The sequence below is a fragment of the Serinus canaria genome, chromosome 4 (genome assembly GCF_022539315.1).
Source record: "Serinus canaria isolate serCan28SL12 chromosome 4, serCan2020, whole genome shotgun sequence".
Classification (NCBI taxonomy): domain Eukaryota; kingdom Metazoa; phylum Chordata; class Aves; order Passeriformes; family Fringillidae; genus Serinus; species Serinus canaria.
Genome location: NC_066317.1, coordinates 1,757,775 through 1,868,943, shown reverse-complemented (window position 1 = coordinate 1,868,943; position 111,169 = coordinate 1,757,775). Strand labels below are relative to the sequence as shown.

Here is a 111,169-nt window from a genome sequence, read left to right as displayed (position 1 = left end):
AGTTTTGCTGCCCTGTCCATGGAGGTGCAGCCAATGGGAGCAGGAAGGATGCTGGGTCAGGGCACTGGGATGATCCAGGGATGGAAACAGCAGCTCGAGCTCCCTCACTCCCTGGCACCTGGAATCCTGCCTTGCTCACCCCTCCAGGCCAGAATCAGGAGCAGAAGGGATTAGTGCTGCTTTGTGGGAAAAAAAAGTGGAGTTCAGCAGGCTCAGGGGCCGCACACGAGGTCAGGGAGCTATTAATAAAGGCAGAGACTGCCGAGCTCTGCAGAACATGGAGAGGGACTCAGGGAGGCAGCAAGTGGAACAGTGCAGGGCTGGGGGGCTCAGCTGATTGGCATCCCCAGTTTTGGGCTGGTTTGGTGCCTCTGGTGTGGTTTTGGCTTGCTCCAATAGCATCATTTGGGGTGGAAGTGGGGGTGTTCCGTGTTAAACCTCTGGTTCAGCCACCCCCTCCTGGGGCTGTCTCCCCCCTGCCCAGCTGAAGGGAATCTGTTTTTAAATTTCCAGCTGGAAGTGAGGGAGAGGCTCCTGTGCTGTGCTATTTATACCTCAGAAGGGCAGCATCTGTCTCTGCAGGGCTCAGCCCAGGGCTGTGCTGGGACCTCCATGCTGGAAACGGGGCGGTGCCCTTGGATTTGCTCCTTCGTGGTCCCGGCTGGAGTTGGCTTCTGACACCTGCAACCTGGAGCTACTCACTCTGGTAACTCAGGCTTGGAAAGGTGGCTGATGCATGGGAATATTCACCAAACAAGAGCATCATTAGGGAGGCCAGAGGGAGTCTGGGATGAAGCTCCCAGCGGTGAGGGCAGGGTGGGAGAGCCAGGGCGGGATTGCATCCACCCCGGCGGGCTCGGGCTCGGGGGATGGGATGTTCCACACCACGGAGCTATGCCAGCTATTCCTCTCTCTGTATAAATAAAATAGCTCTGAGATGAAACGGAGCCAGAGGGGGGCGGGGGAGGGAGGTGAGGGAGATGGGAGGAGCTGGAATTGAGCCAGGGTTGTGGGAGCCTTTGGGAAAAATGGGAATTGGCTGGTTCTGCAAATGAAACAAGTTGGTGGCAGGGTTAACCCTGTTGGTTTTTAAAAGAGAAGGAAAAGGGCCTTTTTTAGGGCATGTCCTGGTTGCTTTTCCCCCTTTTCCCCTGCTATACTGGTGTGGGACAGAAACCCCTCAATAAGCCAGAGGGTCTGAGATGGGAATGTGAGAGGGGTGTTGGAAGGCATTGCCTGGAACACAGGCATCCTCCCTCTGAGGGCATTTCCCCCCGGAATGAAGTGCTTTTTCCACTTGGCAAACGCATCTCTTATTCCCTAGGCTGCTCTGTGCCTTGACTCCTGCTGCCAAACAGTCCTGCAGATGGAAACACACCATCCATGTCCATATCATCCATGTCCCCGAGGCTAGTGCCTGGTCCCAGAAAGGTGAGGAATCTGTTTTCATCCCAGGATATTCCCAAAAATACCTACAGCTTCTTCCTTGCATTGTAGGGCAAGAGAGAGCAGTTCATTTTGAGGACCCAGGCACAGGGTTGAGCAGGAAAGCTGACAGCCCATTTCTGTCCTCCTTCATGGAAAAGGAATTTATTCCCTTGGGGTTATATACTTTTAATAGAAGGGGATGGCTTTTCCTCCACCTTTATTCCCTCTGTTTGGCAGCAGCAGCACAGCACCCAGTTTATTTCCAGAGAAGAAGGGTGATTGGTTTTTAATTCAGTTTGTGGCTTTTCTTAGCCAAGGTAGCCTAATGTACTGATTCTTGGGTGCCAAAAAGGTGAAAAAGAACTTTGCTCATCCTAAGCATCTTCAGAGCCTGTGCTTCCCTGTGTATGCTCCCAGCCCCAACAGTTTTCCAGGCTGGCTGTGGCTGGGAAGTGCAACAACCAGTCACAGGTTTATTTTCTTGTTCTCACCAAGGACTGAGGGCTTTGCTTTCCACTGCCAGGGAATTTAGCCAGAGGGAGAAGCTGCTGAGCATCCCCTTCCCAAACCAGCTCTGCCATCAGCCACCCCCAGCCTTCCCACACTAGAAGCTGAACACAAGTTGGGGATGAAAAGAACACTCTGCTGTATTTTAGCAGCCAAGTTTTTTTTGAGGAATGGAAACAAAGCTGTGGAGCGAGCAGCCACGTGTATGAAATGGATGGTCAGTGCATCTTCCCGTGGGCTCCCGGGCTGCTTTTGGGACCAAACCCCCCACAATTCAATGGAAAAACTTAAATTAGGAACTTCTGCGTGGAAGCACCTCCAGGAAATTAAAGGGAGCAGTGACTGAGCAGCCCCATAGCTGTTCATGGTTCCTGGGGAGACAAGGCAAAGGATTTCGTAGCAGGGCAACACAGGGAAGTGATTTTAGGGAAAGGGACACGTGAAAGCACAGGAGACCCCGGCATACTGCTGGCTCTGGCTCAGCAGCCCCCCACTCCCCCCCCAGATCACAGGGCAGCAGCATTTCCAAGGATGCCACAGCACTGGCTGAACCTCCATCCTCTCCCTCCACCTCCCCAGCCCTTCCCCCTGAGGAATTTGGCTTCCCTGATCTCCAACAAGTGGCTGGCCTGCCCCACCACCTGGTTTCCTGCTCCAAGGCCAAAATTGAGGTTTATTGTCAGCACTGCCCTCCAGTTGCTGCCCTCCAGCAGCCCCGTGGTCATCCTGCCCGAGGCAGGGGCTCCGTGCCCGGCATCTCCTCGACAGCGGATGCTCTGCTGCAGAAGCGCTAATTTATAAATTAAGGGTTTTTGGGGTTTTTGGCCTCCTCCCTGCTAGGAATCGTCGTACAAGGGGTTGTTGTAGTTGCCCCAGGAGCCGTAGTCGTGGTCGTCCAGAAGCCTCCCGTAGGAGGAGTGCCTGCCAGGGAGAGCAAACCTGAGGTTACTTGGAGGATTTGTTGCTTATTTTGCTGTGGCATGAAGAGATATTCATGCAAAGGCTCCCGAGGTCAAGCTTTGGGGTATTTTAAGAGGAAGGACCAGGAGAAGTGAAGAGAAGCCCAGATTTCATTTTGCCCCCATTGAATGAGCCTGGCCAGGGAATTAAAACCAGACCTTTGCTCATCTCAGCTGTCAGCAAAGGCTCATTAGGGATGCTCAGCGCTGGGCTGTGCTGCTGTTTATTGTCCCAGCTTTCCCAAGGGATAATTACTGGATATGACTATGCTGAGCAGCATCCCTGGCATTTGAGCAGGGCTGTTGCAAAATGAGGGATGCAAACTCTGCTTTCCAGTACAGGGGTGGTGAGAAACGGAGCCCTGCTGGCACCAGAGGCTGCAGATTGCCCTGCCACCCCTAGGGACAGCATCTTCCTGGCACTTCCTGGCAGGTGGAAGTCACCTGGCATCATCCTGGCGATGATAAGAGGGAGCCTCAGGGAGGGAGGCCCCCCAAAACCAGCCTTACCTGATCTTGAGGTAGGCAGCTGCCCCGAACACCAGCACCACCACCACGATGACCGTCACGGTTATGGCCACGATGCTGCCTGTGCATCAAACACCAGAAAGGGCAGGGCTCAGGGTTCAGCCCCCTGAGTCTCCATGGCACACATCCCACTCCCCAGCTGCTCCCAGCTCACCCACACCGTCTCTGATGGGGGGAATATTCCCTCACTGCTTCCCAAAGGGGATGCCGGGCCCCCCTTTATCTTGGCAATGATCCCCTTGCCATAAGTGCAGAGCAGGTATATGTAGGATGAAACACAGCTTGGGCACTGTGGAGTCACTCTTTGATGCTGTTCCCAGCACTAGGCAGCACCCAGTGCTGAGCCAGGGCTAGGAAATGCTCCAGGTCTCCCCTTTTCCAGCCACGTGGAGCACTTGTAAGCTCCCCATGCTTGCACAAGGGGATGGGGACAAGCTCGTGTCAGCTTCCCGAGGGCTCCAGGAGGGTAAACTAAAACCTACACCATCCTAACTCGGGCTGCACCCACCATCCAGCCGTTTGTTTCCTCTCATCCTCAAGTGTTTCAAGCCAAATTTAGAGCTGAGGATTTGATTCACATCTCCAGGCAACCGAGATTTGTTACCCACTGCTCCCGGGCTCTGCCAGTGCATCAGATGACATGGGCTCCTCCAGGAATTTCGCAGAGGGATGCTCTGAGGAGGCTGAGCACCTCTTCCCTTCCTCTTTGGGGCTCTGCCCCTCCTACCTGAGGGCCCTGCCACTCTGTGTGCACACGCGGAGCTCACCTGCACTCAGGGCACGCGGGACCTCCTCCACGGTGACCCCGGTGGTTTTCTCCGAGGCCGTGGCCTGGGCTTCCGTGGGGCTCATCACAGTCACTGGGGGGGATGTTGGCTCCATGGCCAGGCTCGGTGCCATGGCCAGCGTCCCCAGGGAGGGGACATCCTTGGCCAGCAGCGGTGGCTGGGTGGCGGCCGGGCTGAGGAGGACGGGTGTGGGGGACGGGCCCGTCCTGGGAGGTGAGCTGGGCTGGCTGCTGGGAAGGGAGGGGGCAGGTGATGGCACAGCCAGGTCTGTGGGGCTGGCAGCTGCCCCCAAATCCAGGGTGCTTCTTGCCAGGCTGGCAGGGTTTGCTGTCCGGGGAGCCTCCGGGGTGGCTGGCACCGAGCTGGGGCTGGAGACCACAGAGGCACCTTCTGCTGTGGCCGTGGAGCCCACGGGGACAGGAGCAGGGGACAGCGCTGCCACCGGGGTGCTGGCATTGTGGCCATCCCCCTCCAGGGGCCTGGAGGACGTCCCAGCTCCGGAGGGTCCTGTGGACAAGGGTGGCTGGGGCTGGGCTGGAGCCGGTGTGGGGCCATCCCCGGAGTCTGGCTTCACTGGGACACCCTCCCAGAGCAAGGGGGGGTGGATGGGGATAAGGGGTGGCTCTGGGGAGTCATGGCCCAGTCCTAGGAGTGAGACAAAGAAGTGTTAGTGACAGAGCAATCCTTGGGGCAAGCTGGTGCTTGGGAGAGCACTGAAGGGCTTGGGAATTCAGCTGGAAATAAGTTTTAGGATGGGGAGAGCCGTCTAAAATGAAGAGAGGGGAAATAAAGCTGTGTATCTAGAGGTGGGGTTCAAAGCAGACCAGCTGTCCTGGCATAAATCAGCCCCATTTTCCCCCCAGTTTGGGATACCCCCATCACCCCAGTCCCCCCCAGCATCTCCTGCCAGCAGCAGGGGGAAGCAGCTCCTCCTCAGAGCAGCCCCTGTGCAGCTGGGAGTGATAACACAAGACATCTCTTTCTCCTCTCCCCCCGTTTCCTTGTGCATTCATTCATTTGTCTCCATTTCTTAGCACCAAGATGAGTCATTCCTCCCTCTGTCCCCACCAGCTGACTGCTGGGGCTTTTTCCCCCCTTTCCAGAGGGGGAAAACTCAGCACTGGTCCAGCACTGGCCCCCTCAGTGTGGCTGGGAGGAGGGAAGAGTGTGCCAGCACTGCGTGACGTGGAGAGGCATTTTAATTCCATGTATTCATTTAGTTCCACCCCCCAGAGAGAGCATCCCGAGCCCAGCCCTGGGCAGAGCAGGAGCTCACTCCAGCTGCAATGAACTAATCAGGAGTGGGGAGCACAGAAACATGCAGTGCCTGCCTGCAGGAACAATGGGGTCTGGCACTGGTGAGCAGGGACTCGTTCCTGCAGCCAGAATGGCTTTTTTTGGATGTCCATGTGGAAGGACCCCATTTTCCCAAGGAAAGAGGTCTTGGAGGTGGGACTGAGGCCGTGGCTGCTCTGCTCTCCTGAGGACAAGCCCTGGGAGATGGCCCTGAGCTGTCACCCTCCTCAGGCCAAGGACACAAGCCGTGGCACAGGGAGGAGGAGGGGAATGACAAGCTGGAATCCGGTCACTGCAGGGAGGCCTGGGCCAAGGACCCTTCACAGCACATGGTTCAGAATCCATCTGTATTCCAGTATTTTCCCACCTGGACCTTTCAGGTTTCTCCAGCAGGTCCCAGCCAGCCTCTGCAGCCCAGCAGGCAGGATCCTCCCAGCACCCCAGGGGTTTGTTACCTCTGGATGTGCAGATGCTCCCGGTCCCTCAGGGACACAGGCAGCTTTCCACCTCCCTGCAAAGCCACCCTGATGTCCCCAAGTGCTCGGGGTCAGCAGAGCTCCCATGATCTGCCTGAACTTTGGAGGCAGAGCAGAGCTGGCAGTGCTGCTGGCCGGGATGAGTCAGGAACTTTCCGATAACATCTGAGGGGCATAAATTCGGAGGCTGAGCCAGAACTGGAGGCAGGAACAATCTTTGGCTGCTGGCTGAGAGCTCCCAGCCAGGGAGGTCACAAGTCACAGGGACTCTTCCCAGGAGAGCAAGGAAGCTCAGCTCAGCCCTGGTCTCCCCTGCCTCTCCCTACGAGCAGCAGTGCCAGTGCTGGGCTGTCCCCTGGCTCCTCCATGGGGGATCTGGGACCCAGCCACTGCCCCTGGGGTCTCACCCAGGGGAGATAACCCTGGGAAAGCCCTGCCATGATCCTAGAGGCAACACAGGCTGCTTCTGAATGGGGTTAGGATTGAGGAACAAAAGGGCTGAAAGTCCCCTTGGCTGGTGCTCGGCGTGTCCCCATCCATGTCCCTGCACCCAGCTGGTGGGCAGCCTTGTGTGCACATCCTGTCCTCTCACCAAAGCATCTGAAAGGGAAATCCAAAGGGAAAACAAAGGCCAAGCAGAGCTCTCCTTGGTTTCCCCAACACCTGGTCTGCAGGAGCTGCTGCTGGGGGACAAGGGACAAACCAGACACCACAGCACTTCACGCAGGACCACGTGGCTTGGGAGGCTGAAACACCTCCAGCTCGGGCTGGCAGAGGGACTGAGGGATGTCAGCTCCCAAAGGATGCCCAGCACAGCTCAGCCCTGAGGAATTTGCTCCTCTAATTCACTTGGGGCTGTCGACCACCCTGCTGGAATGCAGCAGGGAGCGAGGCAGGGGCCGGCCGGGATGAGGTGACCGCCCAGGAAAGCAGCAGTGTCACACTGTGCCCCACAGTGCCACAAAGTGCCCCACAGCAGCTTTGCAAAGTCCTTTTCCTAGGATTTTCTCACTACAGAATACAGAAAACAGCCAGGGAAGGAAAACCCCAAAGCTGTGTCATTCAAATATCCTGCTCTTAGGGGAAGGGGATATTCTAAGAGGAAGGGAATATTCTTAGGGGATATTCTTAGGGTAATATCAGTCCTAATCATGTGCCAAACTGAGGGATGAGCCTGGTGAATTATCTCTCTCTCCTGCTGCCACGATGCTCTCCTGGCTCCTGGAAGGCACACAGAGGAGCAGGTCTTGCCCTCGCAGGGGCTGAGTGGTGCTCATGCTCCTCTTGGGAAAGAGCTCCTTGACCTGGGCTGGCAGCCTCTCCAGGATGCACTTCCCAGGCACTCCAAAAGCCATTGCAGCGGATCCTGAATTGCTCTGCCAGCTGAAAGGCAGCCTAAAAGCCACCAGAGAAGGTCTCCAGCCCGAGTGAATGACATCAGGCCGGAGCAGCAAACAAACAGCCACTGATAAGGCAGAGATGGAGCTTTTAGCCAGGCTCCCTGCAGAGCTCGTGGCCTCTGACACGGCCACAGGAGACCCCCAGGAGCAGCCCCAATTAACCACAGCCCCCAAGCCCCAGCTGCAGCCAGGGATGCTCCCCCAGCAGCCAAGGCCAAAGGGATAATGGAAGTTTCCATAACATGGGGATTGTTTGTTCTGCCTGCCCTTCCACAAGGAATCTCAGCAGCTGCTCTGAACAAGAAATACAGCAGCAGCAGCAGGGCAGCAGGGAGAGCTGCTGGACACACACTGCTGCAGCCAGCCTGGGTGCCACTTGCTGGGCCAGTTTAGCAGCTGGCAAACACCCAAAGAACACAAGTAGCCAAGACCATGGGTGAGCATCGCTGCTCTTTGCAGCAAAGCTCTGTAGAAACCTGGCTTTAATCACAACAGTGAGCAAAAAAAACCACCTTTTGCTGGTCCTGTGTCCTGCTGCTCCTCACCAAATGCTGATGACAGAACAGCCCTGAGTCCCCTGAGTGTGGCTTGGGTTGTAACCAGGTCAAGTGATGCAGAGCAGTAAAACAATCTAGATGTAAATACAAGTAAGGATTTCCTGCCCGTGACCTCCTTGGCTCGGCTTGGGGTTCTGTGGCTGGGGATTCCCATAACTTGTGCTGGTTTTTGGCAGTTCCCCTCCCCCTTGTTAATGCTCAGGTATAATTTTCATTGTACTTCTTTGCTGTAAAGCCAGCAGCATCTGGCTGTGGATGGCAAAAGCTCTCCTTACAGCAGCTAAGGCTGAGCCAAACTGGTTTTTGCTTTGGGTTCAACGAGTTTTTCCAGCTGTTCAGCCCTGCACTGCCTCACCTTCCCTGTCCCCATGCAGTTTGGGATCTGGGGATGTTCTCTTCTCCCTGGCTGGGGGCTCCAAGTGGAGTGCCCAGGGCTGTGACTGAGCTCTGTGCCGGTGTGGGGGCAGGAGCTCAGAGGATGTGGGGGTTGCTCTGGGCCTTTGACTCGTGTCTTTCTTCTTCTGGGGCACTGCTGTGGGCTCTTGCCTCGTTATCCCCAAGAAACACGGGTGATGGGGAGGTCTGGGAGCCGTTCTGGGGGCTCTGAGGTTTTCCTGCCATCACAGAGGGAGCACCCAGCTGGATCAGTGGTGGGAAATGGTGACTCCTGGGGGCATCTCCAGCTGGAGGTGTGCAGCAAAGCTCCAGCAGTGCCTGTGAGTGCTGGTGACCCCAGTGCCAGCAGCAGCAGCACCCCTGCCTGATGTGCTGCTCCACTCCTTGCTGCTCTGTCCCCTCTGTTTTCAGCACCAGGGGCTGCTGGCCATGGTGTGAAACCATTTCTGAGAGGAGGAGGACGCCAAGGGAGAAAGCCAGAAGGCAGAAACACCACCAGGTGAGAGGCAGAGCTCTTCCCTGCCCGTGAGAAGCAGCCAGGGCCATCAGATCCAATAAATGTGCAGTTGCTCTGATTTACTGGCAGGCCGGGCTGGCTTCCTGCATGATTAGTTTTATTCTGCTGCATGCTCGTTAAGTGCCTGAGCTCTAATTGCTCTGAGGCTTTCTGTAGCTCAGAGAAACAGCTGCACAGCAGAAATCCCTCTGTCCATCTGTCCATCTGTCCCAGCCACAAGGCCTGCACACCCTCCAGAGCCTGAGGAATGCTGCTGTGGGCAGGCTCCCCTTGAGGAGGCAGGAGGGAAGCTCCAGCACCCTGCAGTCTCTGCTCTTCCCAGCTGAAAATAGCTTTTTTTAAAAAAAATTCACACGGCTCCCTGCATGCTGCATGCTCCCTCCTTCCTTTTCTGGGGTGGGTGTCCAAGTTCTTCCCTGCCCCATGATCCCAGCCCAGAGGTGAGGACTGCTGGGGGCACCACAAACCCAGGCTCCAGCCAAGGAAAAGGTGGTGATTCCCCTCCAAACAACTAAGTGTTGCTCAGTTATTCAGCTCTTAAGCCCTTGATGCTGATGCTGCAATGAAATTATAGCAGAAAAGGGAGGTGAAGAGGAACTTTTAGGTGCTTGTTTTCCTCCTGAGAGTGGCAAAACACCAGTCAGCCTGTACAGCCAGAGGTACCTGATGCGGGCCTGGGGTGGAAAGCAGCAGCTGACAGCACCAGCTCCTTCTAAAATGATGCCTTGCTTGTTAAAATCACAAATACGTTAAGTATTTCAAGTTATATTCTTGAAACATGCCAACAGGTGTTATGCTGTGCTGCTTTCCCTGGGGAAGGGGAATAAGGCATCCCATGGGATGCTCTTTGCTGTCTCCTGGGGCTGGGAGCTGGCAGATGGACCTGCCTGCTGGGGACACCTCACAATACTTTTTTCCCATGTCTCCGATATGGCTCTGGTGCCAGCCAGGAGTTTTGCAAGAAGCAGCTCTGCCCAGGTGACAACTCCCCAGTTCCATAATTTTCCTGGCTGGCTGCTAATTAGTGCTTCCAGGTGCAGCTTCCAACATTCATCAGCCCCATTCCAGCCCCTCCCAGGGGCACAAGCAACAGGGCTTGGCTGAGGAATTTTGGAGCATCCTCTGGTATTAGAGGCTGATTGCTCATTTGGGCTGGGAGAGGGGATAATTACCCACCCCCCCCCCCGTCGTTCAGCTCCTGGGGGAGCAGAGTGCTTGGAGATTTGCTTCCTCAGTGGCAGAATCCAAGAGCCCATGAGGCTCTGAGAGCCCAACAAGCAGCTCTTCCAGCCCAGAGCCTGCACCAAGGAGCACTCAGAACCAAGACCTGCTTCTAAAAGGTACTGAGAGATGTCCCAGCTGGGGCACAGGGGGAACTGCAGGAAGGGAGAGCGGGCCTGGGGCTGGGCACCAGGTCAGGAAAGCAAAACAGGTTCCAATTTCCATCCAGAGGAAGGAGTAATAACAGGATAAAACTTCCTTGTGCGAGACGCCGCTCTTTCATTACGTGGCCAGGCAAAGCCCAGACTTATTTCACTCCTGGCCAGTGACGTCCTGGCTGTCATTTAGTCCTGAAGAATGAGCTTGGAGCAAATTTAAATCGTGCTGGGTGTTTCCTCCCAAGTTAGATATATATAGAGAGATATCTATACATATATATACACACACTTTTTTTTTTTTCTTTTTTGAAAAAAAATTATTTCAGTGGGGACAAAAATGCTGTAGAAAGCATCTGAAAGATGCTCAGGGGCCGTCTGGGAGCAGCCTGAGGGACGTGGGACCAGAGTCCAGGGAAATCTTTTCTGTTTCTTGTGCCAAGCCTGGCTGGCGTCGGAGCTTTGGAGAGGGATGGTCGTGGGAACAGCCTTGGGTTTGGCCGGGGCGCTGGGAAAAGCCCGCCCCCCGACCCCAAAGGCTTCCTTCCACCATTTGGGCCCGTGAAGGAGAAGAAAGAGCGTCCCCAGCATCCCAATGCTCATCCCCATCCCTCCCGAACGCATTTTCTCGGGAAGCACAGCTCAGGAGCTCGCCGGCAAATCCCCGTTTTTCAGGGACAATTATCCATCCAGCTCTCCCCGATCCAGGGAAGATCTCCCGCCTCGGGACGAGGTGCGGGGCGATGGCTGGGGGTCCCGCGGCTGCCGCCTTCCTGCGGGCTGTGCCGGGGAGCTCAGCCCGGCCCGGGCCCGTCCCCTCGGGCTGCTGTGCCGGCAGCGATGTGACAGCGACAGCCCAGCCGATGGATTTCTCCTCCCGCGCAGCGTCCCCGGTTATGCAAGTGTGTTTTCCATGTTCCCGGGCAGGCGGCTCCTCGTGTTTATTAAAAGCCCAGCCTAGGCGGGCGGAGGGGTGACCTGCGCTCGCTGTCGCATCAGCCGGGGACAGAAGTGTCCCCGCCGAGCGTCTCAGAGGGGGAAGGTGTCAAATCGGGCGTTTCTGTGGGATTTGGATGCTGGTGCCGCCGGGGGAGATGCCAGGGGCTGGGGGAGTGCGAGCCTCGGCTCAAGGCCAGGGAGAGCCACCACAGAAGCTCCCGGGAAGCAGCGCCCGCGGAGGGAAGGGACATGCGGGGCCGGGGTGACTCCAGCCCGGCCAGGGGGTGGCCGTGAGGACACTCCGGTGGTCCCATCCAGTCTCCCTCCTTGGCGCAGTCGGGGACTCCGCTGGGGACGCCTCCGAGGGGCGAGGGGCGAGGAAAAGCGGGGTGGAACACCCCTGGCACCGCTGTCATTGGGGGTGACCCCCCTCACACGGGGGTGTGAGCGGCACCCGCGGTGGGCTCCGGGAAGCAGCCGGGCTGTCCCCGGCAGACTCGGGGCTCCTCCGTCCCCGCGGCCCCCATCGCTCCCCGCCCGACCCCGCGGGGTCCCCGGCGTGTCCCCCCTCGCATCCCGCCGCGCTTACCTGCCGGGAGGAGGAGGAGGGCGAGGAAGAGCAGGCGGCAGCAGCAGCCCATGGTGCCGGCGGCGCTGGCAGCCGCGGCGGGAGGGACGTACCGCCCGGCCCCGCCGCCGCCCGGCCCGGCCCGGCCCCCGCCGCCGCCCCCCGCCCGCCGCCCGGCCCACAGCGGCACCTGCCGGCCCCGGCACCGCCGCGGGATGCGGGATCGACTCCGCCGGGGATGCGGGACCGGGCGCCGGGTGCCAGGGACCGACCACGTTGGGTGCGGGCATCGGGACCGGCCCGCCTGTCCCGGGATGCGGCACAGGCACCAGATGCCGAGTGCCACACGCTGCCGGCGGGTGTCGCACACTGGGGACCAGGCGTGGGGGGCTCTGGTGCCAGCCGGTGGCACCCACCTGGGGTGCTCTGTGTCGCCGGCACTTGTGCCTCTTGGTTCCCAAAGCCGTGCCGGCTCCTGGCTGAGTGTGATGGTGACGGCCTGGCGCAGGTCGGTCAGAGGAGCTGTGGGTGCCCCGTCCCTGGAAGGGTTCAAGGACGGGTTGGGCAAATTCCAGAGCAGCCTGGGCTAGTGGAAGGTGTCCCTGCCCGTGGCAGCTGGGTAGAACACAGAGAGCTTTAATGTCCCTTCCAATCCAAACCGTTGTGTGACCCCGTGATTCTGGACCTCCCTGGGCGCCCCCAAGCCAGGTACACGAATCAAGGGGAGGCAGGCACTCAGGGTCCTGCCTTTCCATGGCACAAACAGCTCCCAAAGTTCAGCTCCCAGTGCCCAAAGGACCCAGCCAGGAGGCAGGCACCTGTGGCACAGCAGGAGGTCCAAGGACCATTTTTTTCACCTCTTTCCTTCTGGGAAGAGCTGTGCTGCTGCGGGTGAATATTTTCAGGCTGAACTCATCCTCCCCGGGCTTTTGCATGGTCACAATGGAAAAGGATTTTCGGAGCCCGGGCTGTGGCTGAGCTATCTTTACCCGGGGTTGCTCAGCCAGCCCTCTGCTCTGCTGTATTGTGTGGCCTTTTCTCAGGATGGATCCTGGCTCTGGGCCTGAACCAGCAGGGCACAAAATCCAAGTCAGCTGGCATTCCTCAGGCAGTCGGGCGCTATCAGCATCTCCGCTCTCCTTGAGCTGGGGAGGAGGCAAAATGATGCTGGTGCTGCTGCCGTGGGAACAGCGTGATCCTCTCCCTGCTTCCCCTCTCACATCCCTGCGTGCTTCCACGGGCAGGAGTTTTTTGGGGGTAGTTTTTTGATCTGGGCACCGCCGCTGCCTCTCTCCGTGCCCTGGGTGCCAGCGCCGCGCCCGAGCCGCTTTTGGGGTGCCACGGGCCGGACTGTGGCAAGCCCGGATCTTTCCAAGAGCCACCAGCCCTGGGCTCCAGCTGCCACCTGCCGGTCACCTCGGCCTGCTCCTCCCGGCGTGGCCTCGGTGGAGCGGGGAGAGATCCTTTTTTGGGGTTAACTTTTGCCATCTCTTTCCCATTGCTGCTGGGGCCATCTTCCCTGAGGCTCCAGCTCTTTAAAAATCTCTTTATAATTACTTCCCCCACCAGTTTTATCCAGATATGAAGGATGCTGGAGGGAAAGTTTTCTTTTAGTGGGCACGAAGATTTTTAAATTTTGGGGTTTTTTGCCTGCTCTCTGCCTTTGCCTACCGCACCGGGATGAAGCCAGCTCCCCTTGGGTGGCCCTGTGCCACATCCTGCTGCCAGCTGCCAGTTTTGCTGGTCTTGCCCAAGCCCCCAGCAGAGCTTTTGCACCATCCTTGTGGTTTATCACGCTTTGCCTGTTTTTGGGGGGGCGCTGGCAGGGAGCCGGCGTGGCCGTGAGCCGAGGGGCCGGCGGTACCGGTGTGCCGGAGCCTGCAGCAGGAATTTTTGGCTGGCCAGGGCTAGGGGAGCTTGCTCACCCGCTGGCCAGCGGCCAAATGGCATGGCTGGGTGGCTGCCAGCACTCGCATTAATAGCTGCCAGCTTGCGGTTTGAGGTCACCCGTTCTTTCCAGTCTTTCATTTCCACCTCCATCGCCGCCCGGGTGCTCCGCGGCCGCTCCCTGCCCGCGCCCCTCTCTGCAGGGAGAGCCCCTGAGCTCTGCTGGGAGCCGGGACAGCGCCGGAGCATCCCTGCCGAGCAGCCCCGGAGGGCAGCAGGGGACACCCCGGCGCCCGGGAGACACCTTCAGCCCTGTGGGTCTCTTTTGTTCCCCAAGTTGTCACTCGGGGGGGGCGGGAATACCCTCCCAGCACCCCCCGAAGGAAAAATGACACCCCGAGTGTATTTTGCCAAGACACAGCCGCTTGCAGAATAAACCGGGGCTGCCGTCCTTGCCTGCCAGGGCCCTTGGGAAGGTGTTTTACAGCCGCTGGCTGTGAATTAATTCACCTTGGCACAGCAAGCTGACCGGGGAGAAATGCTCTGGGGAGGAGAGGCTGGACTGGGGCGCACGCCCTCTGTCCCTCTGGAGAGGGGATGTCCGGAGCCCTGGCTGGAAGCCGTGGCGGCAGGATGAGGGAACCCTCTGGCTGCCCAAATCCCCAGGGATCCGCTGCGAGGCATCTGCTTGACGCCTCCTGGCAGGACGAGGTGGGACACTCGTGGGTGCGACACCCGGGAGGGGACACCGGCACCGCCGGGGGATGGCTCCGGCGGGCTGGGAGCTGCGCAGCTGGAGGAGGAGGAGGAGGCGCAGGAGAGGAGGAGGAGGAGGAGGAGAAGGAGGAGGAGGAGGAGGGCGGCGGTGCCCGAGCGGCCGCCCCCGTCCCGCCCCGCCGCAGCTGCCGGGCACCGGGCACCGGGTGGCGGCGGCGGCGCGCATGGAGGCGGCGGCGGCCCCGGCCCCGGGCGGCGGCCCCGGTACCCTGCTGCTCTGCCTGGCCCTCGCCTCCGGTAAGCACGGGAGTCCCCCTGCCCCGCCACCTGTCCGGCCCCGCGATACCCAGCGGCCGGCGGGCTGTTCCTCCTCGTCCCGGCCCGGTGCTTCCCGCCCCTGCACGGCGCTCCACGTCCCTGCACGGCGTCACCTCCACTGTCCCAGCCCGGTGTCACCTCCCGTCCCGGCACCGTCCTCTCTCTGCTGCCGCTGCTTCCCGCTCCCAGGCTGACGATCCTGCACCTGCCTCCCGGTGCCATCCCGGCGCTACCCCCGCCTGTCCTGGCACTCCCCCATCCCATCCTGTGCTCCCGGGTCCCTTTCTGCTGCACCCTTGTGTTCCCCACTCTTACACCCCATCCTGTGCTGGCCCTGTCCCGTGCCTTGTGTCCCCCTGGACAATCCCATCCATGCCAGCCCTTCCTCTATGCCCAGCCCGGGGCTCCACCGTGTACCCCCAGGTCCCATCCTGGAACTCCCCACCGTTCCAATCCAGTGCTCCCCTGCTGCCTCTGAATCCCTAAATCCCTTGGGGCCAGCGTGGGGCCAGGATGTCCTGGCTGGGTCCTGGAGCAGGACCGGGATGCTTTTGCCACCTGTTGAAGGGACACTGCTGATGGGTGCCTGAGAGCCCATCCTTGGCAGCGCTGGGAATGTGGGATGCCGGGGCAGGGGGTGCAGTACCTATCCAGCGAGTGTGTGAGCATTCCCGTGTCAGTTCCTAAGTTTTTGGGAAGCAGGCAGCTGCAGACAGGTGTCTGCTGATGGCTGCCAGGAAGCAACCACAGCCGGGCTGGGCAGCTGAGACCCTCCCTGGCAGGGAATCCTCCCCTGCCCTGGGATTTCGGGGGAGCTTTTCTCTCCGCAGGGAGCAGCTTGGGTTTGGCCCTTTGGCAGGGCTGGTGACAGCACTTGGCCAAACCTGCCAAACCTGTGCTGGCAGGAGGAAACCAGTGGCCGACCTGGTTTGGGGCCGGTGTGTCCCCTCAGAGCACGGCCACGTCCTGGGTGGCTGCTCCCCGACGGTCTGGGCTTTCCCGGGAGAGCGTGGGGGCGGTAACGGCAAAATAATCCAGTGTTTGGGATGCTTCCCTGGCTTATCTCCGGCTGCTCAGGAGAGGGGGCAGCCCAAGACAGTGCAGCCAGTGCATCAGGGAGCTGAGGGTGCTCGCACCTGCAGCCTCCGGGTGCCGCGCTGCGGCCGTGGGTGGGCACAGCCCCCTCCCTGCGGGGCTGGCACTGCCGCCAGGGCGGTCCTGCCGGGGGCTGCCAGCCCGGAGGGTGCCAGAACTCCGCAGCTGGTTGCAATAAGGGTGGGGAGCTCGGCTTGGTGGGGATCTTTCCATGCCGAGCTGTGAACTCGGTCACCGCGAGTGAAGTCAGCCTCCCTCCCTCCCTGCCTGCCTGTCCCGCCTGTACCCACGCCGCCCACAGCTGCATCCCGGGCTGCAGCCGCCCCATGGCTCATCCCTGGCTCTGGCCAGGCAGCTCCCACCCTCTGGGTGCGGCGGAGGGCTCCTTTTCCCCCCGCCGGGCTCTCTCGGGGCGCTGGCACCCGCGGCGCGGTGCTGGCTATATATAGCCAGGAGGGACGTGCGCGCTGGGAACGTCCCCGCTGCGGGACGGGGGGACCCGGAGGCTCGGGGCAGCTCCCACCGCTGTTTCCAAGGCGCCGGGTGAGGAAACAGGGAGCGGTAGACCAGGCTGCCCGGCAGGACTTGGCTGCGCAAACTCCCAGCTCCCTGCGAAGCCTCCGAGTGTCCCCACGCGGGATGGCAGCAGCCCCGCCTCGGGAGCCACCTCCTCGGGAGCCACCCGGGCCCTGCCCGTCAGGCAGGACCTGTCCCCGCTCCCTGGGTGCCGCCTGGGCGGGTGAATCCCCGGGGAGGGCCGGGCGGGAGCGGGGCCGTGCTGAGTCAGGGCTGGTATGCCAGCGATCCGGTTACCGCCGCTCTGACGCGCCCGGCTCGGTTTCACCCCCGAGGCCACGGGGAGAGCATGGTGGCCCCTTTCCCCCCTTTCCCCTTGCCAGGCTGTGCGGGGCTCCGGGGACACCTCGGAGCACCTCGCGGTGCCTCAAGGGGCTCCAAGGGAACTGCAGAGGGACTCGTCACCAGGGAGCGACAGGACAAAGGGGAAGGGCTCCGCGCTGACAAAGGGCAGGTTTAGATTAGATACTGGGAAGGAGTTCTTCCCTGGGAGGGTGGGGAGCCCTGGCACAGGTTGCCCAGAGAAGCTGTGGCTGCCCCATCCCTGGAAGTGTCCAAGGCCTGGTTAGACAGGGCTTGGAGCAACCTGGGATAGTGGAAGGTGTCCCTGCACACGGCAGGGGTTGGATGAACTTTACAGTCCCTTCCAGCCCAAACTCATCAGTGATTCCATGAGTCCGGGTCTCCCTGGGGATCCCTCCCTGCATCCTCCCCGGGCAGAGCAGCAGCTGGCCGGGCTGTGTGGTCCAAAACCCACCAGGCTGGCTCCCAGAGCTTGGTGCCGGGCGTTGCTGGGTGGAGGCAGCGGGCGGGGAGCGGCTCTCCCTTCTCCCGGCCCAGAGGAAAAGCTGATGCCGCCAGCGCAGGGGGGCCGCGGGCGCAGCTGCAGAGCCCTCTGCCAGCCCCCCCCCCACCCCCCGTGGCTCTGGGGCTGCTCGGGGTCCCCCTCTGAGCTGCCTCCGGTGCTTCCAGGCTTGGCGCTCTTCAGCTGCGTGGGCGCCGACACCAACGTCACGGCCGGGCACGGCGCGGAGGGGCTCAGCTGCGGCACAGCCAAGGGATGCACAGGTGAGGGCGCTGGGGGCAGCCCGAGGCCGTGCAAGGGAGCGGGGGAGCGGGCCGGGATGGCGGATGAGCCGGTGTTTTGTCTAGCGTAGCCGTGTGGCATCGATGTGCCAAGGACACCCGTGCGGAGCTCGGAGCTGCTGCGGGGATGCAGCGGCTCGGGGGCGCTGCTGCCTCTGGGCAGAGCTGACACCCCGCTGGGGGTACTCTCTGTCCTTGTCACCGCAGGGAACGGCACGCAGCCGCGGCGGCAGAGCCACTTCTCGCGGTGCCCGGAGGAGTACCAGCACTACTGTGTCAAGGGCCGGTGCCGCTTCCTCGTGGCCGAGCAGGCGCCCGCTTGTGTGTAAGTCACCCGCGGAGGGGACGCGGCCACGCGGGGTGGGATGCTGCGCCCGTCCTCCCCGGGAGAGCGGCGTGAGGGGGGCACGGGCAGCACGGCAGCTTTTGGGACCTCCCCGTGCCTCCCCTGTGCCGCGGGGCAGGTGCGAGCGGGGCTACACCGGGGCTCGCTGCGAGAGGGTGGATCTGTTCTACCTGCGAGGGGACCACGGCCAGATCGTCATCATCTCCCTGATCGTCCTCATCGTCGCCCTCATCATCCTCGTCGTCGGCATCTGCCTCTGCAGCCAGTACGTGGGGGACGGGGCGGGAAGGGGAGGGATGGGAAGAGGGAGCAGCTCCTGCCCGGCTCGCCTGGCTCCGGGCAGGTGGAGCTGGGGCTGTCCCAGGCTGGTGGGACATGGTCCTGCAGGTGTTGGGAGGTGCCTGGGACATTCCTTTGGGGCTGGAAAGCAGGTGTGATCCTCTGGGGATCTTCTGCAGGGTAAAAGCCCAGGGAGAGGGAGGAGCATCACTGCCATGTCCCCTTCTGCCTTTTTTGTTTGTTTGTTTGTTTGTTTGTTTGTTGTTTATGATTTTTTTTTCCTCCCTGTCAAGCCACTGTCGGAGGCAGCGTAGGAAGAGGAAGGCAGAAGAGATGGAAACGTTGAACAAGGACGGACCTTCCAGAAGTGAAGATGTGCGGGAAACGGGCATCGCGTGAAGGTGCCGGGGAGCGGGGGCGTGACCGAGCCGGTGTGACCGGAGCCCCGCACTGGGGTCTGTGCCGAGGCCGACGGGCTCCGCTCTCTCCGCAGGAGCTCCCGGTACCTGCGGGCGGGTCCCGGACGGCACCAGCGGCTGGCTGCATGGGCGAGGGCTAAAGCGTGCGGCGGCTTGAATAAAGGGGTGACGGAAAGGTGTCCCCAGTGGTGTCGCCGATGTCCTTGGGGCGCGGGGGCCGCCGGGGCTGCGCTGCCGTAACGCGGCCGCCAGACGGCGACACTGAGCTGGGGCGGGGGCGGCCCGCCTGCCGTACCCGCGCTGGCCACGCGAGGGCGCCACAGCCCCGGAGCCTCCGTCCCGCTCCCGGCTCCGCTCCCGGTCCCGGTCCAAGGGGCTCTGCCGGGCTCGGGTCCCGTCCCGGGCGGCCTGGGGGCTGTGCTGGAGCTGCTCCTATTGCCGCCGCGCCTCCCCGCAGGGACCCGCCGAGCTCAGCGTCCCCGGGCGCCCTCCCGGTTCCAGACAACCGGAGGGAGAGGAACCGGGTGAGGGAAACCGGGCAAAACCGGTGGCAAACAGGTGAGAACCGGGGCAGAACTGGGTGAGCCGGGGCCGTTGGTTCCCGTTCCCCCGCGCTGCGGGCTCCGGTGCCCGGAGCTGCGGTCCGGACCCTGCCCGGGCCGGCACAGGGATGGTTTGTTTCCCGCCCCCCGGTGCGGGACCCGCCGGGGCTCCCGGGACGCTGGCACTGGGTTTAGACGCTGTCCCTGTGCGGGGGGACAGCATCGGCATCCCGGGATGGGACCGGGTGTCCCTGGTGTCACCCACGCCGGAGGTGGGGACACGGTGGAGTCGCGGGGCTCCGGCAGCTCCCAATTCCCGGCACGGGAGCGGCTCCCGCTCCAACCTGCAGCCCGTGACCCCCGAGACTGGGAGCGGGTGGGGCTGGAGTCTCCCGGGAGAGCCGGTGACCCCTCCCGGTGCCGGGCTCGGCTGTCCCGGCACGGCACGGGCTGTGTTCCTCTGCCCGAGCGGGACAGGGGACATTGTTTTGGGCATTGTTTCCCCCCCCAGCAGGGTGCAGGGTGGGGAAGTGGATTCTCCATCACTCGCAGCTGCTGGAAGCGCTGGTGTGAGCTGGGAGGCGGCAGCAGCAGCACCTGTGAGCTCGTCCCCCCTCCAGAGATGGCTCCTTATCCCCAGGCTTTGCTGGGCCTGCCTGGGGGCAGCCGAGCCAAGAGGGAAAAATGCTGGCTGCCGCTTTGGGAATGTGCTGTACAGGGTCTGGGAGAGCAATAAAATGGAAAGGAGGTATGAGGTTTTCTCCTGTCTGCTTTTTGGGTGGCTGGAGCTGATGGCTGGGAGAAGCAGGCACTGGGAAGTCAGCAGCCCTGTGCTGTCAGAGGTGGATAAAACGCTTTTGGGTTTTTTGTGATGCTTCATGGAGCACTGGCCAGGTGAATGTTGGAGCTGTTTTATTCAGGGTTTTAAGTAATCCTCACTGGGCTTTTCCCACAGCAGCCCTACATTCCCTGGATGCTGCTCTGGAGTTCCTGCAGAGCCACAGAATTCCTCCTCTAACCTGATGAGCTCCTGGGGAGTGGGCAGAGCAGACAGGAGGTGTTGTGCTGAGCACCAGGGCTGGGGATTAAAAACAAAAAAAAAGCCACACAGCCAAGTCAGGAACTTTGCTGCTTCCTTTAGTTTTTTGGGAATGGGTCAGAGAGGCGGTGGGATGAAAAGGCAGGAGGTGAATCCACCTTGTATCATGGCTCTGAGGGCAGGAGGAATGAGAGCTGGAAAAGAAAATTGCTATTAAAAAACCCAATAAAATCCCTGGTACAGCAGAGAGTGGGAAAGCCGAGTGGTTTGTGTCCAGGCTGGCAAGGACTGGATGGAATTCCTGGGCAGGTGATGCTGGCTGGGATCAGGCAGGAGCAGCCTGAACTTTCCAAGGAAATGTGGTGGTTTTGGTAGGAGGATTATGGTTTGTGTGGTTTTGAACAGCAGGTGAGTATTTTTGGGGGGCTTTCCCCTCCATAAGCACTGATGGTGTTGCCTGGCAGAGATGTCCTTGGCTGGCTGAATGGCAATCCTCCAGTTTTCCCTGGAATCCCAGAGGGTCACTGGAATTGTCAGCCCTTTTTTCCATGAGGAAAAAAATAAAAACCAAAACCAAACTAAAGCCAGTTTCTCCTTTCTGTCCAGTTCTGTACCCCACAATAAGAGGGGCTCTGGCAGGAGATGGACTGGGATGGTGCCAGCCAAATCCCTCTTGTTCCTCACAGTCCAGGGCAACTCAGCAGTGATCCAGGGACTGCCAGTGCTCCCCAGAAAAGGGAGAAGCTGCCTTGAACAGGGAGTTCTGCTCGGGTTTGGCTCTGTTTTATCGCTCTGGCTCATCTCTGCACACCCAGGTGTCCCCGTGTCCTTCCCTTGCTGTGCTCGCTGTACACAAAGCTGCCACATCCGGGCTTGGGGGATTTTTCTGCTCTTTCCTGGGCTGGCTGTGCCATCTTCCTGCATCCCAACCCAGGGTTTCTCTGCCTGCAGCACCCCCAAATCCCTTCCCGTGGTGGGGAGGGCTCACCTGGGCAGGTGTGGGGCTGGGGGTGCCCCTCTCAGGGTGCTGCTGCTTCCAGGGAGCTGGATACCCCAATTCCCACAGACTGCTGTCTTTGGGGGCATTTGATGAGACTTTCCCCTGGTTTTCCTTTGTTTTTTAGACCTTTATCTCCCAGGATCAGGGCTGGGACCTGTTCCTGCCTGCGGAGGAGAAGCTGGGCCCCTCTCCCGCCCTCCCCACGGCCCCGAGGGCGCACAGAGACTTTCCAGCCGCACTGCAGGGCATTTTTGTCTTTATTTCGGCTGCAGGAATACAGGGGCGGCTGTGGGCTCGGTGACACCCCCCATGTGCCGGACGTGCTCCAGCCCAGCTCCTCGATGCTCCCTTCCGATGTCCCTTCCCGCGCTCCGCCTCGTGGTCCCGCTCCATCCGTGCGCCATCCCCCGAGAAGCGATCCCTGCCGCCGGCAGCCTATCCCAGCAGGCAGGAATCCCCCTGGCACAGCTCGCCCAGCTCCGAGCTCACCTGGGGAAGGAAGGAAGAGCCGAGGGGCAGCCCCGGAGCGGGTGCGGCCCCGCGGGGGGCAGGAGGGGCCCGGCCGTACCTTGGAGGCGCAGAGGAGCGGCGGGGAGTCCGGGAGGCAGCAGGAGGAGGCGAAGGACGCTCGCTGCTCCAGGAGCTGCTCCAGCTGCGCCGGGCTGGGCTCGGCCTGGGCCAGGCTGTCCCGCAGCCTGCGGGTGGGGAGCGCGGTTACTGCGGGAACCGGAGCCACGCGGCTCCCGGCGCATCCCGGTTTGGCATCCTCAGCACGATGGATGGATTCTGATTGCATCCAGCCACCCAGGTGGGTTTTTGGTGGAGGGGGAGGGGGAAGGGAAAGGTTCACCTCTTCTTGAACTCAAGGAACGGCAGCTTGTGGTACTGCCCGCAGAGCTGGTCGGCCTTTGCCAGGAAGGGGAACAGCTCTGCTTGGATCCGCTGGCGCTGGGGGCAGAGGGGGGGGGGGGGGCAGTTACCAGGCTGGGAAAAGCCTCTGTGGGGATTTGGGGGGAACAGGATGAGCCCCCAGCGCCCCCACAGCACTCACCTTGCTGCCCCAGCAGGCGGAGGGGTCCTTGGAGGAGCAGCATTCCCGCCGGAGTTTCCCGGAGGAGTCGTAGAGCTTGGCGAGGACGGCCTCGGGGAGGCTGGGGTGCCTCCGGGCCAGCTCGAACAGGAACCTGGAGCGGGAAGGCAGAGCTCAGGTGAGTTCTCATTATGGGCGCTGCTCAGAGTGGGATGGGGCCTCCGCTTTTGGCATCTTTGTGCAGCCCCTGGGGGCACAAATTCCCCCGAGGGAATTGAGGATGTTGCCCTGGTTATCCCCATAAAAACTTAAGCATGAAACAGGGTCAGGAACTGGCTGGGCTCGATGATTTTGGGGATCTTTTCCAGCTTAAATGGTTCTATTCCATGACTGCCCGCTCACCTGGTGGCATGGAGAGCCCCCTCCTTGGCACACAGCTCCTTGCCGGTTGGCTCTGGTGGCTCTGGCAGCCTGGGAGCCGGGGCTGGGGGCATGGCCAGGATGCAGAAATGGTTTTCCATCAGGTTTTTCCCCTGGCAGCAGCTGGCGAAGCGCCCGTCCCGCGCCGACAGTGCCGAACAGACTCTGGCCGTGTGCTCCAGGAGCTGCAGGGAGGGAGCAGGGCCTGTGCAGGTGCCCTCAGCCCCCCGAGCTCCTGCTGGCACCCAGGAGCTGCTCAGGCTGGGCTCCAGCCCTCCCTACCTTCCTCTGCATGCAGTCCTCGGCCATGGAGTCACAGCAGTGGGAAGCCACCTCGGCAGCGTCCTCGGCCAGGGGCAGCAGGTCCTCGAAGGAGGCACTGGGAACCTTCTGGGCCAGCGAGGCCAGGGAGCTGGGGAGCACAGGGAGAGTGGGGCTGGGGGCTTGGATCCCCTCCCAGGAATCAGCTCTGAGCAGGGTGAGGGAGGGAGAGGATGGGGAGGGCAGGGATTGCTCTGTGCCTGTGCTGTGCACAAGGCAGCTGCAGGGATCCACAGCAGCAGGGCTAAAGTTTGTTTTCCTAAATGCTGCCTGCCAACAGGATCTGCAGCAGGAGAGAGGAGCCCTCGCACAGCCCAGCCCTGTCCCAGGATGGAGAGGCCATTCCCCCCGGACCTGAAGCTGGCTTTGTCCTTGCCGTAGGCCGAGAAGCGGGAGCAGATCCGGTTTGACGTCAGGGTGAGTAGGGAGATGCTTTTCCTCTCCAGTTTCTGCCACAAAAAGAGAATGGAAGTGGGAATGAGCACAGCGCTTGCCTGGCTCCCTGTGGGGGAGTGAGCATGGGGGCGAGCCCAGCACTCCCAAGGGTCTCACCTCCTTCAGGAAGCAGGCAGTGGGTGCAGGGGAGGTGCAGCAGGTGGAGACCATGGAGAGGAAGGTGCTGGTGGAGGCCAGGAGCACAGGCAGGGGCGCCTGGCTGTAGCTGCTGGCATACTCGTAGAGAAACCTGCGGCAGAGACGGGATGAGGAGCCCCGGGACCTCAGGGGGATCAGAGCACAAGGGGGGTTTGGGGCTGTGGAGGTGCTCCGGGGGCAGGAGCCCTCTGCGGGCACCCCTCGGGCTGTCAGCCCACGGCACTGACCCCTCCGGGCTGAGCCTGGCTCACCTGTCGGCGAATTCCCGGGGCTGCAGGCGGAAGGCGTGGCAGAGCTCCCGGTCGGAGGGCTGCAGGAATCGGGGCAGGGCCGGGGGCGGGTGCCGCAGGGCGGCCAGGCACAGCTTGCGCTCCAGCCCCTGCTGGCCGCAGCACTGCGCCGTGCCGGGATGCGCCGGGAAGGGCGAGTCCGCCCGGCAGGACTTCTCCGACAGCGCCGTGGACTGCGGGGGGGACACGAGGTTACGGCCACGCCGTCCCTTCCCCTGGCCCGGTTTTGGGCTCTGTGAGGTGTTTTTGGTCAGGCTCACCCCGGCATCGTAGCAGGAGGGGTCAGCCCCGTCGGCGCAGCAGGTCTCGACCAGGGAGACGATGTCCCGGACCAGGTGGCTGATCTCCTGGAAGGTGCCGTTGGAATATTTCCGGCTGGTGTCAATGATGGTCCTGGGGGCAAGGACAGGGAGAGCCAGGTGAGCCTTTATCTTCAATCAGAAATCACCTGGCAGGACTGTTCTGCCCAAGTGGGTTTGACAGTGCTGGCTGGGGTGCAGAGAGAAATCACAACGTATTCCTTGGGAAACAGCCAGGAAAGAACTGGAATGGCTTCCAGGCTGGGGGCTGCCACTTACAGGGGACTGTGTGTCAGCTCTGTGAGAATTCCCAATCATTTAGGTACTTAATTGGTTTTTTTGAGGAATTGAACAAGGAATCAAACTTTTGTCCTGCTAAAAGCAATCAGAGCCAGCCCAGGGGTTGAATTGCATCTCCCCTTCTGGGTGAATGGAATCCGTCTGCCCTTTCCCAAGATTTTTATTTACTGTTGTCTGTTCCTGGCTCAGGTGTCAAGCCTCCTGGGAGGGCACCAGCAGCAGGAGGTACCTACAGGGTTCTGAAGTTCTCCTTGCCCAGGATCTTGTACTCCTGGCAGACCTTCTCCCGGACATAAGCTTTCCCTGGAAGTGCAGGAGAAGGAGGAATTGTGAGTAAGGAACAAGGAATGCTCTGCTACCACAGAACACGCTGCTTTATTCACTTGGGGTTTGTTCATTTTTTTTTTCACTCCATTTCTTCTTTTTCCAGGTAGGATTTGGAGGTCCCTGGGGAGATGTTGGCACAGCCAGTCTGGGAGAAGCATCCCTGGTGTCCAGGCTGCTGCTCCAGCTCTGCAGCCAGGAAAAAAGGGGCAGGGAGAAAATCCCCTCTGGAGCTGGGAGAGCTACAGGTAAATCATATGACAGGTTTGGAGTATGGAATATGTGGGGTCGGATTTTCTGGCAGGGCCTGGAAACCATAAGGGCTGGGAAACCATCTGGGACCAGGTGCAGGGAGCAGCCAGGAGTGAAAACATTCCCAGCAGTGCTGCCGTCCCTGGAAAAACAGGATCGATTTGTGTGACAGGCTGTGTGGGGCCAGACTTTGGCAGCAGCAGGGTAAACACTGATCCCGGTGTTCCCAGGGATTGCAGCCTGGGGCAGGGTCACCTTCCCAAAGCCAGGGCTTTGTGCCATCACTCTGAGGGTCACATCCCTCTGGTGCCAAGGGAAGAACAGGGTGAAGGCCAGGGCTTGCCAGAAAAGGGCAAGCCGTGGAAAAGTTGTGTCTCTTTCCCAGCAGGAATGTCGGCTCTCGGTCCCAACCTGTGGCATTTGTGTTCTCTTGTACAAAGCCGTGTGGGAGAGGTGAGTTTTGGCAGCTGGGGGATTCCCTGTGGAGCTGAGGAGGCAGCAAAGGGCGGCAGAGCATCGTCTCCACCCAGGGGTGAGTTGTGCATGGGAATGGTGCTTGCCAGGGGGGTCAGGAAATCCCAGTTTCCTTTGGAAAGAGAAGGAGCCGATCCCTGTGGCTCTGTCCTCTCCCTTCCCACCTCCCCCAGCAGCACCCCAAATGGCATCCTGGATCCCAACCCATCCTCCCAGCCCTTCCCTTCCCTTCCCTCTCTGGTCCTGCCCAGTGGTTTGGCTGCAGGCTGGGAGAGGGGAGGCCACGGAAAACCTCTGGAATTGAGGCCCCATCCCCGTGCCCCTCATCCCAGGGCCAGCACAACCCTGGGATCACCTCCCTTACCTCGGTGTAACGCCTGTGCAGCGGCCAAGAGCGGCAGCAGGACCAGGGCTGCCCTCATGCTGGAGCTGGTGGAGCTGGCTCTCCTCCTCCTGATGGGAAGTGGTGCTGGGAATCCCATCCCGGGGTTTTTATGGAGGCAGGGTCAGCAGCTGGGAGAATGATTAAGCCCAGAGGGCGAGAATCCTTGGCCTGCCCCCTGGGGCCTGGCTGCCAGGGCCTCAGAGATCCGGCCACTTTGAATCATTAACTTGGACAGACGGGGATGGGTGGCCCTGAAACCTTGGGATCTGGGAGGGATGCTGGGAGCAACACAAGAGGAGGAAAAGCACTCAGTGTACCCCATGAGTGGAAAGCCCTGTGTGCTCAGGACAGTGTGTGATCCTGAGGGAGGAGACACACTTTTTTTGGGATGTCAGCTCACCAAACCCCCTGATGCTGCTGGGAAGTGCTGGCTGCTGTCCTTGGAAGCTCAGCTCCAGGCTGCAGCTCGGGTTTCATTCCTGCCACTGCTGGCTTGGGGTCTCTGCTTTGCAGCCCCATCCCAGATTTCTGCTGGGAGTGTTGTAGAGCTCTGTGGGGTCTCCCTACAGAGCAGCTTTCCCTTTGTCCTTAGAAAAATGACAATTCAGCATCTCCTCATCTTCTGGGGTCCTCAGACAAGCCGAGGAAGAGGAGGAGATCCAGCTGAAGTGATCCTCACTGGTTCTGCCTGGGCAATCGGAGAGAGAGAAGCCAAGAGGGAGGGATGGAGATCCAGCTGCTGCAGTGAGAGCCCTGGCCCCAAATCCACCCAGCCTCCCCATGCACCCTGCGCTCCCCCGAGGCCAGATGTTCCCTCTCAGACCACACCCCTGGGACAAAGACAGAGCTGGTTCTTATGGATGATCCCGGGTTTTTCTCCCAGGAATCTGCACTGACAGTGAGCTGCAGCTTGGGACCAAATCCTGCCGAGGCAGGAGATAACCATGTCCTGTTCTTGATGGTTTATGTGTGAAAACTGGAAATAAATAATTAGGGACTCATGGAATGGCCTCCTCTTCCTGCCAAACTTTCATGTCACGGCCAGAGGCTGTGGGGGACAGGGCCAGTCCCTGAGCTCACAGTGCCGGTCGAGCCCCTGCACCAGTCCGGTTCTGGCCGCGGTCCCGCGTCTGCACCGGGAACTGCTCCGGGGAACTCCTCCGGGGCCGGAGCGGCAGCGTCAGACTCGGCTCCCACGCCCGGCCCGGAGCGGCTCCTCTCCCTGCGGCCATCCCGGGCCCGATACGGCCCCCGAGCCCGATGGCTCCTCGATCCTCCCGACGAGGGAGAGGCGGCACCGCCCGGGATCCCCCCGCAGACCCAGGCGGCGCTCGGCCCCTGCACCTCCGGCCACGGTCACGGCCCCGCCGCAGCGCTCCGGGCTCCGAGCGCTCCCCAGCGGGAGCAGCCGTCGGGCGGGGCTCGCACAGCGCGGAGCGAGGCTCCCGAGCGATGGCACCGGGTCAGCGGGACGGGGGGGACGGGGCCGAGAGCGGCGGGGACCGGGGGCGGGGCCGGCACAGGTGCGAGGGGCGGGGCCACGGAGCGCGGGCACGGGGCGCTGCGGCGGTGCCACCGGGGCCGGGGTGGGGGGCAGAGCGCCGCTGAGGTATTCCGGGCGGTGCCGCCTCTCCCCCGTCGGGAGGATCGAAGCGGTACCGGGCCCGGGACCGGTATCGGGCCCGGGACGGCCGCGGGCGGGCGCTGCCGGGTGCGGGCCCGGAGCCGCCGTGCGGGGCCGGGATCGGGCAGGGCGCCCTCTGGCGGACACGGAGCGCGGAGCGAGCGCGGCGCCCCCGCGTGGCTGCGAGACAGCGCTGCGGGGGCGGGGCCACAGGTGGGCGGGGCCACGAGGGGCGGGCCCGGCACAGGTGTGAGGGGGCGGGGCCACAGAGCGCGTGCGCAGACCGAGACAGCAGAGCGCGTGCGTCGTCGCCACAGGTGTGAGCAGGGCGGGGCCGCGGCGCGCGGGGCGAGGTCGGCACAGGTGCGCGGGACCCCAGGGCGGCTGCGCGGGGCGGGACCGAGGTGATTTAAACCCCGGAAACGGCGGCCGGCGCCATTTTCTCCCCAGCTTCGGGAGGAGTTGGACGTGGCCGGTGCGGGCTCCCCAGGCGGGGCCCAGGTGAGGTTCTCTCTGTCCCTCTTTCCTCCTCCTCTTCCTACCCCTAACCCCTCTCCTCCCCTCCTCTCCCTGCCCCTCTGTGCCCCTTGACCCTCCACTCCTCCTTTCCTTTCCTTGCCTTGCCTTGCCTTGCCTTGCCTTGCCGTGCCGTGCCGTGCCGTGCCGTGCCGTTCCTTTTTCCTATTTTCTTTTTTTTTTCTTTTTTCTTTTTTTTTTCTTTAACTTTCTCCTCTCCTCCCCTCTCCCCTCTCCTCTCCCCTTTCCTTTCTCCCTTTCTCCTTCCTCTTTTGTCCTTTCCTGTCCCCTTTCCCTTCCCCTGCCCTGTCCCCTTTCCTTATCGCCCTGTGTCTCTTACTTATCTTTTCTCTTTCTCCCTTCTCGCCCTCTCTCTGTCCCGTGTCCCCCCTGTGTGTCCCCTTTACTTTCTTTTTCTTCATTTTCCCTTCTCCTGCCGTGTCACCTTTCCTTATCCCACCCTCTCCCTTATCCCCCTGTCTCTCTCTCTCTCTCTCCCCTGTCTGTCTCTCTGTCCCCGCAGCCGCGGGGTTGGGGTGCCGGATAATAAAGCCCCGAGGGCCGGAGCCGGCGCCCCTGTTTTGGTTTTGGTTCAAAAGGGTCGGGCCCGCTCTGCGGGTCCCCCCTTGCAGATTCCAACACCGCCCCACAGCGCCCGCCTTGGGCCGTCCCTGCATCACACCGGGGTCAGGGCGGGCCCTCCTCAGGAGGGGTCCCGGGCCGGGGGGGTTAGCGAGGGTGGGGGGTCCCGCACGGGCCCCCTCGTTAGGAGGGGGTCCTGGGGTTGGGGCGTTCAGGATGGGCCCCCTCGTTAGGAGGGGGCCCTGGGGGTTGGAGGGAGGGCGGGGAGGGGGGTGGGCGGGGAGGGTGGGGTGGGAGGGCCCCCTCCGGAGGAGGGGGTCCTGGGGAGGGGGTTGGGGCGGGCCCCCTCCGGAGGAGGGGGTCCGGGGTGGGAGGGGTTGGGGGTGTCTGCCCCCTTAACCCCTCCCACCCTGGACCCTCTCCTCCGGAGGGGGTCGGCCCCGGTCCCCTCCCCGGGACTCCCTCCTCCGGACAGGGGCCCTGGGGGGGTGGGTGGGGTGGGGGGGAGGGGTAGCAGGGCGGGTCACGTCACTCTGAACCATAATTGCACATTTGTGTTAGACAACAGCAGCCTCCCTTCTTCCTCCCCCCCCACCCCCCCCCCCCCCCCCCCCCCCGGGCCCCTGTCCGGAGGAGGGGGTCCAGGGGAGGGGCCCGGGGCGAGTCCCCTCCGGAGGAGAGGGTCCAGGGTGGGAGGGGTTAAGGGGGCAGACACCCCCAACCCCTCCCACCCCGGACCCCCTCCTCCGGAGGGGGCCCGCCCCAACCCCCTCCCCAGGACCCCCTCCTCCGGAGGGGCCCTCCCACCCCACCCCTCCCCTCCCCGCCCACCCCCCTCCCCGCCCTCCCTCCAACCCCCCAGGGCCCCCTCCTAACGAGGGGGCCCATCCTGAACGCCCCAACCCCAGGACCCCCTCCTAACGAGGGGGCCCGTGCGGGACCCCCCACCCCTCGCTAACCCCCCCGGCCCGGGACCCCTCCTGAGGAGGGCCCGCCCTGACCCCGGTGTGATGCAGGGACGGCCCAAGGCGGGCGCTGTGGGGCGGTGTTGGAATCTGCAAGGGGGGACCCGCAGAGCGGGCCCGACCCTTTTGAACCAAAACAGGGGCGCCGGCTCCGGCCCTCGGGGCTTTATTATCCGGCACCCCAACCCCGCGGCTGCGGGGATGAAGAAAAACAGAGAGAGGGGACACACAGTGGGGACAAGGGACAGAGAGAGGGGAAAAAGGAGAAAGAGGCAAGATAAGGAAGAGAGACAGGGGGATAAGGAAAGGGGACAGGACAGGGAAGGGAAGAGAAGGGAAAGGGGAGAGGACAGGAGAGGACAGGACAAAGGAGGAAGGAGAACGGAACGGAAAGGAAAGAGAAGAGGAAAGAGTACAAGGTAAAGAGGCAAGAGCAATCGTAACTAGGACAGAGTGAAAGAGGAAAGGAAGGACAGTGAAAGGACAAGGAAGGATGAGTGGGTCAAGGGCACAGAGGGCAGGAGAGGAGGGGATAAGAGGGTTAGGGGTAGGAAGAGGAGGAGGAAAGAGGGACAGAGAGAACCTCACCTGGGCCCCGCCTGGGGAGCCCGCACCGGCCACGTCCAACTCCTCCCGAAGCTGGGGAGAAAATGGCGCCGGCCGCCGTTTCCGGGGTTTAAATCACCTCGGTCCCGCCCCGCGCAGCCGCCCTGGGGTCCCGCGCACCTGTGCCGACCTCGCCCCGCGCGCCGCGGCCCCGCCCTGCTCACACCTGTGGCGACGACGCACGCGCTCTGCTGTCTCGGTCTGCGCACGCGCTCTGTGGCCCCGCCCCTCACACCTGTGCCGGGCCCGCCCCTTCTGGCCCCGCCCACCTGTGGCCCCGCCCTGGTGCTACCTCGCTTCGTCCCCGGGGCAGCCTCCCCCTCCCCAGTCTGGGGTGTGCCCTGAGCCCCCAAAGGCAGGATTTGGGTTCTCTGATCAAAGCCTTGGAGTCCCTGGAAGAGCTTCCCCTCGCACTCCCAGACAGGGCTGGAGTCTATTTCACTGCCCCGAGACTGCCCGGGTGGGGCTAGCGCCAAGCGCCGGGAGAAAAAAAAAAAAAAAAAGCCGTACTTATTTATTTCAGTATCCTAAAGCGGGCCAAAAGAGCCTGGTGCCACTAAACATGGGACTCGGTGTCTGTTTCTCAAGCACGAACTCGCAGGACTCTCTCTGAACCCCCAAACACGGGATTCGGTCTCTCTGTCCAGGTGCCCAGCTCAGCCGAGCCCCTTTCCTCACCTGGGGCGGGCGGGGCCTGCCCTGCCCCTCCCGGGGATCCCGGGGTTCCCGGGGTACCGGGGAAGCGGCCGCTGCCGCGCGGTGGCGCCGCCGGGGCCGGGCCCGCCCGCCCTGCCCCGGAGCCCCGCCCGCGCAGCCCCGGAGCCCCGCCCCGCGCAGCCCCGGAGCCCCGCCCCGCGCAGGCGCCGCTGGCCGCGGCCATGGCGGAGAAGGCGCAGAAGAGGTGAGTGCCGCTCCCGCCGCGATCCCTCCCCCTTCCCCCCCGATCCCTGCCACGGCCAGCCCGGGACCCCCCGTGACCGGCCCATCGCTCCCCGCAGCGTGAAGATCGCGCCGGGCGCCGTGGTGTGCGTGGAGAGCGAGATCCGCGGGGACGTGACCATCGGTAAGGGCCCTGTCCCCCGGGCCGGCCCCGGCCGTCCCGCCGGTGCTGCGCGGGGTGACGCCGGGCTGTCCCCGCAGGGCCCCGGACCGTGATCCACCCCAAGGCCCGCATCATCGCCGAGGCGGGGCCTATCGTCATCGGAGAGGGGAACCTGATCGAGGAGCAGGCGCTCATCATCAACGGGTCCGTGCGACACCCGGGGGGGGCTTAAAAACCCTGGGGAGGTAGAGTTTATTAAAAAAAAAATCACCGGACTTCGTGCTTTTGTGTACACGTGTGGCACTACGGCTTGGGGGGAAGCCACAGCATCACAAGGCCTATCCAGCCTGGCCTTGGACACTTCGAGGATTGGGGCAACCAGTCTTGCATTGGGCAACCTATTCCAGTATCTCAGCCCCATCACAGTAAAGATTTTCTTACCTTTACCTAACCCAATTTTCCCTCTTTTAGTCTGTGCGCATTACTCCTTGTTCTGTCACTTTAGTTCCTGGCAGAGTCCCTCTCCAGGTTCCTTGTAGGCCCCCTTCAGATACTGGAGGGTTGCTAAGTCCCCCTTCTGAATCCTTCTCAAGCTGACAGAACATAAGAATCCTAATCCAAAGCAGTCTCAAAATTCGGACAGTCCAGCTCAGTTATGTGGTTCCAGTCTGTCCCAAAGATGAGCTGCTGCACAGAGCACTACCATTGTGATCTCAGGTGTGGAAATTTGTTCTTCCTTCCTACAGGTACCCAGAAAATATAACCCCAGAGAGCCAAGATGTGGAGCCCAAGCCCATGGTCATTGGCACCAACAATGTTTTTGAGGTCGGGTGCTGTATCCTGGCTGTGCAGTGACAAACCATCCAGCACATCGTGCTTCTGGATCTCTCCACGGGGGGGAGGCATCTCTGGGCCTCTGCAAGGGTTCAGACAGCCCAGGACTGGGTGGTGGTTTCAAAATGGCATCAGGGTTTTTCACCTGCTGAGTAAAAGCAGAGCCTTTTACAGTTTTACTTAACACAGACCTGTAGATTCCCAAGCGATGAAGGTGGGAGACAACAACGTCATCGAATCCAAAGGTAACTCTGGGCTCAGTGCCTTTGGCCCTGCTGGAAATGCTGTGGGGACAGCAGAGCTCTCACAGGGGTTCCTCTGTCTCCTCTCCCTGGCAGCGTTTGTTGGCAGGAACGTGATCCTGACGAGCGGCTGCATCATCGGGGCCTGCTGCAACGTGAACACCTACGAGGTGATCCCGGAGAACACCGTCATCTATGGGGCCGACTGCCTGCGCCGCGTGCAGACCGAGCGGCCACAGGTGGGTGGGTGGGTGTGTGGGGCACGGGGACTCGCTGGCTGCCACCTCCTGATCCCCTCGGGCAGCTCCCTCACCTCCCCTGCCCTCTCTTTCCAGCCCCAGACGCTGCAGCTGGATTTCCTGATGAAGATCCTGCCCAACTACCACCACCTGAAGAAGACCATGAAGGCCGCGTCCACTCCTGTCAAGAGCTGAGCACTCACCTCATCTTTCCAGTGCCTGGTCCTGGGAATCACTCCACACTCCAGGAAGAGTCCGGTCTCCACGTCCCTCATTCCATCAAACCATTTATTCCTTCTTTGTGTCATTTATTTATCTTCCACCGGGAGTCTCCGACCTGCTTCGAGTCTGTTGTTTCTCACGCATTAACTCTATTGTTCGTGCTCTGTTTCGGGAATAAAATACCTCCAGTTCCGCTGCCCGAGGGAACCGCAGCCCTTGGACTGAGCGGGGTGCGGTGCCTGGGTCACACAGGCACTCTCGGGCGGGGACAGCCCCGGTGCCACCTGTCCCGTCGTGCCGGCAGAGGGCGGTGTGACCCCGCGCTCCTCGGGGGTCCCGGCCCGCATCCCGAATCCACGCAGGCCCTGGGGTGGGAAAGGCTCCACGGACCCGGTGTCCCCCTCCGCCCAATCCCCCGGAGGCTGCTTCTGCTCGGGTTCCCTCCCGGAGGGCCCAGGGCAGAGCTGAACCTTGTCCACTCGTTCCACTGGAGCCTCGGGACTCCCCACACTTCCCAGCCATCCTACCAGAGTCCCTAGCTGTTCACAACTTCCCCTTCTATCCCTGTGTGACACAGTCCAGCGTCGTGTCCCAGCTCAGATGGACATGGATGCAGCAGAAATTCCTGTTGGAAAGAGGAAGAGATGGGAAACCATCAGCAACTACCACAGGGCAACCCCAATTTTTGTGGGATAGAGGTTTGGGATCGGGAGTTTCAAGGCAAGGAAGTGTGCAATATCTCCTGGAGCAAATTGGGTTTTCTCCCCAAGTCCACTTTCATGGGTACAAAAAATCCAAACCTCCCCTTTTTCTGGTTTGTGATTGCAACCTGGGTTCCAGCCCTGCTGGGGAGCTGCAGCTCTTCCCCAAAGCTGAGTCCAAATAAGGGTTGCAGAATTGTCCCGCCCGCTGTCCAGCCAGAGCTTTTTGTGCAGATGCCTGTGGAGGGGGAAAACAAAGGGAGTTAAACACATCTTCAAATTCTATTTCTCCCCTTGCTGAAAATCTACTCCAAAAGCCAGAGGCTCCAGCAGATTCGGGTGACTACATCAGTCCCTATGCTCTGGATTCCCTCCGGGGTCAGCTGCCCTTGTAGCCAGACACTTCCCGCTCCCCCCAATCCATCTGGCATAGCACATTTCCACCTTCCTCCCGACCCGAGAGCTTCTGCCCTGTGAATCGCTGCTGCGGGCAGGCTGCAAACCTGTGGGTGGCCGGCCTGTGTCCCCTGAGCAGCCGGCAGGACAGACAGACAGCTGCCCCCCGGTCTGTATCGGCCGCTGAGGCGCGGAGAGGCACGCGGTGACCTTAAGCGCCCGTTGGGAAGGAGCCCTGTGTCCCGGGCAGGATGTCCTCGGCGTCACCTCCGGCCTCGGGACTGTGAGCAGGCGGTACCGGGGCTGGACACAGCTGCTGGTCCCCACTCCAGGGGCTCTGTCACGCTGCCGCGGGGCCGAGCGCAGCCCTGCGGGAGCACAGCCTCCTCCCTGGGGCTGTGCAGGGCTGCAACGAGCCGACACCGAGCTCTAGAACGAATGCCAGGCTCAGCAAAAGCCCAGCCTAGGCATGAAGCCTAAATGCAGCTCCCAGGCCGGGCAGGGAGGAGTTGAGCTCCCAGGTGGAGCTAGTTGGGGTGATGAGCCCCCGCTGATCCCTCCACTGCCCCCAGCCCTACACTGGGTGTCCCCAGCACTGTCCCCTCCTCTGCCCCACAGCCCTAACGCATTCATGTCTCCGGGACTGTGCCCCATGTCCCCAGCCTGGTGTTCTGTATCCTTAACCTTATGTCCCATGTCCCCAGGACTGTGTCCCCTCTTGTCCAGCCCTGTCCTATACCCCAGCCCACGTCCCATGTCGCTGAGACTTTGTCCCCAGCCTTGTACCCAGTATCCCCCAACCCCGTGTCCTAGACTGCCTCCAGTATCGTCCTGTATTTCCAGCTCCGTGTCCTGTGTCCCCAGCCCTGTGTCCCGCGTTGCCAAGGCCCACCTCCCGTATCCCTGCGCTTCTCCATCCCCCCGCGGCCCGGTCCGTCCCCACCGCTCCGCCGCGCCCCCGCCCCGTCCCTCCCCGGCCGCGCCGCCCCGCCCCGGCCCCCCCGCCGCCGCCGGGACCAGCCCCCAGCGCCGCCCGCCCGGACGCGGCTGCCGCCGGCGGGACGAGGAGCCTGGCCGGTCGCACCATGAGCAGCGTCCCCGCCGACAGGGAGGGCGGCCCCGCCGACACCAGCCTGCCCGAGGAGGAGGTACCGGGGGGACACACACACCGGGGATTTGGGGTGGAGGGTGTCCGGCTTCCCCCTCCCCAGCCGCGGTTCCCGAGAGCTGCGCTCCGCGGGTGCCCACGCACCTCCGCGGGATGGGGGGTCCGCGCCGCGGGGCTCCCGCCGGCTCCCGGTACCCGGGGCTGCTGCGGGGGGAGCAGGGACGACCGGTGGGAGCGCATCCCCGCTCCCCGGGACTCTCCCATTCTCCGCCCGCATCCTCCTGGGGCTCGCCGCAAGCGCCCCTCCGCCTCGCCGGAGGGAACCTGCGGGCGGGGGAGCTCCAAGCGAGACACGGAAAGCCCCGGGGGGCGTGGGGGACAAACCAGGCTCCCCTCGGTCCCGCTGCCGCTGCCTGGTGCTGCCAGTGCCCGTGGGTACCGTGCATCCAGCGGCCGCGCAGCTCTTTCCCAGGGGTCTCACCCCAAAAATGTCCGAAACGCTCCCATGCCCACGGGAGACCAACCCCACACCCCGCCACGGAGAGAGCTGGTTTTCTTCATTCCAGCCGCAAAGTTCCTGGTTTTGCCCGTGACCTTGAGATGGGAATTTGGACTTTGTGAGGGTGAGAGCGGCAAGATTCCGATCTGAGATCGCCTCCTCCTCCTTACCCTCCGCCCGGCTGGGCTGCTCCAGCAGCTCCCTGCTGGGCTCCCTGCTTGGTGGCCAGCGCTGGGATCAATCACCTCAGCTCCACCGCCCGCTGCCGCCTGCCTTCATTTGCTTATTCCAGAGGTGGCTCTGGCTTCAAACTTCCCAAAGTTTCCTAAAAAACGGGGAGTTTTTCCCCTGAGGGCCTTGCGGGGTGTGTGGGAGATGATGCTATGGCTCTGTTGGGTATGGCAGAGGGTGACACCCACGGAGGCCTGTTGCCTTTTCCAAAAGCATGGAACCGTGCGCCGTGCCGGCAAAGGGCAGCCCCCGCTCCGCTCCCGGGCGGATCCGGAGGGCCCGGGGCTGGCTGTTGCATTGCTGATCCTTGGGGACCCTGTGACCCGGTGATGGTGGACATGAGGAACACGCGGAGGGGACGGCTGGGAGTGCCAGGGACACATGAGGTGGGCGATGCCCGCTCTGGCCTGCCAGCCGCGCTGCTCCGGTGCCAGGCAGGTATTTTCCCTGCAGGACTTGTTCCAGCCCAGGCTGGAGGAGCCGGTGCTATTTGCTCAAGCACAGGGAAAGGGTTGCCCAGCTACTGTGCCTCACCTCCCCCCTCCCAGCGCTTGCCTTCCAGCCTCCTGTTCCCTCAGAAGAGAAGGAGAGGCAGCCCCCATCCCGGCGAGGTCACTAAAGGCGCTGCCAGGTGGGGAAAGCCCCCACTTCATGCCCGCTCCTCTCCCCTGCTCCTGGCAGCCGGGTGGCTTCCCCGTCGCTCTCGCCTGTACAACCCCCCGTGCAGGGAGCTGTGGGCCAGGGGCTTCCCCACGGAGGAGCCGGAACAATTTGGGAAGGCGGTCACGTCACTTTGGCCGGGCGAGAACGGCATGTGAAAGGCTCGGCGGAGGCCTTATTTGGTAGCGAGTGGCTGCGGAGAGCCCGGCTCGTGGCCCTCGTCCCCATCCCATGCCAGATCCCTCATCCCGGGGGAGCCGTGCCATGGGGAGGGGACCCCAGGGATGCTTGCTAGGGGGAATGTGCCCAGCGAGTAGATAAAATCTGCCCCTGTAGCCCCTGTGTTGCATCCCCCCGTGCTCCTGCTTCCTTTCCTCCCTGAAGCGCTGGGTCCGGAGGGTTTGGGAACAAGCTCCAGGCGGGACAGGGACGAGTGTGACCCGCGCCTGATCCCGCCGCTCCTCCGCTCTGTTGCAATCCCCCATCTGCTCCCTTGGCTGCTCACTGCCTTTTCCTCTGCCGCTTCCTCGTTCCAGCCCCGGCAGCTCTGGACTCGCTTTTCCCCAAGGGCTGTTCCTCTGCTCCCGTCCTTCACCGGACGTGAGAGAACCGTGATTTTCCAGCAAAGCGGCTCCGGCTGGCGAGGCCGGAGATCTGTGCCGGTCCCTCCCGCATCCCCCGGGCGGAGGAGCCGGCATCCCTCGGCCTCAGCCTTGTTTATGTCGGGGAGTTTTGCGGGCTCAAGGCATGCGTACACACAGGCCGGCAATCTAAACCCAGCCGAGGAAGACGCTCCATTAGCCAGGAGACTATTTACACCGGGACTAATCCCGGCGGGGCGGGAATGCACCCCGCGGCCGCGGGGGAGGCGGCACCCCGCTTTGCCGGGAATGGGAGGGGAAGCCCGGCTGGCCCGGCTGCACGGCTCGATGGCAGCCCCGTGCCGCCTCCCTCCCGCTGCTGCCGGATCCGGTGCCTCGCCGGCGGCGGGCAGTCAAGCGGATCATCGGCTGGTGGAGAATTAAAGCGAGCCCCGCTGGAAGGGGCGCACGTACGGACGGCCGAGGGATGGGAGCAGGGCTGAAGGAGGCGATTAAATGCCTCGTGGATGAATCACCCGGACGCCTCCCGCCTCCCCACGGCCTGTTAACGTTTACCGGGGCTGGTTTGGGCAGGGCAGAGCTCGACAGGGGACCGGGACCCTGCTGGCAGGGCACCCTGGATCCCTCTGGGCACCGCCGTGTGATGGGGGTCCAAGGCAAGCAAATGCCCCCCTGGTGCCTCCTTACCTGCAGGAGATGAACCTGGCTTGTGGTTTCATGTGAGGAAGAGGAGGGCTGCTGGTGCTCCATCACAGACCTCTCCATTCTGGGGTCATCCTTGATCCAGGCTCTGGAGACCCCAGTCACTGCCTGGCCCGGATCTTTGCCTCATGCCCTCTCAGCCATGATCATCTCAGCAAATCTCCACAGATCCTTTCCAGCATCCCTTAAACTGGCCCAAGACAAGATGCAGGATTTCAGGGACAACAGACTGGGAGGGTGGGATGCAAAGGTGAGAGGGACAGGCCAGAAGGGGGATGGAGATGACTTCCAAGGAAGAGGAGAGTAGCACAGATGAAGAGCAGACTTCCTGCAGGGAAACAAAAAGCCAGGACAGGACATATCAGGAGTGAGGCAACATAGGTAGGATCCAGCAGTTCTGGCAAATTTGAGAGCTGTGGGGTGCAGCAGCAGGAGCAGAGGAGGACTGTGGAAAGGGACTTGGAGCAGTCCCATTGCTGCCATCCCCATGGAAGGAAGTCAAGGTGGTCACCTTTAAGCTTCCCCTGGAGCAAACGTTTTAAAAAATCTTTGGTTTCACCCCTAATTTCAGGAAGAAGGAGAGATGGAGAAACGTTTCACCAAATAGAAACTGAAAGATGTTCATACAGCAAAACGGAAACAGCTCAGGCTGTTCAAAACACCAGTGGAGTTTAGGCTGGGGGAATCCCATGCTCCAGCTCCCTTTAATCCTTGCTGGAGAGCTGTCAGTCTGGCCCTGTCCCATGACATCCTTGGGAGCAGATGCCGTGCCTGATCCACCTCTCTGAAGGAGTAATTCTTCCCTGTGAAAGAACAGACACATGCCTGCTGCCTGGCAATTTCTCTGATAAGGCTTTTTTTTCCCAGGGAAGGATTTTGCCCTAGGAGTGTTTCTGGTAGAGGATGGGGACTGAATCCCTGGGATCTCTCAGCACAAAAAAACCTGGAGCAGCTCCCTGTGGGCCAAAGCTCCCTTCCATTTAAGGGCAGGAGTAATATTTCTGTCTAGAATCTTTCCTTTGGCCAAAGGGTATCTGTGCAGCCTGCTGGGATTATCCCCAAGGATGCTCCCTTGCTCTGCCACTCCCACCTGCTCGTTACCCAGCACAAGGATGCTGTTCGTGTAGGATCTACTCCAACACCCCTGGGGCTGAGTGCATTTGCGGGGTGCAGATGGGGAGCACCCAGGAGCTCATATCCATCACCTGCCCTGGGCCCCAAAAACCCTTTTGGGGCTGGAATCCAGCTGGGGGATCCTTTGGAGCCTTTCTCCCTCTTGCTGCTGTGTAACTTTACAGATTCAAACTTGGCCGACCCGCGTTTGAACTTGTAAAGAAAACAAAGTCATTAGAGAAGAGAAGCCCTTCCTCTGTGGGGCTGAATTTCGGAGGGCTCCTTGGGATCTTTCATCTCTGTCTCTCTCCCATGTAGCTTTGGGGACAAAAGGTCTGGCAAACTTGGGCATGCACGGTTTGGATTTCAGGGATGCAAACTGGCAGCAGGTTTCCCCACTGCCCCCAGTCCCTCCCACTGGTCCCTAGTGATTCCTGAAGCTCCCCAGGGAGAGGAGAGGCAGTAAGCCAGGGATGACTCCAGGGATGAGGGAGACAGGGGACACCGTGCAGGGATGCTCAGGATGTAAATCCACCTGGGAGGGTGGATGTGTCTGGAGAGCCAATTCTCTGGGATTCCCATGCTCAGAAGGACCTGTCTGACAGCCAGTATTTTTTAGCCTAGGAAAGGAAAAGGGTGCTTTCTTTAGGTTGAATTTCATGGACACAAGGGGAGATCCTCCAGGTGAATCCCTCCCTAGCCCCTGCCAGGAGAAACTGGGGCAATGTCTCCACTGACACACTGAACACACTGGGATGCTCCATCCCTCCCTGGTCCCAGCAGACAGGCAGAAGGCTGGCAGGGTCCCCTAAGGAGCTCTGGGGATGGTCCCAATAGAGGGGACAGGCTACCAGGCTGTGCCTGCCTGTAGCCCTGGTTCAGGAAGGGGTGAGGACACCCCTTCTCTGCAGATCTCATCCAGCCTGGATGCTGGTACCCGCAGGGATGATGGTGATGATGATGATGATAATGCTGGCACCCAGGATGGGTATCACCAGGGCTGTTGACACAAAGGCTATGTGCAAACAGCTGAGTACCTTTTGTTATTTAATAGATATAGGTCAGCCAGAGGTTTTGTTCCACAAAGCAGGAATGTTTGCTGCTCCCAGGCTGGGAGATGGGGGAGATAGCTTATCTGCAAGAGAAAGAAGAAATGTCAGCAAAAGAATAGGTCTGGGCTGGCTGTTTCTGGCTGTTTCCCATGTCTCTTTCCCAAGGAACGGGGCAGGCAGGGTGCCTGGCCAAAAAAATTAAATAAAATACATGGAGGTTTTCCCTTTCTACAGCTCAAAGGGTTAAGATGAGATTTTGGGGATGAGGAGAGGAACAGCAAGTTCAGTTCCTCACACTGCTCTCACAGTTACAAGCTGGCTGTAAAGCAAAACCATCCCAGCACAGGGTTTGACCATCCTGGAGGAGCCCCACATCCTCCCTCAGGGTGGTGGGAGCAGAATTTCTGCCAAACATCCCAGCTTTGAGGATGCTGCACCACGACAAACATTAAAACCACCCAAAAAGGGTTAAAACTCCTTAGAAGGTGACTTTTACAAACCAGGGACAAACTGTTTAACTCCAGCTGCCTCTAAACCAGGGCCTTTCCTCCAGGAGGAAGAGCTGGTGTTTGCTTCTCCCAGTCCTTAATGAGCTGCTGCAATTAAACTGAGACAATAGGCATTGTCTGTGGAGTCCAGGATCTGCTGGGGATGATGGGAGAAATCCTGTTTGCCAGACCGGGGTGGGAAGGTGCTGGGATTCTGTGAGCTTTTTATCCTGGAGGGGACTGCTGGGGTGAGGACAGGTCCCCGTTACCTTTCCATGGTGCCTTAGCAGCTTCCTCCAGGGCCTCATGAAAGATGAGGCCACCGTCCCAAAAACTGAGCACCACTCAAGCGTGATGCAAAACCAGCACATTAGCTTAAGGCTTTTGTTTGCCCAGGAGGTTCCCCTTGGGCTGGCATTGTCCCTCTGGCTACAGGGAGCAGGGTGAATCCCCAAGTTAGGAACAAGAGAAGGTCCTCAGGAACCTCCTTTCTTCTTTTCCAGGTGAGGACACTCTTTGTCAGTGGGTTGCCTCTGGACATCAAGCCTCGGGAACTTTACCTGCTCTTCAGACCCTTTAAGGTATCACAGTGGGGAGGGAAAAGGGGGCTGAAAGCATGGGGTTGGCCTCTGCCCCAGCCCCATGGCCCCAAACCACTTTCTGGGATCTGAGAACCCACTGAAGTCTAATTCAGTCGGTTTATTCAGTTACTATTATTTAATTGTGGGGATCTCCACCAAAACCCCTTTTTAATGCTTTCCTTACAGGGATACGAAGGGTCTCTCATCAAACTCACCTCCAAGCAGGTAGGAGCTGCTCCAAATGGTGCAACCATCCCAACATTCCCTGGGGTGAGGGGCTCCCCAGGAACCTGACTGATGACTCCTGTCCTTCCTCCACAGCCCGTGGGCTTCGTCAGCTTCGACAGCCGCTCCGAGGCGGAGGCAGCGAAGAACGCGCTGAACGTGAGTGTGCCTGGCTCAGCCACTCCATTGCTCCATCTTCCCCCTGTTTCCCTGTCCCCAGAGACTCTCTGAATTCCTCCATACCTAGCATGTGCACCTCCCATGCTAGCCAGCCCCATGGCATCCCCATCCTTCCAGACAATCTTGTTTCTCAGTTGCATCCTCCCTCCTGGGGGGCTGCATCCCTCTCACCTTTCTCAGGGCCATCCAGGAGAGCTTGAACACTCAGGACTCAAGCCTAAGATGCAAGTGAGAAAGAGCATTCCCTGTTTATTCAGCAGGAAAAATCTCATCTAAGTCTGTAAAAGAAAAAAAAACAAATTTCACTTTCTTTTAGCAACTTGTGAAGTTACCTGAAAATAGTTACAGGCAGAACTGTATGGAGCTGGTTCTCCAATTCTTCCCCAGCTCTCCCTGCATTTTGGTTCAGGGTTGTTTTTTTCCTTCTCTTCATTTTCAACGTAAAACATTTTTTTTTCCTTTGGCTTCACTAATCCCTCTGGATAAGAGCTTGGCCTTGCGGGATGCCGACTGCCAAATATGGTGCCGATGCTAAAGATGCCGGAGGAATGTGAGCCGCCTCGGGGCCTGGCAAATTAGCTCATTTCAGGGCTGCAAGTTGAAAAAGCCCATAAATAACGGGGAGTTATTTTTGCTGCGGGGCCGGCACGCGGCGGTGCTCGCCCACCCGCCGTGCCTCCTTCCCTCCTTCCCTCCCTCTCTCCTGCAGGGCATCCGCTTCGACCCCGAGATCCCCCAGACGCTGCGGCTGGAGTTTGCCAAGGCCAACACCAAGATGGCCAAGAACAAGCTGGTGGGCACCCCAAATCCCAGCACCCCTCTCCCCACCGCCGTACCTCAGTTCATCGCCCGGGAGCCCTGTGAGTACCCCCTGCGCTGCCAGCAGGGCTCGGGCTGGCAGGAGCCAGGGGCTGGAAGGAGCAGGGACACCGTGACCGGGTGGCCAAGGGGAATACCAGGGCCCATTGGAAACGTTGGTACCTGCTTGCTGCATGGTGGCACGTGCTGGGGGTTCCCAAAGGAGAGGACCTGGCACAGGTGACAGCCAGCAGGATGAGGTCTCAGGAGGGACCTGGGTGATGCTCTGCTGTGAGCACCCCATGCCCGTTTCCGCTTCTAGAAGAGCTTCTCTCATGCAGATGCCGGCTCCTCACCCTGCTGTTGCACACAGGCATGAGCTGCACACTCCTCTGCTGAATCCCTGGGATTATTAAACCTCGTGGAGACAAGGAGCCCAGCCCTGGCTCCCTGAGCAATGCCCCCAGCCCCGTAGCATTGCTCACCCTGTGTTATCCCAGCGGGAGAATGCTGTGTTGGCTTTGTAAGCTGGCTCTCACTGGTGGCATCTCACACTTTTCCAGGGCCAGCTCTGCTCCTGCATCAAGGGGAGAAGGAAGGATGCAGTGAGGGTCACAGCCCTTTGGTCACCATTAACTCTCCCTCTTCTTCTCTTGCAGATGAGCTCACAGTGCCTGCACTTTACCCCAGTAGCCCTGAAGTGTGGGGGCCGTACCCTCTGTACCCAGCGGAATTAGCACCTGCTCTACCTCCTCCTGCTTTCACCTACCCTGCTTCGCTGCACGCCCAGGTAATTCCGACCCATCCGCCTCCACCGCTCACCCTCCCTCCTGCCCGCCCCAGCCCCCCTTCCCCTCGGTGCTCTCCGCACCACTAACTCTGCCCGGCTCACAGGCACTCACTCCCTGCTCCCTGAGGTTTAGGGAAGGCTCCCAAATGGAGCTGAATGCTGGCAGGGGTCCTGTCTTTCCCCAGACTCCTCTCTCTGCCTTCCTACTTTTGCTGGTACCTGTGGTGGGGCAGGTGGTGAGGGAGGAGGGAGGGCTGGGGATGCTCCCAGGGTTTGGACCATGCCCGTTGCTCCTGGCACCGAACCATCCTGCTGCCAGCGTGAGATGGGGGCTCCAGAACCCCTGGCTGCCCCTGCAGCATGGCTGGGATGCGATGTGCTGCTCATGGGGTGTGAAGGCAAGCTGCTCTCACGGGGAGGAGAGGGAAGTGAAGCGCAAATGGAGGGTCCATCTTTTATTGACGAGGTGCTGCCTCGTCGCCGCTGCTGCTGGCCCCCGATGGCAGCATGGGCTGTTAAAAATTAACCATCCGCCTGGGAGAGGAGTGGGGGAAAGAGGGAGGGGGAGAGGTGGAAATGGCAGAGCAAGAGGATTTCTTTGCAGTGCCAGCCTTGCAGCATCATGGGGATGCTGGGAGAGGACCCCTGCCACAAGGGGGGAAAGGGCAGCTACCTCCTCAGCATCCATGCTGGGCAGTACCCCGGCTTTTGCTCCTTGCTGCTGGCTCCAGCTCAGTGATGAACAGGAGGTAACAAGCACATGGAAATGGATTTGCCAGATAAACTGCATCCAAAAGGCTTTTGGCCTTGGTTCGCCAGGATTGAGCCAGGTTATCTAGAGCCACCATCACTGAGAGCTGGAGCAGCCAGGGGCTGGTTTGAGCAGAAGGATGAGGAAAAATGCTCAGTGTGCAAACCATGTGCAGCCTTTGGATGAAACTCCAGCTTTTTGGGCCCTGCTGTTCATAGGAAGAGCGTTGGTAAATATTATTGCAGCTACGTACTTGCCTTGTCAAATAACTGCTAACAGGCAGCACCTGCCCTGCTCAGGGAAGCACACAGCCAAGGAAACAGAGGCGTATGGAAGCTCTGAGGGTCCCTTGGGAAAACCCAGGCTGAGATCTGATGTTAGACAGAAACAATATTATCTGATGTGAAATATCAGCCTGCTGGGGAGGGTGCTGGTGGCACCTTCCCATCCTCCTGTGCAGCTGCTGGGGTTGTGGGTTTGCTGAGTGGGGGCTGGAGACTGGTGCCACCATCCAAACTGGAGCTGCTTCACTGGATCCTGCAGGCAGCAGCAGGACCGGGAACTGCAGGATGGATGGTGGGGCTGGCTTGGAGTTATCTGGCAGAGCACTGAGTGCCTGAGCGCCAAATTTTGGCATCTGATGTTTTCTGCTCTGTTTCAAGCAGGCTTTGCAGGAGCTGAGAAGGATGAGCTCACTCCTGCTCCATGGGACCATGGTGCTGCTGTCCCAGCTCCATCCTGCTGGAAGCAGCCATGCCAGGAACTGTGCTCAGCCTCAGTATTACTGCTGAAATTGGAGCTGGGAGGGCTGTACTGCTGTTCCAACCTCTCTCTGCCCTGTGTCTGGGAAAAGCCAGGCAAAGGGATCCCAGCCACAGCCTGATGTTGTCAGGGTGGGCAGCCACCCCCTCTCTCTCACCTCGTGTCCCCGTTGCCTTGGCAGATGCGCTGGCTCCCTCCCTCCGAGGCTGGTTCTCAGGGCTGGAAGTCCCGTCAGTTCTGCTGAATGCCGGGTGAGTGCCGCTGTCCCACCCTTCTGTGCCACCTGGGGACCACCTCTGCCCTGAGCTTCCCCCACTGTGACTCCCGGGTTCTCCAGCAGCTCAGAGTGCGCGGCCACTTCTCAGCAGACACCCCAAGTCCAGTTGCCCTCCCTGTCCCCAGAAGGGGATGTCTGTTCCACCATTCACTTTCCCACGTGTCCTGGGGCAGGAGGGAAAGGCACCATGCCAGAGGGGGGTGTTGTGATGGAAAAGGCAGCCCTGACACCATCACCTCATTAAACCTTAAGCAAAACTATCCAGCTCCACCACCCCGGGCTGCCAAAACAAGAAGCACAGCCTTATCGAGCACCCAGCTGCCCGGCAGGAGGGAGGGACAGATCCCATTCCATCTGGGACCTCTTCAGATGGAAAAAGCCTTGCAAGATACACCCTGCAAACAACTTCAGCCTTTGTGGATAAATAAACAAAGGGAACTCGCATGGAAGAGGGAGAAGAGCCTTGGTGGACATTGAGCACTGCTTGCCCTGCAATCCCAGCCTGCCTGGACCATCCTAGCCAGGAACAATCCCTACTGGGAAGTCTCCTGCTTCCACACCCACCTGTGGAGAAATGCCAGTGGATCCAAAGCTCTGGCATCAGCTGCCCCTGCTTGCATGTGACTGCTCTGCCCATCTGCTTGGCATCTGCAGCCCTGTGCTGCGGGCACGAGGTCACTCAGCCGGGAGGGCACGAGGCCCAGCCTGGCTGCAGCAGGGCCCAGACTTGGATCCATAAAGAATTCACCGGCTATTTTAGGCCCAGCAGATAAAAATAGGGAGTAGTGAGGCTTTGGGAACCAATGGTTCTTCCAAAATATGCAACATGGCAATGTTTCTAGATAAAATGTGAGCAGAGACACTTTTGGGAAGGGGAGATGAGCAGATCCCTTAGTCCACCAGCCCATGAGCCATAGTGGGTGGTGAGGATGGAGGCTCAGGGACCTCCTGTTTCCCTTCCAGGCTCCTCCAGCTGGGAACGGCACAGAGGGTTTGGCTGAGGGCCTGGCTCTCCTGCCTGCATCTGTCTGGATTTGCTGCCTGAAGCCCATCATGGCAGGGCTAATCCCACAATCAGTTAGGTTGGAAAAGACATCTGAGACCACCGAGTGCCACCTTTGGCCCAACTAAGCTGCAAGCTGTCCCCTTGGGATGTGCCAGCTCTGGTCCCTGTGAAATCACCCCTGCCCACAGCACACTGACCTCAGTCCCTCACTCTCTGCTGTGTCCTCCCACAGGTCTCAGGTGTGTGATGGTGGCCTACAGTCAGTCTTGTGGGTATTAATGGAGTCTTCCAAGGTGGCTACTGGGTTGATGTGCTCTCCACAGGACCTCAGTGTGCTGGTAAGGATGCCACCCCAGAGGCTCGGCTGCTTCGGGAAGGGGGGGTAGAGGAGTGAGGAAGTCAACAAAATATCCCTGAGGAATAGGCCCTGAGGTTGGCAGGGCCCTGGGGCTGCTCCAGCTCCTGCCCTGCAGAACCATGGCTCTGCCATTCCCCTCGATCGCTGTTATCTGGGGTGAGAGTTTCCCCAGCCAAGGAATGCCTCTCAGCTTTGAATTACCCCGCTAATCTCATCTCCCTCCTTGCTTCCTGCCTTGGATCAACAGAGACTGAATTCCTCTTTACTGCAAAACTCACACTTAACTCCCAGCTTCCCACTTCCAGCCCCGGGGACTGCAGCCAGCAGGAGGAACAAAGTGGGATCAGTGGGGCTCTTTGTGCCAGGGATGCTACGGTCTCTCCCTGCAGGCAGGTCCCACCTTGCCCTTTCCCTGCTAAACAACTGTCCTTAGAGCAAGGTCCTGACAACGAATTTCCAAAACAAGCCTCCCTCTCTCCCCCCTACCTTGCTTCCTTCCTTCCATGAAGGAAGAGAGATTAACTACAGCCCTTTTTCCTCCATCACAGCTGCTCTTTTTTTTTTTTAACACCTCTCTTTGTTGTTTCAGGCTTGAAAAAAAACCTCACACAAGTTTGGATTCCTCCAAGACTTTCCCACAGCCTCTATCACACATCTGCTCTCCTAGAAGAAAAAAGAAAAACATACCTAGTAATAATATTTTCCTCTTTTACACTGTATATTTGTAAGGAAGAGTGCGTTACTCCCGAAAGCATGGTTTGACAGGCATTGTTGTAGTGTTTGAAAAGGCTTTTCAAATGGAACCATAGGAAAGCAGACTACAAAAAAAAAAAAAAAAAAAAAGAAAAAAAAGAAAAAAACAAAGTAAAAGGAAAAAAAAACCAAAACAAGAGCAAGTATTTTTGTACCAAAGCTCCTCAAGAGGACAATCTTACACCGGGTCGGACCACAGGTTTTGTGCTTGACTTTGGAGGTGTGTAAAGAAGAGTCTTATAACGCCCTGGCCCCAGCAGCTGCATGTGGAAGGCACGACGTTCACAAGCGTGAGGATGTCAACACACACCATGAGGGTTTGTAGGAACTGTGCTCCCCTGGCACAGGAACTGTACTCTGGCTGTGTTGGCAAGGCGTCTGCGGACACTACAGTATTACTGTTCTCTTCCCAGTTGCACCAAATAACCAGCAGGCAGGACGACCAGGAAGTTCCTTCCCGTGTTTTTTCTACCTTGGGGCTGTGTTCATAGCTGCTGTGCAAAGCTTCCGTGGGGTACAACAGCTCGGATCAGGGATGGGCGGGCAGCCCACACATGTAGCAAGGTGACAATTTGCCTCCTCCTCCTCCTCTTCCTGCCATGACTGCTCCAAGCTGTTACAGGCAATGTAAACTGCTGTATGAAAAAACATACCAACAAATCCTGGGTTTGCCAGCTTCCTTCAGGTTGGACATGAGTCCTGATGGGCATCCCGTTACGCTGAAGCGCTGGCCTATGGTTTGAGCGCTGTTGTTACGCTGGTCCAGCTGCTCCCTGCGTGGCATTCCCATTTCTCCACGTGCACAGACGAGAAGGGAAGCTGCCAACATCCTTTACAGAGATAGAGTACCAGCAGAGAGACTGCTTAGCATACTAGTTCCCCTTCTCCTCGCTCCAGGAGGAATTCAGAAAAAGAAGAGAGCAAACTGACCCAAAAGCCCTATCAGTTTCGGTTTCTTGCAAAGGGAGGTGCAGAACTTCTCCTTCCATTGCCTTTCCCCCATCTCCACTCCAGCTGCAGGGAACACTGAGCTCAGCTGCTGCCCAGGCCTCACCATAGCCGGTTTTTCCCAGCTGTTCATGGCCTCGTTAAACATCATCACCTTTTCCTTCCTCTTGTCCTGTGGGTGGGCCACAATACAATGGCTGAGATTCTGGCCGTCAGGGTGGGACCGGGGGACGAAAAAATGGGGTTTTTCACAATCAGAAACTGTCCCGTTGGGGTCTTCTGTAAAAAATGGCCCTGATAAAAGTGATGTGAGAAGAAATCAACTCCAAGACAAACCTCAGAGCGGCTCCAAAAAGAACGATAGCAGCGTTCCCAAGCGACGGACTAACTCTTTTAGCAAATTATTTCCTGTACTTTGTCTCGCGGAGAGGAGAGAAGCTTCCACATTGTCTACTCTGCTTTTGGAAATATGTTTAAAGGTACTTTTCTATTGTAATTTTTTAAAAATAAAACCGGTGATTATTGTTAAGTTACGCGCAGAGCGTCACCGTGTGCTGTGTATCCGGCTGGGAACAGGGAGAAGGATCCCAGCACACCCCTCGGGGCCTTGGCAAACATCAGCCTCTTTCCTCCCTCGGGAGCAGCTGAAAGCACTCTGAGGCTCCTGGGTGATTTTTCAGGGCAGATGCCATCGTCCTGTTTGGCTCTCCTGGATCTCTAGGAAAGCTCCAAAATCCAGGCTGGAAGGATCAGCAGGCTTTATAGAAATGACTCCAAGTTTACAAAGATGTTATCGGTTAGTTTTTAAACCTACTGATCTTGGCAGGGAGCACGGGAGCTGGGATGCAATTTTCCATGAGCTCAGCCTCGGCTGAGGCAAACGTAACCTAGACACCAAGGGCCAGATTAGCTCTGTATTTTTTTTAACACGCTGGGAATTTTGAAAAACTCCAGTTTGTAAGCCCAACCTAGAAATTCCTCCTCCTTTCTTTGCTCTGCTCCCACCCTGACAAATGTGACCAGCATCCCCAGGAGCTTCAGCCAACAGGCCAGGCTTCAAAAACAAAGTGCCAGGAGCAAGCTCCAGCTTAGCAAAGGCAGCCTGGAGAACAGGGTGTAAAGGACAGGATTAAAAAAGCTACAAGCTCCAGGGTGGAAGGAAGAGGCATGGCAGTTATTTGAAACCCCTGGCTGGCAGGGATGAGTTAAACCCTTAATGTTGGATGTTAATCCCGCTGTGGCCACCACTAGTCACAGCTTTCCTTCCGAGGAGAGGTTTGTTGGCAGGCACGGGAGAGGAAGGGAAGGGAGCCACACCACCACTGCTCAGCCCAAGAGCTGCTCCGAGCAGCAGCAACCGGCCAAAACCTCTGTCCCAGGCACCACTTTGAGAGACACACAGATGTTTTTGGGAGCGGGTTCAGCAGCAAACATCCTGCAGCTAAGAGAGCCGTGAAATGTGCACACATCCTGGACTTTGCCTGGGCATTGCATCTGCTCCCAAATCTGCCCTGCGAAAGGAAGTGGGGCCTTGCCCAAAATATTTAACCTCCTGAACCTTTTTTTTTTTTCCCAATTTCTCCCAAAAGCCAGCCTGTTTTTGTCTCTGTGCTGATGAGCATTGCCCTCATCAGCAAGGGGCGGGAGCAGCACGGCTGCTGCTTGCCTGGTGTCCCCTTTGCCCGTGGTGACCTTTCCCCCTGCGGCCGGCCGGGGGAACATTCCTTCCCTGTGACCACTGGGGCACTTACAGGAAGGCCCAAGCTGCTGGCTGACACTGGAGAATTGCAAAACGGGATCAGGGACTCCCAGGCCAGAGCTGCCATCCGATACCAGGGATAAGTCCTGGGGGATACGAACAGGCAGAGCTGGAAAAACCAAAGTGAGATTTTGCACTCTCATTGTTTCCGTTTTCCCAAGTCCGTTTGTTCCCATCCCCCTAGCATAAGGCTAAGCTCAGGGAGGGGGGGATGCAGGCAGCTCCTTCCTGTGCATCCCTGCACAGAGGCTGGCTGACCAGCAGCAGGCTGGAAGCAGCTGCAAAGGCAGGGAACAGCTTGGCAGGGCCTACAAGAGAAAACACAGCGCTGATTCCCCACATCAGATGGACACAAGTGAACAGCAGAGAAATGGGAACAAGGTGGGAGAAGGAGAGCCATATTTCTCAGAGGATTTGAGGTGGAGGGTCAGGCAGCAGCAGAAGGGACAGGGGTCCTGCCACAGGAATGGAGAAGCACCAGCCAGGCCAGGGAGAGCAAAGGGCAGACAGAGCTGGCGCCGAGGCCGGCAGCACCCGCAGCCCGGATGGGGCAGGGAGGAGGAGCAAGCCCAGCGCTGCTCCTGGGAGAGGAGGAGAAGGAATAACAAGGCTGGGAGAGGAGAGATGTGAGAGCACCAGGGCTTGGCCAGGCAGCTTTAAAGGCTGAGACACAGGCTGAGGGAAGCCAGTGGCTAAGAGCAAAGAGGCTTTGTGAGGATAGCTGGGGCCCAGAACAGCACTCAGCACGGATTTGTTCCCCAATTCTTAAAGGGGAAAGTGAGTGGTGTCACCCTGCAAGGGTCACTGCACTGCCTGAGAGCTGCCAGGCAAGGCTCTGTTCTCCCTGCCAGCACAAAAAGGAGGACATTCCAACCCAGGAGCATCAGCTGGGTGCTGCAGATGTGATCTGCCCCAAGAGCCAGGCTCCAGCCAACATCTGAACACTGCTACCTGCTTCACTCAGGGTACAAACCAAGATGACAGTGGGGCTTAAAAAAGCAAAGCTGAGAAATACCATTAGCAGGTCCTTGAAATGCTGTCTCTAAAACACTGGGAAGTCAACCATTAGCAGAGTCTGGACTTCATCTCTGCAGTCTCCATAATTAATAACCAGCTCAGGAGGGAATAGAGAACACAACCAAACTGATGGAGGCAGGAAGAAATCGCACAAGTACTTCAGGCCTTGGATGCAAGCCCAGAAGTGCAGGTATATAGTCAAAAAATTAACTTAATGGCAGGACAACCTCCTGCCTTAACCATCCTTTTCCCCTGCTGTGCTTGTACTCTGCACAATGTCCAACCCACGAGGCTGGAGCTGTTCGACACGTGAATCCCAGCCACAGAAGCACTGATGGGTTTTCAGAGTCATGGCTGTTTTTCCTGGGCTGTTGAGTAACACAGAGGCCACTGCAAGCCAAAGCAGCAGAAAGCAAGCCTGGGGAAACAAAAACTGCTCTTACAGCATGCCAGGAAGCAGCAAAGGAACCAGGGCTCAGACCCACAGGTGGGTAGAAGGGGCTGCAGGAGGTCTCTGATCCAACCTCCCTCTCACAACAGGACTGTTGCCACCAAGAGACCTGGGCAGCCTGGTCTTGTCTGGGCAATGCTTGAACCCTCCATGGATGGAGACATCTCCCCACCAGCTGTTTTCCTCCTAAAATCCAAGCCAAGCTTCCCACATTCCCCTATTATGTCATCTGCCATAGCTGCCAAAAGCATTTGACCACATCATCCTCCTTACTGCCCTTCACATTGCTGTACCTTGTGACCAGATACACCCCCAGCCACCTGCTCAACACACTCAGCAATCCCAGCTCCCTGTGACTCCTCCCAGGCCCTCTGCTCCCAGCCTGGGAGCCCCAACCAGCATCCCTGGGGATGGAGGGGTGACTGAATAGAGGGGGAGGTCTGAACTGGACACAGTGTCCAGTTGGGAGCTCCCTGCTGCTGAGCAGAGAGCCAACTGCTTCCCTAGCTCTGCTGGCCCTTGCTGGAGTGGCGAAGGCTGCGGTCACCTCATTTGGGAAGGGAACAGCTACAGCTATGCAATGCCAGGGAGCCCTGCTGTGTCCAGGCAAGCCCTCTCTTCTGGGGAGATGCCAGTCTTCCTGATCTGCATGGCAGGGATGTGTCCAGAGAGCCTGAGCAGGGCTGACACAGTCAGAACACGCCCACAGAGCCATAGGACAGACCTAAGGAACAGTGCCAGATGCCAGAGCAGACCCTCCCTCCCCTGGGAGGAGATCAAATCCCAGAGCACCTCCTCTGCCATATCCCTGACTTTGACAGCAAAAGGAAGCCAGCACCAGCAGGCTGAGATTCAAGCTCTCCTCTCCCTGGTTAGCCTTGCCATTTTAAACCAGCCAACACTGAGCACTGGCTCTCCTGGCCATCCTTCCCCCAGAAACAGGAGCTGCCAGAGGCCCCCGAGGCAGCAACACACAAAGGAATTTGGGCCCGGTACATTAGCAACGACCTGAAAGTGAGCAACAAAGCTGGAAATAATGAGATGTAACACCACGCTGCTTCTGGTAATCTGCAAAGGCAGCCCCTCCCTATCAGCAGGTAGCGGGAGCGCGGCTCTCCCTGGTGGCCCGGCACCGCCCGCCCGTGCTCATCAGAAGTGACAGCCCTCACTGGCTGCAGCCACGTGCAGGGCCTCCCTTCCCTTCCCAGGGCTCCCTGGCCTCGCTCTCCTCTGCTCCCTAAAAGCCTGGAGTGATCAGGATGAATTATAGATGAGCTCTCGTCCACATCGCTTCATGTCAGTTTTCTCATTCAACCATACACCACCCTGCTGCTTTCCATCCCCTTCCAGAATGATCTTCATAATGGAGGAGAGGAGGTGGAATAACTCTGCAGTCAGAGCAACTTTTAGGAAAGAAGTTAGTTAGTAGAGATCCATGTGACACAGCTGGGCTACTCAGCTTGTCCCTCAGAAAAGGAAAACCTTGTTGGGATCAACCCACCAAATCCTGCAGCTGAGGGAACAATGTCCTTGCTGGACAGGAGCCTCAGGAGAGTGGAAGAGGCAGGGACAGGTAAAGACAGCACTGAGATGGGTTTGCCAAAAAACCTTCCTGAGATGCACAAGACCAAGGTGCCTGCCACAGCCCACTTCCATCTGAAATACTCTACTCTGTGGCCTCAGCCCAAGTGCCCTCATCCTCCTGGTTTGCAGCAGATGCTTGCAGGGAAGGAGAGAAAAGTGGGATAATGGCCCAGGGCCACCAGGACAGGACAGAACACAATGCCTCTCAGCAGCCCTCTGCAATGCCAGCCTGAGGGAAGAAGGGTTTTGCCAAAGTAAGCAAGCTGAGGGCATGGTAGCTTTGGCCACTAGGAGAGTCATTCTGCCACGCACAGAACACAAGAGAACATCCTGGAGGAATAAGAAAGGGATTTAAGTTTTTAACAGCTCAACTTCAGCAAAAAGCCTGATGAGGATATAGTGCTGTGAAGAGACTGAAGTAGACTGGGATGGTACTAAAATGGTTTCAGCCAACAGACTCATGCAGTCTGAGACGTTTTCTAGTTCTACCATTTGATTTTTAAGAGGTCTTGGGGAAAAAAAAGGAGCACTGGGAGCATCTTTGGGAAACAAAATCCAACTCCTGAAGTGTACACAAAAGAGAGGAGCTCATGCTTCTCTTATTTTTGACAGGCTTAGAAAATTGGGTCTGTTCACCCTGGAGGAGATTGTATGGAGACTTCACAGCCCCTTCCATTATCTGGAGGGCCACGGAAGGAAAGAAGCCAGAGAGGGCCCTTCATCAGGGACTGTAGTGACAGGACAAGGGGGAATGGGTACAAATGGAAAGAGGGGAAATTTAACTCAGATATAGGGAAGAAAGACTTCCCTCTAAGGGTGCTGTGGTCCTGGCACAGATTACCCAGAGCTGTGGTTGCCCCATTCCTGGAAGTGTCCAAGGCTGGGTTGGAGTGGGTTTGGAGCAACCTGGTCTAGTGGAAGGTGTCCCTGCCCATGGCAGGGGTTGGAATGGGATGAATGGGATGGGGTTTAAGGTCATTTCCAACCCAAACCAGTTTGGGACTCTACAACTCTGTGCTTACTTGAACTTGTTTTCTTCACCACTGCTTGTCTACAGTCCATGACACCACTAACAGGCCAACGTGAGCTGCCCTTCAGCCGTTTTTCAGATTTTACCCCAACAAGCTGCAAAACTTATTTATGTCCTTTCTGCTACTATTGCAGAGGAGAAGGCATCCACCAGTGAGGCAAAGCATCTAATTCAGTCTTTCCAACTGGACACCACCTGGACCCTTTTGTTCCTTTGAACACTGGAGCCTGACAAGGCCAGTGCAACACACGGGGCTCACAGTCATTTCCCCTTTCCTGCTCTCCTGTTTTTTTGACCTAACATATTTTTAATCTTTCAAAGTAGCTGGAGGCGTTTTCTTTAGACTCAGACTCTATTATCCTAATCACTTGAGCAGAGAAACAAAGCAGGTAGCCTACCTTGCAGCCAGCTTTGGTTCACAGAGAAAGGGCAGTGTTATGTAAGATAAACGGGAAGTTACTCCATGAGACTCCCCAAAGACAGGAAAAGCAACTCAGAGCTCTGCTGTTGTCCAAACACCACCACCAAAAAAATCACTGCTCAAAAATGCAGCAGATGGAAGGGAACCTTTTTACCTTGAGTGAAGATGACAGAAGAGAGGTGAACAGTTTTGCAAGTGTGCTGCAGGTACTCAAAGCAGAGCTGTAATGCAAAACTAAAAAGCGCCAAGAGGAATTGTTTGTGCTGACCTGGAAGATATCAGAAAGAAAAAGAGTTTCAAAACCATCTGGAGCAGCACACTTAAATATATATATATATTAAAATACTAGAAGAAACCTCCTAACAGCATTTGGCAGCTCCTTAAACAAGGCTGACATGTGCAAGGCTGCAAGCACTGCCTGTTTCTCAGAAGAGCAGCCTTTCAAACCAGAAGGATAAACGCTGCACTTACAGAAGCACATTTCCCCAAGCTGACAGAACTTGTTCAGTGCCACAGCAACAAAGCCTCATTCTTCATCTGCTCACGTGGCCGCATCCGACGGCCTCTGCTCTGACCCTGGCTGCATCGAGCAAGACAGCAGCCTGAGCTCAGGCAGCAGTGATGTGCCCTCGGTGGGGAGCTGCAGGCACCTCTTTTATCTCTGATCCTAACCCTGGAAGAACACAGGAAGAGCTCCTCTCCTGCAGCGCCCTGCAAACAGGATCAGCATTGACCGGCTCTGCTTCGGAACATAACAATAAGTTATCGAGAGGACACCATTTGGCCACGGTCCATGTAAGGCTGTGCTGCACACAAAACCAGGCATCTACAGGCAGCTTGCATTTAAGGTGGTTCCTCCCCTCTCCCCAGCCATCATTAAAGAGATGACAGCGTTAGCCTAGAACAGTAAGTCACGGAGAGGATAAAAATATAGCAAAGATTCCTTTACCTCCACGAAAAGGAAAACGCAACAAGCACAAAAGTTGCCGATTCTCTCATTCTTTAAGGAAGCAACACTGGAAACCTGCATTGTAAATTTATTACTTAAAAGAAAAAAAACACTTCAGTATTACACCGTCGTTTTATTTCCCTCCTGTGCTCAGAGCAGAGGGTGCAACACACTTGTACCCACAACAGTGAGGAGACATCGCCGAGGGGAATTCCTAATTAACATTAGGAAGCTCTGGCTGTATCCCATCCCACAGCCTGCTGGGATTTTTGGAGCGGGGGTTTTCTGAGTTTGAGTCTCAGATATCACCACCTTTCAGTAAAGCTCAGTCCCATGGCAAGGAAGAAGCATACAAACCGTGGGTGTGTTTGACTGTGAAAGAAACTTTGCCTGCAGTGATTTTAGGAAAAGGTTTTCCTGAAACAGGTAAAACAAATGCTGTATTCAATCCCACTAGAAAGCCCCTTGTAAGTAATTCCAGGTAAATACCCATTAAGCAATGTAAAAGCAGAGTTAAGCACTGAGCAGGAATTCCTGCATTACATGCTGAGCACCATTTATCACCCTATGCCAACAGGCAACTAGTGAGAACCTCTTACTCAAAGACACGTTTCCCATTAGCTAATTAAATTAACCTCTAAATTTAGTATCTCATACTTGCTCTTAAACTGACCTGTTTCACCTCTGGCACTTGCTGGGGTGGGGGAAACACATCACATTATTATTTACAGTCAGTCTGTGTGAGCAGACACTGAGCCCCAGCAGCAGAAAGCCCGTCTAGAAAGGCGTTTGCTCCAGAATTCAAGCGCTCACTGCTTGCCAGGAACCACATCAGAGTAATCTTTTAATACTCCAACCAAGTGGTCATTGTGAGTCTTAAACCGGCGTTTCTTCTGAGAAGCAGGTTTCTTCCTCCTCTGAATGGGAGCCTGCAAGGAGAAACAAACAGGACTCAGATGATCTGCGACACCTGACCTGATGTGTGACACCGTGCTGGTCACCACTGGCGAGAAAGATGAGCTCTGTCAGAAGCAGGGGTGGGCAGGGAAGGGAAGTGCTGGCTCCTGGAGAAGCAACAGCATCCAATTCCAATGCAGGCAGGGAGATGACCCCGGGGACAGAGCAGAGCCACGGCATCCCAGGCACAGTAAAGTTGGCATTCTTAAGTGCAGCTACAGAAGCAGGTACTGTAGTTCTGTAGTCCCACAGTTCTGTCCACAGTCCCAACAGGACTTCAAAGCTGTTCAGCAGAAAAGTTAACCCCCCCACCTTCCTCCCAAAATACTACTACTCTTGATGCATTGTACAGCTTCAAGCAGAATCTTCCACTGTGGAGCTCACGGGAATTCCTGGAGTTTGCCCTCCTTTGATGCTGCTTGGATTAATGACCCCGGCTCTAACAAGTCATAAAAATCACTGACTGCTGGCTACAGCACTTGGTTATCCCAGTTTTTAACACTGGCCACACTCCCCCAAGCTCCACAAAGCTGTGCATAGGCTCACCAACACGTTTTGCAATTAACACTGAGGGATCAGGAAGGGAGGGATTTCCTAGGAAGATCTATAATTTGTATCTTACTATTTTCTTTGGTCCGGTTTCTTGCATGGAAGAAATACCCTGTCGTTTCAGATACTCTTCTATCTTCTCCTCATCCATAGAATCCACAGGAATGCTCCTCCACAGCTTCTGGAATTCTGAAACGAAAAAGCTCGGTTTTATATCCCAGTGAGCAAACCCTGGGCAAAGACCCCACAGGAAGGGAAGGAGAGAGACTTGATTTCAAACACTCAAACATTCTGGCACGTCAGTCTGTCACCGCCAGCAGGCACTCACTCAGCGCAGCCTTCACCCGCTCCAAATGCTGATGCACTGCCAAAAACACCCAAAACCCGAAAAGATGAAACTCCAACCAACAAAACAACAACAAAACACCCTCAAGCTAAACTGCACTCGAGCATCAGGAGCACCCGGAGGCAACGTGCGCTTTTCGTGTTCATTTGCTACCGAGTCTCTTTTTTGCCCGAGATCTCCAGAGCTGTGTAGGCTGTGAATGAGTTTCACACATCCTGATGAAGGGCAACCACTAACCATAAATGGCAACTTCATTTACACATCCTCAGCTGCCGCTGACTTGGGAGACTCCTCATCCCATCGCCTGATTTACTGAAGGTTTGAGACATTTACTTCAGCGGCTCTGAGCTCGTTTATCACTGCAATACGATCCGCACCGTGCTCTACAGATAACAAAGTACAAAAATTCCTCTGGTGTTAAAAAGAGGAGAGACACCTTAAAAACCACAGCAGCAGGAAAACAGACAGAGACAGTAAGTCTTAATTAGAGCAGCTGCCATCTGCCTGCACACTTTCTGCCTCACGTAAAGTTTCACAGAGCCTCTGGAATGCCTTCTCCAGGCAGCGGCTGGTACGATCCTACCTCCCTTCATTCCCCAGGCAGGGAGTTAAGATACATCCTGTCAGCAGGTCTGGCTAACAAACTATAAATAAAACACGAGGCACACATAGCAAGGCAAGACTAAATTTTTCCTTTTATTTCCAGATAAATTTAGTATACAGTTGTCAAAACAACCACAACCTCTGCATGCTTAAGGATCTGTCCTGTGCAGCTGGGGATGAGACGCTCCAGCGCCCGCTTGCCACAGGTATCCTGGCTCTGGGCACACTGCAACCAAATGGGAGTGTACAAAACCAACCCGGTTCCTGCCCTTGGAACAGTTCCCTGCCTAAAGCACCTTGTTTTTCTATGCAAATACATGCTTCGAGTCTCAGGCTGCCTCTTCTTCACCTTGCCAACAGTAAGAGACTGCCCCAGCTTTTCAGGAAACAAAAGAAAGGAATTTCACCGCTGAAGAATGACAGTGTTTGGTTTTGGTAATGCAGTGGTTTTGAAGAGAACCAAAACCTGTCAAAACACCACCTTTGGTTACAGGGAGATAGCTCACAGCCTGCTTCTCTCAGAGGCTATCCAGCACCCTAGGATCAGTGTGCACATCCCTTAATGCAAGGACTGACACAGCAGTCAAGACATCCTCCATCTGCTCATCCATTTTGAGAGGGTTCCCAGGCTTTGAACATAGCTGCTGCCTGTGCCTGCTATCAGAGACCATCCCTCACCCCATCCAGCTGCAGCAGGTGGAGAAGGTTTGGCCTCTTATTTATAATATCCTGCTGCAAACAAATGTGTCTCCTCATTAGAGTTCAGAATATATGGATAAATACACCCTGGTGCAAAAAAAAAAAAGGAAAGCTGAGGATAGGTGCTTAAGGTTAAACCGGTCTACATTCTTCTGGGGAACAGAAGTGAAAAATTAAACACTAGAAAATAAATGGTCAGCTCTTCAGGGATCAGCATGCACAGAAGTGCAGATCACAGTTAATATCTAACTACAGTGGTCTGCATTTCTTGTAGTGCCACGGTTATAACATCACTCCAGCTTCACGTCCACCTTTTAAACTCGGCCAAGAAATACAAATGGAACAGGCACCAAGATCCAAAAGTGCAGAGCCAGAATGGACTTTACATACAGACAATTTAATCCACTAATTGGCCCCAGCAGAGTCACCATATCATATTCTGCAACTCCATTTAGAAACTCCTCCGTAAATCAGGCTGCTCTCAGCACTACTGCTTTGAGTGCAGTAATTGCAAAAGAAACTTCTACCCATGCTGGAGCTCCATGTGGGGCTTTAAAACACTTCACTGTCCAGGAAAGAGGGAGTCACAACAACATGGAAACACTCCCTATTGGAACTAAAAGCACAGGATAAAAGTGGAGAAGCACAGGGAGCTGCCACCCTTCAGTGCATACGAGCTGTCTGCACTTGGTGTGTCATCTAGAAGGAAAGGGAGATCCACCCGTCACCTCATCACAAAACTGACTTGGTGGAAGAGAGCAGCTGGATGGCTGGCACTGAACCACTCACACAGTACCTGTCAGGCTTTTAAGTCTCCAAGGACTATGCCCCTATCAGCCAGGGAAAGTTCAGACCTTGGGAATACACTCTCTGAATTATTGTGACATCCTCTCTGAAATATGAGAACCTGTGGGAAAAGCTGGCAATAACTGCAGCTCTCAAGAAACAACCATCTGCATTTGTAGCTGTGGTACTTCTGCACCTCAGAAAATACACCTTAGAGCTGACACAGAAAAAGATTTTTCCTGGTTTCCTTGAGAACAATCCCAAGTGCTGTCACCCTGGCCTTTGCTGTGTGTCTGAAGAGCAGACAACAGCAGAAGGCAGCTCCTAGGGCAGGCTTCAATATACCAGATCCATTTTCCACAAGGTCTTTCTTTCACAGGGCACAAGGAGCTCAGGGCTGCTGTGAGAGGATGGCTGGAGCAGGAGGCTCCCCACATGCTGGCCTGCTCCAGCCAGCCATGGAGAACAGGTTGGGATGTATGCATTCCTGTGGTGCCTGCAGCCATTATGATGACAGAGCACATTCAATTTTCCTGTTCCGTGCCCTGCTCACTGCTGGGTGATCTTGACACCATCACAGCACAGAAAAGGTGAGACTCTTCTCTCAGAGCCACTAAATTATTTTATCCATCAGCCAGAAGGAAGGTAAAATGGCTGCAGGAGGATAAAAAGCCAGCAAGGCCTCACCTGACCACAGCAGGCTGCCCTCAGGCGAGCTGACAATCTCTGCAGGGCTTAGGCTGCTTTGACAAGGCAGAGCCCAGGAAAAATCCCCGGGGGAGAAATCTCCCAGGAGTTTCTGGTCAAAGCCATGCAGGTGCTTTGAACCCTCACAGAGATTTGCATTTTCCACAGAGCTTTCAAGTCCTGATTCCAGTGCAGATCTTCCTGAGAAGAGGCACAAAGCTGTGATCCCAGTACTGAGGCAAGTGTCACCAACAAATCCTACACACAATATCCGGCAACCTGATCACTAAAACATGTTAGCTCAGGACCTGGACAGAATAAACACTACTCACAGGCTGCCTCCTTGCTCCTCCAGAGAGCTAAATTCTGGTCTTTCGAGTACTGAGAGGAGGAAATGAGACCAGGAGCTGGTGAAAAGCCAGTTTAGATGTTTGCTGACATCTCCAGCAACATGAAGTCAAAACTCAAAACAATGAACTCTGACCATCAGGAAACAACTCAGAGCTAAGCTGAGGGCAGGATAACAAAGATTTTGCAGACACCTTCTCTCTTTGAAATACCCAAGGGGTAAGGATGCACAGTTACCTTGATTTTACAGCATCACGAGGTGCCTCATAGATGAAAACAATTTGCACTGACATTCCCTGAGTGATTATACTCTAACACACTTCCTTTCTGTAAATGCTTACATTTGGGGAATGAAGTCATGGGTAAATGACTGCCTGGTGACTTTGGAGAGGCTTATCCAGCACTTCTGACTGCCTCACCTGCTCTTGCAGAAAGGTTGAGATGGTTGTGGAGATAAACTGATACATCACACACATAATAAAATCTGCCAGAGATTAAAAACAGCTTAAAAATCCTCAGTGAGCCAAGCCAAAAGCTGAGCAAAGGACAAAACCAGACAATAACAGTGCAGAAGGGAAGAAACAACAGTCCTAACAGTCCCAGGGAATGCAGCACTGGATTTATACCAGAAGGAAAAGGTGCTTGGTGTTAAATCTATGCTGTCCCTGGACCACCACAGCTGTATATCAGCATGATCCCAAGCAATTTTTACAGTGTTCAATTTAAGAAGCTTTGGCCATTTCTAAAGCCCTTCAAAGGTTTAGGAAGAACTTTAAAATAATTAAGTATACGCATTTTTCAGCAAGAAAATACTTCCTATAGTGCATTCAGCTGGGGAAGATACCATCTCTAGCAGTCAGGCAATCCAGCAGGCCTTTCAGCATTCAGCACAGGGGTGAAAACCTTGTTCACATGCAAAGTGCTTCCCCCAGCAAGAACAGGCAGCCTCCACTTGGCTGGAGCACCTGAAATCTGGCCCTGCTTTTATAAACACTTTCAGCTCCACACCACTGACAGTAGATTAATTAGCCAGGAAGTCCAGAAGGAACACATGCAATCTGAACCTTCCTCGGCTAATCACATAAAAGGAAGAACAAAAGCCCTTCCTTGCTGCTCAAACCCCCTCCAGTACCCTTGAGATCTCGATATATAGGCAGCGCTCCGTTGCTGCGATACATTGGGATTTATTTTCACAGGGGGAGAAAGAAAAGCTTGTTCAGCCATCAAGGGCAGAGGCAGGCACTGCCAGAAAGGAGGTCCTCCCACTGCTCCAGGCAGAGAGCTCCAAACTGCCCTGGCTCAGGCAGCAGTGGGAGAGGACACTTGACTTCTCCAGGCTATCACCCTCAGCCAACACATTCTGAGCTGGGATGCCATGCGGCAGCACGGTGCACCGAGGAGCACAGAGCCCTTATTTCTGAGGATAAACATTAAACTAGAAACATATTTTGAACTGTCATCGGCTGCTAGATCAAAGAGTCTGCCAACACTTCAAGGCTTATTTTGCAGCTTTTTTAAAAACTTCATTTTAACGTTGCCAGAGATAATGAGCTGCAGTAGCATTGCTAAGGCAGAGACGTGTCATAACTCGTCCTGTGCACAGACAATTCTGCCAGTGACTCCCTAAGAGACACCCTTCTGCTGCTCTGGAAAGAATCCTAAAGCAAAGCTGCTCAGGAAGGAGGGGTTTCCTTCATCACAGGATAACAGGGCTGGCAAAAGGACCTGCTCCAGCTGCAGTGAGCGAGTGAACCTACTTAGGGATGTTTCCAGCACTGTGGCATATGCAGGTGGATCACAATATTCACAGAAGAGAAAATATTCTTGCCCCCTCTCAGAACAAAGCATCAAAAGGAAAACCAAAACCAGCAGGAACAGAGCAACAACAAAACATCACTTCTGGCTGGGATGGGAAGCTGCTGCCACCTGCGGATAGAAGGAAGCAGAGCCACCTTGAACTACAAACACTGCTCACAGGATCCCTTCAGGACACACACTGCAGGCTTAAATGCCTTCCTTCAGCAGGAGGCCAGGCGTTTTAAGGAGCTTTTTTAACCTCTTCCTCCCTCTGGTAGCAACAGCTTGCTCCAAAGCAATCAGGGGTGTGCCACAACATGCCCTGTGTAAGAGAAGCCTGGGATTTATCCTGGCTGCCTGATGCCTCTCTGTACATCTTACCAAAATGGGCTCTGTTATGAAATTTCACAGCTAATCCTGAAGTTATTACAAGCTAATAGCAACAGGGTAGAGACCTCCCTCTGAAAACTCTTTTAGAATGGCTGGGTTCCTGCTATCTGGAAAAAATTGCACAAGAAAAAACATTCATTTTGCAACACAACCATGATACAACCAGTGGCTAAAACTTAAAAGCTCTGTCTCAAAAGTTCCTGCAAGAGCATTGATTTCTAAATGTTTTGACCATATTCTGGCCCCCAAAAACTGTGGGCTGATGGACTGAAGAGGCATTACCTCAACAGAAGGACAGGGTTCATGGTAAACTCCTAAACATTTGGAAATCAGAAATTCCCCAGTGAATCCATTTGAATCCATTCTGCATTTTGCATATAGTTTCACTGCCCCTACCAAGAAATGACAGAAATCATCGTTTAAAAAGAATTCACTTCAGCCTTTTGAGATATTTTTTTATATTTTAAAATGCTGTAGATGTCACCTCTACTTAATCACCTTTGTGAAACAAAGCTATAATTACTGAGATTACAAGTGTGTACTCTCAGTACGTAACAAGCAGTTAATGATACACATCTTCAGTTGATAAATTCTTTTGGAAATTAAGATTCCCTTGGAGGTAGGCAAAGAAGGAAAGATCTTTATGCATCCTCCTGTGGTCCTGTAAGTAGAGCAGCTCAAATTTGTATCAAAACTCCTTTATTTACCATACATAATATGATGCTGTGTGATGCAATGGCTTTATGTGTCATGTTACAAGAACAATACATTAAAAAAAGAAAGTATTCAGTGTCACTGAGTCACTCAAAATAAGATCTTCTGACAGAGACTGCCTTCCCCTTTCTGCATTTACAGACACCTGATGTTGGCATTTATGTCCTTACTGGAACACACCCTGATTTCTCTAATTGATTTCTGTGCATAGAATGGCACCAGAGGATTTTACCACCATTTGTGGCACAGCAAACACACTGAACCTGTGAAGCCCCAAATCCACTCCAGCCCTAGGCAGCAGCACTGCCCCAGGTCTGTGCTCTCCTCCCAGCTGCAACCACCCCCTTCTCAAGAATTTTGCTCACATCTCATCCCTCTGTGCTTCTTCCTTCTGTTCCATTTATGGCTTCTTGCTGCATTCACCAGTAAAAGGCACACAGTTCATAAACAGGAAAAAACCCAACAAAAATCTTGCACCCACAAATCATTGTTTTGAGTTTTTTCGCTTCTCCTTAAGCAGAAAAATGTTAGATGCCATTTCATTCACAGTGAGGTGGTTTTTAGTCTCTTCTGTACCACTGCTCTTGAAAACACCTCTTGGATTCCTGGTGCTATATTCCAATGCAGCCATCATAAAGCAGGGGATATTACCTAACTCCACTGAGTTAGCCTCATGTTAATATAAACACTCCCCTCACATCTGGACACACCTAATATTTTATTATCACCCTAAAAGACTGCTCTACCTCAAGGCTGCTTATACACAGAGGTGCTTAAGGTGAATTCAGATCACTGTCATGGAGACCCATGTAAAACAACACCTACCTTCATCCACAGCAAAGTGACAGCTCTTGTCATTGTAGAAAAGAATTTTCTTCTTATCAGGGCGATTAACAAAGATGATCTGGTCCCCTAAAGCCTCAAAAACAAATGCAAAGCAACAACTCAAAATCACTTTGTTTCCAAGCTGAAGGTCTCCAACCCCAACAGAGCCAGACCTTGTGCTAATAAAAGCAACAACAAACTGGAGAAGCTGCAAAGTAACTGGCCATGAAACACATGAGTACACTAATAAATCAAAAATGAGATTCAGAGGACTGAGGTCAAGGTGGGAAAGCTGAACTAGATGCCTGCAGTTGGAATGTGGGAGATCAGGAGTTTTTTGTGAGAAAGAGCTCTGAGAGCTGAGACATCAGGGCAAATCTGAACGTAAAGGATGAAATACAGAAAAGGCCACAACATCAGATCTGCTGGAATGCCACCTGAGTTATCAAAAGAACAGCAACAGCTCATGAGAAAGTTCCTAGTGTCTCTCTTCCCTCTGAGAAGTGAAAGCTGAACTGCAGACACGTGTTCCTCACCTTTATGGCTTTCTGTGCATTGGGCAGCCCTTCCTCAATGTCTTCCAGAAGGATTCCCCCCAGCCCTCGCTGGTCGTGCTTGTCCAAGAGCCTGAGCAGAGCCTTTTTGTCTTTCAAGTTGTACTTGGGTTTGAAGGCATACTTCCCATCCACAACTTCTATTTTTGGGTTGTTGACTAGGGCCTGTAACAGGGACAGAAATTTCAAACCTTGAAACACTGCAGACACTTACTGCTTTTATCCTGGTGTGCTTTTGAGCACATGAACCACATGTTACAGCTGCCAGGCTGGAGCTTGGAGTTTAAACAGATTCCAAATCCTTGGATCCTATAATTCACCAAGACACAGAGCACCTCCTAAGAGAGAAGGGACCCAACTTTGGTGCTGCAGGGTATTTGTTTACCTTTTCTCATGTGGCAAAAGCTCAGTGATAATTTTATATACGCTTCTTGGGAGGAGCTCTTCCATTCCATTCTGATATCCTGGTGCATTAGGGAAGATGCCTGGAGCTACCTTTTGGAACAATTCAGCAAAGTCAAGCTTCCCTCACAACCAGAGGTTTCTGCTCCCCAGAATATTAGTGCTACCAGCAAGGAGTGTTACAGTCTGACTTGTTGAAGAAAGGATTACATATTAATAATTTAACAAATGTGTGTAATTCAGGTTTGTCAGAATTCCTTAATGAAAATCTGTTCACGTGTTTTCTTTACCTCGCTCATTAACCATTGTTTCTGCTTGAGTCCAATATCTAAATGCTGTGTTTCATCCAGAATCTCCTCCAGGGTTAGTGGATGTGTGTCACCACGCTGGTGCCGGGTCTGCAAAAGCAAAAGGCATCTCTTACAGCTGTACTCACTTTATTCAGCAGCTCAATCGCCAAAAAGTAACTGAGGTTGGCAACAAATTACACTTTATTTTGATCACTAGCCCATGAATCCCAAAACCTGACAGCATCTTGAAATTCCTGCAAATAAACCCCATTATCTCGGCTGCAAAGTGACCTGGGATAATCAGGATTTCAGTTATGGAACAATATGCTGACAATTTCATTTACTTGAAATTCTCACTCTCGCAGTAAAAGAATTCAGAGGTTGAAACATCCAGCATTTTTCAGCTACCACAGGACAAGGAACAATTAAATTATTTAAAACCAGTATTATTTTACACCAAAACACCATACCTTCATATAATTCACTATTTTAGCAAGGACTCCAAACTTGTAGCCAGAGCCTCCTGAAAGGGCTTTCAAGTTAAATGATCCATTGCTGTGATCTACAAAGAAAGAAAACAAACAATTAGAGGGTGCTTTGATAGCTTCCTGTTGGCCCTGAGCTCCATCACGTTCTCCCTCTTCTTCCAGCAGCTTTTGAATCGACAGCTGTGGACACAAACAGGAGTGGCAGAAGCAGCCATCCCCAGGTGAGTCCTTGCACACATCCTGACCCAGGGACTCAGAGGACACTGCTCTGAAACATTTTGAGCAGAGCTCCACAAATAAAAAGGTAAGAAAGCAGCAAGTTACTGGCACAAGAGAACATTAATTTGGTGGCTTAACATCCCATAATCATTTACACTACATGAATCCAGGCTGAAATAATGCACTGCATTTGCTTCACCAATACCTTCCTGCTGCTGAGATGGGGGCACAAAGCTTCCCTTCTTCCCCAAAGGCACTCAGTGGTGCACAGCAGGTAAAGGAAGGCTGTGATGTTTATAAAAAAATTACTGTTTCAAGTAGCTCTGGTGGAGAATGCATTAAACAGAGCCATACAAATGCAAACCAATTCAACCTGGTGTGCTTCATCACTGGAACTACAACTCAGAACCCCCTCTGTTGTCAACTCTGGCTGTCTTTATCATGAGGTTTGCTAACATTTTGTTTCAAAAGTTCTTGCAAGGTTGTTAATGACCATTTCATTAACGTCAGCTCTTAGCACAGCACATCAAACACAAATATCCACAAACCACCATCACAAGCCACAGGCTCATTACCAGCACAACTCTGCTCAAACCTAATGGCAACAGTTTTCTGGAATTTCAGCTACTCCAGAAAAAGAACACCATCTCTTTGCCACCATGGGGATTGTTTAATCCTCTGGTGATTTCTAAGCACATCTGACAGGACAACACTTATCTATCCCAGAGATATGGAGCTCCTATTGTTTCTGTGGAAAAATCAGTGAAGCAAGAGAAGAGAATCGTGAAGCTGTTAGCTGACATCAAAGTCTTAAAGGCTTTACACAGCACAACGATTCTAAAATTAACATGGAAATATCATTGTAACTCCAGCTACAGAAGAATATTTTATTCTGCTTACTAAATTAAAAGAAGGAAAATCAAAAGCCAGCTCCCCCTGAAGATGTGGCCCACAGGGATTTTCCCCTACAGGGTTCCCTTTTAAGATTAAAATTTAATGTCTATGCAGGACGTTTTATAAATAAATAGAAAAATCATAGATGTAATGAGAGGTCTAAAGTGAGCAAAATAAATTCAGAGGTACAACAAACAGTTAAGACAACTTATCATGTTTTTGTTCTGTCAGATTTGAACTGAATCAGGAAGATTATCTGGTTTAATCTGCCTGCTTGCAGCCTGCTACAGTCCATGACAAGAGAATCCTACCACACGGTGAGGCTGGAAATCTGCAGCTATTAACACTTCAAACGTCATGGTCTGATGGCTGATCCCGGCACAAAGCAGAGCCGGGTCGTGGCCAACCTCTGCTAACCAGCTCATCCCACCCCAAAAAACAGGAACAGGGAGGCGTTTGCTTCTCATTCCAGACAGTAAGAGTCACATTTATGAATGATTTACTCCTGGGGTTGAGGGCTCGATGCAAATGAGCACAAAGGAAGTTGTCAGCAGCACCGTGCTCTGGCCAATGGAAGGAAAGCTCCATCTTAGCTGTGCCATAGGCTGCACTAAAAAAAGGGACCAGAACGGCGCTCTCTCAGCATCCTTTCACACAAGAGGTAGGTGTGGATCATTTTATAACATTCTCTGAGGTTTATCTTGATTACTGAAAGAAAATATGCCTGTAAGCTGAGAAGGTGTAAAAGCTTCTTGGAATCAGGATGCTTTTTCTCTAGGCTGAGCAGGGTTTATCCTGCCGAACGTGGAGGAGCTTGTCTCGCACGATCAGACGAGCACTTTCACCATCTGTGCACTAATGGAAAATTGATGACCACTCCATCTTACAGCAGAGCTAACACAACAAGCCAAGATTCAGTAAACAAAATGGATTTCGTCCTTGCAGGGGAGGTGGCTGGTTTCCTGCAGCCTCACGTTCCTGGTGATTGATTCTATGTGTTTTCACAGAAATGACAGCGAAAGGGTTTTCCTTAAAACAAAGACAGCTCCAGCTGAAATGTGAGCAGTGTTACCTCCCAGGGGGTATTCCGTAAATTAGCTGCCTAAAAGAGATCTGTGTGTGTGTGTGGAGAAGAAGCCTGTTCTAGAAATGTGGTATACACTGGGTAGGGAGAAAATCCCTGTGCCTGCTGTTACCTTTGGAAACACTGGAGCAGCCATCGATACAAGGCAAACAGCCGGGTTAGAATGCACCTGAGATTTGTAAATGCTCAGTGCCTTCTTAACCAGGGCTTCCTCAGAGCTGCATTAAAAGGATTTTCTGCCAGTCATTTCCCTCTACTCCCTGAATATGATTTCAAATAAAGCTGCTCCTCTGCAGTGCCCAAAGATGCTAATGCTTTTAAATTAAAACCTAGTGCATTAAATATTTACCTCGTTGCATTTTGGATACGTACAACTGCTGACTTGATTGTAAATCAGACTGGCTGACGATACGAATCTGACCTGTGCTGCTACAAAATAAGTAAAACTGCAGGAAACCAGCCCATTTTTGACAGCTTTCAAGGACACTAACCTCATTAGTGCTGTTTTAATTGTGAACAGCCAGCAACAGCTACTTCAGCCTCGTATTTCAATAATTACAGCAAAGAGTAGCTGATCCTTATCTGCCTTGCACCGTGGAGAGATCATCATCATCCTCCTCCTCAAGGAGCATTAAATTCCACCTCCTGGCAGAAAGACAAACATCTCTCCACTGTGCAAACTGCTGCCCTACTGGTGGGTGTGGAGTGGGGAGGGAATGGCTGCCCTAATGGAGCCTGTGGAGCAGGAAGGGAATGGCTGCGGAGTGGGGAGGGAATAGCTGCCCTGATGGAGCCTGTGGAGTGGGAAGGGAATGGCTGTGGAGTGGGGAGGGAATGGCTGCCCTGATGGAGCCTGTGGAGCAGGAAGGGACTGGCTGTGGAGTGGGGAGGGAATGGCTGCCCTGATGGAGCCTGTGGAGCAGGAGGGGGCTGGCTGTGGAGTGGGGAGGGAATGGCTGCCCTGATGGAGCCTGTGGAGTGGGAAGGGAATGGCTGTGGAGTGGGGAGGGAATGGCTGCCCTGATGGAGCCTGTGGAGCAGGAAGGGGCTGGCTGTGGAGTGGGGAGGGAATGGCTGCCCTGATGGAGCCTGTGGAGTGGGAAGGGAATTGCTGCTGCACTGTTCCCTGGCCGTGCCCAAGATGCTCCTCTCCTCTTGGGAACAGAACAACTGCCTTGGCAGAGAGCTGTGCTGGTAAAGGGTCCTGGCTACACAGTGCAGATCTGACCAACCCCTCCAGTGGCCACAGATCTTGATCACTTTGAGCAATATAAATGAAAAAATCCCACCGAAAATTACTAAATTTTGCGTCACAGAAACAGTCTGGTTTTGTGCCTGGTGTTTACAGAGCGAGCAAACTTACATGTAACAGACTCCAACAAAACCCTCAGTCCTAGAAATCTGTTTACAAAGTTCAAAGCAAAACTCCTTTCTTTCCCAAAGGTATCCTCTTGCCATTTAAAATACACAATTAAATCCTGCTTATTTCAATTACTCCTCAAAGGGGACTCTAAATCCTTTTATTCAGCTCCCCCCTTTCTCTTTGTCTCGTGGATGATTTTGAAATAAGTCTTCAAGCCACCCCTTCAAAAACCCTCATGACTTTTAGCCCCATAACAGGTTGGCTGAGTTTCCTTCCCAGAACATGACCAAACCAAGCCACTCTCCTGAAGCCAGGACCTGACTCAAGCCAGGAGTATTTTTAGCTTGGATTTGCTCTGTAAACTTTTGTTTAAGGAAAAAAACACCACCAACAATTTAATTAATCCCATCCATCTCAGTCATACACTGTATATTCAATTACTAATTTGTGTACTCAGCTACAGATTTAAGTTACTGCAACTGCTCCAGTAAATGTCTGTGTGGAACACTAATGCCATGGACCTTCCCAACAACAAAGCTCTTTTGTTTCAATTTAAATCCACTGGAGATAAAAGGATAAAGAACAAAATGTATAATATTTGAACAATAAAAATAAGACATAGATCATAAGCTGGTTTGGCAGCATGATCCTGGTTTTCACCATGTCCTTTTCTTTAACAATTTCACAGAAAAAAGGACAGGTGCTCAGACTGCTTTAGTAGACACCATCACCACCATGTTCCACCTAAAAACTCCTTGCTATTTCCTCAAGGAAAAATGGAGACCTGACTCGATCTCCTCCTCCCACAGCCACTTTCAAATTGCCTGAGGGATTCAAAAGTTATTAGGACACCCCACAGCCACAGCAGATAAGCAGAAGTTACCGTAGCTCCTTGGACAATTTTTATTGCCTTAGACTATTGAGCAAAGGCAGATTTGCTGGAGTCAGCTTCTTGCCTCATCTCCCCCCACACCACAGAGCAGCCTCTTCCTCTGCTGGGTGCCAACCCAGGCTTAGGCAGAGCTGAAAATCAGAAGTAAGAACTCCTCAGGAAGGGTTGGGTTTTCCTTGTTATCCACCCCAACGACTGCAGCACCACAAAAAAGACTTCCAAATGCTCCCAGTGCCATCTGGGCAGCCCAGTTTCTCCAGCACAGACTACTCAGCAGTGGAAGAGCAAGGGAATGAACAAGTCAGGAAATCTGCCCTCCTGAGAGAGTTTTGCAAGTGAATAAGTCTGTGCTGACAGGCAATTCCAAAATAATAAGGCCTTTCACACCTCAAGACTGCAGATGCACAGGTGGTTGAAGCCACTGCACACATTGAAAATCTAGTTTGTAAACCTTCTGTTTGTGCATATAATTGAAATAAAGAAGCAAAGCTCTCATTCCTGAATCACTTATGCCTGCATGAAACCAGACACTGCCAAAATAAATGTTCCAAGTCTATCACAAACTTACACATCTGGAGTTTGATACTTTGGTGAACAAATACGAGTATGCAATAATCCATGTTTGTAGAAACTTTGAGCACTTAGTCTGAGTTTAAGTATCTCCAATTTGTGATAAATATCACAGCATTTCCTTGATTGACGGAGTCCTCAACAGCTTTGTTTTTGTGTTTCAGCTCCCAAATCTCTGCCAGTGAGCATACTCAGACAGCTCCTCGAGAATGGCAACCCTCAACAGCACCCACTGGAATGAGACTACTACATCCATTTCCCAGTACCTGGGCTTCCAAGTGCAAAAAATCTACCCTTTCCATGACAACTGGAACACTGCCTGCTTTGTCATCCTGATCATATTCATCTTCACTGTAGTTTCTCTGGTGGTGCTGGCTTTCCTGTATGAACTGCTGGACTGCTGCTGCTGTGTGAAAAACAAGACTGTGAAGGACTTGGAGAACGAGCCCAACCCCGTCAGAGCAATGCTGAACAGCTTCAGGAAGCGGGACACAGAGGTGGTGTAGGAAGCACTGAGCACCTGCACTTGGGGAACTTGGTTTGACACCTGGAATGAAGCCTCCTGTAGCTTACCAATGAGCAAGTCATGTGCTTTTTTCTTTTGGATTTAAATATCCACTGTGGCAATTTTATCTCAGGATGTGAGCTGGAATAATTGGCAAAGGCTTTCCAAGTGCTTAGCAGAAAGACAATCTACTGCAGAGTTATGGGAGGGAGAAAGATTGTTGTTTATAGATGAACTTTTGCTGTTTATATTGAGTGACTAGCATAGAATTTTGTCTACCTGACCGAACAAATGCTGCCTAACATGCACACAACTCTGTTGCTTAGCTGAAGAAAACATTTATAAAATGTCCAACAGTCTGATCACATTCAGTGCAAAGACAGCAGCATTGTCCCACCGAGTGACCCACACAGGGACAGGACAGACAGACAAGGGGTAAGGAAAAAGTTGGGGCAGGAGGGTTCAATGGCAAGAGACCCTTCAGGCAGGAGAGGACATTCTGGGGGCATTCTAGCCTTTGGCAGCACTTGTTATCATGGGTTTCTTGCTTTTAGAAGAGAGGGTGGTGGGAGGAAGACTAAGCCAACAAGAAATGTATCCCTAAAATGGTCTTTTCTAATCCTCCTAAAAGGGTAGTTTGACCCTTTCTTCCTCCAGTTCTCCAGCTCCAGGGAGCTGTTCTCCCCTTACTTCATATGCAGTCTGATCAACAATTTCTGGGTGTTGAGACCTGCACAAGCCACTACCTTCAGAGTATCTGACCCTTTCCAAAAATCCTGCTGGAATTGAACAGGGACAATTCTCTACCCCAAGGCTGCTGCTTCTGCGGCAACTACAACACTACAGGGAGTGGGACATGCTGGATCCACCATCCCTATCCCAAACTTGCAAGGCCAAACTGGAACTGGTGGAGCTCTTGCCAAGATCACAGGGAGATGGGCCACAGACCTGCCACACTAAAGAGGGGGATGGCACCCAGCCCAGGGGCAGCTTTCAGCACTTTGCACATGAGAATCTCACTTGAATCTCACTTGACTCCATCTGCCTGCTGACACATCCCAGAGTTCACACTCACCCCTTCCTCACCTCCTGGCCACAGAACTCTCACACCTCTGGCTCACCAGCCCTCTGTAGCTGTGCTGGGCCTGTGGTTTTTAAAACCATTCAAGTTTTGCAGTTACAAATGACAACTTTAATAAGTGTCCAACAGTGTAGCCATCAGTAACTCCTGGCAAGTCCTTCCCCCTCCTGAACTCCCACAGAAATGTCCCAGAGCAAAGCTACGTGTGGGACAAATTATTTAACCCCAGAAAACATTCCTGTCACAAAGGAAAACAAAACCCACCTAAATGGCCACAGCCCTAAGTGACAGCACAGTCCATCTATGCCAGAAAAACCTTGACCAGTACCTATAATGATCTCTTTTTTTGCATATATCAAATCTCCCTCTCAGGCTGAGCATGACTAAGCTCCAGAAGATCTGGACACAGTGGAAGACTTGCTAATTGACACATGCTGCTCCTGGCTGGGGAGATGGAGTCACAGGACACCCAGGGCAGGAAGGACTAGCACAGCTAGTCCAGTGATTCAGCTGGAGAAGCAAACTCCCTCCTGCAGTCACAAATCCCCACAGACACACTTCTTACAGTGAAGTTTGGCCAGCACCAGTCCCCCAGGCAGAGAATGCTTGGAGCCCAAAATCAAAAGCACAACTGATGGAAGCCAACGCCCTGAGTGCAAGATCATTTAGAACTCACACTGAGATGGATGATGAAGATAATGCCAGTGGTGATAAGGATGCCATGCCACCTTCTGCTGTGTGACAGCATCAGACTGGGAAGCCCTATTCCAGAGGCCAGAGGAGCCATCAGGATGCACTGAATTAATTCATGTCTCTCTCCTAAAAGGAAATGCTCTGAACACTTGCTCATTCCCACAAAATGCCCATCATGCTGCACACAAGAGGGCACTGTGTGCAGCATGCCAGCCTCTGCTGCTCTGGCAGTGCCTTCCTGAGAAGCACATGGAGTGACATATGCTGGGACTCGTCCCAGCTTTTCATTTCACAGGTCTGCAAAGGGGAATGGGTGTGGGCACAAGGAACAGAAGGCAAAGGTGGACCCTTGCACAGTACCAGAGAAGACTCAGGATGATTCTTTGCCACAAAACAGTCCCTGAAGATTCTGGCTTTTGACGACTGTCTGCAGAGACCACTGAGACAAAGGTCTTCAGACAAAGACCACAGCCACAATTTACTGCTGATTAATAAAATGAAACAAAGAGATTTGATCCATCTCATTTATTTTACAGTTCCAATTCTGAACTGAGTAAACCAGCTTTGAATTTCTTCAAATAACTGGTTGAAACAGTGATATTAATGTCTGTATAACAATCACTGTAGGAGCAGTGGGAAGCTTACAGCCAGACTTCACAGACAGGCCAGATTTAGCTGTGCAGTCCCTTGAAGATTACCATGGTCTCCACACCTCTCCTCCCCCAAAAAGTGTCAAGGGCAGGCTCTCTGAGCCACAGAGCCAGGGAGGCACTACACACCCAGGGACTATCAGTGCCAGCACACAAACACTGTGACTCCCTCTATCACCTCTGTGGCCACTGCACAACACAGCTAGGACTGACCACCCCAGTTTCTGTCTCTCTCCGGCAGTGGGACAGGGATTTCCCAACATGAGGTTGTTACTCCACCTCCTGACTCTGACACCCACATATCCTGACAGGCACCTTCCAATCTGGCAAGTGAAGAAAAAAAAAAGCAGGTTTTGAGGCAGAGGATTTTGATTCTGCAGCACAAAAATGTTGTAGAAACCTTGGAACCTCCCTGGTACTGCCTGGAATGCAGCCAGCAGTATAAAAGATCAAGTTTATCTCCTCAGAGCCACACTGGGTCCCTGTTTGTGTAAGTGAATTGTCTGACAGCCACAAGGGCACTTAAAGGAACCCTCAGGCCACAGAAACCACAGAAACAAAATGAAACCTTCTTTATCTGCTCAAATCCTCCAGATCAGGCTCACATTTGCAGCCTCTGCCCTCTTCCTGACTGCCCATCCCTTCTTCCCAGCAAACCCCGCTCACCCCAGTGACGCAGCCTAGGATATTCCACGCAGAACTTTGTTTTATTAGGAGAGTGTGAAAAAGGGATGGATGGAAACCTGGCCTCCCTTGATTTATTTTAGAATGTCTGGCTGATACTTTATTTGGTGCCTGAGAAGCTACAGACACATACCCAAATTCCCAACTCTTCCCCTGGGACAGAAGATGCTTCCCTCCTCCCAAGCTCCCTGACATTTTTCTCTGTTGTTTTTAGCTCTATTGTTTCTCCTGGAGTTTAGGGAAGAGCCATGTGTGGTATTATTCAAAATATGAGCATGGACTGAGCTTGCACAACAGGGTATTTTGTGGTTTAGTAACTCCTGGCATTTGATCTGACCTTTAAAGTGCACTTGAGAACTGCCACTGCTTTGGGAACAAATCCTCTCCCCAGTGCTGCAGTTTCCACACACTCCCACTATTTTTGGTGCTGCTTTATTAACTGTTGATTTGATACTGAGAGACTCATTATCACTGCCACCACCTCCCCAGGGAAATGCCACAACTCCTCAGTAAAACAGGCAGAAAGCCCTGGAATGCCTGGTGCTCACCAGCAAAGCTTAGCTCCCAGGTGAAACAAGGACAACTGTTAATTACAACACACAAGCCAAACAAGATACACCTGGCAAAACCCCTAAAACAAAATCCACAAACAAGATACACCTGGAAAAACCCCTAAAACAAAATCCATAAACAAGATACACCTGGCAAAACCCCTAAAACAAAATCCACAAACAAGATACACCTGGAAAAACCCATCTCAGGTATGAACACCCTCCAATTACAGTTATCTAAATGTTCTAGGTGCTCTGTTACCAGAAATAATCACAGAAGAGGTTGGGAAGGAAGGAAGCCTAAAGATCATCCAGTTCCAACCCCCTGCCATAGGGACACTTCCCACTAGACCAGGTTGCTCCAGGCCCTATCCAACATGGCAAACACAGAGAAAATGAATGGCACTGCCTGTCCAGCAAGAACTGAAACTCACAGTTTCCAAAAGCACATCCAAAGCACAGTTTCACATCATAATTTTGGCAACAGAGATTCCTCTAACAGAGCAACAGAAACGATCCACGGGATGAGGCTTAACACACACGCACAGCAGGGAATGGGTTTTACACACTGTGCAAGTGACTTTCTTACCAAAAGTGGTAAGTGAAGAGAAAGAATGACAACAGCCACCAGCAAACCCCACAGATTCAGCGTTATTCACATTAATAAACCACGGCTTAAAGGCAAACAGCAGGAAACACCAAGCAGCTGCTGGACCGGAGACTTCCACCCACCTGTGGTTTGTTTTGAGCTGGAGGAGCCCCCTTGCTCTACTTTGGCTTTCTTCTTCTTGGAAGCAGAGGAGTCGGAGGAGAGTGCTGGGCGTTTCTCTACGGCCGGCGTGGAGAGGGCTCGCTTTTTGAACAGCTCCCGCTCCCTCAGCAAGCTGGGGTCCATGATTCTGCCAAGGGGAAAAGGCGAGAAAAACGCGTCGGCCTCACCGCGGTATTTAGGAGCAGAAGCAGCTGTTTGTCACGGAATAGCTGAGTTCGATGGGGTCCCAGCACTGAGTGCAAGTCCCAGCCCCACACAGGACAGGCCAAGAGCCCCTCCCGGGCCTGGCACCGCTGTCCACACGCCCCGGGAGCCGTGACCACATCCCCGGGGAGCAATTTAGTGCTGCTTCGCTCCTCCTTTTCCCCAACACGGACTCAAATAACACAGCCAAGGTATCAGCGCACTACCGGAACCTTAAGGAGTGTGAAGGGGAATGCCGAACAGAGATAGGAGAGCCCCGCACCACCTTAACGAGGCGCCTCACGGACACCGGCAGGACGGAACAAAGTGGCAGCGCGGCGGGCGGAAACCACCGGCCGGAGAATGCCGGCGCCTCGCCGCCCCTACACCGGCTCACAGAGCGGGGCGGCCGCCCCCACGTCCCCCTGTGCGCTCCCGTCCCGGTAGCGCTCCCGGTGTGGCTGCCCCGTCCCCTCAGGGCGGCCCCCGCCCGCTCACCCGCGCGCCGCCGCCGCCTAGCGAGCCATGCCGCTCCCGGCAGCCCCCGCGCGCCCCGCCCCGCCCCGGAAGGGGCCCGCCCGTCACCATGGCAACGCGGCCCGGCCTGCCCGCCCTCAGCCCCCGCCCCAGAGACATTAAAAAAAAAAAAAAAAAAAAAAGGCGATTATTTACGTAAATCTTTTTATTAACATCCCGTTTCACACAGTGAAAAAAGTCCTAAAAGTGCTGCTTGAGGAAGAGAGGAGGCAGCAGCAGGAACAACGCAGAGCAGGGGCAATTACAGGTCCGATTACAGCCCGTGTGAAGCAACAGTCTGCAGATAATGCTGACAGGGGTGCGAAAGATTTTGTAAAAACAGATCCTCTTGATTGCCACATTCAACTGAAAATGCCTTTCCTGGTTTCTGTTTTGCATTTCTTGGTCTGGGTTCCAGCTCCAGCTGTTGCTGTTGAGGTTCCAAACCATTCCGGCACCCTCCTCTTAGCGGGGGGATGCGAGTTCTGGAAGGAAACAGAGGCACAAAGGTGGAAGGACACGCACAGCCACAGCCTGCCCCGCTGGCACAGCTCCACTGCTCAAACTCATGCTCAGCTGGAGCCACAAACTGACCCAATTGTTCTTGGAAGGCTTACGGCCCACTTAAATCCAACACCTTATTCAAGTACCTAAGGGATTGAGAATTCAACTCTGAGAATCAAGGCTGACCAAGATTTGCACTCACACCAATATCCAGCTTCAGACTGAAGTGATGGGTTCAACAAGTGGTGCTGGTCAGGGACATGAGCTCCCTTTAAGTAAGAACTCTTCATGTCTGCTCATACAGCTTGTATGTCTACAGACACCAGCGCAAAAACCCTTAACGTGATGGGCACAGCCTCACAGAACCCTGTACTTAAAAAGGGAAAAAAGGAACTAAAAGCCCTCTTAAAATCTCAGAAACATCTGCCACAAGAGAACAGACAACATATACTGGGGAAAAGGTGCCTGCAGCAGTCTATTTCTGTGCAAGTGGGATATTTGGACACAGCAAGGACAGCAAAAGCAACATGGCACCACTGCCTCAGGGGTGTCCATGAGAGGAAAGAGCTGGCAAGGGTTTAGACACAGTCTGGGAGCCAGACAGAAGCTGAGAATTGGCTTGTTGAAGATGCCCACCCCCATCAGCAGGTCTGGGCTGTGCTCCTGCCTTCTCACCTTGGGCTGAGAGTCTGCCAAGGGCTGCTCCTCGTGCTGGGGACGGAGGGCAGGCTGCTGGGAGGAGGCCGAGGTGGTGGGCTTCGAGGGGCCTGCTGCCCCCCTGCTCCCTGCAGGGCTGGCATCCACGCTCCCTGCAGCCTTCCAGGGGACACAAAGGAAGCACAAGGTTACCTGGGTGACAGTCCCTCATCAGCAGAGTGCCAGCACCTCTGCTTAGTGAGGGCACTGCCTATTGCTCATTCATTGCACCACAATAAAATCTGAGCAAGTCAAGTTGGTGCATTTCAAACACACAGCAACTGGAAATCCTACTTGGGCTTTTTTTTTTTAATTGGAAAAAAACCTCTTCCTCCATCCCTGTGGCTCTGAAAACTTGAAATATTTACTTCTGCCTCCCAAGGGTTGTATTTTGCAATGTGATTTTACAGCTAGTGTCAGTGAATACAGCACAGTGGGCACAGAGGTATGAACTCATGTTTCTCACACCATCCTGCTGGCCATAGGTTGCAGCAGAGGTGCTGACACTTTTGCATCAGCTACACATCCTGGGTTACCAAAGCCCTCACTAAGGGCAGGTTTAGCACATGCTTTATTAGAGTGAGAACATCTGTTTGCCCAAGCTGAAGGCACCACATGCAGATGGGTTCTCCCTGCTCCTTCCCTGGATGCTGGATTGATCCCACTGCCCTGTAACAGTGTCAGGCCATTCAAATCCAAGAACACCCATTAAGAGATTTAGAATTGCTTGCTACAGAGAATTATGAGAACCAGGCTGTCTTCTGAAGGAGAAGCAAACAAAGACTGGATTAGCTTTTGGATTTGCAGTCTGTTCCTTTGGATTATATTAATTTGATTACTAACAGCATGTCATTCCCACTACCAGCTCCAGGAGCAGGGAGAAGTGTGATCAGAGCTCAGGCAATTGCACTGCCAGGAGGTCAACTGCAGGAAAAAGGCAGCTCTGACACAGATATTGTAGAAACAAAATTGCACTCAGAGAAGCAAGAAAAATCTATTTGGCAAAATGGCAATGCTCAAAAAATTGTCTGAGCCAGTGTTTAAGAATCAGCCCCAAGCCCTGTAAGGAACAGACACAAAATCCCAGCACAGGTAGCAGGATTTGGAATATGCTGTTACTTTTTAGCATTGCCACCAGGGGCCACTCAGTGCAAGGTGTCCTTTGTACCAGGTGCTGAACTGGGACTTGGGGTCACAGAGGCCAGCAGAGGGCTCAGACTATCCTGGATTTTCTCAAACTACAACAAAGAGCTCCTTATTTCCCAAGATTTGTCCTCCAGGTGACACTTGTTATCAGGCCTGTGCCCAGCAGTTTTGAGCAATATTGGAACCCAAGGACTGAGACATTCTGGCTGGAATTGCCTCTGGCTTTTTCATCCTCTTAACTTTGCTGCATAGCAGGAGAAGCCCTTTGCCCACATCCCAGTGCACAGATACAAAGCCAGGGCACAACCTGGATTTGGTTGCTAAGAAGGAACAAGCTCATCCCAGTTTTCATACTGGGAAGAACTTGATGTGTGTAACAAATCACAGCTAAGCTGCACAGCTCTTCTTCCAAGGTCAACACTTAACCCAAAATAATACCCAGTTTCTGCTCTGAACATTGCTCTGAGGAAGAGGCAGCTCTATTCAAAACTGAGGGAGAGATGGACTGGGAAGATGCTGGAAGCACCAACAACGTTCTGTTAGCCTGTTCCTACAAAGAAAACACGATTTTACATAAGAACAGTTTTACAACCTTCTTTTACTAACCTGTGTTTTATTCCACAAGGCACCTTCCCTTCTTGCTTGATCTGCTCCTGTTTTTCCCTGCTGCCCTTCAGGCCAAACCAATCTTCTTTTGAAGCTTAAGCCATCCTGAGATTTATTTCTATCCTCCTTCTCCAGTAGTGCAATCATCATCTTGATCAGATACAGCTCAATATTGGCAGGAGTACGTTTCCTAATTTCTTGAATTTTGGTAGTGTCTTGGAAAAAATATAAATACCATGTTAATTGTTTAAGCTTCTTGCCCCAATTCAGTTTCCTTGTATTGTACAATACATTTATTGCACCTCATTAAAGCACAGGATGGATTAAGGCATAGAAAAGGTAAGAAGGTGAAAATGTATGGGTTTGACTTGTGAGTTCTGAGGATGCCAGTAGTTACAGCAATACTTTGTCAGGTTTTTTCCCCTAAAACATTGCAGTAAACACAAATTTAAGAGGGATGTCTCAAGAATTTCCACACAACTGAGTCAACCAAAGGTCTGCCCCATTGTTTTCGATTATGATGAAGTTATTTTACAAGTGGACCTGAAGGGAAAGCAGTGCTGCCCCTGGCACTGCCCCAGCCTTCCAGGATTGCTGGGGGGTGCAGCTGGCAGCAGCAGCTGCAGGTAGGTCAGTGGTGCTCACCTGAGAGGATGGGAGGGCTGCGGATGACGTCCCTGATGATGCTCTGCACGGCGGGGGTCAGACCCGCGCGCTCCACGCTCACCACACGGCCCGCCGCCAGCGCCTGGCACAGGTGAGAGCCAACCACAGCCAGGGGCAGAGACCTGCTCTCACTTATGGCCCTCTGGGGAAACACAGGCACAGGGCTCAAGGGTCAGGCCCAGAAACAATCCAGAGTCACCAGCACATGGCTCCCCCCAAAACACTGCTTCATTCCTAATATCCCATTTCTCATCCAGCTTGTCAAATGTCTTTCTTTCCCAAAACTACACAGCTTGAGGGCAACACCTCACCTTGAACTTAGCTGAGATGAAGGAGCTGTGGTGCACCTGACCTCTCAGAGGCCCATGAACACCACAACAAAATTCCCCCTCATTTTCACACGTTGGTTGAATTCTCCTCCTCAAACATTTGCCTTGAAGCAAAGCATCTCAAACTTGACTGACCCAACTTGTTTTTCTCAGGGACACGTCTCCAACTACAATCTGGTACTCTTCAAAAAAGCATGTTTTAAGTTTCTACTCGTTTCTCCACAAGGAATACACACACTGTGCATTTCACCAGGATTAGAGGATACAGAGCATCAAGCTGCCCATTAATAATTGTACAGCTATTTCTTGTTAATTCATCCTTAGGTACGCTTTTAACTTGGGGACCACCTGCCCCTTACTCCTGGGAGGGGCAAAGCAAAAGCCAAAGCAACTTGAGTTGCTTCTTGTGGAGTTAAAAACTCACTGTATCCCACCTCAGTTTTGCACACCACTACTTCAGAGCCAAGTAAGAGGACCTGCCATTTCCCAGGAAAAGTACTGCCTCAGATGTTTAAAGCAACCTATCCAGCACCGTGCAGAGGATTTAAGAGAAGTTGCACATGCCCCTCCTCTAGACAAAGGCTCCCTGCTGCCAGTTTTCAGCTAAGCAAAGCCTCCACAGCCCAGAGCTTACCAGGGAGTAATTTTTCTCTTGGAACAGGATATATGTGACCTCCTCTGAGGGAGAAAGGGCTCTAGCATGCTTCCAGGGAGATGCTTCTTTCTGAACCTTGGATTCAGCAGTGGGGAATGCATCAGTCTGAGTGAGATAAAGCAGAATTAAATTAATTGTACCCCACTGACAACCCACTGATCACCTTCCCATTATCTGAACTTATCTGACAAAGTAACACTAACAGAACCATTCATCTCTCTGGAGGTTGGTTTTGACCCCAACTCCACGTTCTTAAAAAAAAAAAAAAAAAGGGAGGGAAAACTAAAGCAAGGAGGGAATCCAGATGGACACCCACATGTTCCCATCATCTTAGTAAAACCAGCATGGCATCATCCAAGGAACTTGGAAAAGAAAACCAGCCAGAACAAAGTGCCCAGGCCAACACATCATCTTAGGTATTTCCTCATTCCATGTGAAACTATGCCACTAGAACAAACTGTGGCATTCAGTCTGCATGGGACACTTCTCAATTTGAGCTAAATTTTCTCAAAGCAGACCCTCTGAAAACAACTAAAAAACTAGACATGCTTTTGGTTCCCATTGCTAGGTCAAAGTGTTTTTTTTTTTTTGTGAAACAGAAAGACAACTCCATGGAGACCAATAGCTGCAGAACCAATCCCATCCTTAAGGTTCCTGCCAAGGAGAAGACACTTGAGTTCATCATACCTTCAAACCATTTGCTTGGCAAAAGTCCTTAATTTCAGCCAGGAGAGGCACCAACATGGTGGACTTGGCCTCAGACACACCATCGATTTTCTTCAGGTTCTCGATGCTCGTAGGCCTGGTTTAGGATGAAGAATGCAACAATGTAAGACAATCCCAAAATATTGCTGCCTTTTAGCAGCTGGAAGAAGCACTTCAGATGCCTCCACTCCCCCAAGAGAAGCAGCAAAGGGATTTGTGGCTTGGCTTGCAAGCTCCCCAGTTTGTAGAACATGTTGGCATGCTGGCTTTACCTTATCCGGGCCATCTCCACCAGGATCTTATTGGTTGCCAAGACAGCTGGAGGAACTTCCTTCTCATTAGCTACCTTCTGTCTAGCAGTCAGCAGCTTGCCATACAGAGCAGTCTGGGAAGGAAGGAGCCAAATTCTCAGGAAGCAGCTCTACATCACTCACAGGTATAATTGTTACAAGAGCAGAAGTTATCACCTCTCTGATCTTCCCAATAACACACAAAATCCCTGCCATCCATTAACCCCTCCTTGTGTATTTCAGTCCTATTCTGAGACCTCTGTTCTCAACAACTCAGTAATTTTAAGAGCTGCCCAAAACCAGAACAACTGTGGTTTGCAGGCTGACTGCAGTTCAGAGATTTCCTCCCAGGTGCAGCAAAGCTTACCTCAAGCTCTTTTTCTCGGGATGAAGCACTTGGTTCTTGGGGCTTCAAATGAGATTTCAGTGGTGAGCGCCCTGAAACACTAACAAAAAATCAAGTGTGAAGCAAGCCTTGCTTGAGATCAGTTTATTCAGGGGCTTGGTTCAAGGCCCAACTTATTTTGCTAGCTCTGCATTCAGACAGGACTGGAGCTGGTTGGGGTACAAGCAGCAGTATCCAGACTCACACTGAGTCCATGAGCTCAGGGACAGTAACCCTTGACTGGACTGCCAGGATTACAGGGCAACATCTGTCATCACACAAGTTGGACAGAGAAATTCCTTCCCTAGGCACAGTGCAAAATAACTTAGTTTGGATTTTAACTGTCCCTAAAATCATCTGTCTTCACATGGCTGCAGTGGCAACTACTGACCCAAGTGATACAGCCTCTTCCTGTCACCTGCCAGCACCAGAATGGTGGCCTGAAGGAGGAATCCACTCAGAAACACAAGGTGCTTTTAATCTGAAGCAGCACATGTGCTAGGGAAACAAATTACTTGGTCTGCTTTTTGCAAGAGGTTATTTGATTTCTTTTGACCTGAGGGAGCCTCGAGTTGGTCTCAGTCTTCTCCAGACCAGAGTGGACAGGCAGAGCCCTCCATGTTCCTGATGGGAACATGGGAAATCTTGTAAATACAAAATAATTTGAAATGCAATGCAGTGTACAGCAAGTTTTAGGCACTTGTCTTTTTTTAATGCATTAAGCATTTCCACACCCATTGCACAGGAAAAAGCTCATTTTAAGGATCCCCTGACAAGCAGTATCCTCATGAACACAGTCCAAATCAGGTAAATCTGGTTTAATTTCCAATACTGTACCTGTTAACCATGTTAGTGTTTCTTGGAGGAGTCTGACCTTTTCTGTAACAGGAGAACATCTCATACAGAGATACCTATAAAAAACCAAGAGAACAAGACAAATGCTGATTTACCATCTCTTCACTGAGTTTGCTGTTGATAACACATGAACTTGTGGTAAGTTGGGTTGGGTTTTTTTTAACATGACCAAGGATGGCTCAGTCAGCAGGAGGGTTGTACTGGTACAGACCTGCTTGCCTGGTGACTGTGCTGCTCCTTTTGTGCCTGGGGAGCGCTGCTTGGAGAGCAGAGGCGAACGCCTGCTGCTGTAATGCAATTAATTACATCTTAACTCCATTGTACAGAGAACAAAAAATAACATCCCGCTAAATAAACTGATTTCAAGTCGGTACAAGGATGTATTTGGCAAATCAAGTTATTGATTAATTATTAGAATTGTTATTCCTCACAAAAAAAAACCAGAACAATGAGGATCTCAAAGCCTCCTCCTGTTGAAACCTGCCTTCTCCAAAAGCAGGGTTCAGAGACAGATCTGATTCAAGAGAACACACGTGCTACAGTTACCTGGCAGAAGGTCTCTGCAGATTAAGGTCTTCACTGGACTGCAACATAAGACTTGGATTTGAGGCAGATCCATCTTTGGACAGCCAATTCCTACCCTGTAGGAAATAAGCCCACGTTTTAGCTGTGGGTTACTCAGGAGGAGCACTCAGTGGGTCCTTTCACTACCAAAAGTACCTTCTGGGTGAGCACACAAATGGTTGCAAACTTGTTGGTCTGGCTTGAGACCTCTTTGAGGAACCCTTCCATGATCAGCTGCTGGCAGAGCTGTTTCCACCAGTTCTCTGGCCACTCTTTCCCACAGCCAAAGAGAGGGTGCCTGCGGAACCGCTCCGGCAAGCGCTGGGAGCACTGCAAGGGTGGAAAGATCCTGTCAGATTTGTGTACTCCTTGCACAGGGGAAGCTTCAAACACAACCAGTAAACCCAGAGCCCAGCATGTGAGGAGCCTCCTCTGACTTATTCCACTCCTAATCTACTTCCTGCCAAAGCCATGGAAAGTCCATTTTTCCCTAGAAGCACTTGTGTGACAATCAGCCACCTAACTGCAATGAAAGGTTAAACATAACTCAGACTAACCCTTGTCTCCTCAGTTTGTCACCATAAAAAATACTTGCTTATTACTTATTATTTATTTCCAGTGACTTTCTTGCTTAGTATTTCAAAACAATTAAAATTAAAGGTGTATGGAAATTAATTTATACTTACTCCAGTACCCTACTTCAGTACTCCAAGTCAGACAGCAACACAAAACTCCAGTGGGAGCCAACCTTTGCTTTATTTAAACATTAGCCAACTAATTGAGCCAAGATGTTTATCCATAATTATGAAAAGGCTGTTCCTTTCAAGATCATCAAAATAATGCATTTTCATAAAAAATTAGAGGACAATAACCTTGCTTGTTGCATGGGGAGTGGAGCTGAGCAGCTTCCCAAAGTCAAGCCTGCCTATCTACACAAACCTCCACCTCTCCAAGAAAAATGGCACACACACATGGACATGCATGGATATCCATGTACTGATTGACAGATCAATTAAGAGGGACCCTGTCACAGCCCCTCCCCTCAGAACACACACAAGGCGTTGCCCCATCACTTACAGACCCTCGAAGAAGCAGAATTGGCACTTTGGTCCCAAACTTCTCATCCAGGGCACTCACTGCAGACAGCAGCTGGTGTGCTTGCTTCCCAAAGTCCTGCAGTCCACCCTCAAAGTCACTGGGGACTGCAAGGCAGGAGCCACTGGAAGGCACAAACGAAGCCAGGCTTAACATAAACAAACCAAGCCCACTTTGCCTTGCTCCAGATGTTGTCAACACAGTCATTAATGAAATAATTCAATGAAATAACCACAAGGGATTAGATGAACTTAGTCTCTAATGTCACTCCTAGTTCTACACATCTCAACACACTTAATTGTTTGTATCAATGTAACTACCTGGCTTTTTATAAGCACTACAAGATGATGGCAAAGAGGGCAATCACAATCTTTTAAATTCTTTCTTTAAACTAGTTGTAGCAGAGGCCACGCAAAGCTATCCTAATCCTTGACATAGAGCAATTCAGTAGCTAAATTGGTAACACTTCTCCAGAAGGCACCACAGCCTAACTCCTTGCCTGGGTCAGAAAGCATCAGGCTAACAGCCAGAGCAAGGAATGCTTCACTGTAACTTCGGGGAAAGCTTTATTGTAACTACAGAAGGAGGTGACAAAGGTGTTTTTACTCATGCCTCCCTGACTATCAGCCTCCTGAGTCCCCCTCAGCACATCCATGAGATTATTAGCAAGGTTAAAAGAGCACATGTCAGCACAGGAGAACAGCTCCCTGGACACTGGAGCAATTTAGCCTTAGACACCTGGTACCACACACCATTTGCAAGTGTTGTTCTTGGGGATTAATTACCTAACATGCCTTAAACTGATGAATAGAAGTATTTTTCACTGAGTGTTGCTCTAATCCCCTTTTAGGAACTGTGATCCTGCTCTGCTTCCAGGCTTTCCCACAGCCTCACTTGGAGCTTATCACAGTTTGCTTGACTCACTGAAAAATGTTAGAGAGATGTTCAAAAATAAACCTCAGGCTGAACAGCTGCCAGATCAGATGTGTGAAAGTCAATTCTTTTAGATAATTTGCCTTCTAAGTCAGGCTGTGAGAACATAACCTCTAGGATCAGCCTTCAGGGAAGAGAGCTTACCTGGACCTGCAATTATCACAGCATTCTTCTGTGCCCATGATGCCAGAGGAAACCTTCCTGAGTTGTCTGTCTTCAAAATGAGACAGGATGATTCTACCCAAGGGAACAAAAAGAATTCAATAGAAGACCAAGAATTCCACACATGAAATTTATTGCAGAAAAGGGAGTCAAAATCAGCATCATTAATTAATTCACTGGGGAACCAATTATTTAGCCTTGATTCCTCTAAAGAAAAAGTATTTTTTTTAAGAAAAAAGCAAACAAGGAAACGTATGAATGTGCTGAAGGATGTACTTTTGATACTGCTTATTAATACAGAATAGAATGTTCTGTGCTTGTGAACACATTGTGAGCCCGAGCTGCCTTCTGGCTACAGCCCCCAGCTGTGCCCGAGCCTCAGCAGCTCTTAGCAAAGCTGCCTGCAGTGACACAGCACTAAAGAGCTGCCAGCACTCACTTCCTCCTGCAGCCATTGGACACCAGGTACTTCTCCATCTTGGCCAGCATCTTCAGCTTGTACAGCCGGAACGCCTCGTTGCGGATCTCGCCCAGGAGGCGCCTGAGACAGGAGCAAAAAACGCACAGCCTTAAATGCTGACCACTGTCAACACATCAAAAATCCAATATGCCACACAGTGCCCTCCAATTGATCAGGATGAGCTAGAAAAAACACCCTGCTAAAACCAGACCCAAGCTGCCTGCCTGCTTCTCCACCACGGGGCACACTCAGGAGAGCACTTCATTCATGTTCTTCCCAACATTATCCCAAAAGGGACAGAACAGCAGAGAGACAGAGAGGTTCTTCCAAGCCCACAGACTACTGTCACAGTCACATTTTCTGAAACATCCCTTTGAGAAGCCTCAGAGAAAAAGGAAAACAAGCCCCTATCTTATTTGCTTCTCCTGTGTTGTGCTCACATGTGGAATGTGTTCGGAGATGGGTTTCATATGAGTTTTGTTTTGACTTACTGGCCAATCAGGGTTGAGCTGTGTCACGACTCTGGAAGGAGTCAAGTTTTCTTTATTACCTTTTTAGCCTTCTCTAAGTATCCTTTCTGTATTCTTCAGTATAGTTTAATACAGCATTCTTTAATACAATGCAGTATCATAAAGAGTAAATTAGCCTTCTGAGAACATGGGGTCAGACTCATAGCTCCTTCCTTCCTCGGGGCACCCCACAAACACAACAGGCTACTGAGCCAGAGCAAGCCATGGCCAAAGGCCCTGAGGAGGGAGGGAGGGCTGTACCTGTTGGAGGCCAGGTCAGTGGGAGCCCAGAGGACGTGGCAGGCAGCAGGAAGGCCGTCACGCCCAGCCCTGCCCATCTCCTGGTAGTAGGACTCCATCTCCTTGGGGGCGCCGTAGTGGATCACCAGCCGGATGTCGGCCTTGTTGATGCCCATCCCAAAGGCCACCGTGGCCACAACGCACTGCAAAAACAGCAGCCACGTGCCAAAGAACAGGCCTGGGTTAGCTCACACACACTGGGTGGGGATCTTCATCCTCAAAATCCAGCCTGAAACACACCAGCTTCACACCCACTTGGGTCAGGGCACAGAATCATAACCATGAGAGGGATGACGTGCTATGGCAAACGCAGGAGTGGTTTCAAGCAGCTGGTCTCAACAGGCACAAAACAGGTCATGAAAAGGAACACAAGGAGTCCCAGGATATCCCTGCTGCCCAGGAAAGCAGCAGCTCGCAAAAGCTGTGCTCTTGTTCCAGCTCCCACCATTTTCCCTGGATGCCATGGATTTTTGAGGGAATTACTAGAGAAATTCAAAAGATGAGACTGGAATCTTATTCCTGCCAGCACAGACCAGCAATTTCTTCATTCAGAACTGCAGACAGAGGACATGGCTAATATAGGTTGATATTCCAACACTTTCTTCCACCAAAAACCCCCCAGTTCTAAACAGAACCCAAGACACTTCTGCTTCCTACCTGAATTTCATCCCTCATGAACTGGTGGTGAGTGTCTCTCCTCTGCTTGTTCCCCATGCCAGCATGGTAGGTACCACAGGTCACGTTGAGTTTATTCAGTGCACACACCACCTGCTCAGTGGCCTTTCTGGTAGGGCAGTAGATGATAGTGGGGCCTTCAAACTCATACACAGAACTGCTGAAAGTAACAACAACATCATGTAAAGATAGAGAAGAAAAAAAAGCCACCTGTCTCTAAAAAACCACACCTGAGGAACCAAAGCCAGGGTTAAATCCTTACCTTCCTTTCCTAGTTAGGAACTGCTTCAAATCCCTACAGATGTCTCCACTTTGGTGTCCAACTTCCAGGTACAGGTTAGGTCTGTCAAAGCTGGTGCAGGTGACCTGGGGATTCCTCAGGCCCAGGCATTTCACAATGTCCTCTCTGATCGAGGGACTCGCAGTCGCAGTCAATGCAATAATGGGGATCTGCAAAGAGATGTACAATAACCTTCAGGACCTCTCACTGAGCATTTTTTACACCTAAAATCTCAAGAGCCTACTGATACAGAATCTAAACAGGCACTTGAATGTGTTTATCATTGGATGAATTCAGTAATTTGAAAAATATACTTCATATTGAGCTTCTTGAACATTTTAGACTGCAACTTTTGAGAGAGCAGACAAGAACACGACACTTGAAATGCAAAGTTTTGTTCTGAATGTATCTTCCACAAGACTGCAGTAATTAATTGATGTGATTAGCTAAATTTAGGGAATATAGGATGACACTGACAATAACAGCATGTTAAGTTCAGGTCTAAACTTCTGAGCTTATGCACTAAGTGCTTGAGGAGTGTCTGGAAATCAGTGGCATGCTCGACCAGCCACTCAGTCAAGTAAGACAAAACCCTCCAATATGAAACCAGAGGCTTAGGGACATCATCATCCTCAGCACAGGGACCCAAAGCAATTTAAATTCCTTAAGTTTCTGGAAGTCCAAGTTGAGAACACCCTTGGTTTAAACACTGGCAAAAACCTACAAAGCCCAGTCACTGACAGGGATGCTCCAACTCCCAACCAGCACGGTCAGCACACTCAGAGCACGACATGAAAAGGTTGATATTTCCCAACTACCACACAAAACCCTTTTCTGGTATCAGAAACCCAACACAGCCAAACCTCACCCAAGGAAGGGTCTTCTTTAACAAGCCCAAACTTCTGAAGGAGCTCCTGAAGTCGTGGCCCCACTCGGAGATGCAGTGAGCTTCATCCACAGCTATGAGGGTGATACCTGGGGGACAAAGCACAGCACAGCAAGCTCCAGCTTGCCTGAGAAACCACCAGCAGCACTTGGGGTCTTGATCCTGGAATGCTTTCTGCTGCACCACTTTTAAGGCATCTTTGATAAAAGAGGCCCAGGAGCTTTTAGACTCTCCCCTGCCCACCACAATGCAAGCTCCATTCATCCAACATCCCTCATGTGGATCAAAATCTCAAACTAGCTCCACCAGGACCTTTTCCCCCTCCCTGCTTCTCAATCACAGGCACCAGGAAGATTTCCAGATGTCAGTTGTTGTATTTCCTGGATTGGAACACAAAGCCTGATGGTCGCAGACAAACACATATGATTTTTTTCATCTTGTGTGATGAATGGGAATAAATGGTGTCACTACTCTCACCAAGAAATGGGTGAGAAGTCTCCAATTACCAAAAAGGCCTAAACATAATTATCAATGTCAGCTGCCTGGAAACTGACCCACAGTCTTACCTCCAACTTACCAACAGTTTGGTCAAGGTCCTGAAGTAACTCTAAGTTCCCTGAGCAAAACTCTGGAGTCATGTATATGACTCTGTACTGACCCCTGAAAGATCAGAAGAAAATACACTGACACAGAAAACAATTCAATTCAATAAAATCATGATAGCATTGAAAAACAATATAAGAACAGAGTTCTGATGGCAAGCAAGAGGAATTGAGTCAAGTCCATAGAAAACATTCCAGAACCACAGGAAAGCAAGGTGCCAGCCTTTAGAATAAGAAGGGACTGTTTGGTGCTGACAGATACAGGTCTAAAACCTGACTAAAATCAGGTATAAATCAGAACACAGCAGAGTCACCAAGCTCCATTTCCCCAGCAAAAAGGCACTGGAGGGTGGCTGTAGGCTCCCACACCCCCAGCCTGGGTGAATGTAAGCAATATCCTGAGTGCCAGGTCCCAGGGCTGAGCCAGAACCAGGAGTTTCATTGGTGATGGAGCAGGGAGACATCCTACCCCCCTCAGCCGCCCTTTGTCACAGCCCACAGTACCAGAAAGCTCGGCTCAAACTCACCCTCTGATGGAATCCTTGACCTGTTTTGACTGAGCTGAACCAAGGAAGCAAGCTGGAATCCCTGTCATTCTGCAGGAATAAAAAAGCACAGTCATGAACAGACTCCCTTCTCCAAGCTTTAGCTTCCAGCCTGTGCCAGCATTTCTAAAGGAAGTTCAAGCTGTGAGGTCAGACACTACTTTCTTCAAGGATCTTTGTGTGAAACACCTTTTGAAAAAGCAGGAGTGGTGCATGTCTCTTCCTGCCACCCAAATGCTCTTGCACTTGCCCTCCAGCAGTCTCCACAAGACACACACTGGATTAATAGGAATCAGAGAAAGGAAGGCCATTTTCCTTGCACAAATTCACAAGTAAAACACCCAAAAAAAATGTTAAATATATTTTCTTTAACTCTTCACTGCAGCAGTTCCTCACATTTGGATGTAAAAGCTTTACTAGCCCACAATTTTTCACCTTGTTCAATCTTTTGTGACCTCCTGATGCTGCATCTGCTACTTTTAAATCAGGTGGCTGGTTTTTAATGACATAATAATTATCAGCCCAACTGACTGATATTTTACCTCTTAGCTTGGTGGTTTGCTGCATTTTCTCAGAGCCCTCGTTTTCCACGAGCCCATGTTTTCCTGCTCAGTCCAAACTGCAGCCAGACTGACAGACAAACAGCTGCAGTCCGTACAAATTCAGTCTCCTTGGCCTTCAAAATGCATGACCCACTGGGAAGGCAGTGAATAAACCCCTTCCAGTGAGGAAAAGAGTGGAAAAGTCACAGAGACATCCTGCTGAGCTGTCCAGCTTAGGCTGTCCAGCCATTCATCTGCACACAGCCACAGTGTACAGCAGGAAATGCCACACGTAACTGATGTTCTTCACTTCAAAACGTCTTCATATCCCCTCTAACACAAAAAACTCCTTCTTCCCAGAGTGGACAAAGCAGCAATGAACCACACAACTCAGCATGAGTCCCACAGCATCAGTGCAGAACTGTCAGAGGTGAGTGGCTCTTACAATAGGAAGTGAATACATGTCGAGAAAGCATTACCAGGTATTAAAAATCAAAGAGATTTAATCTTGACAACACCTAAAACCACTCATGTCAGAGTGATCGGGCGTCACCCACAAGTTCCCACCTCAGATCTCTGAAGAAGTGAAGAGGCCAGGTGTTGGGAGACCTACTACACTGTCCCTCTTGAAAGCCTGTGCTGCAGCTTTGATCTGCAGCACCTACAGCTCCCAGCTATTCTGGGTTCAGATGCCACCCCTCAGACCCAAAGCAAACCTTGACACAAGTCTGACAGCCTCAAACAGCTCCCCCCCCGCTTTGGTCTGGGCACAAAAGGCCTGTGAATCCCGAAATAAGTGCCTTCAGAAACCTCTCAGCAGCATCCATCCTTGGCAAGCTCAGCCTCTGGTTCACCCACGTGGCAAACCCAGGGATGTGAGACAGCTGACACAGGCTGTGTGTGCTCCCTGAGAAACACAAGCCCTGCAGCTGACCCCCAACAGCCTGCTGCTAAGGGGAGCCCCCCAGCGAGGCCACAGGCAGGACCCATGTGTGCCCAGGGGGCAGCCAGCAGCAGCCTGGCACTGCCACCACGTCACTCACGTCAGCTGCAGCACCTGGTCCTCCATCAGGGAGATAAGAGGGCAGATGACAATTCCTGTTTGCCCAGTGTAGACAGGAGGAAACTGGTAGCACAAGCTCTTCCCATAGCCTGAGAGGGAAAAAAAAAAAGCAGAAGTGAGACACCATGGTTCCTATGCAGCTACAACAGACAACTCTGACACCCCAAAAAACCCAGCCATGTTTGCTGTACTGCTGTCCCCCAAAAAGGGAATGACTTTCTATTGTTTCTTAGGATGCAGTGGTAACTCACCAGTTGCCATGACAACAAGATTATCTCTTCTGTCTCCCAAAAGAGAATTGATCACTTTCCACTGGACCCTTGAAATTAAACAAAGGGGAATATGTGATTTTGGCCACCACAGACAACAAGTAAATTGTATGGAACTGCATATTGTGTTGGATTGTGGGTTAAAGGGACCCCTGTGGCTGCCTCAGAGCGCTGTCCTTGCCGTCTGCAGCCACTCAGACACCCCAAGTACTGCAGGCAGGGCCAGAGTGGGATCTCTAACAGGACTCAGGCAGGCAGCACTTGAGGCACACACTCACAGGAGATCACAAATAACACCTGCAGTTTTCACAGCGTTTGTGGACCACTTATCTCCAACTTAAGAGAGTGTGAACAAAATCTGGATTTGTTTGTTGCCATTTTTTTCAAGTAAGCAGTAATAAAAACATCATCCAGGCTGGAGGAAGGGCAGGAACACCTACCCCAGTGTCCATTTTAACAGAAAACATACTCACGGTTTAAAAGAAGAATGCCCAAAATAGGTCTTGAGACACATGATGTGGCTTTCTGCAGGCTCTGGCAGCAGTGGATCTTTAGTGGGAGAGAGCAGAAAACACTCATTTGAGATTACAGTTTAGAAAGATAAAGCACTATCTCCACAAACAACAGTCTGCTCATGGTTTGTCATGCCCAGGGGTTAGAATTTGGGCAATTCCAGTGAAAAGAGAGATCTCAAACTCCAGATTATTTTCAGACTGGAAAAAAGGATTAAAAAAAGCAAAGAGGCTCCTCAGAGACCCTGCATGAGGAGGAGAACATATGGCTTGATGAATGAGATAAAGCACTAGGACTGCAATGCATAACTGCATCATCTGGAACAGGATCACCCAAACAAGTCAAGGTGTGCTCCTCCTCACATTTCAGCTGCTTTTCCCCATTTCATTTGTCTCCACAGGGAGAACCCCTAAGCAAGTCACAACAACCCTCAAGGCAGAATTTCTTCAGCAATCTGTCACTCAGCAGCAACAGGAGAAGAGCACAGGCAGACAGGGGAGCTGTCACCTCCCCTGTGCTGTGTTCTGAGCAGGTCCCCCATACCCCCAGGTCAGTTTTACTCCCATGAAGCAGACATCAGCTGACCATGGCACAACTTCACTCTCTCCCACCAAGCACACCTTTGTATTTTCATCTTGACACAGTCCAAGCTCCCCTTAGAAATCCAGGTGAGCTTTATCTTCCTGCTTTGAGAAAGCAACCCCTAAAAGTCACTGTGCTTCCACAGCTGCTTCTACAGACAGTCATTTTTAAAAAATTACATCACCATGCACTAAGACTTTTAAAAAAATCATACCCAAGTATTCCTCCTCCTCTTCCTCAATGCCATCATCTTCATCACCATCTGGTGCTACATCCACTTCAGGAGTTTTCCTGGCTTTACTGGACTCTCCTTCAGGTAAAACTCCTTCACAATCATCTACATCCTTTAGAGACTAAGCAATTAAGAAGAAAAAAGTTATTTTGGAGCATGGAAGGGTAGATAAAATGCTTCCCTGAGGTAATATGATATGGGAACCAATTTTTAATCCAGTTACTGCAACCTTAATCTAGCAGGTGGATCAAGTCCAAGCTGGTGCAGTAAAGATGACACAGGAGGCCAATGATACTCCAGTCTAACCCCAGCAAATTGAATTCTTTAGGCATCCATCTGTTTATTCTGTCCCTCTTCTGTAAGCAGCACCTTCTGGCTCATATTCCCTCCCCTTAACTGTGCTCCCAGAGCAGCATCATTCTAAAAAAAAAAAATTAAAATAAACCCTTTGGCACTCACTTTGAGCATCTCCATTTCCAGCTCTTCATCACTCTCAATGACACAGGACACGTTTTGTTCATTGTCTGTGGAACATGCCTCCTACAAAATCAACAGGATTCTCTTAGGAGCAAAGTAACTTCTGAAAATTTAAGATAGTTAAGCTCAATATTCAGCTCTGAGACCTGTCCATTAAAAACAAAACATCTCAAAGAAGTATTAGAATTACCAAGTGCTCATTACCTCGGGTGCAGCTTCACTGCTCAATTCCTTGGCAGCCTGATGTTCCAAGACCTGCAGCTCTTGCTCAGTAATGTCCAGGGACATGAAGTCATCCCTGTCCTCTCTGTCTGGGAGCCTGGCTGCTGGAGCCCCATTTTCCAGAGCAGTGTTAGCTCTCTGTGCCTCCTCCCCACTCATTTCCTCCTCCCAGAGGACAGCCAGCGTAGCATCAGAGCAGATGTTGAAGTCACCTTCAGGTTGCTCAGCACATTCTGCTTTCTGTGCCTTGACACTTGCTGACTTGGCTTCAAAACGTGTTCTGTTTGCACCACAGCTCCTCTCCAGCCCAGAAGGGGAACCTGAGCCCAACAGGGTGGTTTTCAAGGCACTGATGTTCCCTGATATCTCTGCCAGTATTTCTGTAGCCCTAGGAAGTAAAGTCAAGGAAGGTAAAGCAAAATTAAAGAGGCAGTTACTACACTTCAGAACAAAATTCAGCCAAGCTCAGGGTCAAATCCCTTGCAGTCAGACCAGTGACAACACCAATTCCTACATATACAAAAATACATTTTCCTGGAAAACAACAAACAGGTAACAGATGCCTGTTCAAAGACATGCACTTTATTGTGTGGGACCTGGGAGATCAAAAACAAAACACTGACGGTGGAGGCAGAGAAGTCAGCACAAAACTCACCTCTGGAAATTCTCCAGTTGTCCAGAAGAGTCAGGGATGTGATAAGCCAGGTCTGTTATCTCTGCAGCCAGGGAAGCCAAGCGCTCCTTCACCTTCACATCCTCAGATGTGGCATCTGTAACCAGTACAACAACTAGTTAAATTTGTAATAATTAATTTGCAATAATAACAGCACCTCTATGTCAAGAACTCCTGTGCCTGCATCCCTACAACATTTACAGCTGGTAAAACAGCATTTCCCAGGGCTTAAAAAAAATCAAGCACAGAGAATCAGGCCAAGCTTTTAAGTACTCCAGCACTGCATCTCTTCCATCACACAAGCTCAGGGAAAACAGGTACACAATGGGAACAAAGCAGGGCCTCCAGCTGCTGGAAAAGAGCTGCTAACACACACATGCTGACTAAACCAAGGCCAAATCCTGCACCTCAGATCAAGGGGACAGCACTGCCACTGCTGCTTTTGGCAAGAAATTAAAATTCAGCCAAAACAAAAAGGTAACAATCCCCTCACCACCCCTTTTTCAGCCTTAAGCTACCTGTAATATTTTCTTTATTAAACATACAACTAAACAAAAAAAGCAATATTTTAAAATCTCCTCTGACAAAGTAAATAATGTCAAGCTGCTCTAAAACATTTGGGTCCTATTGACATGCCTCAATAAAAACATTACTTCCTAATGTGGCTTGTTTTGTGACCCTATTTCATCTTAAATTAGGTATTTGTCCCTGCATCAGCAGCACTGAAATGAACTCACTGAATTGTTTCCATAAACAAACCAGAATGACAGCGGGAATTCTTCCCATCCCTGTGTACAGCAGAGAAAACACAAACACACACCCTAAGAGCACCTTCCTACATCCTATGGAAAACAGCCACAGAGTATGGTCACCCTGGGCATCCAAGGCCTCTCCCTATCTGCTCCCTCTGCAAGTCATCTGGAATCACCAAGAAGCCAAGCAAACCTGACTCTATTTTAATATATATTTTGATTTCCCTGCTGGGAAATGGAATATGCAATTGTACATGGAATAAATTCCTTATGCCTGGATGGACAACTCACCTTTGCTCACAGTAAATAATTTTGGGTCACTCTTACTCATGTTTTTCAGTTTTTCATAAACAATGTAGCCAGCCTAGGAGGGAAAAGAAATAATTAGTTCTCTGTACTCCAGAGAGAAAAAATAATAACTAAAAAAAAAATTAATCAGGAGTTAATCAGGCAGATCATGGCAGCAATGCAGTGTGACCAGCAGAATTCCAAACTGGAATATGCCTCCCATCATGCTAATTACCACCCTGACTCCACTGCCCATCAGGACTAGTTACATGTTACAGAATGCTGCCCTGCACAAGGGCCAAATGCTGACTTGGGATTCCCTCTGGAATGGATCCTGTTACACAGATCCCAGAGTGGGTCATCTCAGCGAGCTGGCTGCACACAGAAAGCTCCCAGTGCCACCACCTGCTCACCTCATTCACATTTCATGCCCTGCTCCAGGAGAAGAGCTACAAACACACCGAGATGGATTCAGTGTGTTTACTATTTCCCCTGGTATGAATAATGAGCTCCAACAGAAAAACACAGCCTAAAGCCAGCAATGTGCTAATTAGGCTACACGTGTTGAAAAAGAAACAAGTTACTCCCTCATGTTTTCCTGGGAGGCTCCAATAGGCAGCCCAGGTGAACAGAGCAAAGTGGGAAAGATGCACTGCCTGGAAAAAAATGGCTACAAAAGCTGAACCAGGCACAAAAAACATTTAAAATGTTCTCTGTACTGTTTTGGGTCTTCACAGGGGTTAAACCCTCCATGGCTGAACTTTGAACTAAACTACAAGTCAGAAAAGAAACCCCTGACCCACTTCCCTTCCTCTAAGGCTAGAAATAAGAGACTGAAGGAGTGATGTTCTCCCAGGGAGCAGGTGGCACCTGGTAGCATATTGGTAAAACCCTTCACAGAACTGCAGATAAACCAAAACTCATGCAAAATATTGAAAAAACAGCGACTTAGGGAGAAGCACAAAACTCGGATACATCTGAACTCTTCCTGACAATCCATATTGTGGTTCTCCTGTATTAGCCACCAGTGAAGGCTGTGTTTCTCCCAAGTTGCTTTTGAATATCACCACCCATACTGTATTTAACAAGGTTTGGGTTAAAAAAGATGACAAAACCAGAAGGCAACACATCCAAAAGTGGTAACAAGGGACTAAAAAAATACCCAGCAGCTAGGAGCACAGTGGAGAAGGGCTTCACTCCCTTCTGAGGAGGCTGGAATGCTGATCCCCTGTGGTACATACATAGGCATCTGTGGCTGCATAGAGCTTCTGCTCCTCGTTGAGTGGAAACTCCTCCCAGTTGCTGCAGCGGACGGACTGATCCTTCAGCAGCTGCCTGCCAAAAAGGTGCTTCACCAGGCCATTCAGGCTCCACGATTCCTTACACTTCAGCTGGGGAAAAAGCCCAAACAGAACACCAAAAGCAGAGGATTTGTTTATAAAGGAAAGCATCTGCACCTCCCCAAAAAGAGCAAAGCGTACTCAATCCCTTGTTAGCAGCAAACAGCTCTCGGGGTTAGTCAAAGCATACTTGAGTTTTTCAAAAAGTAACTCCTCCCAGTGCTGTCACACTATCAAAAACATGAACCATCTGTACCAAACAACCTCTGGGTTGATAAAATAAAAGCCCTGGACTTAAACAGCACCGCCTCTCCCCTCCAGGATTTTCCTGTTATTTGCCTTTCTAATTAGAGCAGCCCAGCATCCAGCACCAGGGATTTACCTAATAAAACCACAGGAATATTAAAGCCTGCCTCTGTGTGCTGGACATCTTTTGTCAGGCTGAAGCCAAGCACAAAGCAGAGAAGAGCACAGCTCTAGCCCAGGGCTCCCATGCCTCCAAAAGCTACCCCAGCAGGCTGCAATTGCCTTTGCAATCCCCTGTCAGCCACAGTGGCTGCACCCTGCTGTCCCCAGAGCCAGTCTGGGGAACTTGGCCTTGGTGCCCAAGGATCCAGGCCTCATGGGCACAGCATGCTGCTAGTCCAGCCTGGAAAATGTGCCCAAGCACGGAGCTCAACAGCAGCAGTGCAGCATTAGCAGCTCACTGCCTTGAGTCTGGTATTAAAAAAAACCCTCCCAACTGTTCTTTTTAGGCTACCCCAGCCCTCTCCCTCCCATTGTGCCATTGTATATAACCCTGTTCTTTTGTTCTCTTTCAAGTTTATTTTTGGTTTGTTTTCTCTCCAGCAGAAGACTTTTAAGCTGCTATCAGAGATCACATTGCTCATCTTCATAACAAATTATCCCGAGTCAAAAGACAGGTTAAAAAAAAGGGAGTGACTGAGGAAACTCCAGGCTGAAGAAGTACCAGCTCCTTTTGCTGCCTGAGCAAAACAGTTAATTTGTATCATCTCCAATCCAAACTCCACAGGGGCTCCCATGGAAAGCACTGAGCTGCACCACAGAAGGAAGGAGAAACGTGTGGAGAGACCAAGCACAGGTAAGGTGCACACAGAAAGAAAAGCTTTAAGGAACATGCTAGAAATAAAAAAGACTTGGAAAGCAATGAACCTTTGGCTCCTTTTCCTAAAAGGACAGCACAGGTGGCCCTGCATCAAACTATCTCCAACACAGAACTGGAATTGAGGGCCTGCCAAAGGCAGCACAACCTGTAAACAGCAGCTGTAAACAGCAGGTGCTGGAAGCAGCACCCACACCAGAGCTGATGGGACACCAGCCTGAGAATCATAGGAAAGCAGATATTCCTACAGAAAATCTATTTCCAGACTCTGGGGCAGAAACACCTCGGCAGGGAGGGCTTCACGGAAGACCTTGGTGCCCCCCCCTCCAAGAAGCAGGGCTGCCTCCTGGTAGCCTGTTGTGGAGGCCCAGCCACTGCTGGGACAATGCCACCACTGCCAGCAGGACAATCCATCCATTTCCATCCCCAAGAATGAAAGGAAAAGCACCTGCAGCTGAATTCAAAAGGCACATCTTGTAAATACTTGAACAGAGCTGAGAGGGGACAGATGTTGATTAAAAACTGGCTCACTGAAAGACAGTTTGCAGGCTTGGAGAGGTGATTTTAAGCAGTTTCCAAATCAGTTACAACAGATCTCTGCTTTATTCCACAGAACAGGTTTGCTGTTGGAATGGAACTCCAACCAAGCTAAGGAAGCCTCCTTTTGCACAGCAGCACCATAACAAGATTCCCTCCCACAACAAAAAGGTTTTAGAGTTTTACTTTCTCATTAGCAACGTCAGCCAGCTCCACAAAGCTCTTCAGTTTGATCTCAAAGTCACTCATCAGCTTCCATTGATCTCCCTCAATTCCTACGCCAACCTTTTTAATTGTTTCATCTTCCAGCAGCCTTTTGAGTCCCTTGGGAAAACCTAAAATAGATTAAGCCCAAACATGAGAAACTAAATACTGGAAGATGCCAGAAAGTCGAATGGAAATGACAAAATCCAAGCACAAAGGCCATCTGCAAAACCCTGGATTTTAAGGGAAAAGCCACCTTCTGTTTATTTGATTTCTCCCTGGGATCACTGAAAACTTCAACTGGTTGTGTTGGGTCATCTGCAGATAAGCAAGAAGGAAATACCTGAAATACACAAATCATCCTGCACCTGAAAACAAACCAAGTAAAAAAACCCAAAACCAACCCCAAAAGCTTATTTGTCTTTGTTAAATCACACAACAAAAAAAGCAACCCCTCACTGGAAAAGACACTTCAATTCTCAAAACTCAGTGCTCATTACATGAAATCAAACATTATTTTACTATCTCCCCCATAATTTCTTGACAGTTTTTGCTATTTCATATTCCTGGGCAACAGTTGAAACCATAAGCATGGGAAATCACCAGCAGCACAGATTCTCTGGAGACAAACTCAGAGCTAAGGCTGGACTGCTCCAACAACAGCATTTGGAAAACAGAACCCACCAGCCAGCTGCTGTGCCAAGCCCAAACACGCCAGTCCTGTCAGCAGGCAAAAACCCACAGTGCTCAAAGATGCACACAGATACTCAGTTTGATGTTTGGATTTCTCCCAAACTGATGGCACAGCAAACCTGGATCAAAGGGCATTTTCAAGCTTACAGGGCTGAATTAAAGCAGGCAGCTTTCTCATCTCGTTTTCCACAGGAAGAACAGCACCAGACACTTCATCCTTGAACAATAACAGCCTTTTCCTCCCCTGTGTGTGTTTGCTCCCATTTAAAATTCAGAGCATCTTATTTAAATCCATACCTTCAGGACCCCACAGCTGGATATCCTGAATTAGTCTCAAGTGCAAATCTAGTCCCTGCAAACACACAGAAGTGCACAGGCACACAGTGCTCACCTGCCCTGGCTTTCATGGCAAACACCACCTTTTCTCAGCCCTGCATTTTGCATTTATGTACTTCAACAAGCACTTGGCACCACTGATTTGATTTGTGCACAATTGTCTCTGCCCTTTGCTGGCTGCCACTGCACATTTGCAGCCACAGCCAGCTGTGCTGTGCACTGGGAAATTGCAGATCCACCCCAAAGCTCAAAAAAATAACTGGTAACAACCCCCCAGAGAGCAGCAGCCTGGTGCTGTGAGAGGCAGACAAAGCACAGCATTCCCAAAGCATGTGAGCCATAGGAAAAGATGGGAAATGCTCCACGTGTAGAGGAATTCAATCAAATAAAAGCCTGCATATATATACAAGGGGTTTTCACCTAAGGGAATCATCATTGCAACCTTCCAGGATGGGCACTCCCCAGTGTTCCATTTCCAGCACCTCATCCCTAGAGAAGTAAATCATAAAAAAAAAAAAAAATCCAAGTTGAAGACTGTGGAAAAGCTACAATCTGAGAAACAGGTCACAATTTGAGAAATGTATAAGGAAGTTAAAAAAAAAACCCTAAAAAATGGAAAACTATGAGCAATCCTCCCAATAAATAAATAAACGTGGATTTGCCATTTATACACAGTCCAAGAAGGCCAAATTCCTCCTGCAGGAGAAAGCTTTTTTGCTAGGACTTGCAGCTTTTTATTGTGGTTTGGCCAGGATTTCTGCAGATCCCATACACTGCCCTAAGAATCAGAAACTGGCTCTGGTCCCTGCACAAGTCACTCAGCTCAAAGTGCATCCTCCACCAGCAAGAGGAGGCACTTTGGAAAGCCATCCAGAAGGAAACTCCCCCTTTTGCTGTACCACAGCAACCACACAAACACCTCCCCTGCCAGAATCAGAAGCATTGCAGCTCTTTATGGCCCTTGTTCCCTCAGCTTCCTCTCCTCACATCATTTTCCTTTGTGTTCTCCAGCCTCCCTGATGGAATAGCCTCCAGCAATTAAATTTTCCACCCCATTTGCTCTAAATGACAAAGGATTGAACACCAACATTAAAATTATCACTACTATACCTCAGCATGAGTCCCCCAGGGAAATCAGAAACCTCTCCCAGGCATAGTTTTAATCTAACATTTTAAACCAAAGGTTATAAAATTGCCATCTCCTTCCCTCATCCCTATTTTCCCTATTTGGAAGCTTTTATTCACATCCATAATGAATTCAGCCTCTGCTAAGCACACCCCCTTCTCTCCCCACAGCTGCAGCACACCAGGTACCCAGTACTCTTTCCCAAAGCTGATGTCATACAATGCAGGAATTGGGAAAAAAGAGCACAAGAGCCATTATTTTTGAGGCTTCTTGTTGAAGCCAAATTAAAAAAAGAAAAAAAACCCAAAACACAAAAAACCCACGGCCTGCTAAAGATAGGTACACTGTTTATCTGAGCACTAAACAGAAAATTCATTATAGGAGCAGGGAATTAAATTTTTAGAACTGGAATAAGATATTCTCAGACAGAAAAATAGCCAGAACCTGTTTTCAAGCACACCTAGGATTGTCTTAATATATAAGCATGACTCAAAGAATAAATCCCATTATTTTAGCTGGGAAAGGGGAGGAAAAGGATGGGTTTTTACTGTCCCATGTGCTAGGATTGATCAGCCATTCCTCAAGGCTTCAGCTCAAAGACAAGCAGGAGACACAGTGAGCAGTTCATGCCCCAAATAAGAGAGGGAGCACAGTACCTGCCATGGAGGAGACGTGGAACAAGTAGCACCTGTCCTCAGCCACACACATCTGGATTACAGCTGTTCTGGCCATCTTGCCCTTGGTGTAGGAGGGGGGCCACTCGATGTCAAAGCCCACAGCAGCCCCCTCTGAGAGACTCTGCCTGCAAAGGAGCAGATATCCCCACGTTTACCTGCTGCTCAAACACCTGGCACTGACAGCCAAGGTGCCCTGCCACACCTGCAAGGCACAGAAAGCATCTCACAGCTCAGAGCACTTGGTGCTGAGCCACAGAGCCCCTGAAACGCTCCAAAACCCTGCAGATCTGCCTGCAAACACAAACACACGTTGTTGGCAACTACCTGCAGGTGGCAGGTGCAGAGGACAGGGACAGAACACCCAGCAATGACCAGCACATCAAAACTGAACTGATTTCCTACCAATCAAATCAGAGGAGGGCAATGGGAAAAAAAAACATCTCAAAACCTTTCCCACACCGCTCCCTTCTTCCCTGGACTCCCAATTTTCCTACCTCTTCCCCCTCACCACCACAACAGGGAGAGAACCTTTAACCCCCACTACTAAAACTTGATCACACAGGCCTCAAAACAGCCAGAGGAAAAAAAGGATGGAATGGTTTTTATTCCTTTGAAAACCCCTCCTTGATTCACCCCATGACCCCTCAAAAGACAGTTCTTTATTTATCCCACAGCACTGGAAGTGTTGTACAGAACTTTTTTTTCCCCCAGCATCATGAGCTGTGCTACACAAAATGGGAAAATACTAGTGTATCTGCACCATGAATTCACTGTATTTTCTTTAAACATGCAGTCCCAGTTCATGGATTAATTAGGAATTCACACTTGTCCAAGAAGCAGTGAAGCCCATGGAATTATCCATCCTGTGAAAGGCACTCAGTCTGCATAGGAGCCCTCACACCCTCTGCTCTGAGGGACTGAAAGGCTCAGCAATGGCATCTCCCACCACCAAAGCCAAATGGGAAACCATTCCCAACAGCTGAGCCCCTTCCCGAAAGACAGGAGCACTCCAGGAAAGAATGAAAAAAAGTGAGTGTGAGCTGTTACCTGATATCTTCTGAGAGAAGAGAACAGTCATTGGCTTCATGGCTGTAAACAACAGAGCCACAGAACTCCAGGAATGGCAGCCCATCCTCCAGAACACTCCTCTGGGCACCAGGCTTCTGAGAAACCAAATTTAGGAGAGTCTGGCTATCTGCCACTCCTGTGCTCACCAGGGACATCCATCCCAGCCAGGCTCACACAGCCCCTTTAGTAAAACATTTGGGATCCTGCCCCAAATTCTCTAAGGAGGACTCAGTGGACCAAGAGTCAAAATTACTGTTGTTTCACCTGATAACTTTTAATATCCAAGCTACTAAGCATTTACTAATCAGCTAAGCATTTACTCCCCGTTTTTGGAATAAAAGCTGCTGAACTGCACCCTCTGCTTCCCTCTTCCCTCTTTAATTAATTAATTATCTAACTGTTGAAGCTGTTACAAGGATGGTCCCTCCTCCTGGGTATTTTTATACTGAACATTTATACATTCTCCACAGCTAGGTTGTTCTGCAAAGAGCCTGCAAAGAGCCAGCACCCACCTTTTTGTGCCCCAAGGAAGCCTCCTCCTGGCTGTCTGTCAGCATCCACTGGGGATACTTATCCTGCAGGCCAGCAGCTACCACAGCCATTTCTGGCATATTTCTGCGATTAATAAAAAGAAGAACAGGAAACCAGAACAGTCAGCAGCTCAGGCGGATGTCAGCTGTCACTATCATCAGGCCTGCACAAGGTCGTGAAAATATTTCCATTTTTTTGATTGCTTTTCAACGCTAAACATACTTTTCCCTCCGTGCGCAACAGCACAACCAACTGCCCCCTCCATTCCAACGCCAAAAAGGATTTAGACATTAAAGTACGGCAATAGCTAACACGCCTGATTTGCCACAGGAACGAGCACCCTCTGGGCTGGGCAGGCTGCCGAGGCCCCTGGGAGCGGCTGCCCTGCTGCTCCCTCAGCGCTCCCAGTCCCCCAGCAACGCCCTCACCGCTTCACCCGTTGTCCCCCCGCAGCCTGCGGCAGCAGCCCCGAGCGCGGCGCGGGGGCTCCGGGCCCGTTCCGCCGCCGCGGCCTCTCCGCGCCCGCTACCTGGGAGCGCCCGGCCGCCCTCACGGAGCCAGCGTCGCGCGCACATTGCGCGTCACTCCGCGGCGCGCCTGAAATACGCCACGGATGGCGCCCCGCCTCGGCTCGGGTTACCCGAGGTGACGCGCACGCGCGGTGCCGCGGCGGCCGCGGGGCACTATGGGTGTTGTAGTCCCGCCGCCGTGAGGGCCACGCACCCCCCGGCGCCCCCCGCTCTGCCGCCGCCGCCGATCTCGGCCGGGCGGGGCCGGGGCGGGCCGGGGAGGGCCGGGGCGGGGCGGAGCGGGCGGCGGGGGAGAGCCAGCCCGTGGCTCTGCGCGGCGGGGGGGGGCGGCGGGGCCGCCGGCTGCGGGCGGTGGCGGCGGCGGCGGCTGAAGGGCAGCGGAGGCGATGGGCGCTGCGGGGTGAGTGACCGGGCGTGGGGAGCGCGGCGCTGGGGGGCGCGGAGGGGCCGCGGGGCTACGGGGGGACAGTGATGGGGCCGGAGATTCTGTGCCGGGGGGCGCTGGGGGAGCCGCGCCGGGGCACGGGGGGCGCTCGGGGACGGCGCTGGCAGCACTGGGGGGCACTTTTGGGGCGCTGGGGGCAGGACTGGGAGCACCGGGGGGCAGGACTGGGAGCGCTGGGGGACACTGGAGGGCAAGGGATGAAGTTGTGGGAGCGCTGGGGCAGGAGGTGGAGTGATGGGGAATGCTGGAGGGGCCGTACTGGGGCGCTGGGGGGTAGGGGGGCAGTGCTGGGGCAGAGGGGAAGGCAGGAGGGCACCACCGGCGGCGGTGCTGGGGACACTGGAGGGCTGTGAGGGCACCAGGGGCCGGTACCGGGGCCGTGAGGGGCCAGGGAGGCACTGGGGCACTAGTGGGGGGGTAGGAACTGAAGCCTGGGGGCTCTGGGGCAGGAGATGCAGCGGCGGGGGCGCTCCGTGGGGGGCAGGAGGGCAGTGCTGGGGAACCCCAGTGCCCCCCCAGTGCCATGGGAGGAAGAGCAGAGGGGGTGATGGAAGGGGAAGGCAGCGCTCGGGGACAGACCCTGCAGAGGGGAGCCGCAGCCCTGCGAGAGGGGTGAGTGCCTCCCGGAACGGGGCACCATAACCCACCCCCGTGGGGCAGCTGGAGGCTCTGTGGCACCACAGGGACAGGACAGGGGGTCTGCAGGGCAGGGAGTGCTGCCGGGGAGTGCCGCTGGAATCGGGGCTCCCTTGTCCAGCAGCCGGAGCACGGGAGGGGAAGAGCGCCCGGGATCCTCGGGCTGCGATGCTGCGTGCCAGTGGCAGCGGAGAGGGATGCAGGAGCCTTTGTAGGGAGAGCGGCGCCGAGCGGAGCCGCTGCCGAGGAGCTGAGCAGGCCCCTGGTGCTGATGTTGTCATCTGTGTCTCTGTTGTGTATTATTTCCAGCTGATTGGTAAAGATGGAAAGAGGGAGAGGAGGAGGAGGAGGAGGAGGAAGGAACCTGGGAGGCTCTGGCCTGCACAGGAACATTTATTCCCAGTCCCAGCAGCAGTACCACTACCCGGCCTCCTCCCAGGGGAGCTGCATGGAGATCCAGGAGCTGGCCTCCAAGAGGGTGGACATCCAGAAGAAGCGGTTTTATCTGGATGTGAAACAGAGCTCCCGCGGCCGCTTCCTGAAGATCGCCGAGGTGTGGATAGGAAGGGGCAGGCAGGACAACATCAGGAAGAGCAAGCTGACCCTCTCCTTGTCGGTGGCCGCCGAGCTGAAGGACTGCCTGGGGGACTTCATCGAGCACTACGCCCACCTGGGCCTGAAGGGCGGCCATGGGCACCGGCACGAGCACAGCAACGACAAGGAGCAGCATCCCCGGAGGCGGCCGCAGCACCCGCCGCCCTCGCCCCCGGCCTCAGTGGGCTCCGAAGAGCCCCCTCACAGCGTCCTCAAAACGGAGTACATCGAGAGGGACAACAGGAAGTACTACCTGGACCTGAAGGAGAACCAGCGCGGGCGCTTCCTGCGGATTAGGCAGACCATGAGCAGGGGACCTGGCATGATGGGCTACTTCGGCCACGGCTTGGGACAGGAGCAGACGATCGTCCTGCCGGCGCAAGGCATGATCGAGTTCAGGGATGCTTTGGTGCAGCTGATAGAAGAATACGGCGAGGGGGACATAGAGGATCGCCGGGGGGGAGGTGAGGAGCCCCCGGAGCTGCCCGAGGGCACTTCCTTCCGAGTGGACAACAAGCGCTTCTACTTCGACGTGGGATCCAACAGGTACGGCATCTTCCTGAAGGTAAGTGAGGTGAGGCCGCCCTACCGTAACACCATCACAGTTCCCTACAAAGCGTGGACACGGTTCGGGGAAAATTTTATCAAGTACGAAGAAGAGATGAGGAGAATTTACAACAGCCATAAAGAGAAAAGAATGGATGCCAGAGGGGACAGTGGTGAAGAGCAAGAGGGTCTGGAATAGAGTGCATTGGACGATTAACCAAACAAAGCAAGCAGAAATTGGTGAGAGGGACTGACCTATAGTAATTCCAAGTTGCCCCCGTTTTTTGTAAAGTCCTTTTCTGGTAGTTCTTGCTAACTCCAGTACATAATGTTATAGGAGTCTGGTTATCACGTTAAACTATGCCCAAAACATCTCTGTGTGTCTTAGGAAAGGACCAACCTCCCGAGTCCGTATGAGTCAGCTGCTTCGAGTGTTGGAGACTGTGGAAGTACGAGTATCAGCACAAACAAAATCCGGCACCCTGACCTTTAAATAGTCTAGAAAAGGCTTGTGTTGCACTTAAACACGATACAAAAGTACCCCCGCCCTGAACCTTACCATGAAATGTATCAGTTTCTGCTTATCACCAGTTTTTCAGGACCGGCTTCTGCCCATGCTCGGTTCAAAGGCCGAGCAGCATTGCCGTAGAGCATTTATGGCAAAAGTCAGCTCCATGTGAATCTCTGGTCTGTTTGTGAGGAGGGAGAGAGGTTTAAAAGTTGGTATCTCCTGGCTATTGAGTTGGAAACAATAGTCTGTTTATGGGTAAAGTCCTGATAACCCATCAGACCTCAGTCACGTGCTGGTGAAGGGCGGAAGATGTGTCATTCATCCCTTAGTTTTGTGCTGACCAGATCACCTGAGTATCCCGGGACATCGGAGTGCTCAGCCTTCTAAATTAATGGCAGTGAATGATAACCCACTCCTCATCTCCATGTTCTGCCCTTTAGAGGCTGGTGATCTTTTCTTTTTTTTTTTTTATTTTAATTTATTTTTAATGCATTTTGTCCGAAATTTCAGAAGGTATTTTTGTATTAGGCGTCCCGGCAGGCGGCTGTGGAGCGGGTGTTGGGAGGCGGAAGGAATGCCTCCTTGCGACCGAGGCTCCCGGCTTCTCTACCAGATTAACGTGGTTTGGGATGTGACCTGTGCGAGGAAAACCTTTGGGTGTTTTCCTCCTCACGCCATGGGGAAGACCTTTGGGGTGTTGGGTGCGCCACTGGGTTCGTGTAGAAAGGCATCTCTGTCACGCTCGCCCGTGGCGCGTTTCGGAATCTGTGGTGGATGTCCCGTTGGGTTTTGGGTGGTGCTGGGGAGACAACATCCGTGCCCTGCCGTCGCCCCCTTCCCCCCCAGCTTGGAGCTGGAGCTGTCCTTTAGCGGCTCCAGTCCCGATCTCGCCTGCCTGCCCCAAGGTTTCCCTGTCATCCTGGAGTCTTTGTGGTGTAATTTTAAATCTCGTGATATTAACTCTCTGCCTGGAGGGAGAATGTCTGCAATTACCTGGTTGGGAGGTTGAAGAAAGATTCTGTGTTTCTTAAAACGGAAAATTTATAGCATAAGGGGCTTGTCCAGCCTTTGGGCGACCAGCTCCTTCCCCCGGAACCAGTGGGAGTTTGAGCTCCAGGTACTTCTAGTAGCACGTTGCTCATCTTCAAGATTGTTTTAAGCAGGCATTACCATGTCTGATCAGATACTTGTAATCACTCAAATTGTTTCATTTCAGAGTGGCCTAGTGTGCATATGTGGACCAGCTGTTTTTCCATGCAACCATGACCTGTTTTATTTTTTAACTTTTTGAGAAACATTTTTATTTCCAACCAGACTGTTCACCACTCTGAGTCTGGAGCCACCTGCACACTGCATGGCCACGCTCAATCTGAATGCTGTTGCCTGTTAATGTCATAATGAGAAAGGTTGGGGAGACAGGGTTGGGAACCAAGAGGATAATCTGGATTTTAGTTTGGGTACTAAAACTAGTCAATCTGTTTTAACTTTAAAAAAAAGAAAAAAAAAAAAAAAGAAAAAAAATAACAGCTTGCACCAAAGTCACCAAAGAACCTTTAGGAAAATGTTACAGTTGTGACAAGAAGTAAGAAAGTTAATTTCACTGTTTTAGGTGATTCCCCCTTTAAAACCACATATAGCAGTTACAGCAACCAAGCCTTTGGCTTAGTGTCAAAAACTCCCATCCCTTTCTCCATAGGTTGCTCTTTCAGGTCCCTTTTCAAACCTGGAAGAGGTTTCTCGCTCCATCACTCGAGCAGCCAGTGAACCGCGATGAATCAGCGGGCATTGTGCGGGGTCCTGGTTCATCGGCGCTCTCACGGCTTTCGTCCCAATGGTTTTAACAGGTCAATTAAAAAAAAAAAAAAAACACCAAACCCCACGTTAAAAGAACTCCACATCCTGTTAAGGTGTGAAACCAGAATTTAGTGAATGAGTCGTTGATGCGTACGTTAGCGTATCGCTGACTGCTGCTGCCCGTCACAGTGCCTGAGGTAAAAAATTCCCTTCTAGTCCAACAAACCGGAGCTATGAATGTACGAACTTTTTACACTCTCCTTCCCGTTTCTGTGTGTGCTCGGCATCTCCCATCCCTGCTCGCCTTTGCCTCAAGGGATCGTAAAAGCTCCTGGGTTGGAATTAGCCTGAGTGGCCGCGTGTGTTGTAAGTGCTCATGCCTTCCCTGTGTTCCTGTAGCGTTGGTGAGGAAATTACTTGTGATTTGAGAGGGATGTTTTCTTCACCGTTTTAAAAGATGCTAAAAAGGATGCAAAATTGCTTTCCTTATTGCTGCCCATTTTTTAAAAAACCCCTTTATCTTTTGTTAATGAATTGGCCTCCAATGCCATTAGTTTGTTGTAAGTGTCACCCAGGAATCCAGCAACGGCCGGCCTGGGTTCTGGCACGCAGGTATCCCGTAGGATCCACTCATGCATTTACTCCCCTGGCACGGGATGCACCTTAGTATCCAAACCTGGCTCGGGATCTTGACGTTCATTGACGATCACTCGTGGGTGGAGCAGCGGCTGTGGGTTTCCATCGCCACGGGAAGCACTGGTGTTGGGTTGGGGGAGGACGGCTTTCCAAGGTTGGGTGAGGACGGCTTTCCAGGCGATGGGAAGCGGATGTTGGGCTGGAGGGTGGTACAGATGCACTCGGAGTGTAGCAATGCAAGACTTGAACGGTGAGATTCGGAAACGGGTTCCTTTGTATTTTTGGCAGCGCGTCTTCAGCTTCCCAGAGCAGTGACCACGTGGGCTGCTGGTGCCCAGGAGGGCCCGGCGAGTCGCTCGGGAACGCTGAATCCCTGATGTGTTTTAGATGTTCATTCCTGACGCCCTGAAACTGCCATGTCCCTTAAACTTGACAAAACACAAGCTTATTTGCACTAGAAAGAACGGCCAAAAACAATCCTTAGGAGGACAGGGTGAAGAGCACCGGTCTGAACCTCTTTTTCTCATGAGAGAATTTCCTATTCAAGCCCTCACCTCTGTTTCTAAATTGTATGGTCCCGGCAGAAAGTCTGTCAGTTGAATTATTAAATCCTAATGCACTTTATATTGTGTAAATAATGCCAGGAGCACATTTCTGCTCCCGCTCCGGTAAGGGGATGCTTTGGTAACGTAGTCTAATGCCGAGAGAAGCCGTCTCCTGCATGCACACGTGTCTGTTAGAGACCTGTTGATCCTGCTCGGTCCAGCTCCGCTCGTATGTTAGAGGAGGACAGGCGCTGTGTTGAGGATCCTCTCAAACCACCAAGAGTGGGATGATGATTTGGTTTTTTAAATTGCAATGTTGCAGAGCTGCTGAGCGCCCTCAGCTCCGCCGTCACAGCGGCTCCTCTCCCCTTCTGCAAACTGGGCCCCCCGTGTTGCTATCGAGGCTTAAAGCCGAGCTTTGTGCTTGTAGTCTTGACAAAGCCAAGTCCAGCAGCTGCCTCGTACCTGGCTTTCCCCACTGCTGGTGCAAAAGGTGGGGTGGTCCCTGAAAAGCTTATCCCAGATGGAAGGGGCTGGGGGGCTTCCCCTGCCTTGCAGCTGGGGGGACGTTGTGTTGGGTCCGGCCCATTGTGTTGGAGCTGGCTTTCCTGGTAAAGTACAGAGCTATGGAAGGGTTGGGAAGCGTTTTGCACTGGTGTGGAGAGGGTGCCCCGGCGAAACCCTCCCTCGTGGGCTCCCTGCGTGCAGCCTGGATGGACGGTGGACTTTACCCAGCGAGAAGCTGCAGCGGTTATTGGTATCTACTTGTCGTCGTAAGTGTTTCTTATCTGTATCCGATATATACCGATTCATATCCACGTATAGGCATTACTATATTTATGTGAGTATATTGTAGCCTGTAGTAGCTCGTAGCGAAATAACCTTATTTATCTGAAGTGCAGTCTGAGGAGGGGACGTCTGCTCCCGCCACCGGTCTGGATAAACGCGTTATTCCACCCTGGGCTGGGCGCGAGCTCCTGGCCGCAGCCCTCAGAAGAATCCCGTAGGTTTTCAGCAGGGCTGGGAGGGAAAGTGAAGTTAAAAGAAGGCAAAGCTCTCCCTTGGAGGCGTCATTGAGGCGAGGTGAGAGCTGTAAAGAGACAGCTGCCGGCCACGTCATGTCTCCGTGCCATTTTACAACCCCTGGCTCTGCAAATCTGTACTGCCACGTTCATAAAATCCCAAGCAGAAGTATTATAATCACGTCCTTTGTACAAAAAAGAACCCCCGAGCAATTACCAAAATCAATGTCAGCACTTTTTTTTTTTCAGCTACAGATGTCCTAGTCTGATAATTGCATCATTTTTTTCCCCTATGGCCTATTGAAGTGACCTAAACTCCCAGGGAAGGGAGCTGCTGGTGGTTAGGAGGCCTTCTGTTTGCGTGACTTGCAGTCCTGTTTTCCAATTCTAGTAATTTTTATAGTAGAAAGGAGTTTATTATTGTGTATTTTTACTGGGCAGATTTTGCACCAGGTCAAAAATTATCTAATAAGCCTTTTCAGTTTCATGGCATTCCTACTTTTGCTGTACGTACACTAGATATGTGCAATTTATGAAAGAATTCCTGAAGAAAATTAGACCTTCTGTTTAATTTTCTATGCTGCTTACTCCAAAATTAAGTTGCCCTTTATTTTGAATGACTTAATGTCTTGTGATGTCTAAAATTCACCTTTCCCCTCCCACCCCTCCATTCCTTTCAAGTAAAGGTTGTGTTTGAAATTAAGAGTTTATTCAGGAAGGAGTGGAATTAAAGGCTGCACCAGAAGCTACACCCAAGCGAGGCTGTCATGGCCATGGGAAAAGAGCCCCAGCTAGGGGACAAGGTGCTTCTGGATTTAGGAGATTTGGAAAAAGCTGAAGCCAGATCTTTTGCTGTTCTGTTCCTCCAAAACCTGCGGAAGCCTTCATGGGCTGACATCAATTTTTCTTCCTAATATTTTGTCAGCCTGT

General features: G+C 53.1%; 9 protein-coding genes and 2 long non-coding RNA genes across 20 annotated transcripts; 5 read left to right on the top strand and 6 right to left on the bottom strand.

Annotated features, from left to right (window-relative positions):
• Nucleotides 1-2,050: 2,050 nt before the first annotated feature.
• PARM1 (prostate androgen-regulated mucin-like protein 1) lies at nucleotides 2,051-11,849 on the bottom strand. Its single transcript, XM_050974266.1, has 4 exons — nucleotides 11,757-11,849; nucleotides 4,190-4,855; nucleotides 3,405-3,483; nucleotides 2,051-2,856 (listed from the first exon to the last, which is right to left on the bottom strand). The coding sequence occupies exons 1-4, from the start codon at nucleotides 11,806-11,808 to the stop codon at nucleotides 2,772-2,774; spliced, it is 882 nt and encodes a 293-aa protein (XP_050830223.1). The 5' UTR covers nucleotides 11,809-11,849; the 3' UTR covers nucleotides 2,051-2,771.
• A 2,710-nt stretch (nucleotides 11,850-14,559) lies between these two features.
• BTC (betacellulin) lies at nucleotides 14,560-18,637 on the top strand. Of its 2 annotated transcripts, XM_030238843.2 has the most exons (6): nucleotides 14,560-14,636; nucleotides 17,301-17,396; nucleotides 17,622-17,739; nucleotides 17,879-18,025; nucleotides 18,333-18,440; nucleotides 18,533-18,637. In XM_030238843.2, exons 1-5 carry the CDS (start codon nucleotides 14,564-14,566, stop codon nucleotides 18,436-18,438), a joined length of 540 nt encoding a protein of 179 aa, XP_030094703.1. In that variant the 5' UTR covers nucleotides 14,560-14,563; the 3' UTR covers nucleotides 18,439-18,440; nucleotides 18,533-18,637. The 2 variants fall into 2 exon arrangements, with proteins under 2 accessions (XP_030094703.1, XP_030094702.1); XM_030238842.2 differs by having other exon boundaries at nucleotides 18,333-18,637.
• A 2,641-nt stretch (nucleotides 18,638-21,278) lies between these two features.
• GC (GC vitamin D binding protein) lies at nucleotides 21,279-25,857 on the bottom strand. Its single transcript, XM_050974263.1, has 12 exons — nucleotides 25,708-25,857; nucleotides 24,527-24,596; nucleotides 23,955-24,087; nucleotides 23,656-23,867; nucleotides 23,363-23,495; nucleotides 23,165-23,259; nucleotides 22,772-22,901; nucleotides 22,472-22,674; nucleotides 22,091-22,223; nucleotides 21,890-21,987; nucleotides 21,608-21,734; nucleotides 21,279-21,528 (listed from the first exon to the last, which is right to left on the bottom strand). The coding sequence occupies exons 1-12, from the start codon at nucleotides 25,823-25,825 to the stop codon at nucleotides 21,475-21,477; spliced, it is 1,506 nt and encodes a 501-aa protein (XP_050830220.1). The 5' UTR covers nucleotides 25,826-25,857; the 3' UTR covers nucleotides 21,279-21,474.
• Nucleotides 23,975-26,730, top strand: LOC108963363 (uncharacterized). Of its 3 annotated transcripts, none has more exons than XR_007777546.1 (5): nucleotides 23,975-24,113; nucleotides 24,483-24,622; nucleotides 24,724-24,865; nucleotides 25,258-25,401; nucleotides 26,321-26,730. It is a non-coding gene; the product is annotated as an uncharacterized LOC108963363 (long non-coding RNA). The 3 variants fall into 3 exon arrangements; XR_001992058.3 differs by having other exon boundaries at nucleotides 25,255-25,401; XR_001992060.3 differs by having other exon boundaries at nucleotides 24,483-24,626; nucleotides 25,255-25,401.
• A 178-nt stretch (nucleotides 26,731-26,908) lies between these two features.
• On the bottom strand, nucleotides 26,909-30,901 carry LOC127059521 (basic proline-rich protein-like). Its single transcript, XM_050973650.1, has 4 exons — nucleotides 30,700-30,901; nucleotides 28,860-28,930; nucleotides 28,519-28,692; nucleotides 26,909-27,736 (listed from the first exon to the last, which is right to left on the bottom strand). The coding sequence occupies exons 1-4, from the start codon at nucleotides 30,899-30,901 to the stop codon at nucleotides 26,909-26,911; spliced, it is 1,275 nt and encodes a 424-aa protein (XP_050829607.1).
• Nucleotides 30,861-32,799, top strand: DCTN6 (dynactin subunit 6). Its single transcript, XM_050973593.1, has 7 exons — nucleotides 30,861-30,922; nucleotides 31,020-31,084; nucleotides 31,162-31,267; nucleotides 31,810-31,898; nucleotides 32,095-32,142; nucleotides 32,236-32,378; nucleotides 32,475-32,799. The coding sequence occupies exons 1-7, from the start codon at nucleotides 30,900-30,902 to the stop codon at nucleotides 32,571-32,573; spliced, it is 573 nt and encodes a 190-aa protein (XP_050829550.1). The 5' UTR covers nucleotides 30,861-30,899; the 3' UTR covers nucleotides 32,574-32,799.
• A 136-nt stretch (nucleotides 32,800-32,935) lies between these two features.
• LOC127059517 (uncharacterized) lies at nucleotides 32,936-39,882 on the bottom strand. Of its 4 annotated transcripts, none has more exons than XR_007777440.1 (4): nucleotides 39,650-39,882; nucleotides 37,485-37,827; nucleotides 33,430-33,539; nucleotides 32,936-33,225 (listed from the first exon to the last, which is right to left on the bottom strand). It is a non-coding gene; the product is annotated as an uncharacterized LOC127059517 (long non-coding RNA). The 4 variants fall into 4 exon arrangements; XR_007777441.1 differs by lacking the exon at nucleotides 39,650-39,882 and adding an exon at nucleotides 38,011-38,158; XR_007777443.1 differs by lacking the exon at nucleotides 39,650-39,882 and adding an exon at nucleotides 38,011-38,158 and having other exon boundaries at nucleotides 37,485-37,689.
• On the top strand, nucleotides 34,733-48,114 carry RBPMS (RNA binding protein, mRNA processing factor). 2 transcript variants are annotated; one of them, XM_050973592.1, is made up of 9 exons: nucleotides 34,733-34,845; nucleotides 40,656-40,733; nucleotides 40,920-40,958; nucleotides 41,055-41,117; nucleotides 41,848-41,998; nucleotides 42,596-42,726; nucleotides 44,421-44,490; nucleotides 45,755-45,860; nucleotides 46,470-48,114. In XM_050973592.1, exons 1-7 carry the CDS (start codon nucleotides 34,783-34,785, stop codon nucleotides 44,481-44,483), a joined length of 588 nt encoding a protein of 195 aa, XP_050829549.1. In that variant the 5' UTR covers nucleotides 34,733-34,782; the 3' UTR covers nucleotides 44,484-44,490; nucleotides 45,755-45,860; nucleotides 46,470-48,114. The 2 variants fall into 2 exon arrangements, with proteins under 2 accessions (XP_050829549.1, XP_018779066.1); XM_018923521.3 differs by lacking the exon at nucleotides 42,596-42,726.
• A 6,746-nt stretch (nucleotides 48,115-54,860) lies between these two features.
• On the bottom strand, nucleotides 54,861-75,929 carry GTF2E2 (general transcription factor IIE subunit 2). Of its 3 annotated transcripts, none has more exons than XM_030239377.2 (8): nucleotides 75,867-75,929; nucleotides 75,146-75,312; nucleotides 65,210-65,301; nucleotides 64,740-64,847; nucleotides 64,030-64,212; nucleotides 63,494-63,587; nucleotides 56,372-56,487; nucleotides 54,861-55,721 (listed from the first exon to the last, which is right to left on the bottom strand). In XM_030239377.2, the coding sequence occupies exons 2-8, from the start codon at nucleotides 75,306-75,308 to the stop codon at nucleotides 55,602-55,604; spliced, it is 876 nt and encodes a 291-aa protein (XP_030095237.1). In that variant the 5' UTR covers nucleotides 75,309-75,312; nucleotides 75,867-75,929; the 3' UTR covers nucleotides 54,861-55,601. The 3 variants fall into 3 exon arrangements, with proteins under 3 accessions (XP_030095237.1, XP_030095239.1, XP_030095238.1); XM_030239379.2 differs by lacking the exon at nucleotides 75,867-75,929 and adding an exon at nucleotides 75,652-75,839; XM_030239378.2 differs by lacking the exon at nucleotides 75,867-75,929 and adding an exon at nucleotides 75,655-75,839.
• SMIM18 (small integral membrane protein 18) lies at nucleotides 66,715-71,122 on the top strand. The gene is made up of 2 exons (XM_018923522.3): nucleotides 66,715-67,001; nucleotides 70,414-71,122. Exon 2 carries the CDS (start codon nucleotides 70,459-70,461, stop codon nucleotides 70,753-70,755), a length of 297 nt encoding a protein of 98 aa, XP_018779067.1. The 5' UTR covers nucleotides 66,715-67,001; nucleotides 70,414-70,458; the 3' UTR covers nucleotides 70,756-71,122.
• Nucleotides 75,930-76,375: 446 nt separating the features above from the next.
• WRN (WRN RecQ like helicase) lies at nucleotides 76,376-105,555 on the bottom strand. The gene is given in 35 exon segments (XM_050973902.1): nucleotides 76,376-77,003; nucleotides 77,006-77,204; nucleotides 78,837-79,051; nucleotides 79,482-79,644; nucleotides 80,466-80,591; nucleotides 81,174-81,288; nucleotides 81,464-81,576; nucleotides 81,849-81,927; nucleotides 82,704-82,777; nucleotides 82,933-83,008; nucleotides 83,268-83,362; nucleotides 83,442-83,615; nucleotides 84,363-84,504; nucleotides 85,458-85,550; nucleotides 85,915-86,016; nucleotides 86,706-86,887; nucleotides 87,402-87,579; nucleotides 87,682-87,869; nucleotides 88,568-88,674; nucleotides 89,163-89,245; nucleotides 89,715-89,783; nucleotides 91,318-91,426; nucleotides 91,589-91,656; nucleotides 92,080-92,155; nucleotides 92,916-93,054; nucleotides 93,393-93,473; nucleotides 93,615-94,020; nucleotides 94,288-94,402; nucleotides 95,349-95,421; nucleotides 96,587-96,736; nucleotides 98,532-98,680; nucleotides 101,361-101,506; nucleotides 102,429-102,544; nucleotides 102,962-103,064; nucleotides 105,439-105,555. Coding segments are annotated over 35 exon segments (4,449 nt in total). The 5' UTR covers nucleotides 105,510-105,555; the 3' UTR covers nucleotides 76,376-76,929.
• Between the last annotated feature and the right edge of the window lie 5,614 nt (nucleotides 105,556-111,169).

Excerpts from the sequence above, each read along its gene's own strand:
- DCTN6 (XM_050973593.1), top strand. The coding sequence starts at position 30,900 with ATGGCGGAGAAGGCGCAGAAGAG. Across the intron at positions 31,268-31,809 it reads CAGGCGCTCATCATCAACGG|GTACCCAGAAAATATAACCC; the intron begins GTCCGTGCGACA and ends TCCTTCCTACAG. Across the intron at positions 32,379-32,474 it reads TGCAGACCGAGCGGCCACAG|CCCCAGACGCTGCAGCTGGA; the intron begins GTGGGTGGGTGG and ends CTCTCTTTCCAG.
- RBPMS (XM_050973592.1), top strand. The coding sequence starts at position 34,783 with ATGAGCAGCGTCCCCGCCGACAGGGAGGGCGGCCCCGCCGACACCAGC. Across the intron at positions 40,734-40,919 it reads TGCTCTTCAGACCCTTTAAG|GGATACGAAGGGTCTCTCAT; the intron begins GTATCACAGTGG and ends CTTTCCTTACAG. Across the intron at positions 41,118-41,847 it reads CAGCGAAGAACGCGCTGAAC|GGCATCCGCTTCGACCCCGA; the intron begins GTGAGTGTGCCT and ends TCTCTCCTGCAG.
- SMIM18 (XM_018923522.3), top strand. The coding sequence starts at position 70,459 with ATGGCAACCCTCAACAGCACCCACTGGAATGAGACTACTACATCCATT.
- GTF2E2 (XM_030239377.2), bottom strand. The coding sequence starts at position 75,308 with ATGGACCCCAGCTTGCTGAGGGAGCGGGAGCTGTTCAAAAAGCGAGCC. Across the intron at positions 64,848-65,209 it reads AAATAGTGAATTATATGAAG|ACCCGGCACCAGCGTGGTGA; the intron begins GTATGGTGTTTT and ends TTGCTTTTGCAG. Across the intron at positions 64,213-64,739 it reads AACAATGGTTAATGAGCGAG|GCCCTAGTCAACAACCCAAA; the intron begins GTAAAGAAAACA and ends TCCCTGTTACAG.
- PARM1 (XM_050974266.1), bottom strand. The coding sequence starts at position 11,808 with ATGGGCTGCTGCTGCCGCCTGCTCTTCCTCGCCCTCCTCCTCCTCCCG. Across the intron at positions 4,856-11,756 it reads CCTCCTCCTCCTCCCGGCAG|GACTGGGCCATGACTCCCCA; the intron begins GTAAGCGCGGCG and ends TCTCACTCCTAG. Across the intron at positions 3,484-4,189 it reads CCCGCGTGCCCTGAGTGCAG|GCAGCATCGTGGCCATAACC; the intron begins GTGAGCTCCGCG and ends TTTGATGCACAG.
- BTC (XM_030238843.2), top strand. The coding sequence starts at position 14,564 with ATGGAGGCGGCGGCGGCCCCGGCCCCGGGCGGCGGCCCCGGTACCCTG. Across the intron at positions 17,397-17,621 it reads CACAGCCAAGGGATGCACAG|GGAACGGCACGCAGCCGCGG; the intron begins GTGAGGGCGCTG and ends TTGTCACCGCAG. Across the intron at positions 18,026-18,332 it reads GGCATCTGCCTCTGCAGCCA|CCACTGTCGGAGGCAGCGTA; the intron begins GTACGTGGGGGA and ends CTCCCTGTCAAG.
- GC (XM_050974263.1), bottom strand. The coding sequence starts at position 25,825 with ATGGGATTCCCAGCACCACTTCCCATCAGGAGGAGGAGAGCCAGCTCC. Across the intron at positions 22,224-22,471 it reads GGGGCTCTCCATGCCACCAG|GTTCCTGTTCGAGCTGGCCC; the intron begins GTGAGCGGGCAG and ends TTCCCGCTCCAG. Across the intron at positions 21,735-21,889 it reads TTCCTTGAGTTCAAGAAGAG|GCTGCGGGACAGCCTGGCCC; the intron begins GTGAACCTTTCC and ends CCCCACCCGCAG.
- LOC127059521 (XM_050973650.1), bottom strand. The coding sequence starts at position 30,901 with ATGGCCGCGGCCAGCGGCGCCTGCGCGGGGCGGGGCTCCGGGGCTGCG. Across the intron at positions 28,931-30,699 it reads GCAGGCCCCGCCCGCCCCAG|GGCCCCTGTCCGGAGGAGGG; the intron begins GTGAGGAAAGGG and ends CCACCCCCCCAG. Across the intron at positions 28,693-28,859 it reads TCCGGAGGAGAGGGTCCAGG|GGCCCCCTCCTAACGAGGGG; the intron begins GTGGGAGGGGTT and ends TCCAACCCCCAG.